We start from the raw sequence: 144,179 nt of genomic DNA on the forward strand, positions 1-144,179 counted from the left end.
TTGAGGGATTTGGGGGTCACAGACAGGACTTTCATGGCTAAAACCAGTATAGTCCTAGGCCAATTGGGATGTTGATCACGCTAGTAGATATGGAGAAAAGTTTTCCAGGTTTCACTAACTAAAAACCCAAGTTATGTCGAGGAGACATTTTTAACATATGTAAATAAAGCTTGTATTTAAGAGGGATATAATTGAGAGGTGGCAGGGATATAGTAGAAAGAAAGATGACTTGGGAGTGACTTGGGTTATGATCCTAGATCAGCCTCTACCAACTGGTTAGTCATTTCCTCCTCTAGGTTTCAATTTTTCATCTAAAATTTTTTTTTCACTTATATACTATTTTTCTGTACATCTAAAAATTTTTGGTATTAGGCATATTCTGCTTCACAATCTAAAATCCATTCAACTTTACACTTATAATCATTGCATTTATCTAGCTAGCTAGCTGTAAATCTCCAATATAAATTAAGAGATTTGTAGACAGAATCCAAAGGCTTAATGTGCTAACATTTGAAATTCTTAAAGGATAAAAAGACCCTGAGGAGAAATATTAATCACAGAAATAAAAGAAAAAAATTGGCTGAATTAAAGAATCACATGAATTGTCAGATGAAATGGACTCACATCTTCTCAGATGGGACACGCAGATTTACAGACTTACAGTAAATCCTAGGAAATATTTAAGTTTCAAAGATAGAAAGAAATAGTACACCCTGTTTTGATAGAAAGAACAGACCACAAACACAGCACAGAGATTAGACAGGTTTCTGATATTTCACCTACCACAATTAATAGCCTATTGGGGAAAAAAGGATGATGGCAAAGTATTTTACAGTCTAGCTGAAACATAACTCTCCTTCAAGAGTAGAGGAAAACGTGTTTGAAAAAGTTAGTTGAGGAAAACTTTAACCAGGAACACTTTAACCAGAAGAAAATAAGATAACATCTCCAGATAGGGAAAGATAAAGCATACAAGAAACAGAAGTGGGCAATGAAGCTTGTGATATTATAATTACGCCTAACTGGTTGATGGTACTATGACTGGGAATTATAATTAGTGCTTAAATAAGAATTCTTAAAACAGAAGCACATAACCTCTGTTTTTGATAATCCTGAAACATTGAATGACACTCTGGAATTGAACTTCTAAATAATCTAAACACAATGTGAGGCTTGAGAGTATCAGAGGAGGTGCAGGATAAAAGATTTTAATGGCCTTGGAAGCGGACAGTTAATAAACAAAGTAGATCAAGTAGCAGCATGGTGACAGACATGGTAAATTATTAGCTTTTGGTATGGTGTTTTAAAAATAGATTTCAATGTGGCTGTTTTGAAGAGAACTGCTTGAGGGATGGAGTTTCAGAGTAGCGATCCCAAACTATTAAGAAGGATAAAAAGACAAAAGTCGATTGCATTATTTTGAGTCAAAGCCGGTTGTTGCCCAAACCTCAGCGTATTGGGGTTACAGAAATGCAAGCACATAGCAGGCATGTCGCAGCATGAGGTGAGGGTCCCCTTGCGTTTCGTGGAAAGGAGGCACACAGAAAAAACAGACCCAACAAGAAAGAAGAGGTTCTTTTTGTTGAGAGCTGCAGTGAGTGGACCTTGGAACACAAACTGCGTTTTCAGAGAGGGAAGCTGCAAACACAGCCCCCTGGGCGGTCGGAGAAAGGCTGCTGTGAGATAAAACCCAACAACCCACAGCCATAAATCCCTTCGGTGTGACGGAGACGCTGGTGCGGAGAGGTTTTACTTCCAAAGAAGGTAGTGTCACATTCTGGAAAACACGTCACCCCCCAGAACTGATTTGCCTTAAGTGTAAAAACCATCCTTCCCCCAACTCCCATTTTATTTTTTTTCTTTGATAATCCCCCTCTTTATTATAATCTTCTTAATATCCATCTGTTACCCTTTAGGCAGCGGCTTCTTAAATTCAAATATCAGGCTATTTTTGTCGTGGAAGAATATGTAAAGCAATAGAGAACAGTTTAATGGATTTTGGAGCCCGTGGCCCTCTTTAGCCACATTTCCATAATGAAATCCAGTTACGGGCATCCATGTGGCCGCAGCTGACTGTTCACAAAACGAGGAGCGAACGTTTCCTTTGTGGCAGGAATCCTAGCAAAACAGGGTGTGAGTCACCCCCCTCTCACAGCCACCTGCTATTCCCTCCTCCTGCTTTGCACTGGAGGGTCCTGTCACCACCTTCTGATGCAGCGAAACGCAGTGGCATTTGGGGAATGTGTCCCATGTCTGGGTTTACAAATAACCTTGAGGCAAAAGATTTCATGAGATAGTACTGGGGAAAGACGAGTTTCAAAGGAATTAAAGGTCTTCGTGCTTGACTGTCGTACTTCAGGACACGTTAATTAAGTTGTTTTAAATCGAAATTCCATACCCAGTAAACAATAACTCTCCATCCCCCTCCTCCCAGCCTATGACAACCACCATTCTCCTTTCTGTCTTTGTGGATTTGGCTACTGTAGGAACTCCACACGAGTGGGATCATACAGTATTTGTCTTTTTGTAACTAGCATATTGCACTTAGCATCATGTCCTTAAGGTTCATCTGGGTTGTACCATGTGTCAGAATTTCCTCCCTTTTTAAGGCTAAGTAAGAGCCCACTGTATGTATACACCACATTTTGTTTATCCATTCACCTGTCAATGAACCGAAGGTGAGTTGCTTCTGCTTTTTGGCTGTTGTGAATGATGCTACTATGAACATAGGTGGGTAAATATATCTTTAAGATCCTGATTTCAATTCTTTTGGGTGTATACCCAGAAATGGAATTACTAGATCATATGGAAATTCTAGTTTTCCTTTTTGGGAGGAGCAGCCATACTGTTTTCCAGTCATAAGTATGCACCACCAGAACACAGGGATGAATCAGCCAGGACCCCTCGATATGACAGGCTGGCTGGGGAAGCAAAGGAACACAAGCATGTGAGGACAATACACTGAGATCAAAGGGACAATGAGGGACCGGCAGAGCTGGCCCGGGGGCTCTGAAGAAGGTGTGCTTAGCTCCTCCCAGAGACAGTAAGGGAGGCTTTCAAGAGGTGGTGGCATTTGAAGTGACTCTTGAGCACGTGTTCACCAAGGATGAGGGCTTTTTATCCTGGAGAAGAAACACTTTGGGACTCATGACTGTTGCCTTTAAGTCTCTGAAGAGCTATTATGTAAAAGACTGAGCCGATGTCTTCCATGTAACCCGGTATGTAAGGGAGACAGACTTCAGATCAATAGAAGAACAAGATTGCCAAAAATTAGAGCTGTCCAGCAGTAGTACAGGCTGTCAAAAGGTAGAGAGCTCCACGTCACATTTCCAATGACAACCTGTCAGACGATGGCAGGGAAGATTCATTCAGCAGTTAGGGTAGAATTGATGTTTTCTGAGACCTCTTCCAACTTGTGGATTCAATTATTCTAACACTGGTTCCATTAAAGCATCTCTTAAGATCCAAATTTATTATCATATTTTTTCCCTAAGTTAGCCCTTATGTAGATAGATGATAGATGGAGTATATATATATATACACATACACAGATCAGAATGCATCTTTTGTGTGAGATCTATGAAAATAACAGCTAATATTTATTAATCAATCTACTTTGTGCCAAGCACTATGTTACAGGTGTTTTGTTTTATTCTATTTATATTTTTATTGTTTTTATGTTTTAATATACTTATCTTTATGTTAACCTTATGCATTGCATACTATCATCAAACTCACCTCACAGACTCAAAACCAGTGGCAGAAAGTCTAAGCAACCTCGTCAATGCCACAGGCTGATTGAGTTGAACTTAGGCTGTTTGAGCTCAGAGGCTGGACTCTGTGCTAGACCCTATACTATACAGTTTCTCTGGATAGTGCTATTTTTTATAATCATTGCAAAATGCTGTTGTCTCCTTAATTCTCCTCACAATTTTATGGGGCATATGTTACAATATCTCTAGCATACCAGTGAGGAAATGAACATCCGGGAGAGTAGACCAGTATGTTTGCAAGCCCAGAAATTAAAGCCAGACTTGCCTATCTCCTAAAACCGTTGGCCAATGATCCCCCCACTCCAATGCCCCATAAGATACTCTAGCATCCTAAAGAGACAAAGGGCATCTTGTTTGCCATTATCTCAAGAGAGCAGATTAGAAAATACAAAATGCCATATATTAACTTTGAACAGCTGTTTCGTTTTAACCTACCCTACTCACCCACCCCACCCTGCCAACATGTTCTTTGGAAGTTTTGTGTGCAGATGAATTGTAATTTAGCTGCCTTTTTCTTTTTTCTCCCTAATGCATCACACACAAGGCATTGTAGAGGCCTTGGTCATAAAATGGAATTGTTTTATTTTTAATGTTTATAGCTGGAGAGGACCAAGTTGAAAATCAAACACATGGGTCTCATGACTTTAATCAGGAGGAAACTTGCTAATAGATTTTTTTTTAACTTTAAATTTAACAACTTAACAACTTGGCAATTTAATTAACTTTTTAAACACAACATAAACCAGCCTTGGGACTTTCTGCTGCCGTACTTAATTGTGGCAAATAGCCTAAGAAGTGGCAAGAACAACAGATGAGACACCTTTATGGTGAAAGAGGCACCATCTGTAGTTACCAGCTAGAATGTTTTGTAACAATCCATCTCCAGGAAGTGTAACTCAAGACACTGAAATGGCTCTCTGTTGGCTTTTCCTGGAGAGTTTAACAATGGCATCACCAACAACCGTTAGGGGAAAATAATGCTACACTTCCATCGTAGGAGAATTTCTTGTCTGGTGCATTCTTAGGAGGACAGCCATGCATATTCTTCTAATGAGTTAATTAATTCAACAAATATATATTAAGTACTTACTGTTGCAGTAATTTTAAAGAAGCAACAGACAGTATTCACACTTTCAAAGTACTTAAAGTCAAGGGGGAGAAGATATGCCTTAACCCAGTAAACAAAAACACGAGACTTGTTCCCATTTACTGAGCAAAATTATCATTGTGCTCTCTCCCCAGCGATTCACATGTTATTATCTCATTGAAACCAGGTAGATGCTATTATTCACCTTTCATCTAGAAGGAAAGGAGACAGAGAGGGGTTATATAAATTGATTGAGGTCCCAGAGCTACCTTACCTGACTGATATTCAAATCTAGGCTTATTCATCAAAAGCGACTAAGCCAATGATGGGCCAAATTTGTATTATTTGCATGCCAGTTACATTATATACTCATTTCATGAATCACCTGGACTCTGGATTTATGTAATTTTTTTTTCTTAATGAAATTTAGTCCCATTTTCAGCAGGAAGGTGTTTTGGGGTGAATATTTTGATTTAACTCAGGTCACGTGGCTAGTTGCAAACGGGTGGCCCCTAAAGACCATGTTCTCGACCACTTTTTCTTATTTGCCTACTGAAAGGGAATTAGGAACTTTAAAGCAAGAACTACATCTAGAAGACCTTATAAAATTTCTAGTTAGCTTTATGATTTCTGCATGTTTATTGTTTTTTTCCTCCCTGTTGTTTTTCCATCGATATTATCAGAGAAGCAACATAAGGCTAAAATGCTTATTTGGGGAAACTAGGAGGAAAGGCTCAGCTGGAGAGTGCTAATTATTAGAGTTCTGTAAAATTAGGAACAGGGAATTTAAACACATTTTTCCAGGACCATCCATATAAAACCCAGTTTTGTGCAACTCCAGGCCCAAGGCCTCAGGCTCCGTGGTACATTCTGATGGTGATCTCACCATGTAACTCACAACTTGCTGCACCCCACCTCTCTCCCATTCTCTGTGCAGTCACCCCACACCTAGCAGTATTATTCTTCATTGACTGCCATATCCCTGGACAACATGAATCAATTCTACTAAAACTGAAAAGAAGGGCTCATTGTCCCTAGAGTTGTTGGAGAATCATGTGGTGATGGCCCTTTCCTACCTCATAACAAACAAACCTTGTAGAGGATCGAGCATCTATTTGATCCAGCAATCCCATTACTGGGTATCTACCCATAGGGAGATAAGACACTGTATAAAAAAGACATCTGCATGTGAATGTTTATAGCAGCACAATTCACAATTGCAAAGATGTGGAAACAACCCAAGTGCCCATCAATACATGAGTGGATTAATCAAATGTGATATATGTATACCATGGAGTTCTACGCAGCCACAAAAAACAATGGTGATCTAGCATCTCTTGTATTATCCTGCATAGAGCTGGAGCCCATTCTACTGAGTGAAGTATCGAGAATGGAAAAACAAGCACTGCATGTACTCACCCTCAAATTGGCACTAACTGATCAACACTTATGTGCACATATGGTAGTAACATTCACTGGGTGTTGGGCAGGTAGGAGGAGGGGATGGGGAGGAGGGGTAGGTGGGGGAAAAGAGGATGGGTATGTTCACACCTAATGGGTATGGTGCTCACTGTTTAGGGGATCAACAGGCTTGTAGCTCTGACTTGGGCAGGGCAAAGGCAATATATGTAACCTAAACATTTGTACCCTTATAATATTTTGAAATTTAAAATAAATAAAAATTTAAAAAAAAGAATCCATTACTTACTCTGCCAAATAGAAATGACATGGCTTACTCATGGCTCTGTGGTTTTTGTTCCTTTTGTTATAACAATTAAGTACTTAAAAATTTGATTTTTTCCTAGAAGTCAATCTTTATGTCAGTGCTGTAAGGGATCTTGACTGAAAATGGTAGGGACAAGCAAGGAGGGGTCAGAGTGCCCGCCTTGGATCCAACCCAAACATCTCAGCTTCCTATTATGTGTTCAGTTTCTAAGTCAATTAATTATGTTGTTATTGTTAAATCAGTATTCCATGGCTTAAATATTCATAATAAGGTTTGGTAGGTATCCACCTAACAGGATTCTTTAATTTTCAAAAGAATGGAAACCAATGGCCCCAGAGAGTGAAACTGACTTGCCCAGAGTCACTCAACATGTCTTTAGGCAAAGTCAGAAACTAGGCTGGACCATTCTGCAGCTTGGATCTACATCCTTCCACCACCCCATAATACTGCCGTGGAGGGCTTCAGGACAGGGAAGAAATAGTCCAGGCACTTTCTTCTGCATGGCCTGTTTTTCTCTGAACAGTGAGTTCATTTTGTGGGTAACAGGAGAGGTTGTTTCTGATGGTCTCTGAGGTCCCACACAGCTCTGACATTCAGCGCTTCTCTCTCTCTCTCTCTGAACTTTTCTTTTATTCCCCGTGGTATGGGGATGTAATACAATGTGCTACAGTAGGAGAGAAGCTTTCAAAGTCTTAGTGGATCCTAAACAGACTCATTTAATCTACGCAGGGATTTGAATCCTCACATAAGACATTTTGCTTAATTAAGCCACATTCCAACATGAAAAAGTCATGTTCATACAAACGGAAGGATCAGATTTACAGCTGCTGAGCACCTAGAGTCTCAATTAGCCACGTCCTGATTCTCGCTGAGAAAAGGTCACCAGATTGTTCCGTCTTTTAGTTACTTAAAATTCAAGTCAGCCTGCCCAACCATGGTCAAATGTTTAAAAGGAGACTCGGTTTATCCTGAAGCCTCCATGGAGGAAGTAGGATTCACTCACTCATCTAACAAGTATGGATTGAGTATTCTGTGCCACGTCGTATGCTCAACACAAGGAATATACATTGATAGTGAAGAACCCTCTGCTTCCTGCCCTCTTGAATGTTGCAGTTTAGTGAGGTTCCAGGGGAGTGGGTGCCCACAGATGGGACTAATCTTGGTCATCTGGAAGCCTCAGAGGAGACAACTTTGAACCAAGGAAGCTATTCTCCTTTCTACCGTAGTAGGGATAGGACCTGCGCCTTTGCTCTCTCTCTTAGAAAAACAATAGGCTATAAGTAACCCTAAGAGAAGTGTATGCTCATTATACAAATACTAAGCAAAAATATACAAAGGAAGACATTTGCAAATCACCCCATGTATTATCATCCTAAAGAACCGTCATTAATATTAGGTGAATATCATGTTGAATATTGTCTCATGCATAAACTCAGATTTAAGAATAAATAATTTACTCTAACAGGCTATGTTTTTATTAAAAGAATCACATCACATAGTCCTTGGAATTAAAAATAGAAAAACCAAAGTGAATTTGATGATGGAGCTGAGATTCAAGTAAATGTTTCTTCATTGAAGAAGACATAATTTCCTAAAAGCTTTCTCTCATGTTAGGAAAAGATGGTACAAAAAGATTAAGAAATTAGAATCGCTATTGTGTTTTAAATTACTTTTGTTTTTCAAAGAATGTGATTTGATGCTCTGCTCTAAAAGATGAAGCTCTTAACACAAAGGCATTCCAACCTCACTTCTCCACAACTTCCACACTTTTTAGTTAAATTATTATGAATTTTTACATTGCCAAGTATTATGACAACTTACATTCTATTTTGTAACCATGATGTTTGCAGTTGCCAAATATCAGTACTGTATAGAAATAGAAAAAATGTTCATGGTCTTTGACCACGATTTCCTCCTTCCTGAATTCCCTGTTTTAACTCCTCTAGTAAGTGCGTGCTGTCAAACACAGGAAAGTGATCCAGCCTAGGGATCTTGTTAAAATGCAGGCTCTGATGCAGTAGGTTTGCTGTGGGGCTGGATATTCTGCCTTTGTTCCTAGCGACGCTAGTGAACCAAGACTTTAGCAATGAGGGCTAATTTTTTTTTTTTTTTTTTTTAAAAAAGGTCTCTAATTCCCTGAATTATTTATGGAAACTTTCTGCGTGTTGCCTTCAAAACAAACTAATTTCTCTAGCTGGAAATATTCCTGAATCACATTTGTATACATATTGCTCTATTTACTTCTAGCATTAAATATGATTTTGGAGAAATGTGAGACCAAACAGAATGTTAATCTTTATAAATGATTTTCTTTGTCTCCTTAAAGACGTGGGGGGAAAAAGTCATTTTAAAAGTCTTTAATGTTCAGTATTTAAATAATATGTGCTTCATAAAGATAATTTGATATCACATTTTCTCAGAAAATGCCAGGTCTCTGAGTTGTATAGATTCAGTTCTATTTTATTTTGTTATTTTTTTTCCATTTCAGAAAATTTGTCTTGTATTATATCTCTGAAGACTTTTATTTTTTCTTTTCCATTTGTTGGCTTCTTTCCTAGAAAGATATCCATTCCCTTTATTTTTCAATCATTGCTCTTCATCTCCTGCAACTATTTAATAATATTTTCTGTATGACTGCTGTTTTGCAATTTGTGTCTGCATTCTCCTCATTTATGACAAGCCTTTCCTTTATTTCTTCTATTTCCAGATAATTATCTTTCAACAGTATCATTTCAGCTTGTTACTCTTCCTATTTCTCCCCCTTGCATGTGTTCCCTGTCATTTATATTTCTATTTGTCATTTCATCTTGCCTTTGAGTTATAATTTTTTAAAAAAAAATTCTAGCTGTGTTGAGCTATTGCTTGAACATTTCTATAATCCCTTGTTTGTTATGTTAGCTATCCTTCCAGGTTCTCATTTTTTCCCTATATTTTGCATTTATTTATTTATTCATTTGTCCATGCATGCAAGCCTGCCACTCTCTATTGCTCCCCTCTTAACTTTACTTTGCAATTTTTTTTTTTTATCATCTCCCTCATGCTTGAACAGATCTATCCACTCAGGTCTTCCTTTTGCTCTCATAATGTAGATGATTTCTTGACTCTATTCCAATCATAGAGGAGTCTGCATACTGAGCTACAGTTTGAAGGCTGGGTATTCAATATTATGACTGCTTTTTCCTGCAGCCTGAAGTCATGTGGTCAAGGTAAACTGACTAGCAGCTGCGCTGGAACTCAATTGTGGGTCAGTGTGATGTCGTCGTCTGTGCCCTCCCATCCTAACACCATCCTAGCAACAGGGAGGATGCGGAAGCAGCCAGCAGGACCTCTGAATGCCAACGTGATGTACCGAATGGCCCAAGGGCTAGATGCAGCTCACAGATGTTTTGCATGTCCTATACTGTCATACTTTTTGTATAAGACCAATTGTCAATTGTAAACTAAAGAGCTTTCACATGCAAATCTGGGTTTCATTATGTCTTAAGACATCAGAGCTCTGGCAGCAATGGTTCTGCAACCTTCATGGTGACAATTGACAATGCTTGGATAGTGGCTGTCCCTTTTAGATAACACATGCACTCTGCAAGTCACTATAATCCCGTCCTTCTGGCTACGCTCCTTCCCATTCCTGACCTCCTTGGGCATTTGAGTTTGCAACTTTGACCTGATGGAAACTTGACTCAGACTGCGTAAGATGCGGGTGGCTCATGGCTGGAGAAGTCGCTAAGTCCTTGGGGAGCTCCAGTCCTGATTTGGACATGGTCACCAGAGCCCTCCCTGACACAGATGATTGTCCCTAAGGATACTGTGGGCCCTACCTCAGCGTCTGGGCATGTTACTTTATTCAGTTAAGACTTACTGCAGCCCCAGCTGACTCTATACAGACAGTGATCTAAGAGGATGATTTGCAAATCCTTCAGGAGCAGCTCCAGGTTGAAGCTCTAGTCTCCAGGGATGGCCCAAGGAGAGATCAGCCTTGTGTATCCTGTGGTTGTTTCCTCCCCAGGGAGAAAGACTTAATGAGAGCCAAGGAAAGTCTGTCCTCAGGGTCCAGTGCAGGCTTCTCCTGGGAATGAGGCTGCCAGTCTGCCTCCTGTCAAGTCTAATGGACCCTCTGAGGGATTTGCTCCTGAAGAGCAGTGGATGGGAGTCATCACCCAGATTATCACTCCGGGGAAAACAAGCCTTCCTTTCCATCTCTCTGCTTGGTCCCCTGGGCTCTGTTAGCTCTCATCCAATTCAGTTTTGCCAGGGGCAGCCTTGCAACCCTGGAATTTGCAGATGAGGGTGCTCACATTTTACTATCTAAGGAAGTTCCCAGGGTAGCTGGTTAATTATCAAGAGACTCCTTGCTCCTAACTTAATGCTGATTGAGTCTGCAGTGGATCCTGAGAATTTGCATGTTTAACAAATAACTCACATGTTTAATATGGATGGACCAGAGTTTGAAAGAAAAAAAAAAAGTCAATGCAGAAATTTCTAGAAAAGGCAAACCTATAAAGACAGAAATCAGGTCAATGGTTGCCTGAGGCTGGGGATGGGTCCAGGGGTTGACTGCAAATAGGCATGAGGGAACTTTTAGGGGTGATGGAAGTGCTCTAACACTGGATATTGGTCACAGTTGCACAACTGCATACATTAGCTGAAATTCTTTAAAGTGTATACTTAGAATAGGTGAATTTTATGGTATGTAAATTAAACTTCAATAAAGCCGTTAAATGCACACACAGGGACACAGTCACAGACACAAACTCCAAAGTGATGATAATGTGCCGATGTAATAACAGAGCACACAGAAAAATAACGACTGCTGTTGATGACAGTGGTGAGTGTAAGAATGATCACAACAGTTGCTGAGCCACGTCTGTGGACCAGATGCCCAACAGAATCCTTGTACGCAGTTGTCATTGTCTCTCATTCCTACCCCAGGACGTACATACTACCACCCTCTTTTTGCAGATAGGGAAGCTGAGGCTTGCGGGGTTAAGTGAGCTCCTCCTGGCACACAGCTACACAGGAAAGAACGAGGATGTGAACCCAGGTGGTCTTATGCCAGGAATACAGTCCCTTACTAATTAGTTCAGCTGGTCTGTCACATGAGGCTTAAAGCCCCACACAAGTAGGTCTGAAGTCTGACTTTACAACTTCCACCTACCTTTCCCGAGCACCTGCCTTGGTCTCTCTAAGCCTCACAGTTTTCACATCTGCGGATGTGCTGATGATAGTGCCTATCTCACAGGGTTCTCAGAAGAAAAAAATTACATGGGATAAGATGTGTAAAGCCTGGTACTTATGCAAAGCTCTCCAATAAATGGAGAGAAAGTTAAGCTAGAATATGCAGATTCCTTAGCACTGTGGTCCCAACCCTTGAGCGGCAGACCAGTACTGGTCCCTGGGTTGTTAGGAACTGGGCCACACAGCAGGAGGTGAGTGGCAGGTGAGCCAGCGAGCAAAGGTTCATCTGTATTTACAGCCACGCCCCATCGCTGACATCACCACCTGAGCTCCGCCTCCTGTCAGATCAGGGGTGGCATCAGTTTCAGGCAAACAAGCTCAGGGCTCCCACTGATTCTGCATTATGGTTAGCTGTATAATTATTTCATTATATATTATAATGTAATAATAATAGAAATAAAGTACACAATAAATGTAACGCAGTTAAATCATCCTGAAACCATCCCTCCCTCCCCACCCACCCCAGTCCGTGGAAAAACTGTCTTCCATGAAACCAGTCCCCAGTGCCAAAAAGGTTGGGGACAGCTGCATAGTGCTTGATGCATTATATGAGCTTAATAAATAGTAGCTAGACTATAACTCTAAATATCAGTATAGTTTGTTTATTTAACAATCACTTGACCTGAGCATTCACATCTACTAAGCACCAGGGCACTTGCTGAATTAGATCTAACACAAACAACCAGACACAACCCTGTTCTCCAGGAAGAACAGGCATGCACAGTGACAACTGTGACGGATGTTTGAGTGCTTCGCAAGGTGTATAGTTGGTGACTTAGTTGGCACCTTCAATGGTGGCACAAACATAGAGATCATCGTTCTATACAGAGATAGGGTAAGACTCCACAACAGAGCAGACAGTTGAGTCCAACCTGCAAGAAAGAGTTTCTCTGTGGCCCATGCCTGTTGTTTTGTGATCTCAGCATCTGTGCAAACCACAGGCAGCAGCAAAGGAAAACTTTCCAGATCTGCCAATCTGTAGAGATCCCAGTTTTCCTTTCCCTTTAAGGCTGCCTTAGTTGTCTGGGGATCTTGGTGCTCCCCTCACTTCATCATTTTCATCACACCAATCCTGATGGCTCCATTGCACGAGTGCAATTCTCCAAGTAATACAGCACCAAGATCTCGGATGTCGCCGCTACCATTTACCCCTTAATACTCACTCCCAGAAGCTGCCGTGCAAAAATATGGGTGCCTTGGGGACCCTGGGATCTAGCATTGTGACTCTGCAGGTGACTTCTTCTACATGTCCCCTGTTGTGATGAAGCAACCATTCGTGAAAAGCTGTTCTCCTACCTGGAGCGTGATTTCACTTCCTAGTACGACTAACGAAGTCGGGTGTCTCTAAATGACTTTAATTTTGGTGGGTGGGGGTTGTTTAATTAACTTCTCCCTTTGTTTTCCCTTTAAACTCCCAGACATGCACAGCTTCTGGCTAGAACAGAGTTACACATCTTCTTTCTCTGAATTTTGCAATCCAGGGGGGAAATCAGCTGAAGGTGAAGTCGCCGCAGCAAGCTTCATTAGGGGTTGGCAGCAGACGCAGGACGCAGGAGCTGCCTTGCTTCAATTTTAAATGGCAGAAGTTAAGGCAGCAACTTAGAAAATGGTTTTTCTAATTCTTAATAATGACTCTCTGCTTCCTTCAATCTGATTGAAAAGTAGATGGGGGTGCAGGGCAGCAGGGGGAGTCGGACTGAAGGCCAGAACCCAGAATATTTTAATTTTCGAAAGCATCAACTGAGGAAGGGAAGGGAAGGAAATTCTGTGCTCATGTTCATTAGCAGAAGTACTCTGTCTGGTACAGGCTGACTTCTTTCAAGTGTCTCCGTCTCAAATTTTATTAGATGAGAAGGGGACTCTACTTTTTACCCAGGCATGCGGTAATTTATAAAACATGTCCGTAAATTTCCTGAGTCTTCATTCAGCTGGTATCTTTCCAATTGCCTTAATAGACCATAAAAATGGTAATGCCATGGTGAACCGTTAAATGCTCAGCTATTTCGCCCGGCAGCCCTCCCTGTTGAAGACTTCTGCTCATTTAGCATGTACAATTTGTAACCGAGTAAATCTAATTTTGAAGTAGGCTGGGGAAGTGAAGCTGCGTCTGGGAGTCCCGGGCACACCCTTTTGTGGAGGGAACATCACCGGTAGCTACTTGGGCTCTGTGAGCACCTGCCAAGGAAGCCCGAGTCTCAGAATGGCCAGTGAGTTTGGCTGTTTTTATATGACTTCAAATCTGAGGTGTTTTTGTTTTTGTTTTATGTTGTGGGGTTATTTGGAACATCCAAGGGAGCTGGATACACCAACGTGTGCCACAAGTCATGCCAACAGGTAACTTACCCAATCACTTAAGTATTATTTGAACTGATTCTAGCACCCCCTCCTCCCTCTCAGACATCAGCTACACTTCAAATTAAGCACACTACGAGGATGGAGAGTTAAAGATGTCATGACCAATTTTTTAAAAAGCCCTGTATATGCTGTGAAGGTTGTTAATAGTGAAGTAAGGGGAAATAAATATGGCAGGGAGGGTGGAGTGGGGCGGTGAGTTTGGTTTAGATTCTATTTGTGGAGTGATGGGAGATCCATGGGAGCTGTCTGAGCAGGGAGATGTCAACCTGCTGTGCTGGCTCAGGTGGAGAGGGAAGTCTTGGAACTCCCATCAGAAGCACTTTTGGAAACGTAAAAGTGATTTAATAAGGGATTCAGCTGGAGTACTGTTGGCCAACATGAGGGAAAGGAGCAGGCATGAGCTGTATTAATCCTCACCCACCGTGATCCATATTCTCATATAATCCCCTCTTCTTGAGTGTGGGTGAGATTTGTGAATATATTGGGATATCATCCCATGATGAGTTTACTAATCAGGTGACTTTGAGGTGATAGTGAAAGAGATTGTACCAGGTGAACCTACAAAAGAAATGCGATGTCCCTGAGAGTCCCTCTGTAGGTCCCGAGCAAGACGGCAAACAGCCCTGTTGTGAATTGTCTATAGAGGAAGCGGCCTCTGGGAGCCGAGGGCCTCAGTCCTACAACCACAAGGAACTGAATTCTCCCAACACCCAGGGAGCTCGGAAGAGGAACTCAGCCCCTGATGATATTGCAACCCAGGCTGATTTTAACCTTGATTTCAGCTTTGTGAGACCCTGAGCAGAGAACCCAGCTGTGCCGTGCCCAGACTGCAGGCCAGTCTCCAGTCTCTGAATACACCTGTCCTCACACTCGGGTCAGACGTGCCCAATCAACCGCCAGTTGACTTGCCAGCATCCCGTCTGCTTGGTACAAGGCCTGACTGGACACTAAACTCGAGACTGCAATTCTCCCTTTCTGATCCATCACCAACCCCTTCTGAGGTACACAGACTTCATCCCGACATGTTGACTTAAGTCCAGCCTTGCAGGCTTCACCACCATTTCTTTCATAGGCTGACATTATATATCCATCCTCTAATTTTCCATGTATTGATGTCATATTTTAATCACCCCCCCACCCCAGAGGGTGACATTATATCCAGTCCCTTGAAGGAGGGAACAGCTCAGATTTGCCATTCTGTCCTGTCTACAGAATAAATCACACAAACTGACTGACTCAGTGAGATGACAAAGCCAAAGCCAAAATATATTTTGCCCAAAGTCATTCTACACCCAAGACAATTTACAGACAGTGAAATGAATATTTTTCCTTGAGTTTTATGATTTGAAAGATTTATGGGCCATGACCTTAAAAGCCTATTTAAGTTATGTAGAAGAATGTCCTGATTTTTAGATGTATGCTGAAGTATTTGGAAATGAAGTGTCTTGACGTCTGCAACTTGCTTTCAGCTGGGTCAGCAAAAAACACAGGTGCGTATATATTGAAAGACACGGGCATATATAAAGCACATTTGGCCAAATTTACCCATTGTTGGGTCTGGGTGGTCTGTTATGAATATTTATTGAACGGGTCTTTCCACATTTCTCTATGTCTGAAAATGTTCGTAATAAAATATTGGAAAGAAATTTCACCTGTGCTCTAATTCTATTTTATATATCCAAAGGTGCATTTGCTATTCTATGCTATTGACTCTAAGCATTTTGATGTAGGGAACCTTTTCATTAGAGCCTCCTTTCACCATCCAGTTATATTTTGTATTTTATTCTTTTATTGCCTTGTAACTGTTTTGTCCCACTCTCTTCTCAGGACATGGGTTTGCTTCTTGCTTTTAATGTAATTTTACATCTAACCAGAGAAGGCTTGCTTTGGCTGTTTCTTTTTTACTGATGTCTTATTTAATAAATCAAAACCCTCTCTAGCCTTTGAGATTAAGCCCAGCCAATACTCAATTTCTCATTAGGATGGGAGCATTTGTAACTTTCTCCCCTGCAAGGCTGCCACAGAAAGACTTTGCATTTAGTGAGGGTGGACTAGAAGTCACAGAGAATTAGATCCAGCTCCATCTGGCACACTTTGATCGGAGCCTCTTAACATAATTTTCAAGTGTTTGACCCAATCAGGATCACGAAGTGAAAAATTTGAGAAAATCTGATTACTGAAGGTTTTTTCTTTTTTCCTAAAAAAAAAAAAAAAAAAATTGAAAGGACTGTTGGAAGACATTTAAAGAAATGACACAGCATGGGAAACATCACAGTGTGAGAGACACGACGCTTCAGAATCAACCGACCAGAAAGGCACCTTGGTGTTAACTCTACTGAGAGGACACACTTGAACAGGCAGAAGGACGCGGACCCTGCAGAGAGAAACACGAAGGAGCTAATCGCAGTGTTAGCAACTCACTTCTCAGAAGAACTCCTTATCTGAGCGAGCCTGCAGTAACCTTTTTGAAGTTGATGGGGATGGCATTGGGTCCCCAAGAGTTAGCGAGGTCTTACACCACTGGGGAAGACCTTGACCAGAGGGAAGTTCCAGTGAATGAACCACATGTTCCTCATAACAATGCTGTGAAGTTAATGGAATTATCCCCAGGTTGAAGGTGCAGAAAGTGAGCCTCAGAGATTTGAGTAATTCGCTCAGCAATGACACACTGCTGGAGCTTCACGTTGGTTTTTTTGGACTTCAGAGCCTGAGCTCTTAGTCACAAAAAAGGAACTTAGAGATCATATATCCAAGCTTGCTGTTCCTTCCTTCCTTCCTTCCTCCCCTTTAAAGTTTAAGATACTATTATAGGATTCAGGGATACATCTGTAAATAAAAGAAAGAAAGTCTTACGCAGCTCACATCCTTGGGGCTCATAAATGCTATTGAAAATAAAAAAGACACAGTAAGCAGAGTCAGACTTGCTGAGGGTATGGAGTTGAAAATTTAAATATTACAGGAGGTCTGGATAGCAGCCAGTGCAAAGGCCCTGTGGCTGAAGCATCTTTGAAGAACAGAAAGACCACCGTGCCTGAAACAGAGGGAGCAAGGGGGAAGAATCGGAGGAGGGGAGGCTAGAGAGATGGCTGGAGGCCAGATCTTGCAGGGATTTTGCTTTGAGTAAAATCCACTGCAGGGGTTTGAGCTGGAATGACAAGACTGACTCATGTTTTCACAGGAACACTTTCGCTGTTGTTTTGAGGATAGATGGTTGTAGGCAGAGCAGGGGCAGAAACAATGGGACCAGTTAGAAAGCCATTAAAGAAATCCAGACAGGAGAGATGTTTGTAGCTCATAAGAGGATGCAGGTGCTTAAGGCAGAGAGAAACACCCAGATTATGGAAATGTTTCAAAGGTAGGGACAGAAGAATTTCCCAGTGCATGGGAAGTGGAGGGAGAAAATAATCAAGGAGTGGATCTCAACTCTGAGGCTTGGACCTATATATTTGGAAGGATCTAATGGTTATCCCTTGAGACGGAGAAGCTACTGTTATAGTCCATTTGGAGGTAGAATGGGAGTAGTCTGGAAAATGTTTAGTTTTGGACTTCTTTATTTTGAAATATCTGTTAGATGATTGAATGAAGAGGTTTGTAGTTTAGGATAAAGGTGTGGGCTGTATGTATGTCTGCAAGTTACTGGGAAAGAGAGGGTGTGAGAGCTTTGCTAAGTGAGAAGACCACCTTTGCTTATCTACCTTCTACCATGTGAAGCCCATTTTTCATAATATCCACTTTTCATTCTCTCTCTACTGGACATTATTTCTCTTCAGGTCATTTTTTTACAATGAAAACCTCTTAGTCCTAATTATTTTCCTTAAATTTACTTTTAAAAATTGACAAAAGAAATCACATATCAAATTCATCATTTTAGATGTACAATGTATTTTAAATAGATTTACAAGATTTTGCAACCGTCGACATTATCTAATTTTAGAGTATTTTCATTACCCAAAAAAGAAACTCTACGCTCACCAATAGTCACTCTCCATTCTCCCCTCCCCCTCAGTCTCTGGCATCCATTAATCTACTTTCTGTCTCTATAGACTTGCATACTCTGGACAGTTCATAAAAATGGACTTATATAATACATGGCCTTTTGTGCCTGGCTTCTTTTATTTAACACAATGTTTTCAGTGTGCATCCAGGTTGCAGTATGTGTGAGTACTTCATTCCTTTTTACTGCTGAGTAATATTCAACTAAAGGAATATGCCACATTTTGATTTTGTATTCATTAGTTGATGGGCATTCGGGTTATTTCTACTTTGGGGCTATTATGAGTCATGCTGCTATGAGCATTCATGTACAGGTTTTGACGTGTACGTATGCTTTCAGTTCTCGTGGGTAGATATGCAGGAATGGAACTGCTGGTCAACTGGTAACTAACTATATGTTTAACTTTTTTGGAACAGCCAGACTGATTTTCACAGCAGCTATACTATTTCACATTCTCACCAGCAATGCATGAGGGTTCTAATTTCTCCACACTCCTGCCAAGATGTGTAATTGTGTACCTTCTAGATTGTAGTTGTCTTGGTGGGTGTGAAGTGGTATATCATTATGATTTTGATTTGCATTTCCCTAATGACTAATCACGATGAGCCTCTTTTCATGTGCTTATTAGTCATTTGTATATCTTCTTTGGAGAAATGCCTATTCAGGTTCTTTGCCAATTTTTTAATTGGGTTACTTAACTGTTTATTTTTGAGTTTTAAGGATTCCTGATGTATTCATATCAGATATATGATTTGCAAATATTTTCTCCCATTCTTTGGCTTTTCTTTTCACTTCCTTAATAAGTGTCCCTCGATGCACAAAAGTTTTTAATTTTGAAGGAATTCACTTTATCCATGTTATCTATTTTTCATTAAGCTATACACCTATGGTTTCTTCTAAGAGTTTTATGGTTTCAGCTTTTACATTTACGTCTTTGATATATTGAGTTATTTTTGTATATCATGTAAGAGAGGAACCCACATTCATTCTTTTGCATGTGGATATCCAATTGTTCCAGCATCATTGTTGCAAAGACTATTCTTTCCCTAATGAACGGTATTGGCACCCTTGTCAAAAATTCCCTGAATTTACTTTTATAGACTCTTCACAATTTCCTTATTTAGTAAGAGAAGTATATATAGCAGATGTGTTTTTGATACGAACACAAGCAAGCAGATATAACTACGTGTGTGCATATATATACCCATGTGAATATAATATGCATATAAACATAATTTTATGTCATTTTTTAAAGATCATAATCTTTTGGATTTATACCTTTAAAAAGATGAAACTCCAGCCTTGTAACTGTAGGTATCTGAGATTTGTAGATAGGGCTAAAGATGGGCAGAATGGTTAGGATTGCAGTACATTCAATATGGTCGTTATTAAATTAATTCTGCACTATAACTGCTCATCTTCTGATGGAAGTTACTCATGCCTGCCTGTTTACAGCAATCTTTCCCTGCTATTGCTATAAAAATTTGTTGAAGAAGGGCATCATTTGTCTCAGCAGAAATATCAACTGCAGCAATGGAAAGATAAATGTGCCATTAAAAGGCAGGCTGCAGGGAGGCATGAGGAAGGGGAGCCTAGGTCCCTCTGGGTCTGTTTGGGCCAGTAGATGAAGCTTGTCTTTATTTTAATATTACATCAGAACTGGAAAAGCTTTAAGATTATCTCTTCCCCAGTATTATTCATCTGAGGGGACTGCGGCTCTGTGGGGGAGGATAAGGCAGCATAGAAGAATAGAAAGCACAAGGAAGTTGCAGTTACCTAGATTTGACTTTGAATCCCAGTCCCATCAGTTTGTTTATCTCTGTGACCTTATTTGGAAGAACACAAGTTTTTATTTTTCTGTTAGTGAAACGACATGCTAATACATTTATTGCAGATCCATAAGGATTATGAACAAAAGATGTTCAGCACCTTTCTTAACATCTGGCAGAGAGGAAGCACCCCACACATTATTATCATTGTTGCTCAGTTCCCATAAGACCTTTTGGCTTGGGAATGCCTACTCAGCTCACAAATATTGACTGGGACATAACTTCTCCAAAGAAATCTTTTTTTTTTTTTTTTTGAGACAGTCTTGCTTTGTTACCCTCAGCAGAGTGCAGTGGCATCATCATAGCTCACTGCAACCTCAAACTCCTAGGCTTAAGCAGTCCTCTTGCCTCAGCCTCCCCAGTAACTGGTGTGTGCCATGATGCCGGCTAATTTTTTGCAGAAACGGGGTCTCGCTCTTGCTCAGGCTGGAGCTCAAACTCCTGAGCTCAAGCGATCCTCCCGCTTTGGCCTCCCAGTGTGCTAGGATTACAGGTGTGAGCCACTGTGCCTGGCCCCCAAAGAAATCTTACATGGTGCTGTCTCTCAACTCCGCCATATACATGAGCCTCTGCTCCATATCTGTGGATTCTCCATCTCACATTCTCAGAAAACCAAGTATTTTCTTCTTATGATTTGTGAATAGTTTACAACTACACACACACACACGCTCCCTTCACACAAATGTTTGTTACTATTTTTTATGTTTTAAGGAAATAAAATTACATGCAGTAAAACTCATTATGTTGTACAGGCTTATGAGTTTTGTCAAACACAGTAAAGTAGCCACCACCAAAATCAAGATACAGAACAGGTTTATCACCCTCAAATCCCCCTTCGTAGTCAACCCTTCTCTCCAAAAAGCACTAGTATGTTTTCTACCTATAAATTTAGCTTTTTCCAAAATATAAAAATGAAGTCATACAGCCTTTGAATATGGTTTCTTTCACTAAGCCATGCACTTAAAATCCATCCATGTTGCCTTGTGAGTCAACAGTTTATTGACTTTCATCACTGAGTAGTATTCCACTGAATGGATATACCGCCATTTGTTATCCCTTGACCCTTTGAAAGACATTTGGATTGTTGCCAGATTTGGGTGATTGTCAATAAAGCCACTTTAAACATTCATATTTAAATTTTGTGAGAATCTAACTTTTCATTTCACTTGGGGGAAATACCTAGGAGTGGAATTTCTGGGTCTATCTGCAGAATTGCATTTCTTCAAAAAGTGGAAGAAATATCTTGAGGCAAATATAATAAAACGTTGGCTTGACCAATGTGAGTTGAGGAAGCATAAGTGTGTTTTGTATTATTCCGCATACTTTTCTTATGCTTGAAACATTTTATTAAAAAATAAAGCTCACAGCATTGTGCAACACAAGTCAGCTGAACAATTCAGATGACATATGTACTGTTGATTACGTCAAGGTATGCACATGGGCTTTATAAAACTTTCTACTGTTGATATTAATAATTCTAACCATACCACTAAAACCTATTAATAATTCTGTGAGTAGAAATGGTTCAACCTTATCTATAGCTGACAAGGTCACCCCGTGGGATGATGTAAATCTTTGTGTAAAATTCCACCTTCCAGGTGCCACCAGGGTCACTTCACGTAGATGCCCACAAGTCCCTTCCTGGCTCACCACCTTTCCTTGTTTATCATCTACCTCCCCTCTGCCTCCACCTCACCAGCGTGCCATCTTCATCCTGTTATCACTCTTCCCTCACACCTGCTCTTCCAAAAGGAGCTTTTCAGACAGTGGGTGGAGAATTTCTAGAGCATCAACCTCTCTCATTCCTGAAAGATCTCTACAGATCATGAAGGCCCCATTTCTACCAGGGCTGGGGAGGAGGAGGATTACAGGAAAAGACGAAGGAAATGGAGAACTTGTTGGTGCTAGACCAGAACCAAGAGTTGAAGCAGCGGAGAAGCACATTCCACCGTGTAATCATCAGGCATCACGGAGCCGGGTGGCCCCCACCTGCAGTCCGGCAGGTGACGGTGGGAATGCTTTCAGGCAGAAAATGCTTTTCACAAAATGCCTTTGGATTATGCTTTGGAAAATGGCATTAGCTGTGGTGGTGATAAATGATCTTTTAAACCTACGAAACATTCATCAGCTTAGCACTCGGGCCCTTCAGGTAGCGCAAAGAGCCAGCATCGACTGGGGACATGAAATATGGGCTAGTCCACCATCCACTAACGAAAATGTTTCATCTGGTAATCACCGTGGAGCGAGATTTATTTTTGGTTTCACAAACACATTTTTAATTTAAATTAGATTTAAGGGTTCCTCTCTCTCCATCATTTGACTTCCTAGAGTTTAGCACTTGCTGGATTCTTTTTTTTTTTTTTCATTAACCCTCTCATCATCTCCCAATTAAGTGTTTCTGAAGAGAAAACTGTACGCAGAGCAGAGCAATTATTATTAACGCCACTGGACATTTGGGCTGATGGTATGTCTTGAGGGAAGTGGGCTGAGAGTTCTTTAACTAAAGGAATTATGAAGAGGTCTGGCATTTCCTTTTCCCCAACATTGTCACAGGTATCCTTGACATGTGTTGCAAAGCTCAGCTTGGGCATTCTTTCTACTTCCTTCTTGGACATTTTTGTTTGTCTATTTCTGCACCCTCCACCCAGACAGAATCATAGACTCCCTCCCCTTTGTCCTCACAGCACCCTTAGATCCCAGGAGGGTCATCTCAGCTGTGCTTGAATCCCCCCTGCCTTGGCTGGTGTCCGGCACACAGCAGTCACTTGCTAAATGCTCAGTGAATGAGTGAAGGAATCTCTGCGAGTGGTACCGTTGTTTGGATCCCGAGAGAGTGAGAAATAGAGGCATCCGGGAGGAAAGGAAGCAGGCAGGAAGGAAGGAAAGAGGAAAAGCAAAAGGAAATTGGAAATCCCACGGCAAATCTCATTGAACACCATTTCTGAGATAATGAGAAAGGACTCCGAGAGATGTTATAAACGGGTAAATGATCTTAATGACAGGAAAACACGATCATATCACACGGCAGGCTGACAAATCCTAGAAGTAGGTTTATTTCTTTGTTAATGTGTAGATTTACTTGTTATATATGCCTCCTCCCACACAATTATTTTTAGTTTTTGAAGATAATCTTTTTATTCTTTTCAGTTTCCTTAAAACAACTTTAATATGACAATACCTTACACATTTTATTTTCTCTCTCTTTCCTGCTAACTCTACTCCCTGTCTTATTAAACCTTGACAATGTCCTTGTTCTTTATCAAACTGTATGAAGAATCAACTCTGAAAGAACAGGCATCAAGAAAATTCTTGGTTGTTTCACTTTTCCTCCTCTTTTTATTCCTTTTCACTGTTTAGTTTCCAAACATAGATTTAGAATCTACAGAGGTGAGGCTAAGTGGTATATTGGTATGTCATTGCTAATTGATCAGTTGAGGCAGCCTAATTATATAGATGTTAATCACCAGGAACTACAGTGCTACAAATTTATTCTCCCTTTTTTCTATTACTCACTCCAAAACCCTGGGAAGATGAGTGCCGTCATCTGGGTCCTTGTCCATTCATCCTTGACAGCCTTTAAGAATATTGGAAATGCTCACCTCCAAAAACTGACCTAAAATTCTCAGGAACTAGGAGCAAAGTTAACAGCAAGCTGGTACTCTCTGGAGGCTGCCAATTACAACTTGTTCTGTTCCCTGACATTTGATTTCCTGTGTAAACCTCCTATCTACGGTGAACGTTTTCTCTCCAGCCTCCCTGTTTCAACTTTGGGCACAAAAAACCAATTTTCTACTGGATTATTAATTGCTAAAACATAAAGATGATATGAAAAGATCTTTTCGCTCCAAGCACCTCAAATAGTGCTGGGCTCATAAGTGCTGCTGTACTAGTTCCCTGTTGATACTGTAACAAATTATCATAAACTTAGTGGCTTAAAGCAACATAAATTTATTATCTCACAGCACTGGAGGTCAGAACCTAAAAATATGGGGGTCCGAAGAGTAACAGAAGAATTTAGATCAAACAGAGAAAGCTCTCTAGTTGTAGTGATTAAAAACTTGGGCAATGACGTCATACCAATTTGGGATCCAGTCCTGATTCTGCAACTAACACATGACAATTAAGTCACTTAACTTCCCTAAGCCCTGGTTTTCAGATTTGCCAAATGGGGATAAAAATGCAATCACTACACAGCGTCATCGTGACGATTAAATGAATTAATGCATCTTAAGGGCTTAGCGTTGTGGTTGGCACATAATATTCACTTGATAAATTTTAGCTCTTAGTAGTATTCAGACAAGACTATGGGTTTTCCACAATTTCTTAGTGAAGAGAGATTTGAAAATAATAGCAGACTTTTCTTCCTATCAAACACACATACTGTACATAAAATTTGATGTCTAAAATTATACCTAAATGAAAACAATAGCAAAACAAATACACTTCTAATTAAGACCTAGGATTCAACATTACCAGTGATTTTTCTTTCTGATTTACAATTAGTTTCATTGAATCATAAACTACAGAATCTCCCATGACATTGTTCTATACCATATTTAACCAAATTTTGGTGTTCTGCTAAAAAAAAAATCAAAGAAAAAAGTAATAAACAAGTTCACTGTAACAGAGTTGCAGGCAATGCTTCTGTCTACACCCTCTCTCAGAGGCTCACAGAATACATTAGCATAATAAATGATCTGAGAAACCCTATTTCAGTGAGAAGAATATTCCAGTGTTTAATTTTGTTGAACCCAGGTTACCCAATTTCTTTTGGCCTCATCACCCTTATTTTTCCTAAGCAGATTTATTAACCAGGACACTTGAAATTGCAAGCAACAGAAACCCAAACTCTAACATACTTAAGCAAATAAATAGATTTATTGCACCAAGTAATTGCATTGAATAAGGATGATGTTCAGGCATGGTTGAATCCAGTGACCAAATAACATCATTCATCAACTTCTAGCCTGGATTTTCTCTGTAGACACTTTATTCTCAGGAAGGCTCTCCTTAAAACACGAACACCACCAGTTCTAGGTTTTCTGTTGTTGTTTTTGTTTTTTAGAATAAATTTTAGCAGCATAGTCAAGGGGGTCTCTCAGCAGATTGGACACTATCGCCATGACCAGAATGATGTCATGATGCCATGTTATAAGTGCCCAACTTCTGGAACTGAAGTAGATTCGTTAGAGTCATGCTCACCCAAAGCCCAGAGACATAGAGGGGTAAACCCCAAATAGCCCCAGTGCCAGCGAGGCCATCTGAGTGAGATCTTTGTTTTGCCAAAAACAGTTCCATGCTGAATTTGCAGAAAGGTTTAATTTCCCCTCTGGAATGCTGATCAAGGTTATTAAGAGTCCCTTTCAAGTTCTCTCTCTGGGAAGCTCTACAAACAGCTGCAGTAAAAAGGAAGGAGGAGGAAGCATGAAAGCTTTAGGAACCCTGGCTGGGCACCCTCTGGCAGCCCCAGGCTTTAGCCGGGCAAACTTGATGGAGAACAGCAGCATGCAGGGGAGGTTGGAGGCCTGAAGATTTTCAGCAAAGCTCGTTTCTGACGGGATGCCTGCCAGGGAGTGCCCTGTGCAGCCGTATCGGGGAATTGAGAATAAAGCTGATATCCAAGGAAAAGAAAGACTGCGATTTAGTTTAAGATAAAGATTGGCTGCTCAGAAAACATTTTACTTGGAGGAACATGCATGCTATAAGACTTCTTGATGGGTGTGATGTGCTACATGTGCTACCATAAAGGGTTCTGAGTTTTTGGAATGCATGCTTTGTTTGGAATGCATGCATCATTGTAGGAGCTATGACCAGGAAATGAACAAGTAGGTGGGCAGGTGTATGGAAACGTAACTGAACTGGGATGTAAATCCAAATTTGCACCAGTTCACTGAGTCACCTAGGAGAATTCCCTTCCTCTCAGCCTTCGTTTTCTTCATCTCACAAGTGACAGGGGATGGCAAATATTGATATCTGATCTCACAGGTCAACTCTTGTGGTGTTGGCACTGTGTTAAGAAGGATTCTGAGGTCATATCCTCACTCTTCAAGTAATAATTATGCAATTGTTTTGCAATTACTTGTAGTAGTCATTGGAAAGGGTGGTTAGTAGCATATTTCTTTTGTTTGCTATCCCTAGAGAAGATGGTCTTTATAATCCCTTCTAGATGGAAAATTCTGTTACTCTATACACTTGAAATTTTTCCCTGATGCTTGAGACTAGATACTGATTTTTAACCCCTCCCAGTCATTTTAAATATTATCCATACTATCTTCTACAAAAATATGGGATCATGAACTCTGTTTTTAGGTATGAAACTCAAAACATGTATAAAACACACACAGAGCCTAGAGACATTCCATTTGCCAAGGGTTTCCCTCCATTGCGTGTTCTGGGACGTGAACTCTGCCATACGTTCATCACTACAGTGTGCAAGTCTCTGCCTTTGTTCTGCTTGTATTTTTCTTCCTCACTCAGTCCCAAGCACGTTGTTCCTTTCTGAGAGTCCGTAGCTCCCACAAATACTGGGAAACCATGTCTGAGCCACTGGAGAGTTTGTGGGGGCAGGGTTTTGATCAAAGCTGGTGGCTTTTCAGTTCATTGTGTTCTTTTCAGCGAAGCTGTCACTGTGCTTTTTCTTTTACGTCTTTTAAAAGAAGTACTTCTTTGCACAGAGATTCAATTCAACAGACGCTTTCTAGTGTCAATTGTGGGTAACATTCTGTGCTAAATGCAAGAGAAAAATAAAGATGAGTAAGACATAGTCTGTGTCCTTGAAGGGGTCACAAGTTAGCGAGGGAGATAGACTTGGACATGACTAATGGTAATAAAAATCAGGCTGTGATAAGTACTTTGAAAGAAGTGTTCAAAGACAGGACACTATGGGAGAATGGGGCAGAGAAAACGTGTTCTGTATGAGGAGGCCTTGGGGACGTTTCCAGAGAAGCTATTTGAGCTTGGCAGTGAATACTAGGAGAGAAAGACGGCTATTTTTTCAGTGAAAGTAAACAACATATGCAAAATTATAGAGGGAAGGGTGTGCATGGGGTATCCAGAGGACAATCAGTGAGTGGTTCAAGGAGGCTGGGGTGTAGTCTATGTGTAACATCATGGGGGATGGGGTGGGGATTTACATCAGAGTCAGAATTTGGAGGGCCTTAAATAACATTCTAACTCACTTCACTTTATAAAACAGATGTTGAAACCCTAATATGGAATAGACACAGTGCTACAGGCTGGGATGGGAGGATGACATACAGCGTCCGTGCTCTTAAGAGACTGTCACAAACGAGGCTCCCATGCAAAGTGCTGATCACAACACGAAGTGTGATAGATTCTTTAATGCAGATATACAGAGGAGTATTGCAACAAACATCCAATATCCAACGAGGAGTAGAGAAAAAGTATTAGTGAATGAATGGGAGACAGGGAGCAAGATTATTTCAGGCACTGGGAATGGCATAAACAAAGACTTCGATCATGATAGATTCTAGCACATTTGGGGAATTGTGATAAATTCAGCATGGGCAAAATGTAGAGTAAATGGGGGGGGGCAAGCGAGAGAAGTTATATCTCAAAAGCTTGTGGCTTAGTCTGAATAAATTTTTTAAAAAAGAAAAGAAACACTTAACTTATTGGAAACTGAATTTTAAATTTTAAAAAATGCAATAGAGTATTCGATCGTGCTAATATTAAGTGCCCCTTATAAATGATCCATGATTCGTAGCATATAATCAGCACTCTACACATATTATTCCTTATCATTTTAAGTTTGGCTAAGTCTCCACATTGTGCTGAGGGACCATATGCAAGGAAGAAATACTGAACAAATGGAAGTTTACCTTTAATATAGAAAACTTTTGTGATCTAGACCAGTACTGCCCAATAGAACTTACTTTGATGATATAAATGTTCTATGCTGCACTATCTAATATGGCATCAACTAGGCATATGTGGTTATTGAGTACTTTGAAATGTGGCTGGTACAACTGAGGAAATGAATGTTTTATTGTACTTAATGTTACATAATTTAAATTTAAACAAATAGCTACATGCAGCTAGTGTCTACCATGTTGGATAGCACAGGTCTAGCAAGTATATGAAAATTGGAGATATGAAATTTGATAGAAATATGTAATTTAAGAGCACCACTGCAAGAATAAACAAATGAGACACCTTGTTGGAAGGGACGATGTCAAGTAGGAATGCCATTAACTCTGGAAGTTCTGGAAACAGGTAGATGGAGAGAGAAAGAGCCCAGAATTCTCTCTCTTCCTAAAATTACCTTCTAGTTAAAATTGTTGAAAGAGCCAAGCTGAACAGAGAAGGATTTTTAAAGTAGTAGAAATGAAACAGCAATTTTTTTACAGACAAAGCTTAAACCCCAGCCTTAATGCAAATATATTGACCTTTAATAGAATGATTTTATGGAAAGATTACATAGTTAAGGGTATTTAAGGAATAAAAACTTGTGCCTGAGATGAACATATCTTCCTTTTGATGACTGGAATCCCTTTCCCACTTTTCTATAGCAGTACCAGGCTTTTTTGTTGGGGACCTGCCATTTCTGCATTCTATGTGGTCCTAATAGGGCTTTAACTCTCAAGCCCTGTGCTTGATAGGCCAAGACTGGCCAATAAAAATACTTTACCATACCTGAATTTAATGATGGATTCAGATATGAACCAAATCAGCCAATTAGAAACTTCCCTGAGATGCTTTCTAGATGTTAGAGTTTTTCTCTGAAACAAAAAGCTAAAAATACCATACATTTGGAATTTTCTAGTGATAATCTTGCAGTTTGTCTAAGCAACAAGCTAAGAAGCAGCAGCAGGACACAGAGAGTCCTGAAAATGTAGTTCAAATCCTTGTCCAGGTGCACCTGAATCTCCTGATCCACCCACTGAAAACTCCTAATATGTGGGCTAAGCTCTTTCTTCTTTTTACAGAACCTGGGTTGAGTTGGGTTTCTGCCATTTGCAACTGAACGCCTTTATGAATACATTGGCCCCGGAACTACAGATCTCAAGATTTGATAGATGTTTTTCCATTGATTAAATCTCAATATTTGCCTCTGACAGGCAGGTAAAATTATGGTTTTTAAGTTAGTGATGGAGGATTTTGAATCTTATTATTTTAGCAGTTAGACAGTAAAAGTAAAAAATGGAAGAGAATTTGGACATATAAATGATCTTAAAATAAAGCAGTCCAGGAATACAGCATCTACTTTAAAACTCCTAAAGTTCAAACACAGAGCCCCCAGTAATTATAACCACACTGACATCATCATTCTTTCCCCACCGACATATGGAAGAACTGAATTTTGAAATAGGAGTTGTGGTCAGACTTTGCCAAGAAGCTGTTTTGTCAGCGTCTTCTCCCTTCTCTCATCTACCCAGGTTGAGGAGAAGTTGAGGAGTAATCAAACTCTAAAACAGGTGGTTCCAGGTGATTAGCATTTATTCTGGGACTAGACACAACACACACCTTACATTGGAGATCTCCAAACCTGGTCTGTGGATTGTCAAATATGCCCTGAGGTCCTAAAAGTCCATAAAAAACCCCAAGTGCACATTAACTCCATCAAAATAAATAAACTTTATCTATAGATCAGTGTAATTGCCTATTCAAATACACTATTGAAAAACTCACGGGCATTGGCATGATGGGAGTGCATTTGCATGATGAGGAAGGGAGGACAGAGCCACAGACCATGTGATTGAAACAATTAAAAACATGGGGTACTCGAGGGTGACGATTGGTTCTGAGCAGTTGGGCGCACTGTTATCATCAGAGCTATGGAAAGGACATAGCTGGACAGAGAGAAGGCGGGGGAGAGAGAGAAGAGGAGAGAAATACCAAGTTGTGTGATGGAGATGAGCAAAGGCATTTAACCAGAGAAGTGAGATCATAAAGGATTAAAAATCACAGCAGAGGAGTAGGAAAGGTGCTTTTGAATGTGGCTCTATGGATATAGAAAAGACAATACTCTCTCTGGACCATAGGTTGGAGAGGTGTTTTGGGTATGTGAAGATCCTGAATTAGTAATCAATCCCATGGTGATGCAGAACGTGGGGTCTAGAGTTCAATAAGTGAGCTCAAATCTGGACTCCATGCTTTATTCATGCCACAAAGCAGAGGATCTCAGCCGGGGAGACTGTGTCCTCTAAGGCAATGTCTAGAGATATTTTTGATCTCATTACTACTGGCAGAGGGGGATGCTACTGGAATCTAGTTGGGAGAGGACTGGAAGGATGCTGAACATCCGACAATGCAATGATCCAGTCCCCAAATGTGAATAGTGCTTTAATGAAGAAACCCAGTCACAACAAGAACATTTCTTAAGCTCTTTAGAACTAGGCTCCCTCAACTGTAAAGTAAAAGTAACAATACCTGCTTCTTAGGCATTTGGGGATTTAATGAGCTAGTATGTGCAAAGTGCATAGCACGAGTAAAGCCTCGGAAACGCCATCATGATTGTTGTTGTTTTTACCATTGTGTGTGATGGACCAAGATATTGGCTGAGAAGGAATATAAGGGCAGGGATTGATGCTAATTAGAAAGAAGATGGCTTTAGTGGTTATGTGTCAGGGCCTTTGATTGCCTAGTCCTTTGTGCGTGCCGTCAGGGCTGGAGGGAGAGAGGAGGCTGTCTTTAGAGACAGGTTCAATTTTTTCTTCAACTCTAGGAATCCCTTGGATGTCCTGCTTTCAGATACAGAAATGCTCCCTGCAGGAGGGTCTTACCAAGTAAGGAAAAATGCTGCTAACCATTACCTAAGTTAGAACTAAAACACTTGTGACAGGAACGGTTTCTAGGCAATTGAGCTGACTCTATTCCCATTGCTGTTGAGAGTGGACTGTTTTGTGGCAGGACGAATGTGTAGAGAGATATTCCTTTGGGGTACTTCCAACCAAAGAAGAAAAGCAGATTAATAATGGAAATGTATACATTTGAATAATTCCATATGTTATACCTGTATGTTTTTCTATTTTCCAAGAGGGCATAAAAAGAGATTGAATAGATTTAGGGAAATATAATTTTGTTACCAGGCTGGGTAGCAAGGGCGCTGTGTGTGTGTGTGTGTGTGTGTGTGTGTGTGTGTGTTAGTTAAATAAAAATTGCCTGCAAAAGAGTTGGGGAGAGGCACACATTTGAAAGATTCCTACTCTAGTCAGACTCACTTAGCCCCTTAATCCCTTACATTGGCAGCTGAATCCCAAGGATGTGTTCTGGTGCACAGAGGAGCAATAAACAAACATAGCTCAGGGCTCCTGGCATCATGGAAAAAAAATTACCCATTTCTTGTAAATAGATTGCAATAAAACAATAGTGACTGAACATTTGGTGGGAGAGAGAATTAACCAAGAGGAACTCTGACTTGGTGGCCTTTAAGCTACAAAAACAAACAAAAGAGCACTGAAACGGACTCAGATGAATCCTTTAAAGACTACCAGCTTCTGAAGGCTTATTATTCATCAACCTCTTGGCCAGAATGCCAGCCTATTTTAACCGGAGTGAAGGTAAAAGCAAACAATAAAAAATAGTTGATCGAAACGTCCAGGAGGTGTGTGTTCCAACATCAACGACTAAACTTTTTTTTTTCTTTTTGCCTTGTTTTTGTGTCTTGGCACTTGGCACTGGCCACATTCTGGCTCTGTGTTGCACAGACTACTTAAAAGGAAATGAAAAAAAAAAAAAAAAAAAAAGAGGCTGTGTGTCATGGACATTTGTGGCAGCTTTCTCAAAATTTGCTTTGCCTTCTTTCTGCCCCAAAATAGCTAATTTCCATGTGGGGACCCATGTGATTCTGACTTACCCCTTTGTTGGAAGGATGTGAGTTGAAGCCTATGACTTAGGCCAAAATAATTAGGTTGTCAGGTTTCCTCTGGCCACAGTGATTGGTTCATTCGTGGCATGAGATCTAATCTGGTCTGTTTTGTTATGCCAGCCAATATATTCCCTCATTATTAAGTCAGCTCTAATGGGCTTTCTATTATTTATAACCCAAAGAATCTTGACTAATGTAGTGGTCCCATATCTCAATGTCTGAGTTGATATTTAATGTGTTAGTTTCCTACTGCTGCTACAACAAATTGCCACCAACTTAGTGGCTTAAAACAGCACAAATTTATTATCTTATAGTCTGTAGGTCAGATTTACAAAAATAGTTAATCAATCATCTAAAAGATGTGTGTTCCAACATCAACAATTAAACATTTTTTTTCTGCCTTGTTTTCGTGTCTCTGCACTGGTCAGATTCCGGGTCTGTCTTTCAAGGGTAGTTAAAGAAAAATGAAACAAACAAACAAACAAAAAGCTGCCGTAGCCTTCTCAGAATTTGCTTTGACTTATAACTGTTTTTGTAAGTCAAGTACTATTGTAAGTCGGACACAGGTCTCACTGGGCTAAAACCCACGGTGTTGGCAGGGCTGCATTCCTTTCTGAAGGCTCTAGATTAGAATCCTTCTCCTTAAATTCTCTTGTCTGGAGGTTGCCCACATATGTGTGCAGAGTCAGCAACGCAGCAGCTCCCCCACCCTGCTTTGCTTGTTACATCTCTTTCTTTGACTCACCACTTCTGCCCCCTTTTTCCATTGTTAAGAACCTTGTAATTACATTGGGCCCAACTAGATAATCCAGAATAACCTCTCCATCTCAGGGCCAGCCGATGAGCAGCCTTAATTCCATCCACAACCTTAACTCCCCTTTGCCAATACAGCCACAGGTTCCAAGGATTAGGATGTGGATATATTTGGGGGGCCATTCTGGCTACCACATTTAAGTTATTTGAGAATTTCTCCCACTACACTTTTCCACGTGGACTAAAGCTACAGTTTAGTAGTAGAGATTTGGAGTTGATGTTAAGTCTGTTACTTAGGAAGTCTTAATCTGATATTGCCATTTTTACATGTCTACACTGCAGTACCTATGTAAATATTGTAGAAAAAAATAAGTTTTAAAAATTATCAAACATTATACAATATGATACCCCTGACCTCTACCCAATCCCTGACTTTTAGGGTAAGGGATGGGGAGAAGATAAGAGAACCAGTAATAGGATGAGGATGAGAAATGAGGTGGGCAATGGAGTGATCTTCCCATGAGCAGGGCCAGGGCCAGGCTCAATGGGGTCTCATGGTTATACAATTTTCAAGGTCTTCTGTAAGGAAAAGAATATGAAAGTACAAGTAAAAATGAGGACATGAGTATACCACAATAGAACTCTGTGCTGCATTTTCATATACTCGCTCCCGGTGAAGATATACAGTGGTTGGAACACATATTTCATTCCTTGAAGCTATTCCTATACTGAAATAATAATTTAATAATTATTAATTATTAACAATAATTTAATTTTCCATGAAAGTGACTGAAAACTGCATTAATACATCACACTCAATCTAAACTAAAGATATCTCCAACTCATATTTCTCTAATGGAGCCCCAAAATGCCTGTGTCGTTTAGATACCACCTGACACAGGGGGAATTGTGATGCAGGGGGTGATGAAGCATAATCGATTGTCTTAACTGATAGCAAGTAAAATATTTTGCCTTCAACATTTGTAGAAAATGCATGACCCTATTATATGTTAAGCTTCCTTCTGGGGTCTTGGAGAAAACCAGTGTGAGTGAGTAGTCTTGAAACACGAGACGAGGTTCAGAAATTGTAGAATGTTCATAGATGTAATAAAAGGGAGGAGAGAGAGTGAGGTTTTTAATTATATAAAGTATGCAATAAACTGAAAGTTTTGGAGGCTGCTATTTATTTTATTGACTGAGTCAAAGTGTTCCAGCCCCTAAATCCAAGTAACACAGAGTTGGAATGGATGTTTTATTTTCTAGTCCTCCAGCCACTTGGCATTTTATTATTTCCAAAACCTTTCCACACTCATGACTCATTAACATGCTGTTTTCTTAAGCTTTCCCCCATCCCATCTAGCCTATTTTAAGGTGCTCATATAATGGAAGTGTTGTGTGTGTATGTGCACGTGTTGTGTGCCCTCTTCTAACCAATGAGAATTTATTACTGAACCTAATGTGTCTTTTAGGATGAGTTTTCTCCAAAGATCCTGGTGGAACTTCTCTATCTGTTCATTAGACATGAGCTGATACAAACCCTAAGGAAACATACGCAGGTTAAAATTGAGAACCACCCCCACTAGATACTAAATATATCTTCAGTTAATAAATATATCCACACAACTGCCTTTCATTTAATAAATATCCACTAAATATCTACTATGCTGTGATTATCCCACAAAGCAGTTGAAAGACAACAAGGAGCAAAACTGGGAGACACTTTGACAAGAACCAAACAGATTAGTGGGTGTTCTGGTCTCTTCCATGTCATCCCTGCCTCTCCTTGTCTCTGGGCTATTTCTCAGCTCTGAATTGTAGAAAACAGATAGTAATGCAAATGGGTTCTTGTTCATAGAAATGCAAATTATGACTCATGGAATGCTACTGATTCTTACCCAGTGGCAATTTTGCCAGTTTTGCCTCTATTTGTAAATTATTTTCAACATCCCTGATACCTATATAGTCACCTGCCCTTTGGATTCTTCTTTGAACCATCTGCAGCATCTTATGGGGCCTTGCATTAATTAAAGTGTTAAATAATATTTTTGACATGTGTTCATATCATATTTGTAAGAGAATCATGATGTTGCCGTTTTTAAACATTTGCCCTTTGGCAACACAGCATGGGCTTCATGGAGGTTACAGCCCTGAATAGACACATTAAGCACATTATCTCATACCAATGTCCATTGGTGGGAGCTCGAGCATCTGTAACAGGAGGATGTGATACTGTTTATTTGATCATGGCAGAATCCCCCACGAAAGCGACATTTGAGTTGATCAGGTAGGAGTTTACAAAGTATGTGTAGAGTGGGTAGGAAAAGAAAGGAATTCAGGAGCAAGTGAGCTTGTCATAAAAGCATTTCAAGATCATTTCTCCCAGAAGGAGATTTGTGGTCCTGGGGGAGCGTGGGCTTTGGACAATACTGCAGAGAAGCTGGAAGATTTGGCAGCTGCCATTGTCTGTGCTTCGTGATAAGAGAGTCTGCCAGTGAGTGATCTTCAGATGGGATGAGACCAAGGGTTTGGGGAGATGAAAGCTGAGAACCTAGGGGATAGCTGTCTCTCACCTCCAATTCCTGGGGTGAGTGTTGCAACCACTTGCCTTGATGATCAAAAGGTCTCCTTTTAGACACATTCACTCCCAGCCCCGCCTGTAAGGCTGAATTTCAGAAAATGGTGGCATTATGAAGAAAGAAAGAACCTGGCCTTTCTCTGTGGCCATTAAACCTATTTTCATCAAACCCCGTTGCTATTTAGTGAGGATCATTTCATAGTTGCCCGATCATTTCTATTCTGGAGCCTGGCTTCAGATGATTTCCTATGCAGATCCCTCTCCCTGGAATTCCCTTTCTCAGGGCATCTACTTGCTCCTGAACTTCATTTATTCCTCTACTTCAGTGTTATCTCCTCAGAATCACCTTTTCAGATTGCCCCATCTAAAGTGCATCTCAGCTGGGCATGGTGGCATGTGCCTGTAGTCCCAGCTACTTGGGAGGCTGAGGTGGGAGGATGGATTAAGCCCAGGAGTTCAAGGCTGCAGTGAGTTATGATGGCACCATGGCATAGGACCCAGCCTTGGTGACAGAGCGAGACCTCGCCTCCAAAAATAAAATAAAATAGAATAAATAAGAGCATCTCTCACTCAATCTCTACCATTTTATATTGCAATAACATAGTGCTAAACAAAATTTATGGGAGGCCATTATTTTGGACTGAGCTCTTGCACTAAGCCCCAAGAGACCAAACCAAAGTAGAGTCACTCATGCTAAATGCAGCATCATCAAACTGAAACTTTGAGAAAGGAGACAGATCCCAAAACAGACCAGTTTTCCTGAGAGAACAGGAGATTCCAGTCTACCTGAGTCACAGTAATAAGAAAATCCCCTCTTTAACCCTTGCCAAAAATGTAACCTGACATTAACCAATCAGGGCTTTCCATATCCCATTGATTTTGTTTCCCTGGAGAACCCTATCCAATACAGACAGTGATCTCCATTTTGAACTAGCAACTCAGACAAGTCTAATGAACTATGAAGTTTGTGAATCTATGCCAAAGAAAATCACTTTGGTATGGAATTTTGGGGCCTAATTCTCAAGTGTGTAGAGGTAGGAAAAATCAAGACCCATTTCAATAATGCCTCTGTTTTACCCCCTTTAGACTGAGAGCTTTGAAAGATCATGTTTATCTTGCCCCCTGCTCTGTCCCTAGTTACTAGCACAGTGCCCAGTACACCATAGTGCTCGGTAGACATTTGTTGGATACACACAAAGAAAAAACAGGAAAGAACGAAAGTCGACTTGGGGGCAGAGTGATTCTAGCAAACAAGATCTTTTCAACAAATAAGACTTATCTTACATTTATGATGCGCCAGACACCAGGTTAGGGGATGAGGATACGGCTGTGAGTGAGACAGGTGAGTACCTATTCTTATCAAATCTATATTTTATTAGAAAACTATGGGCAATAAAGGAAATAAGTTTATTCCTAAAAGCAATAAGCACAATACAGAAAGTTGAGAGAATTTGAGTTACTGTTGACCCTTGAACAATGTGGGTGTTAGGGTTGCCAATCCCCTACACAGTTGGAAAGTCCATGTAAAATTTTGACTCCCCCAAAACTTAACTACTAATAGCCTACTGTTGACTGGAAGCCTTACTGGTAACATAAACCGTCAATTAACACGTGTTGTATGTTATGTGTATTATATATTGTATTCTCATAGTAAAGAAAACTAGAGAAAAGGAGGTGTTATTAAGCAAATCATAAGGAAGAGAAAATATATTTACTATTCATGAAGTGGAAGTGGGCCGTCATAAAGGTCTTCATCCTCATCCTCTTCACCTTGAGGAGGCTGAGGAGGAGGGTTGGTCTTGCTGCCTCAGGGGTGGCAGAGACAGATGAAATCCACATACAAGTGGACCCAGGCAGTTGAAACCCATGATGTTCAAAGATCAACTGTGTGTGTAGGAGATGGAGCCAACATAACTTGCTGATTTGTTTAGGGTAAGGGGTGGGGGATCTGAATGATCCCTAAATTTGGGCAAGAAATTGAATGGATGGTGGTTCCATTTAGGGAATCGAGGGAGACTAGAGGATGAGCATACTGGGAGAATGTTAAAGGGGCCAACTGGACTCCAGTATGGGGACTTCCGTAGGAGAGGAGAAGGATGCTAACAAAAAAATTCAGTGCCACAAAAATCAACTTACTCTACTTCATCATTTTGCTAAGCACCAGCCCTGAAGTTTTTCAGTCCAGAGGCTATTTTTTCTTCATTTGAAATAATCGTGACAACAGCTTTGTCCTTACAAATTGAGTTTGTCTTCTAAGGTGTTTTCCAGAGCTTTACAAGAGGCTTAATCAGTTTCACATGAATTAATGATAGCTATCAAATGGGGGGAAAAGAATGAATTCCAAATAAATACTTATTGCATAACTGAAGTTGCAAGACTCCACTATGAATAAAATACATTTGTATTTACAATGCATAAATCTGATGGCGACACGGTGAGGCGACACACGGCTTTTTGATAAGAACCCCGAACAGTGTTAAATTAGTAATAGGCTGAATACATTTCTTAATTATGTCACGAGCGTTGTGCTCGGAAATACCATTTGCAATAAATTGAGTCCCATTTGTATGCATGCAGTACAAGGAGAAAGTGCTGTATTTTGAAAATCCTAATGTACTCATGGGAACACAGGTTAATGTCATCTCCTGCTTTAAATTAGTCCTTTGTTTCAGAGCTTGCAATTGTATTAAGACTTATCATGTACTCTTTTCATCAAGGTAATAATTACTATAGATTTACATATCCCGCCACAAGCAGAAACATAGGTCCTTCAGGGTTTTGCAAAATGGGAAGTAGTTATATGAGAGGAGTGGGCAGGTCATATACATATATATTTTTGCCTTTTTAAAAGAGTATTTTTTTTCTTATTAGAGAGATTGTGAGATAGAAAAAGGTAAAAATCACAAAAATAAAAACCATCCATGTAGTGGGTTGATTAGAGATGCCAAAAAAAATAAAAAATAAAAAGTCCTAATCTAAGTTCTAATTCCTGGAACCTTTGAATTTGACCTTTTTTGGAGAAAAAGTCTTTGAAGATATAATTAAGGATCCCAAGGAGTGGGACCTAAATTTAATGACACATATCCTCGTAACGAAAGATTTGAGATTAGAGACACAGAGTATGGACTAATGTTTAAGCTCATAGATTTTGTGAAGGTATGAATACTATCTAATAAGACACAGATTTGGGATGGACACCAGAGAAGAAGGTGATGTCACAACAGAGGCAAAGATTGGAGTGATGAGTCTACAAGCCAAAGAACAGCAAGCACTCCAGCAGCCACCAGAGAATAGGAGAAAGGATATGGAATCTGGCCTCCAGCTCTGTGTGATAATGAATTTCTCCTGTTTTAAAGCCACCAAGTTTGTGGTTGTTTGTTATGGTAGCCCCAGAAAACTAACACACAGTCAGTATCTTTAACAAAACAGAACATTGTTGACCTCTGTGAAAGAGATGTGGTATATGAGCTAGGTACTATTGAGAACCCTTCTTAATAGAGAAGAAAACTAAGGCACAGGGAAATTAAGCAATCTGTCAGGGTGAAACAGGTAATAAATGGCCAGGTATTCAGGCTCTAGGGCTGTGATTTTCAATATGGTAGCTACCAGTCACATGCAGCCACTTAAGTTTAAATTTATTAATAAATTAATCAAAGTTGGATAAAAGAGAAGTTCAGTTCCTCAGTCCCAATAGCAACACTGCAAGTCCCAATAGCCACATTGGTTGGCGAGGATTATAGAATGTTTTTACTGATGCTAAAATTTCTACTGGACAGGGCTTCCATATGTTCTGTGAAACTAACCACTATACTATCACATAAGGTAGTATCTGTAAAGTGTTTCACACATAGAGTAAGATATCTGTGTATATCATAGTTATTACGTCTTTCTAGACTTGTTTTGTGTATGTGTGTGTATTTGTGTATAATAATGGACTCTCTGACCACAGGCACAACCATGTAAATGCTTGGACTAGCAGCGATTACAGTAGTAGTCAGTGCACTTCCAGTTGCAGGTGATAGGAAACCAACTCAAATCAGCTAAAGATGGTGGAAGGAGGAGAAAACCATTAGCTCACTCACTTGTGAAGTCAACAGGCACACTGACCTCAAGCCCAGTTGAATCTATGGGTCCACATGACGCCCTCAGGACCGTACGCCTCTTTCCGTCTCTGGGCACTTGACTTTACTGCCCAATGGGTCCATCCTCCACATGCTGGGAGATGACCCTAGCAACTCAGACTTCCACGGGACTTAGAGTGCCTGGTCCCAGGGAACTTAAGAAAGCAATGCTTTACTTCCAGCACCCACGTCAATTCCCCAGAGGACCTCTGGCCAGTCTGGTTCATGTGGCCATACCTGAGATGCTAGGAGCAGACACCTTGATTGACAGATACAGCATTATCACAGGGGGCAGGGTGTTCTTCACAAAATGAATGGATGTGGAGCAGAACAAACAAGTAACAGATGTCTCCTCTTGTTCACAGTCTGTGAGCCACGGCCTCCTGAGGGGTGAGCATGCGCTGTGTGAATTTGTCCCAGCAAGTTCACCAATCCTTACGTGAACTAGGCACTGTCTTCAGAACAGAGGTATGACTAATATCTGTAGCTATATCTGGCCAATTTTCAAAGAAGCATAAATGCTCTTAGGAAAAATACAAAGTCATTTAAAACATCAAACTATAATATTTTGTCTTTATGAATTCTCTCAATCAATGGCTACCATATTTATAGCTAATACCTGTAGTGTGTATTTCTTTTAAAAATCTTCTCGTGAAATACCCATAAAGAATGAAAGAACCTATTTTGTACTACCTATCTGGGTCTTTTACTTCATGAAATGTTTTTCAGGGAAAGTTCTACAATGTGGATGAAAATTTGGAATTATTGCCTAAAATTTAGTTGCCTAGATTGAGAGTAGGAAAATGTAGCTCAAAGAAAGGATCAATTATCTTTATGCCCCCTCACCTTCCTTTTGTCTGGTGAATTCCTACTTTTCCTTCAGATCACAATACAAGCACTGCTTCTTTGGAAAAGTTGTCTTCTGAGTTCTCTGGCGAAGCCAATTTCTCTTCTATTGTGTCTCTTATATTACTATGTACCACCACTCCCACCACCCCTGCCCTTGATATATGCACTGACATATATCATCATTATCTGTGTGACTATTTGAACAGTTTGTCTTTTTACCAGACTCCAAATTCCAGGAGAGCAGAACTGAGCCTAGTTGTATCCCTGGTCCTCAGCATAGTGCTTGGGACATAATAGATACTCATTAAATATTTGCTGAATGGATGTATGAGTCCATAAGTGCATAAACACCAAAGTTCAGTCAGAGTCAAATCCAATTTTCTTCTTACAATACATTAAATTAGAAGACAGAGTGCCCAATTTCTGGTGATCTTCAGATGCTAAAAGGTTTTACTATGTAACAACATCTTCCCAGTTCACAGGAAATTTTTATTGGTCCTATAAATGCATTCAGAAGAAAGCATTGAAAGCAATCAGAGGTGAAGGAAAACAACTCAAGGAGAGGGTAGAAAAATGATAGTTTGACTGATAGAAAATTTCAACGTTAATGTCTAATTTAGAAGAATATAAATTTTAGTTTTGATACATGGAGAAACAGAAATCTTAAGTCAGATCAATGTAAAATACACCTAAGAAACAACTCTTGCTGGCATTTTTAGTGGAGACCAGATCAAATAGGTTGGTAAGTTACAGATGGAAATATTACTGCCCAAACCCAATGCCAATGATAGTGGATATTCCCATATTTGCCTGTCCAATGTCTCTCCTCCTTCTATGGGAGCAATGGCTCTTTCTGATGGAAAATCCATTCCATAGACAGGTATTGGCCCTGCCTTCCCACCCACCGGGATATGCCACTGAAGTCAGAGGGCTCTATATCTCATTGGTCACAGTCACTGGTTCTGAAATGGACATGTGACCTGAGCTGAGCCAATCAGTCTTCTTTGGGACTTTTCTGCCAAAGCTAAGAAGGAAGTTGCTCTCCTTGTGATGTGTGGTCTAAGCTCTAACACATGGGTTTGGGGAAACTAGTGAACATTATGCCTGCTGCATGGGTGGACTCACCAGAGGAATGCAGAGAAATGGATGCCTAATTTCATCCTCTGGGACCTTGGCTGAAGCAGATGAGCCTAAATCCAGTAAGATCCTAGGACTTCTTAGTCATTTGAGCCAATCAGTGGATTTTCTTTTGTTTTGCTTGAGTTGGGTTTCTGTCACTTGTAACTGTTAAAACAGTTGTAGTTTATTTCATGTTAATGTGGATTTAAAACATTTCTTGGACCAGATAAGTAGTGTTTTACAATTGCTTAGGCCAATAGCACTGCTCTGTAGGCCTATCCATGACTGATCTCAAACAGGCTATTTTACATAGTTTCTCCCATGTTTTAGATTTTCATCAGCTTCTGCTACAGTTGTTGAGTGGTCCATTAAACAGTATAACCAGACAATGCCTGCAAAAGGCACCCTGAGAATGCTTTTTTTAAAAAAACTTAGGAAGAAAGTGGGACATTTTTCATGTCTCTGGAAGCTCCATTATGATGCGTTTGGACATTTTTGATAAAATTATGAGGCATAAAAAGTTTGAAGCATTGAAGATTAATTTTCCTCCATAAATATATAGATCATTGTCAAATTCTATATGACTAGCTTTGCCCAGAGCAAAAAATATTTTCAGTGTAATTTCATAGCAATCGGGAAGCAGATGATGTAGCAATGGCATTGAAAAAGGCTTTTGTGGATTGTAAGTGTCAGGTTAACATTCAAAACCTGATGAATCGAGCAGAAGCTGCTGGTAAAATGTAGGGTTTTGTTGTTTTAAAGTTAAAAATAAAGTTGGGAGCTGGTACAGAAGTAGAATTAAAGTAAAAGAAAATAAATAATCTATATCTCTTCTGTTCTGTTTAAATATTAAAGTGTCAGCTGCAATTTTGAAATGACACAAAGAGGCTTTCTGGGCTGAAAAAGTGCTTCATTTGTTGGGTTTCCATGCTGTCTGAACTGCGATTGCATCTGAGGATGATTTTCTGGTAACAGGTGCCTGACTTCTATGGTCTCTTACATGTTAAGAGGCAAGTACACCATTCACTTGATGGTTGTTTCTTCTGATTCCTCTCTGACCTCATGGCCTCCTGCAGGAGCCTACTGTTAGGTGCCCAGGAAAGCAGAGTCACTCTAGTTCAAACTGCAATTCCTTTCTAACGCCTCCAACTGCACTGTTTGTTTTGGGCGACTGGGAGGCTCAACCTCCATAGAATTCCCAAGGGCCAAGAAGTGAGTAGCTTAAGTACTTCCTCTGATTCGGGGCTGTCAAGCTTTCCTGGTCAGACCATTCAATCTCTTGAGTGTTAAAATGGCATACACAAGAACAGCTATTTGTTTCTGAATATTTATTTGTGTCCTGGGTGGAATCAGCTCGGGAGTTTTGAGAACTGGACATGATGCATCAGGCATCCTGGCATGGTGTCATCTGGCTGTGTGCTCTCCCTGTGGAACTGGCAGACTTGTTGAGAACCACCGAGTAAGGCAAAGGGAGATTGGAACTTGCTTTTCTGGAAGGTGGTCCCAGGGTAGGATTCTAAGAGCCACAGGGTTTTGATAGGGCAGCAGAAAGGGGGAGCCGACATGGTGAAGCCAGAGGACACAGGAAGAGTCAAGAAACCAAAGTGCACTAAATCCAAAGGCAGATATACGGGGGTAAGACTTGCAAAGAATTTGGAAAAGGGCTGAGATTGGATTGAAGCTAGCAGATGTCAAAAATAAAGGAGGAGGATTCCAGGAGACCAACAGAGATGGCTTTCCAGTATCTGTTTACAGTGGGACTTGTTATTATTATTTCTATTATTATCTTCCATCAGAACTCCCTTCCTCTGTTAAAGGCATTTTCCATTGCATAAGTTTCTAAGGAAGCAGAGTTCGCCTTTCACAACAGAACATAAAGTTTCAGGATACTCAATTTTTTTTGCTGGAATTCCCTGCAGTTAGGGCAGGGTTTCTCAATCTTAGCACTGTTGACATTTGGAACAAGATAATCTTTTGTTGTGGGAAGCTGTTCTGTGCATTGTAGAATGTTTGTCAGTATCCTTGGCTTCTATGGGTGAGGACCCTGCTAGTGACAACCAAAGCTGTTGCCAGGCATCGTCAGATGTCCCCGAGAGGCATACTCAGCCGGGTTGAGAACCACTGATCTGGAGGGTGGCTCAAGATCAAGGCTCAGCCAATCAAATGCATCTTCTTCGGAACTGGGAGCCGGAGAGTCGCTGAAGCCGCCTCCGGGAAGCTTATCGCCTCTCCCCACAGTTAGGCTGCAACACCAGCAGCACCGGCAGTACCCGCTTCAGAAATTATATTAATAGCAAGCTGCCGGAGTCTTTGCAGGGAGATCCAGCAGTAGCCCAGCTAGCAAAGAAGCATCTGCTGTCGGTGATGTTGTCAACAAACTAATTTTGGACCGTGATTTTGGCTGAGGCATAGCCTAACTCCCCTATGTCCTGGCTTTCTTCTAAGCCTCTCTCTCCAGCTTTCTGGTAACTTCATGAACAACCCAAATAGTCTTTCAATAAATCTCTTTTCTGCTTTAATGAGCGATGGTCCATTTCTGTTGGCTGAACTAAGAACCATAACTGATAGACCAGCCCTTATCTTTCACTGGAAAGTAGCCAGATCCAAAGACGGCAAGGGAGCTGGATTCAGAGGTTGTGATGGAATGAAATACACTTCTCTGGTTTCAAATCTAAGGGCCAAAAGATATAGAATAAAACAAATAATGTCCCCAGGAATTTTCTTCTCTGCTTTCCCATCGCCTGCCTACCCCACCTCTGGACCTTCAGGAATTACACAAAATAATGATGCATAGCCCCTCTTTGCAGAAAGCATCTGTATATTTAAGAGTGCATCAGAAGGCCAACTTTCTGGGTTTACATCCAGGCACATGACAGCTGGTAAATCTGGATACTTGACCGCCTTGTGCTGTAATCTCCTCATCTACACAAAATGCAGGCAAGGTTTCCAGTATTAAAGAGAATGGATAGGAAAGCCATGAAGTGGTTCTCAATTGTTTTTGCCTGTGTGGCATACATTTTTCCCTTGTTTGTTTTTTGTTACATCACACTAAGTTTCTTTTTTCTTAGAAAAATCACCTAGGTGTTGGTGCAGCAAGAGGGGTTTACTGTTTCCAGGACAGTTCCTGGGAGTGATAGCTACAAGCCCAGGGCTGCTGGCAACCTTCTTGCCATTGTGAGGAGGAATTAACCTGAGAACGGAGAGAAAAAGATAAAAGCGCAGTAGAGAGAAGAGCGTGAAGCACAGTCTTGAGATCAGCATTTGAGGCTCTGGATCCAGCTGTACCTTAAGCAGGTCCCAGCCTCGAAAGTTCCCAGTACATCCCCTTCTTGCTCAGGTCAGGCTCTTAAATGACGAGCGGCTGAACTATATTGCCACCTAGCGCACGGTGAGCAGCGAGCACTCACCGCATCAGTACCAACAGTAAAACCATAATAAATGTTTGGAGAACTAATCATGATGATTGCTCTTTGATTTCTGTACCCAGCGTCTGGCACGGGAGACATCAATAAGCAGTCGTCGTATTGGAGTTTAATTGCATGAATGCAAGAGCCAGGTCTCGGCATATGACATGATGAATTTCCATGTGTCAAGGCTACTGATTTGGGACAGTTAAAGTTTTTGGGGAAAATGAACCTCTTGCACTTTCAAGGAGGACACTTTTGCTTCTCAAACAATTTATAGCTCTCCAACTCTGCGGGGATTACGCTTTGTACGTCCAGGAATTTTTTTTCTTTCTTTTTTTTTTTGTTGTTAAGGATGATTTTTTTTTTTTTCCAGGATGCTTTTACGGTAATGAAATCACAATAAACGATACCGACCTGGCAGTGTTGCCTGGGGCTCCGTCACAAGTCTCTTCACCTCAAACTCTGCAGCAGTGAGCTTTAACATGATCTCTGGCATAGAATGCCCATATTTAAAAGTCACTGTCAAAGGGCCTTCAGATCAATATTATCCCCCCTGTAGCATTTCCTCACATATTACATTAAAAAGACTAATCCCTTGGAGAGTTGTAAAGATGTTTTAGTGCAGAGCATATATTATGAATGTTTCATCGTTATTCCTCAGGATTTATTTAACATTTTACTCGACAGTCCCTTTGGATTTTTGATTGATTACTAGGCAAATTAGATAAGAAAACTCTTTCTGTAAGAGATTCCCACGCAGCATCCACAGCGGTGGTGGCAGTAACGATGGTAGCATTTATCTAGAGCTTCTTGCGTCAACAGCCACGCTCGGCATTTCGCATGCACGGTTTTCATTTAGTTTTGACCCCATTTGAAGACGTCATTGCATCTATTTCACAGATGAGAAACTGAGGCTTAGATAGTCCGTGAGTCAAGATCAGGGCTTTCTCCAGGGTCTGTTTCTTGTCAAAGGCGGTGTGTTGAATACAAGCTGACTTCATACTCGTGTGGCCCATGTGACATCCCACAAGGGTGGTCTGTCCATCACCACATTGCACCAAGCAGGTGAGAGATGTTCAGGTGTGCATCTAGGATTAGTAGAGACCAGCTTCATCCCAGATAGCTGGGATCCCAGGCTAGTGCAGGAAACCGTTGTACTGCATTCTTTTCTGATAGCACCATGTTTCCCAGTGTGCCTACCTTGAGATTGATGTTGCCATGAGAAACAAGTTTCAGGACCAAATAAGACAGGGTGACGTTATTTTTTGCTCTCTGCCTCCTATTTGGGATTCACAAACATAGGACCCAATTAAAGATGCTGAGAGCATCTAGAGGGAAGAATCCAGTTCATTTTACAAATGTGTTCAAAATTCTGTGATTCTGGAGCCTCTTGGTTTGTCAGTTGTGTTTGTTGGTTTCTTCCTATAAAAACAGTTAACATACTTGAGTATATTAAAGAAACAATCTGGCCTTTGGTGTGTCCACTTAACACATTTCAGACAACAATATGGGGAGAGAGTAGGCCCGATGTACACATAAGCAACCTCATATGCAGCAGGAGATTTTAAGTTTCTTTGATAATCAAATCACAATTATTAAACTGATGGTCTCATTTGTCTTCTCTTCACGGACATGTCATCCTAAGGAATGCATGGCATGTATTCTTATTGGTGATTCTATTGGAAACTAGAGAGGTTTGCCAAATAGTTGCATCTTTATCTGGTTTTGAAACAGTTTTATGACACCTGGAGCTCTATTTGTTCAGTATTTCAGTGAGCTTGCAAGTCATTAGGATTCTTGATTTCACAGGGCATTGGCCCAGTCAGCCTAGATCAGTGGTTTTCTCAGTGGGAGTGACTTTTACCTCCCCTCTCCCCAACCCCACCTCCAGGGGACATTGAACAATGTCTGGAGACAGTTGCAGTTGTCACAACTGGAGGGTGTGCTACTGGCATCTAGTGGGTAGAGGTAAACATCTTACAGTGCACAGGACAGCACTCCATACCAAGCAAACGTCCAGCCCCACATGTCAATCATACTGAGGTTGAAAAACCTTGAGCTAGGCTATGTATGCAGAGATAACACATAAACTCTACAGTCTTGGGGGCTTGACATGCTATGTTTTTGTTGTTTTCTGATTTGTGTAAGGTATAATGCTAATGGTTTGTAGCTTGACACCCTTCTGAAAGATGATCCTCTAAGTGGTACCTGGGAGATGCAAGCTCCCAAGTTTCATCCATAATGATGGCTTCACTGTCTCAGAAGCCACAATGACACACAGGTGGGCAAAAGAGTACATGGATGATTATGCAAATCACTCAGGGGCCAAGCCTAGAAATGACATACATCATTTCCACCTACATTCTGGTAGGACCAGAACTCAGCAATGTGGACGTATCAAGACACAAATAGGCTGGGAAATAGCCTTCCTGCATTCTCAGAAGGAAAAATGAAATGTTTTCATGAACACATCATGTCATCTCTGGCATGCACACAGAGTTCATGTTGAATAAATGCTGAATAAATAAGGCACAAGAGCCAAGATGTTTACACAGCAATTAAGCAGTGACAAAACATAATTTTAATTTAAGAGACTAGTATTGCTGCTGAGAAAGTAGTTCTCAGGCCCATGCATCAGGGTTTAGGCAATGGAATTAATACTTATTAAGTACCCACTACCGTCAGTCACTTGGAGTGTGTTCGCTCATTAAAGCCCTCTGGGAGGTAGTTATCACACCTGTTTCATAGATGAGGTATTAATAACTGAGGATCAGACAGTTCAAGATACCAGTGTGAGCACACACAGCAAATAAGTTATAGTGCTAGCATGCAAATCAAAGGCAGATTCCAAAATCCCTGTTCTTTTTTTATTAGTATTTTTCGAACCAAACTTTGTCACACACTATTCCTATGAAATGATCCTGGCCAAAATATTCTTACAAGTTAAAGCATTTGAAAAATTCTGAACACCGTAGTTTCCTTTTCAAACATCACCATGCCTATTAGAATATTTAAAGCATATGTCTTATTTTAAAGAGACCCAATTAGATGAAAGATTCCTGCATTTTTATGACACATATTAATATTCCATGCAATTAACTAGAACGAATCTTGGGAAATGTTGCTTTCTTGCAACATTTCTGTTTTCAATTTGGAATAATTTAATTTTACACCCACTCACATGCACATAACATGTACTGTTCTATCTAATGCACTATTCTGGTAAACAGCATGGTCTCTGCACAGCAGTACTAGCTGGGGAATTCAGAGTTAGAAGTCTGGTTCTTAGACATGGTTAGGATAGTTTACTTTCCTAGATTTTGGGTTCTTTATATATAATGGAGGGTGATGCTGAATTAGTTTAGGGTTGGCACATATGTCTTCTACCCCAAATCAAATCTGCTTTTGTTTTATTTTGCTTTGTCTTATCTTATTTGTTTACTTTATGTCTCTGTGCATTAGCTTCAGTTCAAAGCCAATGTCAATCAATAACCATTAGCCTTCCTTTTCTCCAGTTTATAGTCACACTGGTAAATGGCCCTATTTGTGTCTCAGGGAAGTTTTACTGAAGATTCACAGAACACACCTATATTCACGTTGCAGAATCATTTGGGGCCCCAAGTATGTGGACTACCTCAGTTCTAGACCCTGAGTAAGAGACTGCGACTCCCCTACCACAGTGAGTGACCTAAGTTAGGTTTCTGCCCACTAGCCTAGAATCATTGCCTGAATATTTCCAGAAGCACCGTGCCAGGCTGCCCTCGTGTTTAATTCCCAAGGTCTTGTTCCCAATGACATATTGTCACACGTCCCTATGGGCCATATATTCTGATTGCCACTCCATCCCTGTGAGTTAATTGTACTCATCTTGTATTACACGGACTGCATGTTTGTGTCTCCCCCAAAATTCCCCAATCATGTATGTTGAGTGAAGCTACATGGAACATTGATAATAAGGATTCTGAGGCCAGGTTCGATGGAAGCGAAGAATGTTTTGAGTGATACGTGGCATCTGCCACAAGCACGGATGGGAGAAGGAGCATTGCCTGTGCTGTAAATTTGCCATCTCTGAACCACAGGAAGCCTAAGGTCATTTTCAGCTCTAACATTCTCTGCTTCAGTTTGGTGAGAATCAAATAAATGATCCACCTACAAATAAAACGTGCTGAGAGAACAGAAGGGGTCATTGACCTATGCATAACCTGCCAGGTCCATGGCATATTCTAAAATTTAAGAACTAGGAAAGGCTAACTCCCTCTAGGCAGATTGGAGAAATGCGTTGTTGGTAGAAGCTATAGGGTATTTTGTAGGAAGGGATCCTTCAGCTGGATTTTGAAGGATGTATAGGATCTTGGCCAGCAGAGGTGGGCAAAAGACAGTCCAGGCAAGAAAACTACAGTTGCTAGAGGCTGACACAAGGAAGGTAAGGTCTGTTTGATGGTGGTCAGTGTCCTGACCAGTGGGAGAAGTTGGAGACTTTGGGCACAGAACCGGGATCCGTAGAGACGGAGGAAAAGACTGAAGCCAGGTAAGTGGGATCAGGTTGCCCTGAACCCTGGATGCCATCCTCTGGAGGATGCTGACTTCCTGGTGTTCCCATGGCAGAGGGGCCTCGCGGTGACAGGAGTGATGGTAATCCCAATGGGATCCTGGGAAGGACTTGTTCTCACAGGTGGTCTGCTCGCTTGCCCACTGCCGACAGGGCTGGCCCATGGCGTCGCTCCCTCCTCTTTTCCTCACCGCCCAGGGCTCCTTTTCCTGGGACTGGGCCTAATGAAATGTTTCCCGTTTTAATTTCAGCTCTGCTGGGAGGAGCTCTTTTATCTCGGCTGCTTCTCTGCCATCAAAGCCCACTCAACTTTGAGCAGCTGCCCGCCCCCTCACCGGTCCTGTCCTCCCCAGAATCCTGCCTGGAGGTTTTAATTCAGAGTCTCAGAAGACACACAAGGGGGCTGCTTTTGATTGATCAGTCAAACACAATCCCTTCACAATTGTCTTTGGAGAATCGGGCTCGAGACATGAAAGATAAAAATAAGAGATGCCAGCTTGGTTTAAGACGGAAGTTTGTGCTGGATCTTCCTTCAAGTCAGAAAATAAAATAAAATACAATAAAAGCTTTCTCTCTTAGTTCATTCACTGCATTATTTTCTTGTCTACTCATCTTGTTCTATTTCCTGAGTGGATTTTTACTTTTTTCAGAAGTCATAAAAAAATCAGCCAACCTTATAGAGGTTCTCTGATCCCTATATGTCTATTCTAGGCACTCTACTTGTATTAACCCATTTATTCTTAACTGCTATCATATGAGGTGGCTACCATTATTAACCCCATTTTACAGGTGGGGAAACTGAGTCACAGAGTGACTAAGTAATCTGTCCCTGGTAACACAAGCAGTTAAGTGATGGAGCTGGGATCTCATAACAGGCAATCCAGCTCCAGTATCTTTGCTTTTTGCCAACATGTGGTGCTGTGTCCCTGACTTTCCATTCTTGGGATACCATACTATACGTTGATTTACAGCAAGGAAATTTTCTACTTCAACATTGAAGTATTTTTTTCTTAATATCTCCTGGATGCATGGACAAGGAGTGATGAATCACTCATGGATTAAATGAAACAAAAATGTGTGGTCTTAAAGACTGATATTGACTTTGAGAAAGGTCTTCCAGGCTTGCAAATTTAATATTTTAGTCTAGAAAATAGACAAAGAACATATGCAAGATTCTTCAACTCCAGGGGTAGAGGAGAAGCATAGGAGCAGGTTAAAGAATTAATGCCATGGGATGATGTCTCGGTCCGTTTTCTCTTGCTATAACAGAATGCCTGAGCCTGGGTAATTTATAAGGAAAAGAGGTTTAATTTGGCCTCAGGGTTCTTGAGATTGGGAAGTGCAAAACCAACAGCACCTCTGGTCAGCTACTGGCGAGACATGGAAGACATGGCGGAGATGTGGAAGGAGAAGTGATCATACCAAAGGGTAAAACAGAAGAGGAAGCGTCACTTTGTAACAACCCACTTTTGCAGGGAACTAATCCATGCCCTTGAGAACTAACCCAGTCTCAGCAGAAAGACATTAATTCATATTGAGGAACTAATCACCTCCTAAAGGTGCCACCTGCCAACACAAGCACACTGGGGACCAATCCTCCACGTGAGTTTTAGTGGGGACACGTCATATTCAAACAACAGCAGAGAGGAAGCACTGCCATGCAAGAAGAGATCTGGGCTAATTTAATTCACTTTCTATATTTCCAGCCAAGCTTTGGGTCTGAGAAAATAGTAAGGGGTTGGATCTGTTATGATGAAAACTTTCCTTGGAAAAATAGACTCTAACTTTCACATTCAAAAACCCCACCTATAATGTGTATGGGATGCAGAAGCCAGGTTACGGGGGAGAATATTAGAGGAAAAAAAAGTGAACACACTTTGAGCTTAAAACATGACCCTGGAGCATGAGACACAAGATCTCCCTAAAAGCAACTACGTTCTTGGATTGTACAGAGAGAGTTCTACCCGAGGAGATAAACTCCTGGGTATCCTGCAGACCGAAAACGCTTCATGGAGATTTTTCATTTTGACCTGCACAGATTATGTTCTAATTGTGTTTGAAAACATTTAAAATGTAGAGTCATTTGTTTCCTATTTATGAAACAGAAGATTCAGAAAACCGACTTTTTAAAAATTCTTAGGAAACTATCTCACTAAAGCTGTTAAAAAAAATATTCCTAGGAAATTTCAGCTGGGACTGGTAGCTCCTTCATTTTTATATAGCTCTTGTGATCTTTGGTTTACCAAGGGGCGCTGGCAGTCCCTATATCATCATTAGCCAACATGCTTTTTCACTCATGCACTGTCTTTTTGGGGCCCTTATGGGCTCTATAGGAATATCTGCTTTAAGGGAAATGATGAACCTTTCTGCTTCTTGCTTGTTTGGATATGTCTAGAGTGTGGTGCTTCATTATGCTTAAGACAGACCAAGTAAAGGGAGAGAATATACCAGGTTGAATGACGATTGTTCTCTGTTGACCTAAGAGTGACTGGGCAGAAGCTTCAGGAAGATTATTTGGCTGAAGGTAAAGCCTTCTTGGCCAAATCTATTACAGCTGGAATGGCTTGTTTGAGGTGACAGGGAGCTTTGTCACAGGAAGTTAATAAACTGCATCTGGCTGGCCGTCTTTTCAGAAGATTCAGACATTATACAAACACCACAGTGATAATTGTTGCAGGTAGAAACCATCCAAAGAGGCTGGGATTAGGGGGCAAAAGTGTAATGATAACAGGGTATTTGTGTGGTCTCAAAGTATCTCCCCACAGGATAACTTATTAATTACAAAGGGAAAAATATTAACGTTGCGGTGGAGAAGTCTGACAGATATTGCCTTAACCAAGTGATCAGAGCTAACATCACCTGTAACAAGACATATCAACGTCCCGTTAACCCTGGCATCATGCCCTGAGAAGCACACGTCATTTCTGCAGTGTTCTTGCCTGAAATGCAAATCCTGCATCGAACTTGAAACATCTAATGAGGGAACATCAGAAAAACCCAATGGAGGGATATTTTTACAAAATAACTCACCAGTACTCTTCAAAGACATCTGACGATGGCCCGTGTGGCCCCTGGGTGTGAATTAGAAAGTCATGCTCCTTCCTCCAGGGAGACACAGAGGAAGGATAAGGATACTTATTCGTTACAAAGAGAAACATATTAGCTTTGCCGTGGAGCAGTCTGACAAATACTGCATGGCAGGGTGCAGAACTTAGTAGGCGTCACCGGAGTGGGAATGTAGTCCCCACTGCACAGCCGTCCTCAGGAGCCTGGTGTCATTGATTCAATCCTAGAGGCTCGCTTTCCTCATATATATGATTAGAGACACTTTGAGTACCCATCTTAGAAGGAGGTCACAGAATCAAATGAAATAAGGCTTCTTACGCATTCGCCACCACACCCAGCCCGTGGAAAGCACTTGACACGTTGGTCCTGTGCAATCTCCACATCAAGTCTATGTGACATTCGCACTCCGGATTTCATCAAATGTCTTCATTCCCTCTCGCTGGCCAGAGCTAGGTGGGCAGCAGTCGTGTCTCACCTATTTTGTTGCATTACCAGCACCTAGTGCAGTATCTGATATACAGTGGGTATTTGTTCAAAATAAAAGGAATGAATGAATGAGACTTCAAGAAGATCAAATGAGATAATCTATACAAAAGCCTGCACAGATATTAGTGATAGATGTAGATTGTTGACACTGGCCGTCTCCCTTTTAAAATTCATTATAAGTGTCAGATACTCTCTGAAATGGTCTGACTCCTGCTTTTAACTTTTCCCCAAGGTTTCAAGTAGGTTCAACTCTCTACCAATCATTAAATTGTCCACGGCCCATGTTCTTAACCATCATACCAGATCCCTTCATGTTACACTGTTAATGATCACTGGCTAAGCCCTGGGATGTCTTTAGCAGCCATTATCAATCTGACTTTTACCACTGTAGGGTCATTATAAAGGTGAGAAAACCATGGCATTGGAAGTCAAGGCCAAGCTTATTCCTGTGTATTGTTTGGGGGAAAAAAATCATCATACAACCATAATTGCTACATCCTTGAGATGATGAGCCACATGGCCTTTCTCTAGGTCATTCACAGTGATTGGAACATAGAAAGTGTCTAGGAATTACTTAAGAGAAGGAAGGCGGGGAGAGAAGGAAGTTGGCAGGGATGAAGGAAGAAAGGTGAATTTTAGGAGAACTGTACAATTCCCCTAAAGTCAAATCCTGGAGTGGGGGGCCGAGGAGAGGTCTGTTTGCTCCAGGAGGGGATTAGAGGGGCATTATAAACCAGGATTTAAAAAAGGAATCAATGTGATGTGGGCCTGGCAAAGCATTAGAAGGGAAGTGGTGACATAACAATGTGGACCACGCTTGTCTGGTTTAAAGACAACAGATCTTGCCCTCTCAGCCCATCACCACCAACAGGTATGCTGGCCCGGTGTGGCAGAGACTTTCCTTCTTTCCTTCTTTCTTTCTGTTTGGATTTGTATGTGAAACCTCCCCATTTTTAAAACTGAAACAGCTAATTCTTTTTTATTTTATTTTTTAAACACTATGTGGGCCAAACGAAACATGTCTGCAAGCCTATCATGACCTGCAGGCTGCAAGTTTGTAGTCTCCGTTGCAGAGAAACAAAAGGTCAGGAGGTGGCCAGAGTGAGAAGACCAACTGCCAAGAAAGAGAAGAACAAAGAGGAGAAATCAAGAAGACTGATGCTTGATTTTCCTTCCATCTCGTAACTGACAACACAAAGGCTTGCTGCTATCACCCCTGGAAGAGGGGCTTGGGTGGGGATGGGGGGAGAGGTCTTTAGAAGCTTGTGGATGAAGAATAACCAGTGGCCCATCCTGGCAACTGTTGCCTTTGTACACTGTGTTCTTGGGGAGGAAAAGTGTTGTCAAAACAGAAAGAAATTTCATAGCAGCAGCCTATTAGCAGGACATAAGCTATATTCTTTGTCAAAGCATGCATCTGATCACTGACAGTTTTTTTTTTCTTCCTTCTTTTCCCTTTTGACTCTGGGACATAAGGGATTGTGCACAAACTGGCAGTGAATGATATTTCTCCCGACTTTGGGTGATTATGTTCGTTAATAATGATTATCGCTTCTATGTAATATTTGCATGATAAACTATAGACATCTGGTGGAGTGTGCATGTGCGTGTGGTGTTTGTTAGGAAACAGAAGCAAGCTGAACACTGATGAAATGTGAAATCTAACCGTTCAGACTAAAAATAAAAGTCGGCAGGCTTTAGGATTTCTGCACGCCAGCAATTCTAAACTGCTCACATACTCTGCCTTAGTTACCGTGGAAACACTTGGCTGTGCATATACAGCACACAGAGTACACAATTTGTGGGCCTGGGCCCCTGGGGGTCCCATTACAGAATTTTGTATGTTTAGAAATATTTTGTAATAAGCCCCTCGTGTCACTTATTAGTAATAAAATGTACAACTGCTTTCATCAGCATCAACCGCAGATTTGTTTCTTATTGAAATGAACTAGCATGCTTTCAGGTAAGAGAGTGTGTGTATGTATGTATGTATGTGTGTGTGTGTGTATATGTATGTATATAATTTTACCTTCCTCAAAGTGTTGTGTTACAGTTTAATTTTATTTTTTTCCTGGAAATTCTGTCCTCCCTTTTTTTTCTTTAACCTGCAGAATCAACTGAAATTTCTAAATGATGTACAAACAACTTGTATTTCTCAAGGCCAAGCTCAGAGGCAGAGATGCACAGAGGAGAGTGTAAAACATGGAGTTTGCAGTGTGTTTTCTCTTAAAGTGCAGATTTTAGATAGCGGCTGATTTTCAGCATCACTGGCATCATGAATTCCAAGAGTCCTGGATGTAAAAAAACCTTTATCCAGTTGTAAATGTTGTATTGTTTCGGCGCTGTTTGAGTAACATTCATATAAAGGATATAAACGTGTGATTTTTTTTTTCATTACCTGCTCTGAGTTGCTAGGATAGAATGACTCCCTCTGATATTTACTTTCTTGGTTCTTTTCCAAAGTGTTAATCTAAATGTCTTCGGTAGCAGAGAATGGAAGGCTCTTCTCTGTTAATGGTTTTCTGCCTGTTCCAGGAAGGCCTGCAGTTTAACACTCCCTGGTGGATTCTACAGAGCTAGCGGAAGGCTGTGCATCACAGAAACTCCAGATCGCCTGGCGCTTTCGATGCAAGCCAAGCCGCTATCTGCAGATGCCCTGGGCCACACTGACTGGTCTGAGTTTCAGGCTGTTTTTGTAAATTGGAACTGATGCTTGGTGGATCCCAGAGAGCTTCGGTTCTGTAGTTCATCAGACCTGGGGTGGAATGCAGGCTCTGCCGCTCACTCACCGTGACCTTCAGCAATCCTCTTGATTGTCCTGAGCCTTTTCCTCATTTGAAAAGCTAAGGGACTAATTCCTACTTCATCAGAACTTTGGAAAGATTAAGGGGTATGGAGCTACGTAAAGTTTCCAAAAACATAGCCTACAATAAAATTTTAAAAACATATAATAATAGTAACAACTAATAGTTAAATGGAGCATGTTGCATATGATACACCGTATCAAGCAATTAATACGCCTTGTCCGCTTGTAGCCTCACCATAACCCATTGAGGCCAGTAACATTATTACCTCCATTTTACAGCTGGTAGAAAAACAAGCTTAGAGAAGTAAATATCTTGCCAAAGGTTTACACAGCCAGTTGATTCAGGGTTCAAACCTAGGGCTGACTAAATTATGCATATTCTCTGCACAACAATAAGCAAATTATAAGCACTGTTATTAATGAGAGGTAAGGATAATAAGTGGGAAATTTACCCCTGCAATTTTTAAGAGGGAGAAGGATAGGATTGGAACATCAAAAGCAATTGAACGCTTGGGAGGTTTGGTACTGATGGAATGTTTGCCATAGAAAAGATTCCCTTTCACAATCCAAACAGCAAACAAACAAACAAGATGGCTGGTTTGGAAATTTCATGTCGGAATAGAGGACTAAACACATCAAACAGTTAAGGACATTTGTGTGGATAACTCTTACCATGGTGCACCCATGGTGGGGGCTAAACAAAGTTGTCCCCTCTACCTGGCATTGGGTGAAGGTTAAGGAGAACTGTCCATGCAGGAGCTGCCTGCTCCAAAGTGGAATTGGCAATGATGGGGGCTGACAGATCTAAAGCCAGAGTAGTTCATTTGCTCAGAAGAAACCACATTTAAATTGTAGATGAAGTGTAAGAAAATCAAGCCAATATAGCAAGAGTCTGGTTCTCCATAAATAACTTCATTGAGTTCACTGTCCTAAGTACTAGGGATTCTAGTGTGGAGACAAGATCTCCACCCTCTGGGGTAGTGCTGTCCAACAAAACTTTCTGTGATGATGACAATGTTTCATATTTGTGTTATCCATTATAGCTATTAAACTCTTGGCATGTGGCTACTGTAACTGATGAACTGAATGTTTAATTTCATTGAATTACTTAAAATTTTAAATTTGCCTAGACATATTTGGCTAGTGGCTACTGCCTTGGACAGTGCAGATCTGGGGAATGAGGTGGGGGGTGCACCAGCAACTAAGGCTGTAACCTTAGGGCTTAGATGAAGTGCTGGAGTCTGCAGTCTCCCCTACTGCTGGCTGTGTGACCTCAGGGAACTTAAATAATTTATCTGAGCCTAGAGCATGCATCTGTAAAGTGGGGACAATTATAATAAAAGAGTTACGGGATTGTTGCAAGGGATATTCTACATAAGGCACTTAACAGAGTTCAAATGAGGGCTGATAAAGTACTAGCATTATTATTATTTTGTTGTCATCATTATCATTGTTTTCAAAGGATGCAGAGGTTTGTTGCAGGGCCATAGAGAGGTTCACTCTACTGTGATTGAGGCAGACATGGAAGGAGATATCAGAACATAATTCACAGAAGGAGTGACATTTGAGCTTCCCTGTCTACTACCAATAGATGTACAATTGCTCCACAAAGTGACAGAGGGTGATTCAGGTGGAGGGTGTGCTTGGGCAAAGCTCTGTTTTGAAGAAGTCTGGCTTGTTTGGGGACTTGGGGAACACAAGTGATGAGTCTGTAGGGTTGGATAACAACAAGGTCCTGGTGTAGAGCAACCACGGTGGAAGTTTGGAAGCATCTTGCAGATTACAGTGATCCATCATATAGATTTATAGAAGGAAGTGAGATCAGATTTTCATATCAAAAACCAAATCTGCCTGCTGTGGGGGAGTGAATTAAAGTGGAGGGAGGCTGAAAGCAGAAAGATCAGTTAGAATAAGGTCTGGTACGAGATGATAAGACACTTAATTAGGTCAGTGGCCCTGGTGATGGGGAAGGGGTGGATTTGAGAGGCAGGTAGGAAGAAATTTGACAGGACTTTTGAGAAAAGAGAAATTGGGACTTTTATACTCAGGAGCCAGATTTAGGTAAATAATAACAACAATGATGATGACATTGTGACGTTGGTTAATACATCCCTTGTGCTTTATCAGTTTGCAAAGTGCTTACCTTCTTCCATCCATCCAATAATGTAATAGATACCCTGAAAATTAAAATTGAGGATGTGCATGAAATTCTTGGTCCTGGCTGTAGTGAGCTACATATGTATGTGGTGGTCACAGTCCAAGTTGTTGTTGATCCTTGCTGTTGATGTTGTGTCAAGAAAAGTTAGCCTTTATCCACATAAAGAGTAGAAGGTCCAGCCCAGAGAGAAGCCTCGATATAGCTTAGCTTGGAAGAAAGGAATGGTACTAAGAAAACCCTTAGAGAGAGCCTCTTACCTCCAGGCTGAGCTACTACTAGGAACAAGAGCCTTGGAGCTCTTTCCAGAGCTTTCCAACCTGTGGAGCTGCTGCCATCTATTCACTGAAAATCTCTGAATGTGCAACAGATGATCTGCCTAGCCCCCTTTTGTACTTTCTTAACAGTTATTGGATTGTGTCTTTATTTGTACTTATTCTGAATGCACATAGTGTAGCAAAAAGAACTCTGGCTAGGGGTTAGGCAGTAATGGATCTGCATATTATTTCTAGTACCTGGATTTTTTTTTTTTGGCTCATTTGTTTGATTTGGAGAGCAGGTGAGGAGAAATAACAAGACTTTTCAGTTTTCCCGTTTCTCATCTGTCAAAATCAAGAAAGTATTATCTACCTCATCGCATTGGTGTCATGCTGGTAGTATCCTAAGACGTTTCTATAAAAGAGAGGGAGAGAAAGACTTTCTGTTCAGTTTTTTCTGGTATTTCTAGGGCTTATGTAACTTTAAGACTTTGATTAGTTAGTAAATCAGAGAGAGGCATCTAAAGGATTCCAAATGGCACTAATGAAATTTAAAACAGCCTTCAAAGTAACTTGCCTTAAAATCTCATTAGCCAGAGATGGCTAAAGAGGAGGCTTGACAAACACCTTCTAGCCTCAGAGCTGAACTGTCTTCCCTGGAATCAGTGCCCTGAGTGCCGACTCCTTGCACCCAGCTCTCTAGGATGGGCAAGGCTGACAGATCTTTCCTTTGATCTGGTTCGCAGTTCTGGACCAGAATAAATTCTGCAGTTACACTAGCACTGGCAAATGTGTCCCAAGTCGGCAGCTGGTGCCAATGGTGGCATTTTTTTTTTTCAATTTCAATTTCAGAAGCTTTATATTTAAAGAGGAAGAGGTCTCAATAGCAGGAAGAGTCTTGCAATACTGTCTCTTAAAATCTATGGTTCTTCTCAGGATGGGTTTCTCTCCTTTCCCACCATGATAACATCTAGACACAAATGGTCTCTTCCGTTCTGACAACTTATTTATCACACAACACAAGGAAGTGAATTATTCCACAAAAAATTACTTTCCAAATATTTAAGTTTGATCTCTTTAAATACTCCAGCTATTTGTTCTCACTTTAGCTTTTTTTTTTTAATCCAGTAGAAGCATTTTAAATAAACACTTCTCTTTCCCCTCTGCTTTCTTAAGCAAAGTTCATCCAACACAATATAAATTTTCTCTAAGGATTCAAGGTCAAATGTCTGGCACAGTCTTTGTTGAAGCATAATTTTGAAAAAAAAAAAATGCTGCTCTGGGATTGATTCGGGCGGGGACACAGGGTTGCCCTTGCACTAAATGCCCCCTGATTATTCTCAGCTTCTAAAACTACCATGTCTGCTTTGTGTGTGATTTTTAAGACTTGTTCTTTTTCCTCACTGTAAGTCTGGAATCCGATTCTGCTTCTCATTATCATCAACTTCCAGAAAACTCTTCTTCTCCTGATTTGTGGCTTTTAATCTGCTTCCCAGTGTGAAGCTTGATTATGAAAGCTCATTATAATTGTCACCAATGCAAAAGCGGACAGACTTTGAGAAAAAGTATGGGGGGAAGTCCCCTAGGTCAAAGTGCTTGAATTCCAGAGGATCCGTTTTGGGAAATAGTCTCTGTCCACTCAGAAGTCTAACTATGTTTCGTTCATTATTCCTACAGTTTGAATGACATTGCCCACTCCTAAGTTCATGTTGAAGCTTATTCCCCAGTGCAACAGTACTAAGAGAGGTAGCCTTAGGGAGGCGATTAAAAGTCATGAGGGTGCTGCCCTCACAAATGGGATTAGCACCCTTATCAAAGGTCTTGAGGTTGAAGGGAATAATCTCTTAACCTTTGCTTTCCACCGTGTGTGGACACAGGAGCAAGGCTCCATCTTGGAAGCAGAGAGCAGCCCTCAAACCAATGCCGATGTCTTGATCTTGGACTCCCCAGTCTCCACAATGGTAAGAAGTCAATTTCTATTCCTTATAAATTACCCAGTCTAAGGTATTTTGTTATAGTAGCACCGACAGTCCAGGACCATTGTGAAAGCTGGCAACTGGGAATTCATTGTTCAGAGTGGACAAAAATGGGCAGACAAAATAGCATCGTGAGAATTTTGATATGTGTAGCATTTGTGTGTTTTTTTGTTTGTTTCCTGTTGTTTATTTATATCCATGCTGATATCAAGACTAACAAAGGATAGGAAGGCAGGAGAGGAAATTCTATGGCTGAGCAGAACAACACATGTAGAAGATTTATTTGCTGTCTGAATCCCCAGTCTTCCATATCATCTGGAAGCTACATCTCAGCCTCAGGTGTGCTTGAGGAATCAGGCAAGGTCCCCGTCCCCGCTAGGGAGCAGGGCCCCCTGTGGTAGCAGCAATGTCCTCTGAGAGCAGAGCCCTGGTTCAGTGACAACCTCAGGGCGTCAGCAGCAGCGCTGGCTGCAGAACGGGGATGACGGAACAGAGGAGAGGGAGCAATCTGTTTAGGAGCACACACGAGTCAGTGCTCCGGAGGACTTAGGCAGCGAGAGAGAATGCATCAGAACCAAAATCCCAGCAGCCCGTGTAGATTGTATTTTCTTTTTTTCCTCTTCTTTTCTTATTCTCTCTTATTTTTGCCTTTCTCCCTCCCATTTCTTTTTTTCCCTCTTTTTCCTACCTTTCTTTTTTCCTGTCCCACTTTGTTGTCCATCTTCCTTCTACAACTCTTTTTTTCTTTCTTTTTCTGACCTGACCTTATTAGTCCTCGTTCAGTTGCAAATGACTCTAATAACCTAATAATGTCTCAGTTCCAACAAAAAAATCTAATTTATCCCAACAATTGATTAGCTAACAAAACTGAGTTACAAAGAGCTGTACAGATGCCGTTAGAGCTTATGTGTCTTGCAGCGATTCCATCAAGGCTCCATTCCGCTCCACACTGTATCTGCTGCCTTCTCACAAGGCAGGGTTTTCCCACCAAGGGCAAAAATGATGACCAGCCACTGCAAAGGTGTATTCTCCTGTTGGAAAGAGAGTGCATCTTTCCTAGTGATACAATGAGAAAAAATTATAGTTTTGCAGGATTTCTGTCAAAAGATACATAACCTGAATTTAAAAATTGGGGAGAAATTAGGCAAACCAAAATTGAGGGGCACTTTGTAGAACAATTGGCCTACAGTTTCAGGGTCATGAAAGACAAAGAAATTCCAGGGTAATGTCTCAGATGTAGGGAGACTCACAAAACGTAGAAGGTAGGAAATGTGTGACCTTGACTTACATCCTGGATTTAAAAAATGCTGTAAAAGAGATTAGGATGATTTTCTAAACTTAAATGTAGACTACATATTACATAATGATACTGTATCAACATTAAAGTTCTTGAATTTGATAAATTTTATTATGGTTACACAGGAGAATGTCTTTATTCTTAGAAGATACATGCTGAAGTACTGGATAGTAAAGTGTCATTCTAGCTGGGACTCATTCTCAAATGATGCAGAAAAAAATATACGTTTGTATAGACACAGATGTGCACACTTACATATACACACACACACACATCCCACTAAGACAGTGAGATAGAGTGAGAAAGAAAGAGAATATTAAAGTTTTAAAATATTAATTGTACATCTATTTGAAAGCTATCCAGATAGTTGTTGCATCTTTGTGATTTTTAAATTTTTTTTTAAAGATGCTTTTAAATAGAAAGCAGGGAGAAAAAGCAAAACAGTTTCTCTTTAGGGTGATCACTGAAAGAGTATCGGAATTCAATCACATTGGTTTGGCTTTAATAGCAGTCTAAGCTATACCTGGACAAGGGTCATGGGTCCTCATTGGGTGGGTGAGCCCAGGTCGTATCGGTGTTGGTTCAGTACCACCTAACTGGAAAGGAGGGTGGCGGTGGTTCCTGAAGGGAGATCAAGGTCTTATCCCCAAATAAGGCGAAGTCAATGCCGATGGACAAAACAACAGACACCCAGTTCACCCTCATCTCCCTTCCACTGTGGGACAAACCTGCAAAATTCTGAAACATTATCTTCAAGCTTTGCCTTAAACCACCATTAAAAGTTTGAGCGTCACTTAATGAGCTCAAAGCAACCTTCACATCTGAGATTCTACAAAGCCATTCCACCTTCCTTTTCCCGTTTAGATGAAAGACAGTGAACTCATTGGCTGATCTTAACACACACGTCAATTAATTTAATTGACTTAAGGGTTGTTCTTACATAAAGTGCTACTCTTTGAATTGTTTTAAAAGACATCAATTTGTCATTAAAAAAACACTGTACGGAAGCTATAATTTTTTCCTCCAATTCCTTTAATGTCTGTTTTGCTAAATGCTTAGCAACAAAAGGCTGGCTTGGGTAAGGGCTTTTTTGCCAGGATGAAAATAATCTAAAATTTAGATGTGTCTGCAGTGATCATGGCAGTGTAAATTAATTAGCCACACTGAGCCTGAATCAGCAGCGTTTCTAAATGGATCTTGCTTTTGTGCTGCTCTGTTTTCTGAATGTGTTCACCCTTGAAAGTAGCCATTTCTTGTTATTACTTCCTTTTCTCAATCAGAAATCACAGTGGGCAAGAAGTTCCTTCTTTTCTTTTAGCACTGAAGTTAATAATACATTAATAAATATCAGAATTTGGATTTTGTGCCAAGGGCCAAGCTGAAGGCTAAACTGCCAAGGTTGCAGATATAAAAATAAATAAAAGATTCTTCCTATCCCGAGGGAGTTTGCATTCTTTGGGGGAGGTATTAAAATACGTACACCAAAAGTTAGATTATACAGTATCAAACAACAAGTAATGTCATGAGGCAAGATGGTTTTCAATGCCAAGAAATAACTGCAAATGAAGTTATGTAGAGGCAGCAGCTCATGTTGGGTGACAGGAATAGTCTGAGATTTTTAGAAAGAAGGGAGTTAGAATAACAGAGTTGCATGTGTCTAGGTTCCATACTAAAACTTTATATATTTCCAACAGCTGCATTGAGCTATATTATTTATTTAGCTTAAGATTCACTTATTTTAATGATCTATGTAATTCAATGATCTTTAAAGTGAATTTACAGAATTGTGCAATCACCAGCACAACTATATAACATTTCTGTTATCCTAAAAAATCTCTCTCAAACCCACTTTCAGTTCATCGTTGCTCTTCCTCCAGTCCCAGGCAACCAGGAAGTTACTTTCTGTCCATAATTAGTCTTTTCTTGACTTCTATATAAACAGAATCACATAATATGTAGTGTTTTGTGTCTATCTTTTTCTCACTTAATGATTTTCAGATTCATCTTTGTTGTAGTATGTATCAGTCAGTACTTTGTTCTTTCTTATTTCTAAGTAATATTCCATTATATTGATAAATCCCATCTCATTTATGCAATTGTCAGTTGATGGACACTGGGTTGCTTCTACTTTCTAGCTATTATGAATAATGCTGCTGTTAACGTTCACATACAAGTTTTTGCGTGGCTATACGTTTCCATTTCCCCAGATTCTCAAGAATAGAATTGTTAGGCCATGATACAAACTTACTTCTAACTTTTAGAGAAACTGTCTTCAAAAGTGGCTACATGACTTCACATGCCCACCAGCAGTGTCTCAGATAGAACTTTACCTATCTTATATTTCACTTAATTATGTGACAAGGGAGAAGATTTGATGAGGAAAGAGAGATAGATTGTCTTGCTCAAGGTTTTACATCCCGCAATCACCAAATCTGAACCCAGATTTGACTGATTTCTATGCATGCTGTGGCTTCAGGATGTGGAGGTATACTTTGAGGGAGGGCGTTCAAATCTGGGTTCCAGGAGAAATAAGTATTGATTGATAATGTCTGCCAAGGGTGCAGGTAAGAGATCTCTGAGGCTGTTTGCCAGCACTAGACTGGAGCACAGGCCCTAAAGCTCTGCAATAACACTTGATTCCTCACCGTCATTGTTCAGACTAGATTTGAGATTAGTTTAGTGTAATTCTCATCTCGATTCATCTAGCACAGGAAATGATCTCTTACTACAAAACCTATTGCATTGCACTTATAATTTTCTGTTTAATTCTTGTATCTCCACTAGGGTGAGAACACTGGTGGAAAGATTCTGCTCAGTGTCCCTACCCAATGACAGAGCATCTGGCTTAAGAGCAGTGCTCAATGAGAATTGCTTTGATTGAAAAAAATGCAAGAGGAAAAGTGAGCATAAAATTAGATTTCTCCTTTCCATTTTCAACATGGTAGAGCAAAGAGAGGTAGACTTTGAATAATGAACTCCATCTAGACAGCCAAAGGAAGATGGAAAGGAGCCTTGAGTCCCCAAATTTCTTAATCATCGAACTTCAGCTCGCTTCTGGAGAGAAATTGGCCTCTGTCTCTGTTTGCTAAACGATCAATGCGGCCCGTTAGGTTTGGCTAATGCTGGAAGGTATTGCAAAGGCTTCCAAAATGCAAGGCTTCCACTTGGGTTATAGTAAACAGGCCATGGGTTGTGTGGTGTGCAGAGAGAAAAACACTGCACAAAAGGTTTCCCAAGCAATAGTTCAATAAGAAATTAAAAGATAATATTTTGACCCAATGCAGTTGGTTAGTAGGGTGGCCTGTGAATATTATGTACATATATAAATCAATAATTTGACACAATGCTATAATTATATAATTCACACAGCATAATAGACCCCACGCTCTCCCTTCTCCCTCATTCTTTCTCTCACCCTTCTCTCTCTCTCTACAAAAAGACAAAAGAAAAAATATTAGCAGTAATCATCATTAAATGATGGAAATGTGGTTTATTTTTTCCTGTAACTTTCAAATTTTTAAATAATAAACGTTAATTATGACAATTATAGATATTATTTTGAAAGCTTTGGTGTCATGGGAACGGTGCATTTTCATTGGCAGAAATATATCAAGAGACAAGATGATATTAGATCACAAAAATGGTTTGATGCAAAGAACCCTTTCCATCACTGTTATGAAAGCATTAAGCTGGACTCTCTAATTCTCTGAGATCTTAACTAGCAGAGCTGAGGGTGAGGGTGAGGATGAGGAGGAAGCTGTAGGAGGAGAGTGCATGGTCTGGTGGTATGACCTAGCACGGTGAACTCGGGAGGTTAAGGGCAGGATGTCTGGATTTTAGAGTGGGGAACAGTGTAAGGTGGAGGTGTGAGGTAGGTGTGTACCAACTCTTACAGGACTTCAAGCCAGGTGTTCAGAATATTGTACAACTTTGTATTTTTATATCATGTCAAATTTACAGAAGAGTTGTAAGAAAGTACAAGAATTCTCTTGACCCAAATGTTTTCAAAAGTATCTCCTTTGTGATTCTTGACATTTCATCCTATGTACCTTATCTGTGTGTCTTTGTGTGTATATATACACACATATACATATACAAATATATGATGTACATATAGATTATATAAAACATATAAACATGTGTATAAACATATGTATGTGTGTATATATGATAGAATATATGCATTACATATAAAATATATATATATATATAATTTTCTTCTTAAATCATTTAGGGTAAGTTGGATTGCCAGTTTATCCTTAAATTCTTCAATGTTTACTTCCTAAAAGCAAGGATATTCTCTTACATAAACACCACATGATGATCAATAACAGGAAATTTAATTTTGACACAATGCTATTATTTAATCCAGAGCCCATAGAGTGAAATGTTGACAATTATCCAAACACTGTCCACTATAGCTATTGTTTCCCTCAGTATGCAATCCAGGGTTATACTCTAGTCACTTTTAATCTGGAACATTTAACTCAGGGTTTGTCTTTCTTAGTCTTGATAATTTAGAGGAATGTTAGCCAGTTGTTTTGTAGAATTACCCTCAATTTAGTTTGATCTGATGTTTTCTCATGAGTAAATAGGTCATGCCTTCTTTTTTTCAAGAACGCCACAGAAGTGAGGTTGGATCATTCCTAGTTCAGCATATCAGGACTGTATCAGTTTTTCCTGATATTGGTGATATTAACTCTGACCACTGTGTTAAGCTGGTATCTGCCCAGTTTACCTCCTTTGTAAGGTTACTATAGCACCCTTTGTAATTAATAAGTAGAGGAAAAATTATTTGAGTATGTAAATATCCTGTTCTCCGTCAATCTTTCACTCTCTAATTTTAAGATCCACTGGTGGTTTTCTAAGTTTGTCATCCTAATATTAGTTATTTGATGATATTTCAAATTATTGTACTTTGTTGCTTAAATTGCCTCCGATTTGGCCAATTTGAAGGGTTTTGGCCTTTATCCCATGAGCAATGGGAAACATTGCAAGATTTTAGACAGATGGTGAAAACATAAGACTTGCTCTTTAACAAATTACTCCAGCTAAGCACAGAGAATGAATTGGAGGAGATTAATTTTTTTTAAAAAAATTGTTTTTATTGTGGTAAGAACACCTTAAGAGATCTACCCTCTTAATAGGTTTTTAGTGCAAAATACGTTAACTATAGATGCAATATTGTATAGCAGATATCTAGAGCTTATCCATCTTCTATAAATGAAACTTCACACTCAGTGAACAACAGCTGCACATCTCCCCTCACCCCTGGCTCCTGGCAACCGCTACTCTGCTCTCTGCTGCTCTGCATTTGACCATTTTATATGCTTCATGCAAGTGGAATCATGTAGTATTTGTCCTCCTATGATGGGCTTGTTTCACTGACCATAGTATTCTCAAATTTTTCCATGTTATTGTGTACATGTCAAAATTTCCTTCCTCTTGGAAAGCTAAAAAATATTCCATTTTATGTATACACCACATTTTGCAAATCCATTCATCCATCAATGGACATTAGGGTTGCTTTCACGTTTTAGCTCTTGTGAATAATGCTGCTATGGACATTGGTGCACAAATATCTCTTCAAGATCCTGCTTTCAATTTTCTTGAATAAATAATCCAGAAATGCGATTTCTGGGTAATAGTTCTATTTTAAAGTTTTTGAGGAAACTCCATACTGTTTTCCATGGCAGCCGCACAATTTTCAGTCCAAACAACAATGTACAAGTGTTTCAATTTCTCCATATCCTCACCAACACTTGTTGTCTTTTTTTCATAATCCTAACAAGTGTGAAGTGATATCTCATTGTGGTTTTGACTTGCATTTCCCTGATTAGGGATGTTGAATATTTGTTCATGTACATGTCAGCCGTTTGCCAAAAATGTCTATTCAAGTCCTTTGCCTATTTTTAAATTGGATTATTAGTTGTTTTTTTTTTTTTTTTTTTTTTTTTGCTATTGAGTTGTAGAAGTTCCTCATATATTTTTAGAAATTAACCCCTTATCTGGTATACGGCTTATAAATATCTTCTCCCATTTCAGTCTTCTTTTCACTCTGTTGATTGTTTCCTTTTGCTGTGCAGAAACTTTTTAGTTTAAATGTTGTCCCACGTATCTGTTTTTGTTGTCTGCCCTTTTGGTGTTATATCCATGAATTAATTGGCAAGACCAATGTGATGAAGGTTTTCCTTCACATTTTCTTCTAGGAGTTTTGGAGTTTCAGTTCTGTTTAAGCCCTTAATCCATTTTGAGTTGAATTTTATGTATGACATAAGATAAGATCTCAAATTCATTCTTTTGCATGTGGATATGATGAGAAGATGGTTCAAGAACTGTAAAGAGTATGCGAGAAACATACTGGAATCTCTCTATCCTTCTTCCTATGGTGCATGTTTATTGGTCTATGTGTTTCTGTCATGCGTGTGTATGTCTCTGTGTGTGTGTGCATGTGCGTGCACATATTTCTCTTTTTCTTCTGTGCTGGTCTCACTGTCTCTCTTTTATGTGAATACATAGTTTCCTTAACAGTATGTACTATTCCCCCAACAATTGTACCCTGGTGCCTTTGGAAATTCTCTGAAATACTTTTCCTTTTACTATGGTAATAAGCCTTCAAAAACATAATTGAATTCAGATATTAAATACAGTAAGCGCTATCATTTAGCTTCTGATGAAAATGTGCATTATTGTGTTTGAAACGACACAAGAAAAAGAAGTGAATCAAAACAACATTTTTTTCCTTCCTCCTGTGAAGTCTTTGTGTGGAATAACTCAATCTCTTTTAGGCCTCATTCTCTGTAATGTGGGAAATAGAACCAGGGCCATTCTGCAGCGATAAGATGTGTTTTCCAATTCTGCAGCACTGTGGGAATCTGCTCCCTTGTAAGTTTTATCACTTTCGATTTGGCAAGTATTTCTAGCAGGGAGAGCACAGCGCTAATCCTGGTGGGAGATGGGTACAGAGAAAGGACATGAGATTTGGAGTCATCCATTCACTCAACTCATTCATTCCATCCAACAATGCTTATTGATCACGTAGGCTGGACACTCCATTCAGTGCTGGGGGTATAACACCAGACAAGACTATCAGGATCTGATGTCATAAGATTTGCTAATGCTGCCTCTGCTACATGGTAGGGTTTTCTTTTTGGTCAAGCCACTTAACTTCCTTGACCCTAGTTTCTCATCCCTGCAGCTCAGTCAACCCGTTTAGGGTGATGTCCAACAAAATTGGGGTATACCAAGAGCTCCCTGCTTAAGCAATGTGGGTCAACTTGGTAAGCATTTTCTTATCTCTTCCACAGAATTCCTAAGGGAGACTTTTATTGTTTTATCCTAGGGTGCTCTTTTTTTTTTTCTAGGTTTCTCTTGCATGACTCCTATGCTTCTTTGGCAGTCACCTGGACCTTGTAGAGTCATGCTCCAAGGTGGTTAGGAAATCCTCAATTTTTCAGTGTTCTATGCACAGAAAATTGGTCATAAGATGCTAGAAGCTTTCCAGAAAGAAAGGAGACATTAGAGGGAACAGAGAGACATTGCTAAGGCAAGATATTTTATACTCTCTCTTTCCCCTGATAGTGTTTCCATCCAGCTCCTTTTTCATAGAATGTAGGTGTTTGTGTGTGGAGTTGGGAGAAGTGTAGAATTGGGAGAAATTTTGACAGCTCTGCAGAGCAAGTCATTCTCATGATCTGTATCTGTCTTGGTCAACACTATATATGCCGAGACGGACGAGAGGAGTTGCAGTAACTGTCCCTCTCATAGTTCCTTTATGAAATGAAAATACTAAAATATTCCACTTTAATCTCAGGTAGCTTGGACTTTGCTCTTTTTCCAGACTCAGGGCCATCCCACGGCCTAATGCTCTGTGGCAGGATGCTGGGTGCTTCCTAACGTCCATTCTCCTCTTCTTTATTCTTTCATAGTAACAGAATACTGACTTTCAGATAGGCACATGATTTCCCAGGCAGTTTACTCTTTTTAAACCTCCATGGGAGCTAGGTGTGACGTATAACTAAATTCTAGCCAAAGGGCTGTAGATAGAAGTGTCATGAGAGTCTTCTGGAGAATCAGGTCGTTTCTCCTCCTTGTTGGCTGGAAACTGGTCGTGATGGCAGGAGACAAGCAGCCCTCTGCTACCATGAAGTCTATATGCCAAGGATGGTGGGCAACAAGATGGAAAAAGCCTGCAGTCTTGACTCAACTATCTCTGGGCTACTTTTATATGAGGCAAAAATAAACTTATTTCCTTCCTTTCCTCCTTCCTCCCTCTCTCCCCCTTCCTTTTTTCTTTCTGTCTCTTTTGTTATATACAGCTGAACCTCTCAATGTCCTTCTATTTTAAACAAGAAACCATTCAGAGAGAGGGCATGTGACTTATCCTGGGTCCCAGTGGAAAGACTGATTTGAATCCAGCTTTTCTGACTTGAAGTACAATTCTCTTCCAATAATCTCAAGCCACCTCTTGTTCCTTCTGGGTCAGGTGTAAAAATAGGAAATATTGGACAAGATATATATTATTAAGATTGTTAGAGCAAATGACATGAAGGAAATCTCAAAGGAATGTGTCTAATTTACCATAGATATTCTAGAGTTTGTGGATATCCAAGAATGAGTAGATTTCTTTCTCCTTTTCCTTTTTTTTAAAGAATGAAGTAAGACAAATTGAGAGATTAGTCCATCAGCCCATATTGATTTCCTTGAAAATGGCTGGCATCAAACAATTACACCTACTGACTGGTTGATATAACAAGTTGTGAGTTGAAATGAAGTGGAATAACTTGGTTTTGGTAGCGTCCCAGAGGTGCCTGTGTTTGTGAAGTTGAGTTCATAACGGTGTTTTTAGACAAAATTCTTTTAGAAGATTGGTCCGGAAAAAGCAGGGACATAATAGCCCTCTTGGTTGTGTACACATAATTAAGTGGCTTTTACTGCTGAATTGGTTTTATTTTCATGCTGTGGTGACATCTTCTCGTTTAAGGTTTTATTTTTGAATCATGAATTGGTTTAGATGCAGAATCCAAAAATTCAATCTCATAGAAACAGAGTAGAAAAGTGGTTATCAGAGGCTGGTAGGGAAGAGAGGGCTTGGGAAAGTACAAATGTTGCTCAAAGGGTGTAAGTTTCAGTTAGACTGGAAAAATAAGTCTTAGTAATCTCTTGTACTGCATGGGGACCACAATTACCAATAATGTATTGTGTATTTTTAAATTGCTAAAAGAATAGATTTTGAAGCTCCTCACCATACACGTAAAAATATTGTAAATTGGTGAGGTGATGAACATGGTAATTAGCTTGACTGAATCTTTCTACAATGTATACATAGATCTAAACATCACATTGTAGCCCATAAATATATACAATTATTGTTTGCCACTTAAAAATAAAAGCATTTTAAAAATCTTGAAACAGTTTATAAAATGGGAACAGTAGCATGTGTTAAAGGTGAATCTGTGCAAATACTGGGCTTGGTGTGTATTGGCTTAGTGTGAAACAATGAAAATAATCATTTTCCGATTGCTGGTGCCTTTTTGGAGTCAGGGCTGCATTATCATCTATTCAACCCTCACCACGGCCATATTAGAGTGTATTATTATTGTTATTTATTTATTTTTTTACTGTTTTGCTGTTGGTTGTTAAGATTCGCACTCCTGTAAAGAAAGGTGACCTCAAGAAGTCATGAAACAATTTAAGAATTAGCATTGCAACCAAATCCTGAGGTTTTCCTTGCTGTGTGGTTTCTCTAAAAGTCTTTTAATGCCTGTAATACAATTTGAATATTAACTTCTCTTAGCCGTTTTGCCGCTGCGCCAACACCAATGTAGGAAGATACCAGTGCACTGATGTTCTCTTGCAGAGTCTAGTACCCCCATGACCTTGGCCAGCTGCTCTTGGCCTTGCAGGGAGGTCTCAGGCTACAACGGCACTTCCTGGCATGCATTTCCTTCTCGCCTCCCATTTTGCCTCCCCTCAAAACCCAGTAATGAGGAATCCAGTGTAGAATAATTAGACTGTATGCGATTGAGGTGCCTGCCAATTATGCTGAGGGAACTGAAGTCTTATTAGACTAATAAGGTTTTCTAAATCGGACTTGGGGTTCTTGGTGATGTGAGTATTCCTGAGAGAAGTTGCTCAAGTATTTAAAAATGAGTTTACCTAAGGATAAATGTTCACCTTGGGTGAACCAGAGGGAGCTTTGGAGCCAAAGAGAAGTGGGTTCACACTTGAATTCTGCCACATACTTATCGGCTATGGGACTTCAGGTAAGCATTTAACTTTTCGGTTCAGTTTAACCTTGGTTTCCCTCTCTTCGAATACAAATAAAAGTAATTATAAGAATAGTTACGTCTTTTGGCATTGTTATGAGGATTAAATCAACTAATACATGAGAAGTGTTTTTACTATACTGCCTGGCTTAGGAAAGGAACTGCCTATTACTGACAGAACCAAAGTATTATTGAGATAATTATCCGCAGTTGAACTTGAAATGTATTAATGGTGTATTTTCCAATTTGAAGTTGTCCAAATATGCAAAACATGTCTACATTGCGACTGTGGTACTATTCATGTTATGTGTGATTTTATGCATTAAGATTATTTTGGACTCACGAGGCCAAGGCAGGAGGATAACTTGAGGCCAGCCAGAAGTTTGGGACCAGGCTGGGCAACATAGGGAAACCTCATCACTAAAACAATTGAAAAAAGATCCTCCAGGTGTGGTGGTGCGCACCTATAGTCCCAGCTACTCAGGAGGCTAAAGAGGGAGGATCTCTTGAGCCCAAGATTCAAGGCTGCAGTGAGCTATGATTGCACCACTATACTCCAGCCTGGGTGACAGAGTGAGACCCTGTCTCTAAGGAAAAAAAAAAAAAAGATTATTTTAGAAATAATTAAATTTGTTTAAGAAAAGTGTTTTTTTAATATAATGGTTAAATCTAAAGTTAATTTCTTACATGTCTACATCCAGGAGCTCAAAACTCATCAACGACAATCTGTCTCAGTGACCTCTGCTGTGCTAATCCTAGCAGCTATGGGATCCTCTGCCCTTATGACATCTAAACTCCTATTTTAGAATTTTCTTTCAGTTCCATATTTTCTGACACTAGGAGTTAAGCAGGGAATGGAATGGAACTCTGGTATCTAGCGTTGAATATTTTCTCCCTAAGAAAGGACAGAATTATTTTAGCCTGCCCTGGAGAATGTCCACTTATTCTGCAAACACATCTTAACCACATAATATGCTCTTGGAAGTCTTCTCAACACTGGAGTTTGGGGAATAAAGATGTAGCCTTTGGCTGTGTGGGGCTCCCGTGTTTAGAGTGATGGAAGTTCTATACATGGGCAAAGTTAATAGAGAGAAGTGTTATAAAAGCAGTCAGTAGAGGCAAATAAACCAGCTAGAGCTGTGCTTGGTGTGTCCAAAAAGGTCTTGTGCAAGAGGTGCTCCCCCATCTGGATCCTACAAGACGGGCAGCGTCATTTTGTCTTTCAATGAAAGGCAGGACCATTCTGTCTGGTTGGGTGTCCTCCAACCTACGGCCTGTTGGGCAGGTCTGGAGAGACGCTTCACAGGCGGCCTGCAGATCCCCTGGTATAACATGAGGTTTCGTGCTTGACTATGGTGGGCCCATCTGGATAAATCAATAAGACATTAAAAAAAAAAGAAAGAAAGAAAAAGAAAAGGAAAGGAAAGGAAAGAAAAAGCACCAAAAAACTTGTTTACCGAGTGCCTGTGTCCCAACAAGAAGAGGCTGAGCTGCCAATAATTGAGCGAGGCTCTCTGATGATATAGATTAAACCAGAAGGGCCAACAGTAAACAAGATGAACTTCAAAAGAGCAGCGTCTCCACTCTCTGGGGACCTCCATTAACGAGTCACCAGATAGGCAATTACTGTACAGTTCTTGTAATGACCGGGATCAAACGCAAGCGTTCTGCACAGTAGGCAGTCAGAAAGCAGGCAGACAAAAAACTGAGAATATGCCATTAAATCTTAATTATTCTTCAAAGGAAAACAAGCACAACCAGGGGGCAGAGAAGGAAGGAATATTCTGCGTCTCACCAGTGCCTGGGGCTTGGGGCAGTAGCACAGCTTCTGTTTCAACTGTCATATTGACTTAAAACTGAGTATCTCATTCTGAATTCCGAGTGGGGCTGGGGAATTCAGTTTACGTAAGTATCCCAGTTTCCTGGACCCTCTATATCTTCTTCTAGAGCATCTGAGAAGGCTGCAGCACCAGATCAAATTTTGGATACAACCATTGAATAAAAATGATGACTATTTTTATTAGTCAAAGCAAATATCTCACCCCCCAGAGTTGACCACTGATGACACTTGAATTCATAGTAGTCTCTTAGCACCTTTGGAAATTAATATCTTCTGTTCTGTAGTTCATAAGCATCAAGTGTCACATGAGTCACATGTCATATCCCCGAGGCATACAACTGAGCTGTCCTTGATTGGCGGATGGGAGCTATCGCATCCCAAACTTAGTATGTGGTACTGGTTAAGTGCAAGATCTAAAGAGCTCAAAGGTATTGATTTTGAATGTTGATTTTGAATCCTGTATGTGTCTCTGTGGGGTGTGTGTGTGTAAGAGAAACTGGGGTTTTACAGAATACATGAATTTAGATCCTATTTTCATTACTTAGTATTATGATTCTAAATATTCCATATCTATAGGAGAGGCTAGCTCAACACTCACAATGGAAATACAATGTGAAACATGTACACCATTTTAAACTTTCTAGGAACCACGTTAGAAATGGAAAAAAACTGTAATCCCAGCACTTTGGGAGGCTGAGGCAAGAGCATCAGTATTCATCTAGAACTTGATATCTACATTTTAAGAGGCAGTGATGACTTTGCTGTGCTTCAATAAATCCAAGTACCTATACATCTATAGCTATACCTGTAAATACATTGATATTTTGTCTATCTATAGTTACATCTGGGGTGACCCTTCCTAGAGCTGGTTTTTAGACTCTTCAGTCATCTTCAGCATTTACGAGTTGGCACCCCAGTCTTTGTTGCTACCACGATTTTTTCGATTCTAGCACATAGCGGCTACATTGATAAATTTTGATTTTCAAATAAAAATGAATTCAATTTTTAGTAATTTTCATTGGAGGATTTTTCTGAGAGTTTTTTGACAATGATGGTAATAAATAGAGATGTCTTTTAATGTTGTTAATTCAGACTTAGAACTGCCAGCCCAGAAAAAACTTGTTTTCTTGGTCTCTGCAAAAGCAAATGATCTGGTCACTGTAATTTCTGTAGGGAAAGTGAGGTGATGGATGGAAGATGCCTGCTTCCCCAGGGTTTTCCTCTCTCTCCTTCCTTCCCTCGGCATATCCTTCTCTTCCTCCATTTTCTTCCTTTTCTCCTTCGTCTTTCTCCATCCTCTTTCTTGCTAAAAGGGCTCTCTAAAACAGTAAAACCACAGTCTAAAATGAATGCAAGCTCACATTCCTCAATGGGGAAGTGATTTCCAAAAACCTCACCCTCCAAGGCAATTTTTAAAAGGAAATCCTCACTTTCTCAATACAAAAGTCGCTCTTGTCAGACCGGCTTCAGAGATAAAGATGGAGTGATCACCGTGCCCCCAGTTATACGAGATGCTGTATTTTTACAAAGGAGCTCCCCTTGGAAAATGGAATTACTCTTTTTTTTTCCTCCTCATTTAAAATTGTTCTTGCAAAGTTTCTATATCCTTTATTCAAGGTACCTATAGTTCACTGTGATAACCCCAGTAAATAAATACAGCTCCAGCAGGAAAGGGGGCAAAAGCCAGTGTAGTTTAACACTATCTGACTGACAGATCACCCCAGATTACAAAACACAGGAATAAAACAAATGACAAATCAATCAGAGAGCAAACAGGGTAGCGGTTGGCTCCTACTTCGTGTACGGGGGCTGCTTGCACTCAAGGGGAAAATTCAAGTGTGCATCATGATTGCAAACACAGTTTTATGTATATTCTTGGGAAGGAATGAAGAATTCATTTCCAACCCTGCCTCCACGTGGACATGTTTTCCTTTTGCCTCCAAAACCGCAAATGTCTCCCTTGCGCTATTTGGTAAAGAACATTCAGCTCCGTGACAAGAAGGCCAAAGAGCTTTGTTTTGCATCCACAGCATTTGGAAAGAGATTAACAGGGTCTAAAGGAATAAAAAAAACATCTGGAAACATGGACCTTGCATTTTCCTTTTGCCTCGAGTGTGTTTGGAAGCTGAGAACTGGGGAGAAGACCACTGAATTTCCTTTCACGTTGACAAGCCTGGTACCCCTATGATTTAAACAGGTAAATTGGACGGGATCAGTCCAGCCTCCTGCTGGCAGCACTCATAGCCCAGAGAGTGACTGCTATGGTAACTTCTGCTTCACATTTTTCCAGTCTGAGTGTATGTTGAAGGGGAAGTAGGCAGATAAAATTGGTGAGGCTTCTTTTTGATGCAGCAGAGAAAGAATGAGAATTTGATGTATATTAACCATTGTTCTAGGACAGGTGCTCTGGGGAACAAAATTTAAAAAGGCTGTTCTTGCCCTGATGTAAGTTAATGATATAGAAGGAGAGACAGATGTGCATACAAGTATTGATAAATAAAGGTCAAACTTTTTATTTTACTTGTTTATTTTATTTGGCTGTCTCTCCCACTAGAATGTAAACTCCTTGAGGGCAGGGGTTTGGGAGAGAAGGGTTTAGCTTGTTCACTATTGTATTCTATTCACTAGAAAACAGTAAGCACTCAAATAAGTAATTACTGAATGAATGATTTAGTAAAGTAGGTGTAGGAGCCAACTTGGAGTTTCAGGAGGGACAGAACTGCTCCAATAGGTAGGCTCAGGAAGACACGGTGATTGATCATGGTCTTAAATGATGAAAGAACTCTATTTTTTAACTATAAAACTGGTATCATAATATGAATTAACTTTGGAAAAAGAAAGAACAGTAAACAGACCAGTAGTTCTATTTCTATAGAACCACAAGTATTACTGATGTGTATTCTTCCTTTGTTTCCCCAGCATGTATCTGTCTCACACAGCTGCAAAACCTTCCCTGCTCTTAGGATACAAAACCCTACACTTCTTTCGATAGCATGCACATGTCCACATTATTATGCAAGTCTTCATACGCATCATTTCCAACAAAGGAGTTGGATCCTCCACCAAGTCAGCCAAAGCATGATTCACTCAAGTATTCAATGACTTGGAATTTAAAAGACAGATGAGTGTCAGCAGAAAGAGGACAGGTTAGCAAAGAACCAGAGGGAGGAGAAGACACGTGGTCCTAGTGGACATCCGACCCCTGCCACGAGGGACAAGGTGAGATGGAGAAGAATCGTGAGTGTTTTTGTTTTAACTACTCTATGGCCCCCAGGGATTCTTTTTAATGTTCTCAGGAAGAAGGTTGAAATGTTGTGGCAGTGAGGATCATGTGAACTAGTCCTTGAAGATGCAGAGTTACACTGAAAGGAGAATAAGGAAGAACACAGGCAAACACTTTGCAGATGAGATCAGTGTGGGAGACCTGATTGTTTACAAGGTGTCATTCTACCATGAGAAAAAGAAATTTTTTTGGACCCTAATTTGGAGCCCCCAAGGCTATTTGACTCCCGGCCATGGTATCCTTGGGCAGAATTTCAAGCTCACTTCATGAGTTTTTACATACATGTTTGGGGCCTGTCGTCCCTACAGCACAAAGTGACTTCAGGACCTGCATAGTCTCTGCAGAGCTTGGGGGAGGAGGAGACTCCTGGATTCTCACCAAAGGCCAGATGGGGACTTTCGGTCAAACCATCCTGGTTTCCCAATCCAGGGCACCCAGATGCCTCCATGCCTCTCTCTTCTTGGAAGCCCAGGGGATGAATCCCCACCTCTAGCCTCTGGTAAGACCTTGGACAATGCAGGGGTACCGGGATGCAGATGCGTGCCCCAAATACCCATCAGTCCCTCCTGTTCATGCATTCTGTCCATGTGGATGTATCCCCCAGTGTCATCTCTAGCAACAACAACAGCAGCAAAGGACCCCGTGATATTTGTTTCTTTGTAAAAAAGAAAGTCCCAGAGTGTTTGATTATCAAAGGAGAAACATCGTGTATTTTCATATCCATTTCCTACTCAACCTTTAACATCTACTCATATTCTAATTTCTCCAGAATATGTCCCTAACGCCCCTTTCAGTCTGGTTTTAGATTTCTCTTCTCCACGTTCCTGTAGTGCCCCGAGTTTACCTGCACTGAAGACACTGTGCTCTATTATACCTTTGCAAATCTCCCCTTCCCACTGGAGAATGAGCTCCCTAAGGCAGGGCCTGTCCTGAGTGTCTCTGCAGTGCCCCACCTGGTACAGTGTCTAGTACCGATCAATAAACGTTCATGGCACTGACCTGCTAAATTGGTGTGTGAATGTGTGTCATTTGTTCTTGGCAAAGGATTAAGTTGCTGAAAAATACTAAAGGGTCTTCTCTAATAAAATCATAGATGGCTCTAATTCATATATATTTATATATAAATACTTATACATAAATTATATATGGAATTGCATATGTAGAATTGTATTATATATAAATTAGATAGAACCTTCTATCTAATTTGTAATGCCAATTCTTAGCCCATTGTTTTGTTTCTAATGTAACCAGTGACACGTTCTCTGTGATCTTTAACAAGTATCTTCTCCCCTCTTAGGTCTCAGGTCTCTCATCTAGACGTGGAAGAGATGGAGACATTATCTAAGATTCTTGTAACCCTTCAATACTAAAAAAAAAAAAAAAAAAAAAAAAAAAAAAAATCAATGAACTCTGATAAGACTATTAGTGGTGATGTAAATTAGTACAGCCATTATGAAAAACAATCTGAGGAGGCCCTCAAAAAACAAAAAATAGAACTACCATATGATCCTGCAATCCCATTTCTGGGTGTATATCCAGAGCAAATGAAATCAGCATGTTGAAGAGATATCTGCACTTGCATGTTCATTGCAGCATTATTCACATTAGCCAATACATGGAAGTAACCTGAATGTCCCTCAGTAGAGGCAGGATAAGAAAATGTGGTGCATACACACAAGGGAATACTATACAGCTTTTAAAAATCATGGAATTCTGTCATTTGTGATGACACGGATGAACCTGAAGGACTTTATGCTAAGTGAAATAAGCCAGGCGCAGAAAGACAAATACCACCACGATTTCACTTAACATGTGGAATCTAGAGACATTGATCTCATAGAAACAAAGAGTAGAATGGTGGTTACCGGAGTGGGTGGGGAGGGATGGATAGGGAAAGAGAAGATGTTGGTCAAAGGGAACAAACTTTCAGTTAGATGGGAGGAATAAGTCTTAGCGATCAATTGCGCAGCATGGTGACTACAGTTAAAAATAATGTTTTGTATATTTCAAAATTACCAAATCTTAAACATCTCAACCCCCCCTTAAAAAACAATAATGAGGCAAGGTGATGGATATGTTAATTATCTTGACTTAATCTTTCTACAATGAATACATATATAAAAACATCTCATCGTATCCAACAAATAATACAATCATTTAAATTAACTAATTTTTAAAGGTAGTAGAGAAACTTACTAGAATCATTTATAAGTGGATTTTGTTTTTGTAAACTCTTATACACGTGGAATATTCTTGGACTGCTATTAGTATCTAATCACTAACTATGAAGTCAATGAATTAATCCAAAGTGTCCTGCCTGGGAAAAAGTCTTGGCAAATAATAATTCTTGGCATGACTTATATCTTGTGGTCTTCTATTCCAGGGGTGGCAGAATGTTGTTTGCCCACAGGCTAGCCACCTGTTTTTGTAAAGAGAGTTATACTGGAACATAGCCATGCTTGTTGGTTTCTCTATTGTCTCTGTGGCAACTTCTGTTCCACAAGGGCAGAGTTGAATAATGGTGGTACAGACTGTATAGTCCATTACACCCAAAATATTTGTAACCTGACCTCTCAGAAAAAGCAGCTTGCCATCCCTGTTCTATTCCATTATCATTGTTATCATAAATGTCCTAGACTTATTCAACCATATATTTTGTCAGGAAAAAACTGTAGAAGATTCTGATTTGAACAAAGAAGATGATTGGGTATCTTACATAGTGCCCCCTTCCAGGGTATGTCTGCCTCTCACTTTCTTTGACCTCTTACAGTTCTGCAAGTGGTAGAAAACTCATGCAAATGCAAATGACTCTTATCCAAAGAAAAGCAAATGAATTGTGTCCAGTGAAAGGCAATTGATTTATGCCTCATGGATATTGACCAGTTTTGCTGCCAGGTGTGGGTCTAGTTGTAAATTCATTTTAATATTCTCAATTGCCTATAAAAATATAGCATTTTGAATTTTTCTTGGAACTGATAGTTATCAGCCAGAAAGACATTACAAACCAACAAGACAAATAAAATCTTGGGCATGTATTCATTTTCTATTTGTACGTGAGTCATGATTTTACCTTTATAAAAAATGTATTCTTGAATCACTTATATATTATACATATACACAACTAAAACCCTAGGCTGAATCAGGAAGTAGAGAGTTAGGGTTTAAAGCCTTGAATTAAATTAGTTTGTTTTCTGACTACACTATTTATTATGTGTTTGAAGTCAAACAAATCACTTAACATCTCTGAACCTCAATTTTCTCCCCTGTAACACGGATATTAGAATAATTCCTATCTCATATGGTTGTATGAAGATTAAATAATGTAATCCATGTACAACATCTAACATTCAGCAAACAACCTGGCAATGTCAGCTCCTACTGTCGTAATTGTCATTAGAAATTACACTTCCATTCATTAACTGCATGAAATTTGCAGGTTTTATCTCATCTTACCTTCCGCCAGCTGACTGCCTGCAGCCCCACTGGCCTGGTTTGGGTTCTTTTAAAAGCAGAGCCTGACATAAGATTTGGAACAGATCATTTTTGTGGAGAAGGTCCTTAGAAGTAAGAGTGAAGAATCAGAGAAAGTGAAAGATGGCAGGAAGAAAGGAGGAAAAGGATGCCTTTTTCTTCTACATGGGCACCACTGTGGAAGTTCCACATGGGACTCTGAGAAACATGTAGGGGTTGCCCCAGAACTGTCTCTTCTGAAGACAGCAGGGTGAGACATTAGCCTTCAATACCCATTGCTCCTTGGTAGAAGGTATTTGTCCAGGGACATCAATCAACTCCTCCACAATTTCAGGCTCCCCAGACTGAGGGCTGAACAAGCTCCTATGGGCAAAGTCAGGTGCTTGGGGAGGGATGCAGTTGGACTGTATGGGAACTGTCCATCACAATGGATGCATTGGATACTCAGAGACAGGCTCAGGGGGATGGCAGGGGCACAAAAGCATCTCCTATACCCACCATTGAAAGCAGATGACTGAGTTCCCTGTCTAAACTCCTCTCACACCTCTGCTGGGTGTAGTGTCTGGGTCCCCACACCTTTCACAGGGGCAGAAAGAGTGTGAGCATAGCAGCTGTGCCAGGATCACCAGATGCCACAGGGCAGGGAGGTCAGTTCTTGCGTTAGTGGTAAAGCAAGGAGGACCTCTATCTGTGCCTGTTCCGGAGACCTGTCTTGTCCCAGGGTAGAGGTTTGCAGATAAAGCAACTGCAGCTTCTGACTTCTCCCCTATGGAAGGCTTCCAAGAGGGCCTTAGGGATTGATAGGAGCCTGGATCAACCTCCCCAGCAGCCAAAGATTGACAGGAGAACAGGCTGGACTGTTTAGCCTTTTTGGTTGCTTGTATCTGGGGAAACACAACCGGAGACCTTACAATACAGCTATTACTCCTCTTATAATTTCTCGGGTTGTTGGTCAACTGTCTGAAATTTGCATTTTAAATATGCAGCATTTGAAATTCATATGTAACTAGAATGGACTGATGCTGCAGTAGCAGCTGTTGTAGTTCAGCCATTTACTCAACACTCTGCTAATGTCTTATCTCAAAACTTCGTAAGAAAGGCCAAACTATAGAGACAGTAACAAGATCAGTGGTTGCCAGAGGGCTGTGGGGAGAGAGGGAGGGCTGAACAGGTGGGGCATGGGGATCTTCAGGGCAGTGAAACTCTCCTGTATGATACAGTCATGCTAGATACATGACATGATGGATTTGTCAAGACTGGTGGAACTGTACAACACAAAAGTGAACCCTAATGTAACCTATGGACTTTAGTTAATAATAATGTATCAATATTGTTTAATCAAGTGTAACAAATATATTACACTAATGCAGGATGTTGATCATAGTGGAAATGGTGTGGCGAGGAGGAGTACATGAGAACTTTGTACCTTCTGTTTGGTTTTTCTGTAATAATAAAGTCTACCCAAGTGCCCATCAATACATGAATGGATTAATAAAATGTATACTACAGTGTACTACTCAGCCATTTAAAAAAATGGTGAACTAATATCCTTTATAACAACCTGGATGGAACCGGAGGCCATTCTTCTAAGTGAAGTATCCTATCGTCAGAGTGGAAAAACAAACGCCACATGTACCCACTGCTAAACTGGAACTAATCGATCAACACCCATGTGTACATATAATAATACTCAACGGAAACCAAACAGGTGGGAAGGCAGGAGAGGACGGGTAAATTCACACCCAATGGGTACAGTGTGCACTATATTGGTGATGGGCACACATGTAGCTTTGACTCAAACTGCACAAAAGCAAATCATGTAACCAAAACGTTTGCACCCCCATAATATTCTGAAATTAAAAAAGAGAAGTCTACCTTGTTACAGAGGCACAAAGCAAGGCTCTAGCTATTTAAGTTCCCTGGGGCTACATGGCTAAGAACAGCCATGCAGGGGTGGGGACCCCGGTTTGTGTGGTTCTGAAGCTCACATCCCTGTGGTCCTGCTGTCTCGCTTTCGTCTTTACCGGCCTCCTGCCTCTCTGGCTCAGTGCTCTCTCCTCCGTGGAAGTCGCCTTTGCTCTTCAGCCTCTCTGCCATTTTGACATGGCCCGTCCCCTTGGGTCACCTGCCAGCGCTCTGCAGTCACGCTGGGCAGACCAGCTCATCAACCTGAGGCTTTCTAATGAGCCTGTGAAGTGTCATCAATCCTCAGTCCCTATTTCGCTGAGGCATCTCAGTGCTGTGATGTACGGATCAATCTAAGTGCTTCTGGTCTTTGAAAAGCCTAGTCCAGTGGCAGCCCTGGGAATGCAGCTCATTCAGTTACCCTTTCGCTAATTTATAATTTAGCTGACACAACTCTGCTGCTGTTTTATTTGTCTCAAATGAATGTCAATTGGTAGAGAGGACAAGGCGTTTGGGAGCTAAATTAACTAAATCATTGCATGAATTAGTTAGACCGAACTGAAATACAACACCCATGCCTTTCCCCAATTATTTTTTAACATGTCAGAAAGAGCCCACCCCTCCCCACCCTGGCCCCCTGACATGCTTCTATATCCTCTTCTCAATCCTATATCTCCAAATAATTTACTCTGGATGGAGTAGCACAGCTAGGAGTATAATGCTCCAAATATATAAATAATAATGAGAACCTTTAATAAAATCAGACATAAGTTATACAGCAGACATCAATTACAATGGATTTTAAAGGTTTTGATCTAGAACCCGGGTGGTGTTACATTTAGACTAATAACTGTAACCATGATTTATGTGTTTGCAACCAAAATGGTTTCAGTGCCTCGATATATGTCCAAAGTAAAATTTATAGTCTGCTACAGAATGTATAAATAATGAACAGCCATATGTCATCACACATTTAAAAATGTGACTCCTTCTGCAGCAGCAATGGGGTAAAATGAATTAAAATCTTAAGTTCATTAGGAATCAACTTATTTGGGAGCACTTTATGAAATGTGCACAAATGCAAACACTGATTTAATATATTTTTTTTCCCCAAGTCAAAGAAAAATGGCTGTTGTAAAAATGACAAACACTCCGGGGAAAGCTTGGGGGTTATCAATTTAAACAGTGGCATGCAAGGGAAAGGGAGAATGGGTTTGGAGGTAGAAGGTAAGATCCTGGGGAGAGATTTTTCTGACTGTGCCGTGACCTTAAATTATTATAAAGAGCTTTAAGATGGTCAAAATAAGTAAAATAAGTTGACGATGGCATTCTGCTTTACACCTGCCTGTAACATTTATATAAGGCCTATGGAGGTTGAGGAGATGCTACCTACTGACAGAGGCTGAGAGCCCATTCATTTATTTTGGGTGTTCACACAAGTTGTGTAACCACCCTGAGGTTCCACTGCCTTATCTGAAAATAGGATGAAGAAGGTTCCATAGACAGAATTGCCAGGAGGATTTAAAAAATAATACCATTGGGAAAAAAAAGGGGTGTGAAAGCTAAAAAGTAGTTGGTGCACAATAAATGTTAGCTCTTGTTTCGCTGGTATAGCTCCCCCCGTGGGTGGCATCGTGTTGGAGGCATGAACCATGTCTTATTCATCTTTCTGTGGATGACACCTAGAAATGGAACTAGTGGTTAGCAAATAGCAATGCCTCGTCCCTGAATGAATCCACAATGAACCAACAAACGCCTTTCCATGGCTCTACCACAGCCACTGGGAAGCCCAGGCATCAGAAAGGGTTATTAGGAAAGAGTATGTTGTCAATTTGAGATTGTCGGGGAAATTCAGTGGTCCTTGTTAATAAGTTTACAGACAAATCAAAGCTTGCCTCCTTAAAGTCTCAGACGATGTCACGGTTTAACCTTTGACAATCCAAACTTTTTCTAAAAAACAAATGCTGAAGTAAACGTCATCTTTCTTCCTAATCCCAAGTTAACAGGAATATGTGAGTCTGAAGTGAGATGATTTTGAAAAGTTTATTGCGAGGATCCTAATGTTGGGTTTAGCATTTTACTCTCCCCTCTTCCTGCTAAATGGTCTCCAACTGTTGTGTTTCGATTTCTGCTCTTGATTCTAATGGTCTTCGTGAGTTCCCTCAAATTTAATTTCTAATTCCTGCTGTTTTCGGGTCTAACCACGATTAGTCTTCCTAATTGCTCTCATAGAACTGGAAACCTGCTAGCTCAGTGTGTGCACGCACACACATTCCGGTATTCTGTGGTCTTGGACATTGCAGGTGCCGACCCTCCTGTTTAAACCCGTGTTAACCAAAGTCCTGGTGGGGAAGAGATGCATACTCAAGTTGAGTGATTTGAGGAAAGTTTATAGAAGGGACGAGTTATGACAGTCTGGGCAGGGTTAGGGAAAACCACAAAGGATAAAGCAATACCCCTGGGGGTAGGGGCTAGTAATAGCGGGAAGTAAAGAGGTTGCCGAACAAGATCTGTGGCCCCCAGCAAAGGGTTGCACCCAGCCTTGGTGACCCGGAGGGAGGCGCTCCCACTGCATTCTCTTCCCTCCCTCCACTTCTTCTGATGAGCCACCCCCAAGCTCAGGTCATACTGGAGTCTGAGGTTGGGGCTCTTAAAAAGGGCTGTCTGTTTTTTGTAACCAAGATGTTTGTATCCCTGTAATAGGGAGGGCTGTCTTCTTCACCCCTTGCTCTCATACTGAAGTTCACCGTGTCTTGTGGGTCTCGGGATATGTTGGTGAGATCTCAGAGTTCTCCAAGGAGTGCTTTATCTCTAGCTAGCTGATAATCTGAATAAAATGAAAATATACTGTGATTCACTTTATTACCAAGTACTGCCGCACAGCACTGGGACTGTTCCTCTTTTGTGTTTCCGTGTGAGTTTGGCCCAAATTGCATGACCAGATATTGTAGGGACGAAGATTTTTTCACTGAATAAAAAGCAGTGTGTGCTCATGGCAAACAATAGTAAAAGGAAGACCAGACTGCAAATGCCTTGCTCCAGAATTTTTAAGATCACAGTCTCTTGTGAGTGGATGTGTTTCCTGGATGTCATCTTAGTTTGCACTAACTTCGCAATGGTTCACGAACAGTACATTTAGAAGAGGTTTTCTTTTCCTGATTCCAGCAATACAGGGACTATAAGTTCATATAGTTTAGATTTCAAAAAACCACAATGTGAACCTCATCTTTAGGTGAACAAATCAGCTTTATGGAAAAAAAAAGTGGCCCTACATAAGTTGGTCTTAATGGCAGAATTTTGGTTAAGTATCGGGGCGGGGGGGAATGATGGCCCGATTATTTTAAATTAGCAAGCAAAGCCTCAGGAGCTATTAATGCCACTGTATGCAATATAATTACTGGGGATTTTCTATGTTGCCATCACTGAGGACAAAACTCCAAAAGAGATTAAGTGAAAAGCTGTACCTGAGGCTACGGTTTTCTACTATCAAATCCTCTAGTGGCGATTTAGTTTTTAAAAATCTCTCACTTTAAACTAATATAGCTAATTGGGATTTTGTTGTCATCAGAGCTTGTATGGATTCAATTTGTAAAATCGTTTTGATTTTTATGGTTGTGCCAGAGCTACAAGCATGGGGGTTTCTGTCTACTTCATTGGTCAAACCCATTGAACTGAAGACATAAAACTAACGAGTCAACACTGAAGGTCTTCATTGCTTTTCCTTGTCAAAAGTTATCTGAACAACACGGAAGTTTGAGAAATTGCTGTCAGTTAATTCTTTCTCTTTAGGGCTGGTGTTGGCAATGATCTTCAAAAGTGTTCCTGTGTTATCAGGTTCCTACTGCCAGGAAGACAGAATCAGTCACTGACAGCGCCCCTAGATACACAGAGCAAAAAAAAAAAAAATATATATATATATCCCTAGCTGCACTACCCCCTGCTCCCAGCTCCAAAGTCCCCTTCACAGTGACGGGTGATGAAAGTTCTCTTACTTTCATCCTTTTGGAAGGTGACAGGCTGCACACTGCTTCCCACCTGGGGAGATGTAAAAATAAAGAAAACTCAACTTGTTCTGGAGTAAAGCTGTCAGCCATAGGGACCCCTTTTCTTCAGCAAGCTGCCCAGCATTATTGGGAAGTTATCTAAAGTGTCAGAGAAAACACTATTGATTTTTTAGTCTGTTTTGTCAACTAGTCAATAAACCTTGCTTTTTCCTAGATTTTTTTTTCTTCTAGCTCCCTGCCTCTCACCTCTCTGCAACTATCTTCTCCCCCCCTTCTTCTCTCTCTCTCCCTCCCTCACTTTCTCTTCCCAACTCCTGTCTTCTTTTCTTTACCTGTATTTCTTCACTGCTTTCCTGGTAGTGTCAACAAGTACATACAATCACTTCAAGTTTATTCAAACTTAGCTAATATCAGATCCATGATAATTCATCCATGGGATTCTTTTTTTAAAGATAAATCAAGGTTGATATTTATCTAACAGCACTGGCTTTGGAGCTGGTAGAGATGCTAAACATATCCATGGCTTGCCTTGCCTGTTTGGTTCTCAGTACAACAGAGCTTCACAGTTCTTTGCAATTCTCCCTATTGTTTAAATGATTGCCAAAAAGAGCCATTAGCACATTTCACACCACATTTAGAGCTTTTTTTCCCCCTGAAACCTGATGGGGTTGTGAGAGATCACACCTACACAGAACTCACTCTGTGCCAGATACTGTTCTCTGTGCTCTGCACAGGGTAACTCATTTAATTCTTGCAGCAAGTTCATGAGGTAGATTCTATTATTATCATTTGATAGATGAGGAAGCTGAGGCTGTAAGAAGATATACTTCTTTCATCCCTCTGCTTGTTGAGGAAGGTCTATGCTAAATCATCTCAGGCGAATATTTGACCACCAGCAATTTAGTTTTCTACAGAAGCAATTCCACTGGGCAGAAATGGTGGTACCTGCCATGAATGTCTCCTAGTTAGGTCTGTTGGTCACATACCCAGTGCACCTGGTCTGTGTTAAGCCAGTGTGTTGGGCAACATAGACCTTGGCCTCCCCCAGGGCCAAGACCAACCAACCACACCCTCATCTTCCATTTCTCTCTTTCCCCAGGTTTTGCCTTTAATCCTACAAATATGCTCAAGTCTGACTACATTTTCTCTTTTCCTATCCCCCATCCTCATCTCCAAGTGACAGCCATGTATTGGTCAGGGTGGGCGAGGCTTTGCTGCAAAAACAAAGAAACAATCTTTGTGGCTTAAAGCAACAAAGGTTACTCCTTCCTCAAGCTAGGTGCTCAGTGTCATCTGGGACTCTGCTTTTCCTAGTTAGGAAGGGTCCCCAAGCTGATAGAGGCTTCATCTTGACCAATTATTCAGGGGTTACTGTGTCAGGGACAAGGGAGATGGGAATGACCAGCTCCCATTTTTTTGATTATTTTTACCATCTTCGCCATTTTTAAGTCCGCAGTTCAGTAGTGTTAAATATATTCACACTGTTGTACAACCATCCATGTGATTCTTAAAGATTAAGTATATTGGTAGTAATTTCTCTTTCTCTCATGTTTCAAGTTCAAAGGAAATAATGAGAGTTGAAAATTTGTAACTTCCACATGCCAAGAAAAAAATTGTCAAGGTCTTAGTAGTTCTGCGTATTTCTTCTTTGATCATCTAATGGCGTTTACTGTCAGTGATGTGTGAACAAAGAAAAGCTAAGTGTGAACCATTATATTCACATTTAGTTTTTTACTACATATTTATGTTAATTGACATATGTATGTAAGGGGAAAATTGCTACTTAGAATTTCAACTGTCTTCTAAAGAGAGAAAATGGTGGGAAATGGAAGAGTCTTCACTTTTCAGGGTATATTGATCCATTTGGAATTAAGATTTGCAGCTAAGAAATAGCTAAGAAATGATGTATCTGATTTATCTCCTCCTTTTTTCCCTCTCCCTCCCTCTCTCTTGCTCCTTCTGTCCCTCTGTGTCTTTTCTTTATGCTTTTTCCTTCATTATCTTCTATTCACAAACATGTATTGAGCTTTTCAGCATGTTAAAACATGAGTCCTTAGATGTGTTGGGAACAAAACAGTGAACCAGGAGGACAAGGATCTCAGAAAATCTACATTCCTAATGTAGTAAGGAAAGTAAAGGAATACATTAAAAAAGCAAGAGAATGTCTGGTAGAAAGGAGAAAATAAAATAGGGTAATGTGACAGAGAGTGACCAACTGTCTACATTGGTCTGAGCAGCAGAGGAGAGCACTTTTCCAAGGAGCTATCACTTGAGCTTAGACCTTACCAAAAACAAACAAGCAAACAACAACAACAAAAAAACCACAAATAGCAAGAACAGCATTTTAAGCAATGGCTGGCACAGAAGCAGTTGCAGGAATGAATGATGCATTTATAAAACAGAAAAAAAGGCCAGAATATCTGGAAAGAGTTAAGTAAGTGAGGATGATGTTGGCATACCAAGGAAATTCTTGCTTTCGTGTTTTGGAAATGTTGTTTATATGCAAGCAGTTGAAGCTGAGCACAGTGATCTCTCTCCCCGAAATTCCCTGAAACCAACAAATCATCTCTGCAAAGAAGAAAATAATTAAGAAACTGGGTATTTTTTTTAGGTAGCCTTTTCCCAAACATTTTTCTCCAACTGCAAGCTGACATTGGATTCACCCTTTATGGAAGACAAACATGAGAGTTTATAACGCTGCAGGGGACATCTGAGGAGGAAATTACCCTTACTCTGAAAATGATGATCGTGAGCATCATTTTGTGAGCCCAATCTTGATTCAGCAAGTGTCAATCTACTCAGTTGGAGCAACAGGGCACTGGGGTATAGAACATCTTGGCAAATCCAGAAGTGGTCATTGTATCTAAAAATGAGCACTTATTAAAATGTCTTTTGAAATTACGTTTTATTAATGTGTTTTCCCTCTTATTACAAAAGGGACATGTTTATTGTAGCCTAAAGCAGAAAATAATGAGAAAAACACATAACCATTCCATCTAGAGATCACTGGAATTAACTTATTTGTACATATCCTCTGCAATACATTTTATAGTATTTCTTCCTCAAAAATCAGATTATACTTTATTAATTCGTGTTTCCATTTACTCAACAAATATTTATTCAGCCCCCCTTGTTGTCCATATGCCTAGGATACAGGCTTGAATAAGACAGATATTATTGAGCTTATGGAGACATTTAGGAAGGGGGACATATTTTTAAAAAATCCAGAAGGCTTACCAGTTTTATAGTAACAAAGATATTCTACCATGTTCTCTTCTCAGACATCATTTTAAAACAATAAAAAGAGATTTAAATGCTTACTCCATTCTTGAAGAAACTAGGAAAAACCTGTAGCTCAAAATGCACAATCACACACACACACACACACACACACACACACACACACATACACGTGTGCATGCCATATTTGTAGGAAGCTATTTGTACATGAGGCAAAGTGAGAAGAGAAGCTCTGAAGAAACCTTAGCCAAATTATTCAGTGGTTTCCCATTTTTCATCCATTTGGGGATCCAATTCTAGGTGTGTGTTGGAGGTAAGAGGAGGATGAAGTAAGAATTGTGAATTTTTTAATCGAGCATGGATAACAGGTGGGTCCACAGAGTGTGCAGTAGAGAGGGCTGTCTCAGTTTAGGATCTCCCAGAAGCAGACCCTGGAGAAACAATTCAAGTACAAGCAGAGCTTAGTTGGAAGTTGAAGAAAATACCAGACAGTGGGTAGGAAACTAAGACAGGCAAAAGAAGTTACACACTAAAATGGGGCGTTGTCAAGTCAGTTATCCTGCTGGACGGCTGGAGCTTTCTTAATCTCCCTGGAGACTCTCTGGCAGCCACTGTGGGACACACACCTCCATGTGACCCTATCAGAAGGGTCAGAGAAATGGAGTATTGCTACAGCAGCTCACTTTTACCATTGTTTGAGGGATATTTGGGAGCAATGTTAATTCTCCCCCCCATCTGCCAGCCTGCCACACAGTGGTCAAAGTGGACATTGGTGGCTAAAGAAACCCCTTCAGATAATGAAGTGCAGGTGCTGGTGGTTGGAAGTCTGGCCGGCTTTCACAGCAGGAAATACTGGCAGAGTGTCAAAGACACCTGCTCAGAAGACGAACATTTGTCTGTCCCCCTGGGAGACCTTGCCTTGCTGTTAGACCTTAAGCATATCACTGCACCTCTTGAGCTCTCAGTTTTCTCATCTTAAATGGGACTCAGGGTGCTGGGTGAATAGAACTGCAGGGAAATCAATGGAGTCTTTGATTTATACACACCTACTGTCCTGTCTCTCTAAAGCTCATGTGTGCGTATGCATCACACACTTGCAGTTTCTTCAGTCACTCACATCTTCAACTAATGGATAACTTTGAAGATCCTTTTTCAAACTCTTGATTGGGCTCAGGAGACCCCTGGATATCTCTCCCTGGATTAAGGCTTCTGATGCTTTCTGCAGCCTCGTGAAATTACTACTGAAAGCCGCAAGATGAACATCAAACTCTTTTGCCATGTAGCACGATTTTTTTCTTTTTTTTTTTTTCTTCTTTTTGTGAGATGCAATCACCAGTTTAATCATGTTCACATTTGTGAAGGGAGAACTTTTGGTGGGTAATGCACTTTGAGAAATTTGGGGAAAGATAAACTCAAAATGGAAATACATTATCTCAGCCTTCGGCTGCGTTGCGCTTCATTATCGTTATGTTACCATTTGCTGGAACGGTTATCTGCCTTATAACTCATCCGTAAAAGGGGAGACAACAAAGTTGAAAATCAGAATAAGTGGAACATGAGACTGATGCTCCCAGCCATGAGTGGCAGCTGAATCTTCAAAAACACCAGGACTCTTTCCCGACCCAGTTTCATGGTATCCTGTGACTGTCCCTGCTATCACGTGCACCAGTTGAGAAGGATCTTGCCTCCATTCATAGCCTGCCTGCCATTAGACTAGGTTCAAATCTTGTTATTTGACCAACTACTATTCTTTGGGTTCTTTTTCTTTACATGTTTTCCAAAAAAAAAAAAAAAAAGGCAAATAATAAAATTGTGACTTGTCATAAAAACAAGAAAATTTATTACTATGTTTATTACTCTTAGCCCAGAGAATATCTATTACTGTAGACATAGTATACTCATCAACATAAATAGATGTTACTTTGGATAGGATTAAGGTTATCACACAACTGAGGTGCATTCTTTTGCCATTTGCCACATGGCTGTTGTTTAGGCCATCATCGGACCCCTTGGCATGTGGCTGAGAAAGGGAGTTTGGAGGGTAATGTTCTGACAGTGAGTTGACATACATGACTATTATCCATAATCCTGGCAACTCCAATATTCACTTGGATTGAGAAATCTGTAAATTTTCCTTATCTGGAAGGCTGCCACTTGCAATGGCCCTTCGTAATGGGTCAGTCCAAGAACATGATAGAATTATTATTGACAGGAGGAAGCAGAGGTGGTTGGCTGGCAAGGGAAGTTTGGGATGGGCTGTTGCCATTTTAACATTGCTTATCACAAAAGAACAGGGAGGCAAGAGATTAATATGACACGAGGGTACATGTCTGGGGAAACATGCATGCATTCCTTTCTCTTTCTAACTCATCCTTCAGTGCCTCTTCCACTGAGAACCAGGTGTATTTCTTTGATTACAAAGGCAGCATGAAAATGCAGTCCTAGTTATCAAGGATGGCAGATGAAAGCTTTTGTATGTGGCCTCTAAAAAGCTGATGCATGGAAACTAGTGAGGTATGGAAGGAGGGAAGAGCAGAGTTTCCAGGAGATTGTGTAAAAGGGCAACAGCCCCAGACAGAAGGGACTTTCTTTTTCTATTGTTACAGGAGAAAAGAAGGAAAGGGAGAGAAAGGATTCACCAAGACATTCTATTTTCTCTGTGAAATAGGATTGGAAGGGAAACTCTATTTCCTTTCTTTAGAGTTTCCACCAGAAGACTTCTACAACATCCTCACTCCATCACATGGAAGAAGATGTCTGTCTAGTTAATCAGCGAAGGTGAAATTCCCATGACCACTGGTACATGTTCCTTGACTGGATAGAGCAGAAGAGCAAATATATTTAACACTTGCACGTAGGTGGTCTCCTCCTCCCTACATCCCTCTCCTATTTCCTAGTACAGCTTTCCTAGCAGTATACCTAACAACCTGTTCCAAATCTTTTTGACTTTTGTATCTTTCTCAATTGAAAATGAACAAAAAGGCAAAGAGAAGTAATAAATTTTCACCTTTCAATGCAGCAGAGGAGCCAAAGCCCTCTTCTGAGAGTCAAGGACAAGGCCAAAGAGCAAGTATTCAGGGAGGAAGGGGAGGATCTCTTAACTTACACTGCAGAAAACAGGAAGGAGAACTGACAAAGGCACCAAAGGATTCCCGCACAGCTTGGGGAGCATAGTTTATGTTAGTACCTGCATTTGAGCCCCTGTCTGATGACAGCCCTGCCCTTGGTTAGTCATGGAAACACAACAATGCAGGCACATGGTCCCCGACCTCAAGGAGCATGATGCTTAGTATGTGTACAGGGTAGAAAGTGGGAATCTGCATATACTTTAACTTCTGTTGAAAAGGAAAAGAACAGGCCATTGGGATTATGTGATAAGTTCTTGGGGAGATAGGAGTAGAAGGGGAGATATTCCATCCAGGTCAGAAGAGGCTTCAGGAAGCAGGTGATGTTCGAGCTGAAAGTAATAGTTAAAGAGGGATAGTGGGGAAAAGTATGCAGACAGAGGGAGAACAGGATTGATATCCCAAAGGCAAGAGAATGCATGACTTTTGGGAGGGGGCGAGTCAGGGGAGGAAAGTAGGGTCTCACTGTAGCTAAAGCATTGCCCTTCCTCTGTTTCTCCCATGAGGCAACTAGAGCCAGGAAGTTCAAGTGACTTACCCAAAGTCAGAGTTAATAACGCAGAGAACCTGAGCCTTAGGACTCATAACTCTTGCTGTTTCCATTATACCACCCACCTCCTTGTTTCCGCACTGAGTCACCTTAGGATAAGGACCCACCTTGCCGACTCTTGTTCAGCTATGCTTCCTGTCTCCTTCCAAAGATGAGCGTGAAGATGGAGGCAAAGAGAAATGAAACCTCCCAACTCGGGGCAAAGGCACCATATGTCTTTTAGCTCCTGGACGCCACAGGGAGTCTCCTTAATGACTTTCCTAATTCTACACCCCCTCCCGCCCTTGCATTGCAATGTTGGCTGCACATATGGTGTCTCTCCCTTCACGAGGAATTGCTTTTACTGATATCGTTTCCTGTCACAACCTTAATATTCTTTTAATGTACTGCCATTGCTTGCTGCAGAGCTAATCTGTTATCCCTTGTTATGGAGACCTCATTCCAAATGCTGGAGCAGAGAATCTTGTCTCTGAACTAGGAGCTGCATGTTGTGTGTTAGTTTTAAACTCTGACTTTCAAATGCTGGACATGATATTCTGGGATGTGAAATTTTCAGTTTGCATAAGTGCATGACTACATATTACTTTGGATTACTTTCCACTGATGATTATAACAGCAACAACCAGAGCAAAAATACAAATTATACCATTTTTAATAATTTTACCTAACTGAAAAGTCCAACCATAGAGTGGAATATAATCACAACTGGATCAAGTAGACCACCACTATCACCAAAGACCAAAGTTTTTATATCTCTCCACTCTATTTTTCATAGCATTTGTTTCATTCTTACTTTGGGCACAGTGTTGGTTCCAAAATGATTGACAGCAGCAACCAGGGTTATGAGTTTCCCAGTTTATAATAAGCAAGAGAGAAAACATCTCCATCCCAAGTCCCCAGTAGATGTGGTCTGAAATGCATCATGTGCCCATCTGTCATGTGACCAGGGATAGAAGTGTGGATTGGCATAAAGTCAACCAATCTAAACCTCAGATTCAGATCATTAGGCAGCATACTACGAAAGGAGAAATGGATGCTGAAATAGCCACCAATGTGTCAGAACAGACTTTCAGGAATCATTATGGAGATAAAGACTTAGAACCCAACTGCTTGCATTTAAATACCAGCCCCATCCCTCGATGAATGATTTTGAGAAAGTTACTTCATCTCTCTGTGTGTCATTTTCCACATTTGTAAAATAGGATTAGTTTGAGAACAAGATAGTTAACTAATTTTAGAAGGTCAAATTCTCCGTGTGCCATTTAAAGCCCTTCCCACGGATAACATAAAGACTAGGATGAGGGAAGTTTACTTCATTTAGAGGGACCATCCTCTCTAAACTTCATACTTGTATGAAGCACCACGTTGAGTTAAATGCTTCAATCTTTTTAAATTGCTTTCAGCCATGCTATACCAATATGAGGCAGGTAGAGACGGAGCTCTTGTACCCATCTTACACAAGAGAAAAACAAGATTCAGAGTCAACCAATAACTTGCCTGAGTTGAACATACAAATCAAGGAACAAAGACGGTCTTCTGGGTTCAGAGCCTTTTTCAATATGGCAAAGTAGGCACTGAGTCCTTAACGTATTTTTTCAAGGCTCTAGACCTGCACTGTCCTCTATGATGTATAAAAGCTGCATGAGACTATTTAAATTTACATTAGTTAAAATTTAAAATTAAAACTTCAGTTCCTCAGTTATATGAGCCACATTTCAAGGGCTCAAAAGCCACAGGTGGTTAGGGGATACCATCTTGGATCAATGTGGATATAATAAAATTTTCACCACCGAAAGTTCTATTGAACATCATTGTTCTAAACCAACATATGCATTTAATGCCTCATATTATGCTGTTTTGTTTCACAAGACTGAAACAGGGAGTAATGGAGTTACAATTCTTAGCCAACATCCCTTCATTTCTTTAATTAGGTTAAAATACATGTGGTTAAAGTAGTAGTAAGATATATTAAAATTGACAGAAGAAACAACCCAGAGAATGGGAAAATACATTTGCACACTATACCTCTGGTAGAGAGCTAATATCCAAAATATATGAGGAACTCAAACAACTCAATAGTAAGAAAACAAATAACCTGATTAAGAAGTGGAAAAAGGACCTGAATAGACACTTCTCAAAAGATGACATACAAATGGCCAACAAGTATATGAAAAAATGTTCAACATCACTATTAGGGAGGTGCTAATCAAAACCACAATGAGATATCATTTCACACCTCTTAGAATGGCTATTACCAAAAAACTGAGAAATAATAAGTATTGGTGAGGATGTGGAGAAAAAGCAACCTTTGCACACTGTTGGTGAGAATATAAATTAGTACAGCCACTGTGGAAAACAGCATGGAGGCTTTGCAAAAACTTGACAGTAGAACTATGATATGAGTCAGCAATTCCACTACTGGGTATATATCTAAAGGAAACGAAATCAGTGCATTGAAGAGAGATCTGCCCTCTCATGTTCATTGCAGCATTGTCACATAGCCAAAATATGGAATCAACCTACGTGACCATCAATGGGTAAATGAATAAAGGAATGTGATATATACACACAACGGAATACTATTCAGTTTTTAAAAAGAAGGAAATCCTGTTATTTGTGACAACATGGATGAAACTGGAAGATATTATGCTAAGTGAAATAAGCCAGGCACAGAAAGACAAATACCCCATAATCTCACCTGTATGTGGAATCTAAAGAAATTCAACTTACAGAAGCAGAGAGTAGAATGGTGGTTGCCATGGGATGGGGGTAGGGCTAGGCAGATGTTGGTCAAAGGACATAAAATTTCAGTTAGATGAAAGTTCAGGAGAGCTACTGTACATCACGGTCACTAAAGTTAATAACAATATACTGTATACTTGAAAATCGCTAAGAAACTAGATTTTAGGGGTTCTCATCACACACACAAAAGACAAGTATGGGAGGTAATGCATGTTAAACAGCTTGATTTAGTCATTCCACAATGTATACCTGTATGAAACCATCATGTTGTATGTCATAAATAAGTTTCTCTTGTCAATTTAAAATATAAATAAACACTAAAGGAATCTACATTTTGGTGAGCCAAATGTGATCATAAAATAACAGTAAGAGGAATGTGAGAACACATCAAAAAATAAAACTGAAGTCAATTGCAACCAAAACCAATTTTTTTGAGAGAATCAGTAAATAGAGAGGATGCTGTTGACCACCCAGAATCATTTGTGTTTGCATCATATTGCTGTCATTTTATTGAATATTAAAATAAAATGATATAAATAAATAAGGGTACCTGTTTGGTCAAATTTAGAACAAATTCCACTTTACAAGAGTTTTAAACTCTCTTTGCTCTCCCCACCCCCATCTTTTCTTTCTTTTCTCCCCAAATCACTCTTCTTCGTAGCAAGTAAGGTCTAGGGTACACAAACAGTGAGCAGAAGGGGCTTGGCAATTTTAATACACACATTGAAAGCTACAAGGAACCTGGCAGCCTTACTTTGGAATGATTTGGAACCACCTCCCCATTTTCATGCCAGACCATGTTTTTGTAATTAGCTTCTCTAAAAAGGACTCCATTCGCAAAGCATGTTGTGATTTGGGGACATGCTGTATACAAAGAGATTCTGCGGCAAAGGGAATGTCACAGGGCCTCTGTTTTCTCTGCCTCCCTCTTCTCCTTGGATGATCTCCCTCCCAAGGTCTTAGATGTGTCTTGTGTGTGTGAGTGTGAGAGAGAGAGAGACAGAGAGATGAAAATGACAAATTGTGCGAGTAAACAGAAGTATAACTGGGCAGAAAAAAAAAAAAAAAACACCAAAACATTTCCGCTTGTTACTCTCTCACCTGGCCAGCCAAGACCATCACTGGCCAACGAGCACTCAGCCTCTGTTTCCCCAGTGTGGCATCTGGTTTTCTGGCGGCTCCTCACGTGCATGTGCGCAGAGATGCAGCTGGCATCTCTGGACCGCGACAAGCTCCGAGTCGCTCCCTCTCCCTGGGAGCCATTTTCTTTGGCCCACCTTTGACTCAGTCATTGGAAGGTTTTTCTCCCCATTTGGAAGCTTTATCCTCCATCCATTTTTCATGAAGAGTTTATGGGTCTCTCATCACCATTTAAAAAAAAAAAAAAAAAGAGGAGGCAAATGAATTCTTCATGTGCCTCTCCTGTGCCTGTGTGCAATATATTTTAGAGCTTCTGCTGGGCAAAGCAGGACTTTAATGCCCTTCTACACTGGGAGAAAAAGATGTGTTGAGCTCAAAGAAATGTCATGTCAATGGTTTTCTCCTGAGGGTTTACAGGTAGTATTGCTCTTTAAATAACCCTGGTTAAAAATGTGAAGTCTTTAGAGATAACATAAAAACAGAAGCAAAATAAACCAAACAAAAAAAGAAAAATCAGACTTAAGAGGTATATGCATGAGATAGCTTTATCTGCATCTTCGGTTAGAATTAGGAAAAATTTTGCAGAGTTCCAAGTATAATAAAGATGAGGTTACCTAGCCCCATCCCATAACTTTAATATAGCCAGATGGAAAGTACTAGAAACCCCCACACTAACAGGTCCCCAGGCCAACTCTGCGCTTATCCCTACCTCCTCTCGCTACCTGCCTTTCCCTCTTCAGAAGCAGGTAACAACTGTTCTCCATATGCCACCATCAACCTGGTTCTCAAGGGAAGATTCTGGAAGTCACCGTTGATTCCTTCCCCAGGTTTTATTCCCCACACCAAATACCACACAGCAAGCTCTGGAAGATCTAGGTCTAAAATATCTCAAATCTGGCAGCTTATGCAAGCCACGCTGTCAACACCCTCATCCAAGCAGGAAACTCTCATCTGGACTATTTGCAGTTGCACCCCGACTCGTCTCCCTGCTACCATTCCTGCTTCTGGGGTTCTTTTCTCCCTCACTGAGAGCTTCCTTTGTAAAGTGTGAATTGGGCGATACCATCCCATGCTTGAATGTCCTCATCCCTTGGGCTTAGATGAAACCCCCATCCTTCCCTTGGTTTCCAGGTCCCTGCATGTTCTGATCCTGGCATGCACTCCCCACTGCACTCCACTTAGCTCTCCCCATCACTGCCCACGTTTCAGCCGTATCCTTCTTAAATTCCTCCATACAGGCAGGCTCTTTTAGGACACCAGATCTTCTACACGTGCCGTTTGCTCTGCATGGGATGAATTTCCCCAGATCTCTCCATGCCTGGCGCTGTATCTTCCTTCAGGTCTCATCCAAAAGAATGACGTTCATACATTTTTTTTCCAATCACTTAATGAAGGACTCCACCCCACCACCTCCAGCAGCATCTTCTATCCTTGTCTTGCTTGCTTGCTCCAGAGCCCTTATCCCAACTGTTATGTTATTATTATTATTGCTTTATTTTCTCCTTCAGTCTCACCCATCAGGATGTCCCCAGAGCCTGACAAGGGTCATGCATCTAAAGAAGGAACTCAGCGTATATTTTTTCAACAAATGCGTGAATGAAGGGATGGATGTTTTCGGTTTCTTAAAAAAATTACGTTGTATGGATCACTAATCCCTGGGGGGTGAGATAGGCTCTGAAGGAGTACTTTATTCCATTTTTAGAAACCCACAGTGCATATTTAAAAAATTAAGGGTTCTAGAAAGCCCTAGAACAGGATTTTTCAAACTTGGCACTGCAGACATTTGGAACCAGCCAATCCTCCATTGCGGGGGCTGCACTGTGCACTGCAGGATGTTCAGCAGTATCCCTGAAACTCTACCTACTGGATGCCAGTGGTAGTTATGGCATTTAAAAAATATCTCCAGACATTGCCAAATGTCCCTTCAGTGTGTGTGTTGGTGGGGAGGAGGCGGAAATCACCTCCAGGTGAGAAATATTGCCTTAGAATAAAGAAAACTGTTTAACTTCAGAAAGAAAGTGCAGTGTTTCCCATACTTAGTTGGCGTTAAAGTCCTTGGTCCTTAGTCAGCTAACACCTTGCACATGCAGCATTTAGTGCACACACATACACACACACACATGAGCCGAGCCATGCTGGATGCCCTTTCTCCACTCCTGCCCTGTGCTCTGATCCACTCAGATCTGCCCTTAAACTTTGCTTCACATCTGGCCCCCACTCTTCCCTGGCCAGCCAATCCTCTAGCCCTGTGACATAGTTTGGTCAGTGGGCAAAGTGCTTTTGCCCCTGGAAAAGTCTATCTTGGAGATTCTCCCAGATACCAACCCTGCATCCCTCCCTCCCCCCACCCATTCTACTTCACAAAGGGTCATTTTCTCAGCTCTTTTCCAGATCATCTCTGTGTAGGTATGAGTGTTAACCATTCCAAAAGCATTGATCTTGAAATCTGGAAAAACCCCTGACTAAAGGATTCATATTTCACGTAGTTTCATTGCAAACACTATGTCAAGAGCTTGGGGGAAATTTTAGACTTAGAGAAGGACTTTCTAGTTCTCTACAAATCAAAATAAACAGTCCGCCAACTTGTTAGCCTGGCTTTGCAAAGTACTTCATATTTAGTTACGATGTGTTCACATACAAACCCACCAGCAGTTGAGAGGGTGTGTTTCTTTGGAATAATCAGGGGCCCCAGATCCAGAGGATGATGGGAGGTTCTTGTTACTCGGAGGAGTAACTAGTGGAGTCTTGCAGAAAGAGCCCAAGACTGCTGACTGCATAGGTGACCAGATAAAGCCCCCTTTTCCATCAATGCAGGTGTGCCAGAGGTGCCCAAATGCCACTGCTGGCGGGGCACGGACCCCACTTCCCACCTTGAGCTCATACAGAGCAAAGTCCTTCAAGCAGCAGTGCTGGGGAGCAACCAGCACCATCACCTCCAGCACACAGCAAAGACCAGCTGCAGCTGAGGGAAGGGTAGGAGCACAGACACAAGTTAATACCAGCTTTAGACGGGACAAAGGACAAAACCAAAAGGAAGCATCTTGTGGTGGTTAAGAGCACTAATTTTAGAGTCAGACTGTCTGACTCTACCTTCCTCATATATGAAATATTATCAATATCTGTTAATATTTACAAGATGCATAGAGTCAGGCACTATATATTTTCATCAATAAAGTACTTAGACAAAAAATAACCTATGTCAAAGTTGAGTTTTAAATTGTGTAGACTATGGGGATGATTTGTTTATTGCATGTTTAATACATGAAAAGAACTAATAGTTGTTGTCATTCAGTTATCCTAATATGGTGATTGAAAACAAAATTTGTTGAACTTTCCCATTTTACTATGAGCCCAATTTCACTGGTCCAATGTTGAAAGTGACCTGGTAGCATTAATATTGAGGGAATTCTGGAATGAAACTATAGAAGGATCCTGAAGGGTGATCTCTTTTTACCCCAGTGGGTGCCAACCCACACCCACTCTGAGGGCAGCATAAGCTCCTCCCCTCTGCCCACTAGAGAGAATGTGAAGAGAAAGTCTATGGCAATGAAGAAGCACAAAGACATCACCAATGCTTTGCAAGAATGGTCTCTCCTTGAATCTCTTTCCTGGTCCTCAGACTGTGAATGTAGTTACAGGATCTCATTTGGACAAAGTGGGGCTTCTGTTCAGATGTTAATTATGGGGCTGTAGACAATCCAATGCCTCTCACCTCGGCCATTGGATGGGTCACTCAGTGCTGTTTAAAATGAGATGGGGGCACAGTTTCAATGAGAAGAAAATCTATTCATTTATGGTTGAGTGACCTTCTGTTCACCAGTGTTATGGCCCCCTGTTGCCTGACTGGAGTTCAGATTCCTCTGAATATCTGGTTGATGCCTAGAGTGGAATTTAGAATCCCAGGGCATTGGGCTATATTCTGAGAGGGAGTCACATTTGAACACACTTAGAGCTGGGACCCAATTATGATCTGGTACAGACCATATGCAGACAGCAATCTCTGCTCAAGTGATCAGTCCCCCAGCCCCCAAAATTCCACTGCATTTTCTTCTGCTAGCTCACGTGCCCCACGATGTTGGTTCAGTGTGAACACAACAGCTTGAAAGAAAGAGCTGCAGGTGTGGAAAAGGCAAACCTAGTTCTGCACCTTGAATTAGTTACTTACAGCCTGTGTCACAACGGGCAACCCTTTTAACCCCCTTTAATCTTAGTTTCCTAAACTGTAATGTGCAGAGACTGGTATCTGTCTGCTGGGCATGGTTGCTATGGGGGGAAATCAAACATATAATGCTAATAATTAAAATGAAATTGATGCTTCTGATATATCAGGAACTATTTGAAAACTCCATCTGCTTTATGTAACAATCTTTACAACACCCTAGGAGATATCATTATGTCCATTTAACAGATAGAAAATCAGAGGCCCAAAGACGTTGAGTAACTTTCTCAGCTTGTACATGGATTCAAATCTCTAGTTTGAACCTAGATCCTGAGCTTTGGAACATTGATACATTGCCTAGCTCATAATGCAAAAGCCAGAAATTGTTAGTGCATAAAATGCATAAAATGTAAATACTGTCCTTACTTGTAATCCCAGTGCTCTATTAGGGTACCCACATAGAAGTGTTCTACATTTCTAAAAACACAAGTCCTAGTGAAATGACTTTTAAAGAAGTAATGCCCCCGGAGCCTCACATCTAATATTTTAACTGTTAATCTGGCTATAAAAGACACTGATCAGCTCTGAAACAGCACTATGAAAATAACAGATATTGTTTAAAATTAGGGGTCATAGTTTTCTAGATAGAGAATGTAGGCTTGGAGAACAATGTGACATGTCAAGATGTTATAACAAATACAACATCCTCATAAAGATATTCCCAAAATGGAATAAATTAGACAGCTGGAGAGAGAAAAGTGAAACTGTGACCCTCTCCCCTCCCCACTTCCTTCACACCTTCCTCCTCTAGTTTTACAAGTGCCTTTGGGAGGCTTGATGGATGGAGGAGGGTGAGAAGTGAGAAGTTCTACTTTTCGGTGGCCTGAAAGTTCAGCTCCCTTTTGATTTGTCTGAGACCACGAGGAGAGAACAGACTCCAAGCCTGAGTCTCCATGTAATTTAACAATGATGATGAATGTATTTATGTAAATATATAAGGACAAGAATCATTCTAATTGAATAGTACTATTATCTGCATTGATGGAGACAAGAGATTTAGAAAATGGAATTATTTAATATTAGTGGTAGAAAGAATCTTGGCAGTCACAGGATTCAGCCTTCAATAGAGAGGGAATTGATTTGTTCTAGGACACGTGGCCATTATACTTAGAGACAAAATCTTGGTCCACGGACACTCAGCTGCAAGAAGGTGAAGTTCTCAGAATTCATTGATTTGTCGATTCATTGATCCATGCATCTAACAAATACCTACTATGGCTCAGACACTATGTTGCTAATTGAGATTTCCAAAATGCATATTACAAATCCCCCATCCTCAAGGAACTCACTGTATGGAAGGGGAGCTGGGTGGGGTGGGGGGAGGCACAAAAATAAATAGCTGGTTCCTGATAAACAGATTTGAGCAGAAGTATGAGCCAAACCGTCCTGACCTCATGAGGTAGAAGCACTGATGGAAAAAAAGAGAAACTTGCAGACAAACTTATACTACAGTGCTCCCTTCCAAGCCCTGTGCAGAGATGAAATCATCATGGGTCCATCCCTGAGGGGCTCACAGGTTAGCAGGGAAGATAATACACCAGAGAGATAAACTTACTGCAAGGGGGAAAATGCCAAGTGGTACGAGACAGGTTCAACAGAAAGCTGAGGGTTCTGGGGAGGCAGAAATGTGCCCAGCTAGGGCTGGGAGGATCAGAAGGGCCTACCTGGAAGAGGCGACACTTGGTCTGGTTCTGAAACTTCTGAGCATACATAAAGTCCTGGGGTTCCAAGGCATGGGAAGATCCCACAGCAAACAGCAACACATTCAGTTTGCTTTTCTCCCCGACTTCTTGGTGCACGTGGCCTCATGAAGTCCCTAAACATAAACATATTCCTTTTAAAATCCATTTCAAAGTAGACTGGATTTTTCCAGCCCGATGGGGACTCAACATATCAAAAGAAACTTGCTGACACAGACTGGAGCACGGAGCTTGATCTATTCTAATAGACGATTTTAATGTTTCTCATTTTGCAGCCCGGCTAGCCTCCATCTATCATCCACTGTCACGTTTAAGTTTCCTAAATTACTGCTTTTTAACTTTTGTCACTTATTCAGCAAAGAGAAATATTCTAAAGCCTGACCTCCCCTCAGCCCACCTCTGTGATCGTATCTTAATGTTCATAGTGGGAGAGAAAAGAGAATGTGCTCCTCCCTTCATAATAAACCAAAGTTGTTGGTTTTTCTTTTTAGAGCAAGTCAGAACACAATGTTTTGCTAGTTTCAAATTCAAGCATTGATTTAATTCTGTTACCTCTCAATGATTTAGGGTGAAAAAGCGTATGAAACCGGTAGAAATTGTAAGACTCAAATGGATTGAGAGTTGTAATTATAGGAGAGAGGGTGAGTATGCGTGCATAAGAGTGCTCTCTTTAGCACATTTTTGGGTAAAGGATCAAAGGAAAACGTTTCCCTCTTCTTCAAAACGTAGGTGGGAAGGAGGCACATGTTTCTAGACCTAGGTGCCGAGAAGGAAGTAAGGGTATTGGTAGGTCTGCTTTAACGTGACAGCTGTTTATCTGACTACCCACTGATCACCTCTGAAGGTGTCCTGATGTTAAGAGTAATGTCCTGGCCCGATTTGTCCTTTTTAATTAAGTAGAAATGTTTTCAAGTGGGTAAAATTGAGAGCTAACTTCAAAATGTGAGATAAACACAGTTATTGTAGGATGACCATGTGTTCTGCTTTTCCCAAAGCTAGTTCCAGTTTACACCTGTTTTTCCCAGCCTTCCACCAAATTAGTATCCTTTTTAAAGTCTCAAAAGTGTCCTGAGTTGAGCAAATTATATGGTCACTTTATCGAGAAGGTGCTCGATAAAGCCCTCAGTACTTTTCAGAATGTAGTCCTTTAGTAATATCACTGAAAGCAACTCATCAGTTGGAATAGCTCACGATCAGTAAGGGATACTTGTCCAACAGTAAAAATATGCTAAGCTATCAACTCCTAATTTCTGTTCATTTCATCTCCATTAGAGGCACTGCAGGCTGTTTTTAAAAAGAAACGAGGGCTTCTGATCCCAGAGTAAGAGAACATCCACCCTATCTCCACTGCTGATTGCAATTAAAAACCCCAAATAGAGAAACTATGTGATGATTCCAGAAAGCAAGTTTCAGGAAAATTGGGGAAGGAAATTAAAACTCAAAGTATAACTGATAAGCTAGAGAGTTTTCTGGAGGTTTTCTTCTTCCTCCTGTATTTGGGCTGGTATTTGAGAGCATCCTAGATCCCAGAACAGCACAGTGTATGTGGACAGAGAAAGCTCAAAGAGAAACCATTTTTCTTGCTGTAGGATGGAAAGGGGGAGCGCGGAAGAAAGCAAAGGCAGGAAGAATCCCCTGTGTGGCTTCCGCCTCTTTCTCCTCTCCAGGCTCTGCCCCCAACACAAGCGTCACCAGGAACCTGCTCTCAGGCAGAGGCAGCAAGAGCAGCAGCCCTGCAGCCCCTGAACAACTGCGAGATGAAATCCTTCCAACCAGAGAAATTGAGAGAAAAAGCCTCTGTGTTCTGAAGGGAGTGAGGGTATCTCTGTTATTTCTCTTCTCTCCCTCTGCTTCGAGCCTTACGGGAATCTAGCTAGAGGAAGTATGTGGCAGCATGAGTCTAAAAACCAGGTTTTCTAGTCAAAAGACCAGGAAAAGGGACCCATAGGAGTCAATGAATGTAGGTGACATCGGAGAGAGGCACGGATGGGAAAAAGATCCACTACAGATGTGTACATGTTATCCTGGCCTCGCCACCGAGCGTCTGTCTGGAACTGACCCGACACAACACAGAAAACGCTTTGAAAACGGAACTACAGAGTAGAAACACTGCCCGGGACCCATACTGGTCCTCTGGGTGCCACGCACACACGGGGAGGCCCGAAAGGCAGCTGATCAGAGCCTTTGAAAGCTGAGCCGACTTCAGAACCGCAGCCCACAGAAGGCCCGTCAGGACTTGTGATCTGAGCCTAACAAAGTTCTTATCTGCTAAATAAAAAATGCCAACACTGTCCAGAGGATTTTAACAGGAACCAGATCCTCCTAGCCAAATATTCAAGATGGCCAAGAAAGCACTGGAATTTGCTGGACACGTAAAAAACCAGTACGATCTCGACAATTGAGGAACAAGATAATCTACAGACTCCAACCCCGAGACAACCCACGGAATCAGACAAAGGTGTTATTATAGACACGCCCCAGGAAACAGGGACGACCGACTGTTAAATGAGAGGATAGAAAGTCTCGTTGAGGAATAAATACTCTAAACAGAACTAAGTGGAAATTTTAAAAATAAAATAAAGCAAAAAAAAAAAAAGTCAGTGTTTATGATCAATAGCAGAATCATAATGAAGGAAAGAGCCTTTGGACTTGAAGATAAATAAAAATTATCCCATCTGAAAAGAAAAAATTTAAAAGCATAAACAGAACTATCTTAGAAGCCAGTAGGACAACATGAAAGATCTAATAACTGCAGCTTTTTGTTCCCGAGTTTGGTAGTGAAGGATTGAGAAAGGAATAATTACCTGAAACGCACAGTGTTTAGAGAGAAGAGGAGAGACCAAAGTCTAAAGGAGAAAATGGCCTCCCCAGCTAAGTTCCTCCCGTATTTATTTCCAAGGACACGTGCAAAGGGCCAGGGGCTGTTTGCTAATTTCTTTAACTTGCATACAGGTCAGCTGTTTTCAGCTGAACTTTGCACTCAGCAAATAAGCAGCTTCGGGCAGGTGTTTTCGCCTGACCCTTCATTCACCTGCTCACGTTCTTTCCATCCATCCTTTCTTCTAGGCCCAGCCCCCACGTGTTCCCCTTTTTGTATATTTAAAGTTAGAGATGGAGTGTGAGTAGGAGAAAGAGATTAAGCTTCAGCCAGTATCTCTTCTTAATGGTGTTGGATGGTCATCAATTGGCAAATCTGTCCCAAAAAAGTATAAGAAACAGAAAGTGACAAGACCAAGCACGACCAGTTGATAATAGATATTTTTGGGTGGTCACGGGAATGCACCTTGTTGTATGATGCAAATTGGTAACACGCACAGGAGGATTGGAGGGATGATAAACCACTTACTGTGGTATTAAACCAGTCTGTTCCGCTTCTCTGCCAGGAACGTGGAGGCAACCATGCCCCTCCAGTCCATGCCGAGTCATTGGTGGACAAAGGGGTCTCCGAGTCCCCCACCCCCCTCACCCCCGTGTTAGGAGCTTAAACACAGGTTGGTTTAAGACATGAGCCCAGTAAACTGTGGCTGTACTGCCCGAGAGAAATAAAAGGAGAAGGCGGCTGCAAAGCAGCCCTCGGGGTACCTGACTGCTATTACGGGCAACAATAGCCAAATACGCCAGAAAAGTGTTCCCGGGGTAGGAGGAGCCTCCAATTGTGGCATCATATAGCTGAGGCCTGTGTCTGCAGGTGTCTCAATTGACCCCACGTGATTCTGGGCGCCCTCATGGTGTTACATGTCTGTCGTGGGAGAACCCCCATCGGCAGCAGCTGCAGGGAGAGACGTTTCATTTGTGGGACCCAGCTCACGAGATAGGCCAACTTGTCTGGAAGGGAGCACTCAGGATCTGCAGAAGTTTGAACACAAACATATCCTCTTCCTCATGTTAACACACCAAAAGGGCCGTCCCAGGGTCCTGCGGAGTCCCATGGTCCCATGGCTGTACCCACACTGTCCGGGCTTGGGTTGGGATCTGGAAAGGAGGTGTCATGAGGAAGGACCCTGGTGGAGGGCGGCTGGAGGCTGGACAGAGTCAAAAAATTAAAAGTGTATAATGCGTTTGCTACTCTTTGTCGTGGAGGGGCAGGGTAACTCCCCTTTTTGTTTTTCCAAATGATTTTTTGAGGTTTGCTTGGTCCGCTCAACAACTGCCTGTCTCGTAGGGTTATGTGAGTGCCAGTGAAGTGGAGAATGTTCCAGTCCTATAAAGTAGTCTGAAAGGCAACTGCGGTGTAACAGGTCCATTATCAGTCTCTACGGCATGAGGAGGCCCTGGATAAGGATGGAGTTTAACAAGTGAGCCATAGCAGGGGAGACACGCTCACCCGGTGACGGAGTGGCATGGGTCATTCCCGAGTGTGAACAGTTACAGGTAGATATCGAAGGTGCCTGAAGGCAGGGAGATGAGGAACGTCCGTTTACCAGGGTGAGTTAGGAGTTAGGCCCCGAGGGTTAACCCCAGGTGGTAAAGGCACACCTTGAACAGCCCAACAAGCTAAGCAGCACGTGTTTTGTGACCAGCTTGTTTCTGGGTAATAGGAATCTTTAATAAGCGTTCAAGCGTTTTGCTGAAAGAACTGACAGACATTATGACATTTTTAAAGACATTAGTGGAATATACATGGTAGGAAACAATATGATCAATTGCTCAGACCTACATAACTTGCAAGGGCTGATTGCCAAAGTAAAGAATTATGTAAAGTTGCTTAGAAGCAGTTTTTAGGAATAGGCAGATATATAGTGTGTGGATCTAACCCAAGTAATTATTGTGTATGACAGCTTCCCTTAATAATCAAAGGGGGAAAGAGATCTAGAAGGGGAGAAAAGGTTTGGAGGGAGTGTGAGGTAGAAATAGCCATGTGAGGTGTTAATTGGCCTATAAGAGCATTTGGAGATGGAGGGGGGTGTTGAAGATAAATAAAATAACAGGTTTGTCTGGGACATTGATAGCGTGGAATTCCTGTAATGCCAGAGATGTTAGTGAACGAGGTAAAGATGGATCTGGATTACCCTTTCATGTATTAGTAAAATGATGTATTTGTTGGTTAGTAACTCCTAAAGTGGGACACAGCCAATTCACATGTCCTGAAAGTTGTTGTAATGAATGTAGTGTCAGGGTAGAAGGCAAGGAGATTGCTATTTATTGGGGTCACAGTGAGCGAGGAAAAATGTAGATAACCAAGATAGCCCCAGGGTTGGGTAAGTTGTACTTTGGGGCAATTATGCAGCCCATGGATGGCAGTGTATGTTTGTACACAGGCAAACAATGGTAGTAATTCTGCTGGAGTAGGAGCTGCTAATACATCATCCATATAGTGGTAGATGATAGCGGATGGGAACCGGCCCCGAGAAGGAGGTAGGGCTTGATGAACATATTGACAAATAGTGAGACTATTTAACATCCCTTGCAGAAGAGCTTCCCAGTGATACCTGTCGACTGCATGGGCATTATTATAAGTGGGAACAGAAAATGCAAATTTTTCCTGGTCTTGTTTCATTAGAGGAATTGCGAGAAAACAACCTTTTAAAATCAATTACAATCAAAAGCCAATTTATTGGAATTAATGATGGCTGGGGTTGTAGAGGCCCCATTGAGACTCTAATAGCATTAAGAGCTCTTAGGTGCTATATAGTAAATGCCACTTACTGTTCTTCTTAGGTATGACGAATACAAGAGTGTATTTGTCACTTAGGGAAGGTTCTATGTGTCCCACTTTAAGTTGGTCCTGGACAAGCAATTTTAAATGTTTTAATTTATCCTGCTTTATGGGCCACTGCTCTAGCCAGATGGGCAAATTAGTCGTCCATTGTAAAGGTGTGGGTTGTATTGGATGTACCTGAGCAGTGGCCCCTAATGAAAAGGCTGGGTAGTTGCAAGATTCTATTGTTCTAGCAAATCTCGTCCCCTTAAAGATTGGCTGTCTCGTAAGCAATGTTGAAAAGCGGGGGGTTTACCAAGGGAGAAATAGAGATCCCCTTTGAGAGGATGAGAAGGAAGAAAAGGAGGTAGCTGCTTCTCCCACTGAGCTGTAGAAGGCGATGGTGGAGAGAATAGCTCAGGATTTGGGAATTTTATGGCAGGGGACGCCGGCTCCTCCAGCAGAGGAGGAGGAGCGGGTTCCAACGGATTAGAATCCGCAGCAGTATGCAAAGGAGTCAGTGCTGTTCGCACCAGGCTCCGTGTAGTTAACACGGCAAGGGGCACCAGAACCGCCTGCCTGGATTCTTCTTAAAAGTCTTCCCCATTTGTTCCCAGAGCTCTAAATCTAGCGTGCCCTCAACTGGGAACCTGGGGCAATCCTGTCTTACTGCGCATTAGAGTTGTTGTAAAGCTTTTGGTTCGACAGAACACTACACAGCCTTTAAGAGTTGTTGCAAAGCGTGCAGGTAAGTTTCCCACCCCATGTTAGAAATCCCCTTCTGAAACCACACCCATCAGTCCCTTTCCCAAAGCAGTGGGGGGACTGTCCCTTACGGGGATGACTCCGCTTGTAGTTGGGACGACAAAAATGTTCACTGGACACGCGGATTCCTGAATCACATCAGGGTCACCAACTAGTTGTGGCTGCTCTTTGCTCCTGAGCTTGGTAGTGAAAGAATAAGAAAGAGAATTACCCGAAACATACAGCGTTTAGAGAGAAGGAGAGAGACCAAAATCCGAAGAAGAAAATGGCCTCCTCAGTTTAGTTCCTCCCGTATTTATTTCCAAGGACACGTGCAAAGGGCCAGGGCAGTTTGCTAATTTCTTTAACAACTTCCATACAGGTCAGCTGTTTTCAGCTCACCTTTGCACACAGCAAACAACCAGCTTCAGGTAGGAGTTTTCACCTGACCCTTCATTCCCCTGCTCACGTTCTTTCCATCCATCCATCCTTTCCTTCCATACAGGTCAGCTGTTTTCAGCTGAACTTTGCACACAGCAAACAAGCAACTTTGGGCAGTGTTTTCTCCTGACCCTTCTTTCACCGCCTCACGTTCTTTCCATACATCCATACATCCATCCATCCTTTCTTCTACTCCCAGCCCGAAAAAGAACATTGGTATCACTGAAGCTCCAGGAGGGGAGGAGAAAGAAATTGGTGCAGAAAAAAATTGTTTGAGAATATAACGGCTAAAAAGCATCCCAAATAGGTGAAAGACATACATTTAGAACATCAAAAATTTAAGTGATCCCCCAAACAGAATAAACTCAAAGTAAGCAAGGTTCCCCTCAAATCATAATCAAACTACTGAAAACCACAAAGAAAAAATTTGAAGGCAGAAACAAAAATGACACATTACATGCAAATGACTTCCAGATATCTCATCACAAAGCATGAAGACCAGAAGAGAGCAAAAATATTTTTTAAGTGCTGAAAAAAAAAGGAAGTGTCAACCTAAAATTCTATATCCATCAAAAATATCATTTAGGAATATTCTCATACAAAGCAACAAAACCATATATGTGTGTACACTTGACAACAAAATTCAAAATACAAAAAGCAAAAAGTGATGGAACTGACTAATCCAAAATTTTATTTGTAGACTTCAACACTCGTCTCTTAGTAAATATTAAAAGAAGTAGACATAAACACAATAAGAACATAGAACACTATCAGTCAATTTGACCTAAGTTACATTTATAGAACAGGTCACAAACAAGAGTGTAATACACATTTTTTTCAAGTTTACATGGAACATTCACCAAGATATACCATATTCTGGGTCATAAAAACTTGAAAAATTTAAAATACTTGGAATAATACAGAATATATATTCTGACTATAATATAATTAAACTAGACATCAATAGGAGAAAGATATTGAGAATTGCCCCAATATTTAGAAATGAAACAATGTTGTTGTAAGATTTCCACGGGTCAAATAGAAAGTCTTGAGGGAAATAGGAAACAATTTTGAACAAAATGGAAGCATGGCATATCAAAATTTGTAAAATGTAGTAAAAAAGCAGTTCTTGAGTGAAATTTAAAGCATTAAATGCTTATATTAGAAGAAAAGACTGGTCTCAAATCAATACTCTAAGCTTCAACCTTAAGAAACTAAAAAACTGGGCTGGGCACAGTGCCTTACACCTGTAATCCTAGCACTTTGGGAGGCTGAGGCAGGAGGATCCCTTGAGCCCAGGAGTTTGAGGCTGCAGTGAGCTATGATGATGCCACTACACTCCAGCCAGATCAACAGAGTGAGACTTTGTCTAAAAAAAAAAAAGAAAAGAAAAGAAACTAAAATACAAAATACTGGGGATAAAAAGAACAAATGAAACCCCAGCAACCAGAAGAAAGGAAAAATGAAGAAAGAAAACAATAAAGAGCAGAAGTCAATGAAATTGAAGACAGAAAAAAAAAAATAAAGAAAATGAATAAAAGCATTTTTCAACACAGAAAAGGTCAATGAAATTGATAAATCTCTGTCAAGGCTGACACATGAAAAAGTGAGAGAAGGAACAAATTATCAGGTAAAAGAAGGCATATCACTACTTACCCTGCAGTTATTGAAAGAATTATAAAAATACTACGATGTGTTCAACTTTATGAGCCACTAGAAACCATAATAATATATTCCTATAGACCTATCAGAATGGCTAAATTTAAAAAAAAAAAAAGGAACAATATCAAATTTTGGTGAGGATGTTGAGAAATGAGATAGCTCATTCATTGATGATGAGAATATAAAATGATACAGCCAATCTGGAAAATTCTTTGACTATTTATTTTAAAATTAAATATGTCACTGCCATACAACCCAACCGTGGCACTCAGGACATTTTAGTGAGATGACAACTTATGTTCACAGGTGACCTGCACAGGACTGTTCGTAACCGCATTATCCACAGTAGCCACAAACTGGAAATGGCCTAGATGCTCTTCCGTGAGTGAATATTTAAATGGCAGTACACTCATTTGATGAGTGGTACTCAACAATTAAAAGGAACAAGCTATTGCTACACACAACTTGGATGTATCCCCAGAAAATTATGCTGAGTTAAAAACATCCACTACCAACAGATCATATACCATATGATTTCATTTATATAACATTCTAAAAATGACAAAATTATAGAAATGGAGAAAACATCAGTGGTTTTCAGGGGTTCAGGATGGTGGAGGTAGAGATAACGGGGGTATTATGATTTTTCTTGATTTAAAATAAATGGTTCTTACACACACACACACACACACACACACACACACTTACACAGTGTTTAGCTTTATTGTTAACATACTTTTTAAAAATGATTTAAAGCTATATCTTGCTTCTGGGACTTCCCCCCCAAAATTATGCTCCTAAGTCAAACCCATACGGATTTGTTTAGCATTCATTTTCATTGCCTCATGGTATTCCATTGTATGATTACACCACAATTAATTTACCTATTTTCTTCTTCTGGAATTTAAGCTCTTTCCAGGTTTGTTTTCTTGTGTATTTGTTTTCACATTAGATAACGCTGCTCTGGGCATTCTTGTTCTCGTACATGTTTCCAGGAGGACATGTGATCAAATTTCCCTGGAGTAAAATTGCTAAGTTGTGAAGTATACACAAATATTAAGCTTACATTAAAACATCAAGTGATCGTCGCCTGGGTCTCCCAAAGCACTGGAATTACAGGCGTAAGCCACCACATCCAGCTTACATTGGGACCTTTTGTGCATTTGCCTATGATTTAAATTTTTTCATTTAAGGAACACATTAAAATTATAATTTTTTACCTTATTTTTTACTAAGTTAGAGTAAGGCTGCTCAAATCTAGAAGCAACTTACACAGGGGACTTGGAAATTTCAGACCCCATGTGGGTATACTGAGAACTAAAGGGATCAATATTTCATTCCACTAATGATCCAAGGAAGTTGGAGAGGTCTGGATAAAGAATAACTTGGATAACAATGCCTGGGAGAACTGGAGGACCATCTGCAGGGACAATTAACTCCCTACATGAGAGTGACAACTTTCGTACACACACAGGAGATTTCAGATGTTGCTGGGCATGTGGAGAATACAAACTCCTTCTAAGGAGGCCACATCTTTGACCTGCTTCCTGCAAAAGTCTTGGGCCCTTAGCATCATCAAGCAAGTGTATCACCCCTGGATTTCCCAACCCTGGAATTCTGTTTCCCAAGGAAATACAACTGTATTTCTCAAATCTATTGCTAGTTGGTTCTTTGTTGTATATAACCAAGCATGTGCTAATTGATGTATAGGTCAATATTTCTTGAGTACATACTAATGTCCTAGACATCTTAAATTATATCCATAAATAGAGAAAAGGAACCTACCTCCAATCACTGTTGCCAAAAAGTAAGATGTAGGAAGAAAAGATAATGATAACATTGTAATAATATCCATAAGAATTGAAAGCCTTCAAACTGTCAGATTCTTTAATACCAGTCAGGAATTGGGGCCATGCATGTAGCATAGACAAATAACTTGATGTTCAGTTGAGTTCTGTCTTGCCAAGATCACCCAATAATTTCGTGGTGGAACTGGTTTTTGGAACACATCTGTCAGGTTTCAAACCCCACATTCTTCATCCTGAGACTTTTCCATCCACTTCTACCACTTGCTTTTGCAATGACACAATGCATAACACGATGAAGAAAATTATTCTGAGAGGATGAAATGAAATACTTGAGATTATGTCCAGGAGAATTTAAGTACAAAAGAAAAATTTTCATACTGATAATTTGAGACAAAAGTTTGGTAAGAACTGTGCACTAACCACAAACGGTGCTCTGGTATAAGGCAACTGTACCCTTAGGTGAGTGTTTAGGCATTCTAGTTTGCCTAGACTAGTCTTGGTTTATTCCTATTGTCCCATCCAGTTAGTGACTCTATTTGTTAACTCTCAAAAGTGCCCCAGTCTGGCCATGCAGAATTTTCCTTTATACAGGAAACACCAGGATGATATTTTGTCTGAACGTCCAAGTATGAGAAAGCCATGGTTTGCACTGAGAATGCATCTGTTATGGACTAATGTTTCTGCTCAGTTGTCATCATTGTCTTCAAAACGTTTCTTTGGTGTCTGTCATAAAGATAAAGTGTCACCACAGATGTTTGCATGTTCCTCTCTTTTTCTGCAGCTGAATTTGTCAAGGAGAAAACAGGATGGTGGGGACTTTTCTTCAGCTGGAAATCATTCTGAAGTTGCAAGCAACTCCTTTAAGAATTAATTTAACACTGATCACAAGCAAAGGATTCCCATTTTGCAATCAGCTTTCCAGACGCTTGAAGAGATGACATTTAGAGAGTTGGAGATTTCTCAGCATTGCAGCATTTAGAGGTGCAGTCAACATGCCGTTGTCTTTGCTTCTATGGGGAACATAGAAAATTAAAATATATAGAAAGTTCTCAGCCTATGTTTTACTCTCACCTGAAGCAGTAGGATGTAATAGTTGTTTTTAATTGGATGTGAGATTAGAGATAGGGAGACTTAGAGCTCCTCAGGAGCGATCTCTGTAGTCAAAGTGCCTGGCTTTGAATTTCAATCCTCCAACTAACTGATCATGTGATCTCATTCAAGTTATTTAACTTACCTGTGAAATAGAAATGTTACTAAGACACAAAGACCGTAGTGAAAATTCTATCATAGAATGTATGCAAGGTGGCTGGGACGGTATCCTAGCTTATAGTAAAAATTTGATCTTACGTCGTTAACCTAAACATAGTTGGAGACAGTGACATGGAAGTCTGGATTCTAAGGATACAGGTCAAACACTGGGGGAAATGAGCATAAATGTTTCCCTCTATTTCTACCCTTGTATCGAATTATTCAGAAATTCGCATCTCTAAAACATTAAAATGTACCTTTCAATCTCATCCATTTTTTTTTTTTGCTATCATCTCTGTCACCAGCCTCGATTGAGCCACCAGCAACTCTACCCAGCAGCTTCCTTCTTAGTCACCCTGCATCACCCCTCCTCCTCTCCCCCAATCTGTATGAACCGAGTGGCTGAGGGGCTTTTGGAAAAGGAAACATGATCGTGATACTTTGCAGCATCACTGCACCTCCAGCCTGCTTCTGTTCCGGTTTGCCTTGTACTCACTGTGCACGCTGTAGACTAGACTCCCCTTTCCTTAGTCAGATCAAGCCCTCCCCCACTGAAGGGCCAGGCACATAGTCCCTTTACTATCACTCTGGTCTTCTGTTTATATCTCACTTAGTATTCAAGTCTCAGTTCAAATGGGATGTCTGTCTCCCAGGGACCTTCGTATTATCACTCAGAAGCAGGCAGTTATCCTGTTATGTGGTCTTAAAAACTGCATTTCCTATACACCTAGACCTTGCTTAATAACTTTAATTAGTTACTGAAACCCTGCCACTAAATGGAAAAATATGAAATAAAATAAGCATTGATTTTAATAGAGAAAAAATTATTTTGTGCCCAATCAATATATCCAAATAATTTGTATGGCTGGGAATGATATATAGGAACTGAATGATAAGAAAGGAAGGAACAAGCAATGGCTTGAAAGCAAATAAATAGTCTGCATGTGGAACGTAATTGAATGAAGATTTTACTGGTCAGGGGAGAAAGAAGAGTTGACTGTGGGTAGTTGCTGGAAAAGCAGTGAGAGGGAAGAGAGATTCTTTGGAAGTAGAATTTTTTCTCCTGTACAAATGTTCCAACACTTTGGGGGAACTCGTAGCTATGTTTCACTCAAACTGCACTTATAAATAAAGTTGTAGCACAGAAAAAAACCTTTAAAGCAAAATAAATGCTAATCACAAAAGTGCTTTAGAATAAACAAAAATAACACTTACGTAAAAAGAACATATGAGTGTCAGTTGCTATATCTTCATCCTTCTCACTCGGCATATGCAAAATATTTGGGGTTCATCTAAACATTGAATATAATTCAAATTTGTTACACATGACATTCTCTTACCAGAAACTCTCATGGGGAGAAGATTGACTGTAATGTCCAAATATAACTTCTTATAGTATGTGCTTTGTGTATGAAAAATTATATTGAAAGAAAGGTTCACTGAGCTGAAAGTGGTATACCTTTCCAAAATAGCTTATATCTTTATAAATTTTAATTATATACATAATGCATGTGTGTATAATTGTAAAAGTTGCGACTTCTAACTTTAACACGTCCTTAACAAAGATATCATTCATAAGGTGAGTCTATAATTACACATTTTGTTGCATAAATATTTGTTTAATATTCTGCCTCTACCACCAGAGACTAAATTCTATGAAGGGAGTTTACTATTGTATACCTGGCACCTGGCACAGTTCAATAAACAATGTCTTAGGATGGAGTCCCATGGTACGGAGATCAGAGCCATGAAAAAGCAAAGTTGAATCGAGAGTGAGAAATAAGCAAGTTGGAAGAGGGTAGAAAAAGGAAGGATCTCAAACCATTATCATAATAGAAAGGGGGGGAAATTTATGTGCTAGACACACACATTATTTGCATGCATTATTTTACATGTGAACTGGCAGAGAGTTGATTGCTTCTGCACCTAAACCCCCAAAATAGAAAAGATGTGATCAGGTCTCTGTATAATGTCCCTTTTTCTCTCTGTGTTCCAATAGTAATATAATGTCTGATATGATGGCCACCACAAGAAGTGAAATGACTCAATAAATGGCTTGGATATTTCAAGGGGTAATTTATTCCTCAAAATATAAATAAACAATATAAGTTGTTACATGTACAGTTAACCCAGTGTGTGATGCTCCAACCACGTATGTGCCGAATAATTTGTGAGTTTCTCAACACCTTTTCTCCTGGTTTCAGCACGTTGGGGTTGTACAGCTCCCTTTGGGTGTTCAGGCTTGGCCTTGGAAAGCAACAAGTTCAATAAGGTTCAACAAGTATCCTCTGTGCATGCCAAGACAATTTTAGCATGAGACAGTGCTGTAGAAAAACCACAGCCTGGTGTCTCTTCTTACTGGGTGAAACAAAATGTGCAGAAACTTTGAAAATGACCTTCATAATGAAGCTATAGGTTGGACTGGTAGCAAAGTTTTATTCAAGTACCTTTCAGATTCATAGCTGTTTTCAATCTAGTTAAATCACTCCCTGCCCCACCTCGACCCTCACCAAAAGGAAAAGAAACAAGCTTGACCTGTCTTGAGCCAAAGTCACACTGTTCTGGCTGTTAAGAATATGATTAGCTTCTGAAAGTGACTGATGCCCTGGGTTTTCAATCATGTTAGAATTCTGGAATAATGGAATTTCTTATGAGGTCCATGAAAAGGTCTTATAGACTTTCAACAGCAACTTCCTCCTCCTTCCTTGGAACCAAATTTACTTCTGCCAATCAACTTCTGTTTACTGTTACATGGACATATAGGTTTTGTGTCAAAAGACCTGAAAAGTGTTGGTGCATTCGGTAACTCTCCTGGGCTCAAACGCCAATTGATCTTTCTTTGATAGAAGTTTATTAGTCACTCCAGCATTAAAAATTCAGACAAATACCATTTTCAATTAGAATGGGGAGCAGTCTAGACCGAAAGTAAAAGTAAGATTTTTATTATCCATATGGAAACCTAGGTTTGAATTCTGGATCTACCACTGATAAGTTGGGTGAATGTGATCCTTGTTTCACCACAATGTGCTCTAATTTCTTCATCTGTAAGACGAGGGTTATGGTAACATGTACTGTGGCAGAGAGCTGGCATGCTGGGATTAGTAGTAATATGGAAGTACCAATGTTATGCTTGTTATCATTGTTACAATTGTTGAGTTCTTAAAATGAAACATAAAACTTGAAAAACATTTTTCAAAGAAGAAAAACTGCTTTGGATGAATATTCCAGCCTTTCATGGAAGGAGTGGAGATGTAGTGAGTTAATCTCCTTTAAATTTAGAAGCATTTTTGTTTTTAGAGCTTGAGAAACATTGCCATAAGGTTCCCAAATTATATGTGTAATGAAATTAAATGCTACACTTATAATTTAAGCACACTTTCTGGAATAGGCCTTTATCAAATGAAGCTCCATCTTTTGGTTTGCATTTTGGTTGAGTTTATTACCCTGTAAACACCTATAAACATATGGATCAGATTAATGTTTTAAAGAATATATGCTCTAGTTTTTCTTCTGTTATGACTGAGAACTCTTCTGCTATACTGACCCTCCCACAAATAATAACCATAAAATCTGGGACAAAATAATGGTGAATGTGGAAACGGTGAATATAAAATACTATTTTTATCTTAATTTCTTAACAGTACCTATTTCAACATTTAATGTATTTTTTCAGATAATAGATGCTTAATCATTTGAGGTTGAGTGAACAAAGCTGGGGGAGGGTGAAGGGAAAGTTGTATCAAAGAGAAAAATACTTGATGCTGGCCTCTTTGATTCTGAAGGCCAGCACATCAGTAGAACTCAAACATGGTGATTTCGTGATAAGCCAAAGGGTCATTTTAAAACAGTGTCTTGAATGTCTACTAAATTCAAGAGACTTTGAAGGTGTTAAATATATAGTGATATTGAGCAGGACCCTGAAATAAAAACAGATGGCATATACAAAAAGGGTGATTAATGAGAGTTTAATGAATGAACTCCTTACAATGTGTGGAAAATTAACAGGGGATGCAGAAGTATCCCAAAGCCAGCAACAAGGGGAATGCCATTATCATCCCTGGATCCCTCCCCCAGAGACAAGTGAAGAAAATCACTGCCAAAGCCTGACGAGAGCTACAGCTGCACAATAAACCTGTCTGGTGGAAGCTATGGCTTTGGGTAGAAGAACTCAGCTATACTAATAAGCACAAGACTGTAGTAAACGTAACTTAGCCGGGCACAGTGGCTCATGCTTGTAATTCTAACACTTTGGGAGGCCAAGGCAGGAGGATCACTTGAGGCCAGGAGTTCGAGTCCAGTCTGAGCAAGAACAAGACCCCATCTCTACAAAAAACAGAAAAATTGTCTGGATGTGCTGGTGCACACCTGTAGTCCCAGCTACTTGGGAGGCTGAGGCAGGAGGATCGCTTGAGCCTAGGAGTTTGAGATTGCAGTGAGCTATAATGACACCACTGCGCTCTAGTCTGGGGAACAGAGAGCGACTGTGTCTCAAAACAAACACACAAACAAAAATTACTAAACCATAGTCTAGCAGGAAGGAAACCTGGGAATAAACACTGTGACATCTCTCTCCTCTCCCTGTCTGTTCTTCTACCAGTTCCTCCCATGGGCTCAACTGAGCTAGGGGCTAGAAAGCAAGAAAGCCCAACTGTTGCAGGTTCTTAGCGCTTGGTCCACTTAGCACAAAGTGGAGATGGTGAGAGGGTGGACTTCACAACCAATGGAGGATAACCAGCACAGAGCTGATAAAGTCCTTATCCTTTGGTGACTGTAGCTTGGTTATTAAATAACAGGGCAATAATAGGCCTGGTCTTTATCAGCATCCACTCAAATCACCCCACAAAGAGGGATCTCTCTTGGGTGATTCTAAACAACCAAAACTGATTCCCTAACCATAAACATTTCAATGCACAATCAAGCAGGGTTTGACCTTAACATCTACTGCAACCTCAATACACTTCATCGCCAAGGAAATAGGCTGGAAAAAATGAAAATTGCTTGGCTAGGGCGATATAGCTAGTTATTGTGAGAACCAGGATGGGAACCAGATTTTCTGAATCTAATTTAGCCAGCATTTCTTCCACTACAACTTTAAACGTAAAATGTAGGCATTTTATTCTGCCTGCCAGGCAAAAAGTTCCCTTGAAAGCCCAGTTTGGGGGCGATTTGCCACTTCTAGTATGCTTCCTCAAGTATAATACTAATGAGAGCCACAACAAGTATCTGCTTCCCAAGCAAAGAGCACACATGCCACTTTCAATCTCGGGTGGTGTCTCAAAATCACTAACATACTCTTAACAGCAACTATGCAATGAGTGCTTTTAAAATACCAGACACTGCAAAGTACCTTTAAAAAGCAAGGATGAGTTCACTGAATTCATACAAAGGGCACGTGAGGTGGATAATAGTATCCCCATTTTACAGATGAGAAAGTGGAAGCACCAAGAGATGAATCAACCTGCCATGTGTCATGTTATTAAGACAAGGGCACAGCCAGAAGTTGAAGCTCTGTAATCAAAATCCTATGCTGTTAACCATTCTATCACCTTGAGGGTAAGTGAACTGAAGCCTTGCCTGACCTTGCTGGCTGGTGATATATTAGCAGCGGGCTGATGGAGTGGGAGCCAATTCATAATTTATCTCAGAAAAGAAAAAAAAAGGCTTTCTCTATTGTGCCCCTGACAACTGAACCCTTTAGCAGCATCAGGGGGGAATTACGTTGGAAGAAAAATGACATGTCTGTGAATACTACATTATCTTTGGGTCCACTAAATTGATTTTTATTTTCAGAGATAAAATATTTCCAGGAGTGCTGTCTGCATTGGCAGAATGCCAGGGCCCGTTGAACTTTTCCTTCAACTCTTTTGGGTTAGTCCAAGCCTCCTAGTTTCAGAACCTCCTTAGGAAAGCCTGTTGGTATGCAAAGAGCATAGGAGTCTTTACTTCTGTTAGAACTCATGCTTGGAATTAAAGAATGTGACTCCTCCTACACTTCTTATCAAAGATGCCCCAGCACAGGAGACATAAAGCAACAGAAAGAGGGAGCTTTGCTTTCATCAAGACCAAGCAGGGACTCAAACCTCCTCTCGGAGCATTTTTGACTGGTTGATTCCAGTGTCTTCTCTTTTCTCTGCACCTCTGCAATCAATATTTGTAAATAAAATAAGTGTGGAAATAATAGCCAACATTTATTGAAACTTTCATGTGCCAAGTACTGTCCTATATGACTTGCATGTCTTATCTCATTTCATCTTTGCAACAAACTGATGAGTCTGGTGCAATTATTAACCACTTTTTTCCAGATAAGAAAACTAGAAATTGAGAAAGGCTTAATCATAAAACCAAGCAGCTCAGTGCTAAAACTGAGATTCAAATTTAGACCTAGTTTGACTCCAAAAGTTGTTTACAACCTTGATTGCATAGTCGAATCACCTGTAGAACACTTAAAATATGCCAATACCCAAACCCCTCACTAAAAAACCCAATACAATTAATCTGGGGTGAGCACTTGACATCATTTTCCAAAACTCCCCAAGTGATTCCGATGTGTAGCCAGGGAAACCACAGCACTAAGCCTTGTGGATACATTGTATCTGCAAACAAGGCTGCCTGAAACAGTGAAGTAGCCTAATAATGGTGTTTATCTTAGTAATACTCTATACATCACACACCCTCTCATAAGAATAGGTCCAAATTCACCGAAAGATGAGTCTTGCCAAATTCTATTTAGCAGCTGAGATCTAAGGTTTACTTCTAGACTTAAACTTATGCAGAAAGTGTTAATATTGCATGTTGGTTGCTCTATAATATTTCCAGACCATCCAGTTGTCCTCTAGGCAATATTCAGAGAGATTGACTCAAGCAGCCAAGAGAGAGATTTTCTGTCACTGATGAAATATAACACACCACCCCCACCTCGTCACCACTGGAACAAGCAGAGACCACTAGAGTCCTAACCATTAGTTCTACAAAATAACTAATCCGACATTTAACATGACTCATCAAAGCAACAGAGCTATTTTCATACAAATCATTCTGATAGAAAAGGTGTCCACTTCTGCAGGGCAACAGACACCATGACTGCTAGATTATTCCACGACCCAGCTTTAATCAGTTGAGTGGGAAAGGTCTACTTTAGTACCAAAGGTCAGTTGAGGAAAAGTGATCATTCTATAGATTGTTACGGATGATCTCTTGTTGAAAGAGACAGTTCGTTGCCGATTTTTACAATCTGCATGGCTTTCGAGGAATTTTAATTCATGGAGAACATGTCCTGATGAAAGCAGATTTAAATCTAAATAAAATATATTTAAACATCAAGAGAAGTGGTCCAATTATTCATTCATTGGACATCCCATGGTCTCAGAAAGTCAGAATAGAAAAATGACTTGCTTTCAAAGTTTCAATATTTACCAATATGTATTGATAGGAAAATGAATACTATGAGAAAACAACAAAATTACCTAACTAGTACTTCTGCCATTAAAATAACTGTAATATTTCATAAATGAAAAAATATATTGATTTATAAATTATAAAACAATAATATATACAATGTCAGTCAACTGACAAAAGAGAAAGACTATCATCAATAATTTTGAAACCTTTCCTGTGTAGCCTGCCTTGAATGCACCCTTTGACATTGAGCCTGAATTTTGTGATTATTGCATCTTAGCTTTTCTTGAAAATTTTACCAGGTACTGCTCATGCAATATATAGCTTACTTTTCAAGTTTGGGAGCCTTACATAAATGAAATCATACTGTACATGTTCTTTTAATATTTGTTTTATTTTACTTTCTGCTCAAGGTATTTTGTGAGATTTATTTATGATTTGCATATTGTTTATTTTCACTTTTACATGATAGTCCATTACATGACTATGTCACAATTTATTCATCCATTTGCCTATTGTTAGATTTATTGGATATTTCCAATTTTGTTTTGTTTTTTTAAACATCCTTCTGGAAACAACAGTGCTAACAATGTTTAAGAGGGCAGCAGTCCCCAACCTTTTTGGCCCCAGGCCAAAGGAAGACAATTGTTCCATGAACCAGGTGGGGGTTCATGGAAGACAATTGTTCCATGAACCAGGTGGGGGATGGTTTCAGGATGATTTAAGCACATTACATTTATTGTGTACTTTATTTCTATTATTATTACATTGTAATATATAATGAAATAATTACACAACTCACCATAGGTTGGGGGCCCCTGCTTTAGGATATATCCTTAGAAGTGCAATTGCTGGACTCTAGGGAACATGAGTGACACATGGTAGAGCGTGTGTATGTGAGATCATTGTGTAAGACGATCATGAGATCACCATCAGTGAGATACACTGATCAAGGATTGATCCATTGATCGAGGATTGATCCATTGCTTTCCCTCACTTCTTTATCCAGAGCATCAGCAAAGCCTCTCAGCCATGCCTTTGAACTATAGTCTAAACCCACTTGGTCGATCAACGTTCAAGAGAAAAGCAGAACCAGCAGGAAATATAGAGACAGAGATTTATTGCAAGGAATTGGCTTATGCAATTGTAGGAGGCAGCTAGGCAAGTCCCAAATCCGCAGGGCAGAACTAAATAATTCCTAATTCATTCTAAAGTTGTTGCAAATGTTTATGCTCTCAACCCGCAGGTGTGGTGTATGCAAGTGCCCGTTCTCCATTTCCACATATTTTCATACTTTGTAATTTGGTAAAACTGGTAATCATAAATATTTTATTGTAGCCTTAATTTACATTTTTCTGATTACCCGTGAAGATGAGCATCTTTTCTTATTTTATTGGGCATTTGTCCTTTGTCTTCTCTGGAGGCTGATTTATGGATTTTGTCAATTTTGTTATTTGTTGTTTGGTATTTTTTATTAAATCTAGGGAAATTTTTCAGGCATATTATTACCAACATTTTGTCAGTTATATGTACTGCTGATAACTTCAATTCTTTGTAGTTTGCTTTCAGTTTTGTGTGTCAGATTTGCATCTGATGAACAAAGGTTCTAATTTGGGGCATAGTCAAATTTATCAATCTTTTCCTCTATGGCTATGGTTTTATGCCTTGACTAAATTCTATTTTACCTGGGTGTCATAAACAAGTTCTTTATTTTTCACTCTTACGGTTTTAAAATGTAGTCTTTCACATTTAAACACTCAATTTTCCTGACAATATTGAAAGATGCTCTCTCTCTCTCTCTCTCTCTCTCTCTCTCTGTCTCTCTCTCTCTCTCTCTCTCTCTCTCTCATAGTCTGTAGGGCTGACTCCCAGGATTGTGGGAGTGTATGATTTGGGAGGGGTTTCTCCCCTGGTCTGCAGGCCAGAAAAAGGTTAATATGGAGGACGGATGTCTCATCTACAAGAAGGGGATGAGGAGTGTACAAAGTGCAGGAGGGTGGAAGAAAAAATTGGGGCCATTTCTAATTAAGCAAACAATATTTCAAAGCCCCTTATGAGAAAAGAAAAGCGTGGAGTATTTGGGGAACATAAAGAAAGCACCATGAGTGACACATGTATGGGAAGGAGAAGGGACCACACAAAAAGGGCGTGACAATCCTACGTCTAAACATAGGTCTATAATCCCCAAATGTTCCTTCCCATACAGTACTATCCTAATTTCACAGACAGGGCATTTGACGCTCAGAATTGTTAAGCATCTGTTCTGCGTTCCAACAGCTAGCAGTCGACCAAAACCTGAGATTTGAATATATTCATCCTCTTTCCAAACGCCCATTCCCTTTTTATCTATCTGCACCATGCCATCCCCCAGGCTGAGGAATTTGGACTTGAGCTGGGAGCTCTTTGATAGTTATTGAGCCAAAAAGGAACCCGATGGATGGTTTTTATATTTATTCTTTTGTTTGTTCAATTTTTTTTTGTTTTTAAGCAAAATTGACCTGGCAATGGTGGGCAGGAGTCTTCCAGCTTTGTACATCCTTCTGCGAAATGATTTCTCACGCCTGAAATCACCTCCATCATGGCCCTCAACTCACTCACCTTCCCTGGTAAGTCCACCCTGATGACTTGAAAAGGTGTAAAGGTGCTCTCCTCTCCAATCAGAACTGACAGGTGAATGTCCCCAATCCCTCAGCAGTTGTTGTTTCTGGCAGACAGAAACAAAAATAATACATTGACAAACCAGTCACTGAAATTCACCTAATTAAGTTACTTGAAAGGTTGTGAGGAATCTTAGGAAACAAGTCAGAGGGACCCAAAGACTCAGGATTCAAATGTTTTTAGTCATTTATTATATAAGCTATCTTGGGATCAGGTAACCATCCTCGTTTGCCCTCCTATATCTGCAGATGAGGGTTTTTAAAATGCATTGGTGATCATTTTTTATAATAAAATTAGTGTCATCAACAAATGAAATGTAAATATATGAGACTTTGAAAAGAAACCAAAAAAAAAAAATGTCTTTCTCTTGCCAAATACAAGTTCTGTTGATAGTTCAATGAATTTCCTTTTGTTAATTTTCTGAGGATGATAATCCTCCATTATATATAATTTTAAATTTTAGTTTTTGTTTCACTCAATATTATATAATAAATATTAAATTTAAATATATAATAAATATAATCATGTGATATTGTATACTTTTTGTAAACATTTCAAATCACTGCATGATGTACCACCAACTTGGTGAACAACACTACACAGAAACCTTTTCCTGAAGTTGGAAATCTAGAGATTTTCTAGTGTTTTGTTGTCATGAATAAGGCTGATATTTACATTCTTGCATATTAAATTCTTTTGTGTCCATTCGTTCCTTCATCCCTCCATTCGGTAAATGTTACTGAGCATTCCATGCAAAGCTATGTGTCCATGATCGGGTGCACAATGGGAAGAACAGATACAACCACCATTCTCATGAAGTTTATAGGCTAATGGGGGAACAGATGTTTAACTATGATAACTATAATAACACAATTGATTGGTGATTTAATTGCAATGATAAAAGATGTTACACATATATGTATCATAAAGAGTGCATGATGTGAAACATAATCTGGTATGGGAGGTCATTTAATATACTATATTACTTTAGGACTTTTGAACTGCTAGGTCAAATAATACAAATATTTTAAGGCTTTTCATCCTTATTTGAAAACTTGTCTTCCCAAAAATCTATACCAATTTACCATCCCAACAGGAACATGTATGTGCCCATTTTACAACAACCTTCTCATTTCAGAACATCATCGTTCAAACAAGCACTGTTGATTGAGTAAAACATAATTCCATTGCTTTTGCAATTAACATTTTTTCCCTTTGTATTATGAGTGAGGTTGTTTTTTCGCGTAAGTTTCTTGAGAAGTTGTAATTCTACTTTTGTGATGTATCAATCCATGCCCTTTGCTCATTTTTCTTTTTTATATGCCTTGATTGATTCAGAGAACTTTTTATGAGTAAAGACATTGGTCTTTTGCCATGTTAGTGGATTTCTTTTAGCTTATTTTTTGCCACTAGTTTTGTTCATGTACCTTTATTATTATTATTATTTCAACTAACAGTCATTTGTTAGTTGGTTCTATTCTCTTGCTTTAATTATGTAACAGTCAGGATCTAAGGTTATTTTTCTCTCCAGCAAGTAAATAAAATGACAATTATGAAGAGACTGAACATGGTCATGACACTACAGTAGTGTCAAGACAGTCTCTGAAGCAGGGAATGTCCCACCAGCCCTGTTCATGCATATCAAGCGCTAACACAGTAGACGTGGGGCTCCCTTCAGCTCTGGGGGTGTAGAGAGAAGCTTGGGCAAAGCCTGATCATGTCAGAATATGTATTTGGGCTCCATGGTTGAAATATGTATTTGGACTCAATAACCTTTTCTTTAGCCGTCTCATTTTCATGCTCGGTTTCATAATAAGAGAAGCCGGTATTTATTTACCCAAGTCTTGATCTACCAGAACACACCCCTTTAAATGCTTTTAAATGTATTAGCTTAGTTAATTCTCAAACAACCTTATAAAGAGTGTATTAGTCAGGGTTCTCCAGAGAAACAACCAATAGGATGTATATATAAATATATAAAAACAGATTTATTAGTATTTTAAGGAATAGTCTCATGCAATTATGGAGACTGGCAAGTCTGAAGTGTGCAGGGTGGGACATCAGGCAGGAGAGCTGTGGCTCGAGTCCAAAGGGCATCTGCTGGAGAATCCCCTCTTGCTCAGGGGAGGTCAGTCCTTTGTTCTATTCAGGCCTTCAGCTGATTGGGTGAGGCCCACCCACATCACGGAGGATAATCTGCTTGACGCAAATCCACTGATTTCAATGCTAATCTCACCCCACAACACCCTCATAGAAACATCCAGAATAATGTTTGACCACATATCTGGGTATTGTGGTCCAGTCAAATTGATACACACAAGCATCACAGAGAAGTACTTTTATTTTCTCTGTTTTATAGATAACACAGTTGAAGTACAAAGAGGTTAAGTAGTAAATCCAATATTAAAGTCAGGACACACACCAAGTCAACTTGGCTCTTAACCGCAGAACTGGCTCTAGCCCCGCTCTGCAGAGTTCCTGAGACGTCAGTCGAGAGAATGTGTGTATAACAGTTAGTTTAATGTCTGACGAAAGGTAGGTGTTCAATACAAGTTTTGCAATGACAAAATCTTACCAAATCTAATTTCTGGATTTCTGTGGACTCAAGAAAGATGTTTTCCTCCAAAGAGTCAAATCCATAGCACCTCTTCCTTGCACAATGAAGTAAAAAGCAGCCATTTCTGATTTACTTGGTTAGAATTAATGTTAATATCTCTTATTATCCTGGTTAAATTCAAAATACCAGGGCTGGGGAAAATATACTTATGGTTCTAAACTTAAAGGCTTAAGTTTATGTTAAGGTTTTAATTCCATTGTTATTGCTGTGAGCTTCATAATTCAAAAAGTTTTTTAAATCAGATCGGAAGCCTAGACACAGGTCTAAGAGTTAAGAAAACAAATCCCTAATCATTTAGCAGCTAGGTGGCATAGCTCAGTGGGGCATTAATGTGCCCATTTCTGAAACAGGAATGAGACTGCCCACAGTCACAGGGTTGCGAGGTGAATCAATAATGCACAGGGAAGCACTCTCACTAGGCAAACGTGAAAGCAAATGAATAGTGTTACACAAAGATAGAAAGATTTTATCCAAAAGACGGTAATCCTCCTGCCCATGGGGCCGTGTTAAATATTACAGAAGGAATTTGAAGTAGAAAAAAAGTTAATTCTGTCTGAATAGGTGCTATATTAATAATAATAAGTGATAATTCTAGATTGCCAGATTTAGGGTAATTATTTTAATTGTATGTTTCACCATCTGGATGACAGTCCTGGGTGTTTAAACAAGTTTTCAATTAGTATTTCGGGGAAGCGCCAAGAAAATTGTTCTCGAAGCATTAAATTTCTTTCCCTTCTTTCATAATAATTTTCTTTTGTTTTCCCTTTTAATTTTAGGTTTTAAAAGACCTGTACCTCTGGCAGAGTGAAAACAGTGACAATGACAGCAAAGACAACAATTTGGGAGTGGATGTTGGCTCTGCTACTTGGGCAGGTAAGAGTTTGACTTCCTGGTGACTTGGTTTCTTCATGTGTCAAACTAGAAAGGATACTGATTCCATAGGATTGTAGGAAGGATCCCATGTGACATGACACATAAAATTCTTGGCACAGTGTCTGGCACATGGAAAAAGCTCTGTGCAAATTACCTCTTTTTACCGATGGCAACATTGTTTCAAAGGTTGCAAAGCTATTTGGGGCACCATATCTGCTTATATCCCCACACTGACACTGCAAGTTGCAGACTATTCACCCCATTCTACAGAGCTGTAAAACAAAGCTTTAAAGAGGTTAAATAATGTGCTCTATGTCAGTTGGTTTCAACTGTCTCCGTGCTAGAGCCAGCCATTCTGATTCCAGGTTTCACTTCTCGTTCTGAGCTGTGGCGTTTCCCAGCATAAGTGGGTCATACAAGAGATCTTCATAAGAACAGTTTTGGTGTAAAATTATGTGAAACAGATCAAAAGCAACTCACAAAGTGTTACATTCCTCCTGAGCATTATATGAGGCATTACATATTAATAATTTCATCTTCCCAACTACCATATGGCTTAGTTTTCGCTCTTCCCATTAGTAAATGACGAAACTAAGGTTGAACCACTGTCATATACAAAAAGGTTTCATATCCAGACGTCTCTGACTCCCAGCCTATATTCTTTGTGACAAGTGTTTAAAGCAAATCAAGAGTGAGGGTCACAGCTGAAGGGTGTAGCCCTGATGTGAAAACATGAATACATCTCTTAGCCTCACCTTCCTTTGGGGCACGACAGAAAACATTCGCCGCTAGCACCTGGCAAAAAAAAAGCAACTATCAACTCGTGAGATGTGGGCAATAAAGATATTTCAAGATGCTTGAAAAAGATTTTCTGTAAGGATAGACCTAAGTTTGGAAATGCAAAGCTGAACCTCTCTGCACACCAGGGAGGGAAAGATGGCAACGGTGGATCATCGTTTCTCCCTCGATATTGAGTGATTTGCAATCTAAAAGTGAAGTTGGCTAGGAAAGGGAGAGAGAGATAACAAGGGAAAAAATATTCAATTTGAAGTTGCCTTCAAGGAAAAATGTCACCCAGAAAATGATTTTATCAGGTTTGAAATGCAAATGCAATAAAATCCTTGACATATTTGGATTGGTAAAATAATATATTTCAGGACTGGGTGAAGAGAGGATTTCAGTGCAGGGGAAGTTGTATGACTGGCTACAGTCAGCATATAACAGGAAACAAATAAAATTCCTAACGCTGGGTCATGACTATGAAGAAGCCAAATATTCAGGCTTAGCTAAACCTTTCTCTGGAACCACATCCCTGCTTTCTGTCCGGGAGAGACATAGGAAAAGGAAGATGTGAGAGCAACATAGTCCATATTTCTTTGTATCCTCCTGTAGTAGACAACTTTTGGGTGTCCAATCGACCTACATCACTCTTTTTGCCACCCTCGAGGGTGGGCTTCTGTTGTCACATGTCTGTGAAATGACCTTGATCACTGCCTCACTTTTGCTTAATAACATGGATAGATGTTTTTTTATAGAGCTCCCCGTGTAAATCCCATATAGATCCAAGGACAAACACTTTAGTGTCACTGCACCTAAACAGTAGGTGGTGTAACTCTTTGGAAATCATGAGCCAGCATTTGAGCCCCATAGGGCCAAAATGTCATGGCCTAAGCTGGTCAGTGCCAGAGTCAGGACCCAACTCTTTTTGTAGTCTGACTTTGAAGCTTGGGTAGCGTGAGCCACTCTACGTTCAACACAATGGTCAAGAAGCTCTTAGAGTGTAGGAATTTTCAGAGACACTGAGCAGTGTGGCAATATCAGTGGAGCATGTTATGACTACCAACAAACAGAGCAAAATAAAAGACCCTTCACGTAATAGCGAGCTGTTCTAAATGAGAAAATGTCCGGAACAAGAAAGACAAAGTGTTTTGTCTGCAGTGTCCCACAAAACCTGGTATTGCATATTCAGTTCTGCACAGGATTCTTGAAGAGCAAAGCTGAAACACTGGAATTGGTCAGTAGAAGTAAGTGGAGTGGGAAGAACACTGGAAGCTCATCACTAAAGAAAAGGCTTAAGACAAGTGAGCTTTTTTGTATTGGGAGGAGAAGCTCATAGGAATATAATTATCTTCTTTAATATTAGAACCTCAGTTTACTGGAAGAAGACATAAATGGTGAAACTGTGGGCTAGCTACTAGGACCTGTGGGTAGAAGCCTCAGGGGGACAAAGTTAGAAGCCAGCTCAGAATTGTGCTCGTATAATCAGACACTGTGTTTCTCAAATCTTAGTCATTTTTCTACCACCTTGACTGGATGTGCAGAAAATCTGTGCTATGTTTTTGTCCATTTTTCTTTTAAATTAACTTTCTTATTAAATATAAATAAAGGTATTATAAAAGGGTAACATATCATTACCATAAATGGAAAATAAGTTTCATCCATCATAAATAGGAGCAAAGAGTAAAAATAAATAAGATGAAAAGGGAACACTGCTAGGGAATGCCAGCTGAGTACGATTGCATGCCTAAGGTTTCGGGTCTGAGGTTGCTACCTCTTTGTTAAAAAGGAAGATTAGAAAGCATTAGATGTTAAAGACAGAGAGTACTGATTATCCTCCTTGATGTCTGAAGAAATGAAAGAAAACTCAGAAGGAGTAACTTTCACTTTTTTATTGTATTTTTTAAATTTCAGAATATTACGGGGGTACAAATGCTTTGGTTATGTAAATTGCCTTTGTACTGCCATCCCCTAGACAATGCTCACCATACCAGTTCAGCTCACCACACTGGTTAGGTCTGAGTTTACCCATCCCCTCTTCCCCCTCTACCTGCCCGACACCCAGTGAATATTACTTCCCTATGTGCACATAAGTGTTGATCGATCAGTACCAATTCAATGGTAAGTACATGGGGTATTTGTTTTTCCATTCTTGTGATACTTCACTTAGAAGAATGGGAATTAATGTCATTTAATGTTTCATACTATTTAAAATCTTTTTACAGGTGCATCCCACACTTCGCGAAACATTGACCAGGATGTCCAATGATGGGTCATTTAGGAAATAGGAAGCTTCAAGTTAAAGAAATTTTCCAGAGAGACCAGAGTCAGCAGGGATGTTCGTGGTGCAGTCACCTGGACACCAGTTAGCTTCGAACTCAGAGCAGTAACGATTCTGTGATTTATCCGCGTTGGGTTTGCTGTTGAATACCCGGACCCTGCCTCCACCCAGTCCCATGACGGGGGCTCCCGGTGTGTATGTTGGCATCTGTGTGTTCAGTATGCACCACAGTTAGAGCTTCCTGTTTCCCGAGACAAATGCGAGAGGGGCCATTTGTGCTGTGGCTGGCAGGTGTACAAATCTGGCTGTGCGGCACTTGTGGCAGTTCCTCATTTCTCAGTGTCACGGTGGATCTTGTATAACTTGCATTGTTTCATTTTCCTAGCAATGTAGTGATGATTTCCTACTGATGGAGTGGGAACCGGTGCCAACGTGCACCTGCTCCAGCCGTGAGGAGCCCCGTGGGCCACTTTCCAGAGGGGCACGGGGCACCCAGGAAAGGGTGGTTGGCCTGCTCACTCCTTATGCATAAAATAAGAACAGACGAAATGACAAAGCCCAAATAAAACATATTAGAGAATGGTTTGGGCTTTGCAACCAGGGGTAGCTGAGCTCTGATACTGGCCCTGCCATATATAGCTACGCAAACTTATGTGATTTAACCTCTCTAAACCCTAATTTCTTCATGAATAAAATGAGGTTAACAAAATAACAAGTCATAAGACCCTTAATGAGAAATGACTGAGATAACTTGAAATAAGTGCCCTTAAAATTTCTACTTTCCCTTTTCCCGTCATACTATGCTGGTGCTGCAAGACAGAAGGTATGGGCAGGAACGAGCCATGAGTTCGCCTGGTCATCACCTCACCTGTGTATTGTCATTCCCAAGGATGATGGGGCTTGGGATTATGGGAAGGTATGTTGTATAGAATTGAGGCAAAGAAAGAAACTAGCCCTTTGTGCTAAATTGCTATAGCACATATTCATTCATTTAGACAGTATTTTTATTGAGTAACTGCTATAGGCCAGGCATGGTATTAGCCCATGAGGATTGATTCATTGGCAGAAAAGATAGCACTGTCCTTGTGCCCACAGAGCTTACAATCTACTGGGATGGAAGACTCACCCTAACTTAGTAAAAACACATGCCATGAGTATTACGAAGAAAAGTAACAGGCACAATGGGTGTCTATTACACAGAGATCAAACAAAGTCTTCAGAATCAGGAAATTTTTTCTGGAGTGAGCAGTTTTTCATCCAAGCCCTGAATAATAAATTGAGTTGGCTAAGTGGTAAGAAGTGGTGAGAGAAGAAAAGCCTGCCTCATTAGAGGAATAAGTTCACCATGCCCTCAAAGAGAAGCCAAATGTCCATTTTGTTAATTAAGTACATCTTCTAAAGCAAGTATTTAATATTATCATTTCATGAAAAAAAGGACTTTTTAATGCCAGAAGAATAAATGAGATGCTATCAGATTAATATCAGCCCCTTAAATTGAATACATTTAGTGTTGAAAGTAATTCACTTTGTTTGACTTATTTTTATATAAAACTGTGTCTGTGACCACCATAGGTTCCTAAGGGAGGTGAAGAGAGGGCAAAATCATTCTTACTAAGTAGAACTTTTGGCCCCATATCAGTAACTTATTTTCTACCAGCAAGATGACCCAGAAAATGAATGAATAGGAAAGACTTGCATGCATTCACTCACTCATTCATTCAACAAACACTGAGCTCCTACTATGTTCCAGGTGTTCTGCAAGACAGTGGTGAGAAAAAAACATTCACAATGCCATGAAACTCAAAGTTGAGCAAGGGATACATAGAAACCAAATATCCACCTACATATGAAATTATAGCATCATAAGTGCCACGAAAGGGAATTCAATGAGGCTATTTATTAGGGGATTTGATGGAGTCAGAAAAAGCAAAGAAAGAGTTGTCAACGAAGAGACTTCTCTTACCTAGATTCAGAGAGCCCTCGGCAGCCCATTCCTGCTTCCTTCTACTGGCCCCTTTGTCATTTCTACTTGATCTTCTAAGGAGACCATCTTCAGAAAGGAAGGAAAGTTCTCTCTATGCCCCTTACATGGTGATTGTAAGATAGGAGGGAAGATCTGCAGAAAGTAAATCAGAAACAAATTCAAAATCCAGGAAGGCGTACTTCATGTGATAGGACAAGTATTTAACTACTTGTCTCATCCCACTGGAAATTTTATTCTTCCAACATTATCAGCTCTTCTCCTCCTGCTGGGGAGGAGTAAAGGTTGAATGTATTTATGGAGATGATAATGGGTGAGAGGAGGAACCCTGAGAGAAGTTAAAGTGTGGCATGAACAAACCACTCATCACTTAATCAATTCATTTATGTATCCATTGGCTTATTAATTCTCTGACAAATTTATTTTTTATCACAAACTTCCTACAATTTTAAAACTGGCATTTTGAAATCATTGATGCAAATAAAGCTGAGCACTTAGACTAGGTTCAGAGTTTGAAAATAATTTTATTTAGAGTTAGGAAAGTGTACATTAGTATGTAGGCAATGTAGAGTCATTGAAGGATTTAAGCATATAAATAACATGATTAATTTATTCAGTTAATCAACCATCGAGTATGTATTCAGTACCTATTATACGTGGGGTGCTTTGTTTATTTTTATTTTTTTAAATAAAAAATCAGTATATAAAATTTCATAAGGAATATGAATATAGGTTTTTATAGTAGTTTGACTCTGATGGGACCAGGTATGGTTTTCTTAGCATTTATTTTGTTTATGGTTTGATGGTGTTCTTCTAAGTATAGGCTATTATCTTTTCATCAATTTTAAAAAATTCTGCTATTTTCTCTTCAAATGTTTTTTCTATTCCATTCTCTTTCTCCTCTTCTATTAGGACTCCAATTACATGTATGTTGGATGGTTTGATATTATCCCACATACAGATCCTGGATTCAATATCTTCCCTCCTTTATTTTCTTTTCATTCTTTATTTCTCATTGTGCTTCAGTGTGAAAAATTTTTACTGACATGTCTTCAAATTCACAGATCCTTCTGCTGTGCCCATGATTTTTTTTTCTTTACTGGTATTGCATTTTCAGACCTATTTTCTTTTTATATATATATATGCTTTCCATTTCTCTGCTAGAATTTTCCACCTGTTCATGTGTGTTGCCCACCTTTTCCACTAAATGCTGTAACATATTTATTACAGTTATTTTAACATTTTCCTGGCAATTCTTATATCTGTAGCACCTGCAGATCTTCTTATGTTGGCTATTTTTACTCTTGATGATGAATCACATAATTTTGCACATTATGTGTGAGATACAGGTATATATATTGTGTGTGTAAAAAAAAGTGGAAACTTAAGAGGATAATATTTGCCTTTGTAAAATACATGTCTCTTCCACTGTCAGGTTGCTAGAATTGAGGCTCAGTCAGTATAATCTAAGTTGAGCTCACCTAGGCTTTCTCATAGCAATGGTTAGATTAAGTTTACCATTGGCTTAAATATTTTCAGAGTAGAATTAGGACTTTCCCTTCAATCACTCTGTACTTAACAGACCATCCACTGGCTTTGAGGTTCATTGATGAGCTCTCTGTTCTTCAGCCCATGGGGGCTTTCTCTGGCTCAGGGGATTTCTCCCCACCATACTGTCCTGCCCCCAGCTTCACAGGGCTACTGCCAACTTTATAATGCAGAGTAAAACCGTACTGTCTACAGATATAGCTAATCCCAGCATTAAATAGGCACAAGGAGTGACAAGCTGAGCTGGACAGTGAAAGTAAAGGGATATTTCTAAGAGATGGTGTCATTTTAGCTGACACTGAAGGAGAAGTAAGATGTAGCCAGGAAAAGAAAAAAAAATGTGTCTGATCATCTGTAGGATCTCATGACCAGGACACATGAACTGATTGAATCATGTAATTATTACCATGTGCCTGGAACGCTTCTAAGTTTATTTCCTCCTTACAACAACCCCATAAGATGGGTAATATTATTACTATTATCTCTATTTTCTGGAGGAGTAAAGTGATGCACAGAGAAGTTAAATTACTTGCCCAAGGTCACACACCTAGTAAGCAAGGAAGTGAGGCATTAAACCCTAACAGTGTGGTTCAGGGACTCCACTCTCAATTGCTGTACTAAACTAACACTGGCTATGATTACACGCAGGTTAGCACAGAGGCAAGCAGTGGCCTATATTCCAACTCAGGATTTACTAGGATTTTCTGGGTGACGGTGTCAGACACGAAGGACCAGAGAGTGAGAAATTGGGTCTCAGGGGACAGGGAAGGAATATCTCGGGATGGAAGGACATAGTGGGCATGCCATGGAGGCCCCAAGCAGAGGCTTGATAGGAAGTAAGAAAGGGAGGAAGTACCTGGAAACAGCATTCAAACATTGCCACAGACTGACGCACATGGGTTGAGCTGTAGGTGAGGCTCCTCTGGTCCCTGTTCTCAAATTCCACCTGTATACATGAGATCTCAGGCTTGATCATTTCTCTCTCTGGTCTGAATTTCTGACTGTTTTCTGCACTTTTTCCATCTGGAAACTTTAGAGCAAGTATTGTATGCATGTGACATTCCCTTCTTCTTCCTTTTTCTCTTCTCTTCTTCACACACTGGATGAGCATTTACTATTTACAAGATCATGTGTTTTCTTGTGCTAGAACAGGCATGAAAGTGTGGGGTTGGTAGTTACAAACATGGATCACCTATGAATTCCTGCCTCAAAGAGCTTACAGGCCAGTGGAAAAAAATAACATTTGTCCTGAACAAATTGTTTTCCATCAGAGAAGTCTTGAGAAGTTGCTGTGTGACGTCAGAAAATTAGAAGCAGAAGATATTTTTTCTCTTCCTATAGCACTCAAATCAGAAGAAACCTTGGAAATAATTTTGTCTTTTGCTTCAGAATGCTATGCTCTTCCCAGAGTTTCTGAATATATGCCAAGTCTTGTCTGAAAAATTAGTAGATCTGTGATAATATAGAAATATAATCATTATCACTATGATTAATGAAATATAGGTCAATAATAATAGCTAAAACTTACATAGCATTTACTCTTTTCCAGTGACTTTTTAAAGTTCATTCCAAATAGAAACTCATTTGTTGTTTGCTTTCACCTCATGAGGGAGGGTACTATTATTATCCTACTTTGTAGAAGAGAATAGGGAAACCTAGGGTTGTAGTTTGTCCAAATTCACACAGCTAGTAAGTGGCAGACATGAGATTTTTACCCAGATGGTATAATTCTGCAGGCTGTGCTTTTAACCTCTGTAAAATGTTTTATTTATAAATAATAAAACTATTGAACACATAGAAGTTGTATTTCCTTTGTTTCTTCAATAAGTATTTTAAAAAATTATTTGAGTGCTTGAAAAATGTTTTGGCATTAAAAAAAAAGTTTACGTACTCAAATTGGTTTCCACAGATTACTCTCATTTTACAGATGAGTAAACTTAGAAGGGAAGTGACTTTCCCAGGATCACAAAGTAAGACAGTAACAGAACCTGGATTAAAATAGAAAAATATTGATACATCCAGGCTCTGAGACAGGGACAGCCAGATTTAAATCCCAGGTCAGTCGCTCATTAGATGTGTAGGCTGAGGCATGTGGCTCATTAGCTCTCAGCCTCCGTGTATAATGGGAATGGCATTATATCAACCTCATGGGTTGCTATCCCAATCAATTCAGACAATGTATCTAAGTTGCCTAACACAGTGAATACACATTGTACCACCTGTGTTGTTACTGTTATTGTTGTTGTAATTATATTATTTTAATTCACCCAGATCTCTTCAATTTAAGTCCAGTGGTCTCTCCAATATACCTTGTAATAGTTCAGGCAAAATAGTCTGCTTATGTGGGAGCATGTTCCCCCAGACTCCTAGTCTTCATCACTAGAAGCACCTATTATATCCAAACAATAAAGTTGGCTCAATGTCTTCTCATCACCATTTTTAAAGTAACCAGTCTCAGTGAGCAACAACATGGTGTCCTGGATCTTTCAACAATCAAGGAACCATGTCTTCAATTGTTAAGCCCTTCAGAAGATTCTAGCTTTCCTGCTGATTTATCATGGTCTTTTTTTTTTTTATAAATTCATGGGGTACATTTTTTGATAGTCCACAGAAATGATCTAAAATAAAATGCCAATGTGCAGATTCTAGGATGAGAATTTAAGGCCGGCTAAGGATCTTCATCAGCACAGGCTCCGATGAGAAATAAAAATAAAAGGAAGGACAAAGAAATAAGGACAAATAATAGGAAATGCTGGTTCTTTCCACGTAGTGGCTGAGAGGGGATTGAGCACAGAATTTTGTATCACAGCACAAGAAAACTCAGTTTGGGATCCTAATGACAGCCTCCCTGTCCGAAGAGGCCCATCACTCTTCAAATGGTGGTAAGAGAACATCCCAGCTCACATTCGAGTCTTTGCAACTTGCAATGTGCAACTGTGCTCGCCTGTTCATCTGTGGGCAGGGGTAGTTCAATATCCTCCGCGGATCTCTGATTTTTTAAAACAATTTCCTACCCGCTCCAATATTTGTCACATTTTCTCCTCAGCTTCTCTCTGTCGTCATTTTTGCTGCTCTCTTTCCTTCTTGGGTTTATGAAGACATCCATCCTGCTCAAGGAGATTGTCAATAAAAATCGCCTGTGCGATGCTGTAGTTATCCAAGAACAATGCTCTGCCTTACCCAGGTTTCTGCCAAGTTGACGACACTTGTGTTTCCACCTTCCTCTACCTCTAGGATTTCAGATGTTGGGAAGTGTAATTTTTTAAATGATAAATGATTAAATCTTCCCCTAATGAGAGAATTCTAGGAGAAGCATTTGGCAGGCAATGCAGACTGTGCTTCAGCAAATGCTGGTGTCACACTGAGTGGGACAGATCCACGGTCCTTCATAAGCCATTTGGGCAGAACTTCAGGGTTTGGCTGAGCCTTTTACAGATACAGCATGGCTTGCATGTGAGTTAGCAATGAGCATCTAGTCTGCTGTGCTGCCCAGTATCTCTGCTCTTTCTCCTGGTTACAGAATCTCACTTTCCCTTTGGCAAAATTCCCCACCCTGTCCCCTTTGTGTTCCTAAGCAGTAAGACGGCCCCCTGGCTGCAGCTGACTGAGAGGGAAATACTATCCACCCAGACAGGAGGGTGGACGTGACCCAAGAAGGGACTATTAGGGATCGGTAAGACCACCAGGAAAGAGAAGAATTCTCTTCCTCAAAGACTGTATGGTCTATGTAAGTCTGGAACTTTTCACTCACTTGAAGTGGGTCTGGTTGAGAAATAAGCCAACAAAGAGAAAAGCAGACAGAGAGAAAAGCAGAGATAGAACAAGAGAGACGAGGGAGAGAGAACTGGTGACATCATTTAAGTCCCTGCAATAAGTTACACTTAAATCCCAAATCCAGTCCCGTATAAAACATTTTCAGTTGTATGACCCAATAAAATAGCCTCAGATCCATCCCCCACCTCCACCGCCTCCACTCCTGCACTTGTTCTTGCTTAGCGTGGTCTGCAAGTTACCGGTTCAGAAGTACAGCGGCAAGGCCCTGCTCTGGGAGTCGGGAGAGCTGAGCATTAACTCTTGCTGTGCTACTGACTTACCTTGTGCTATTGTGGCTGTGGCGGCCCCGCCATACACGTCCCTCTCCGGTCATCTCATCCTTTGCTTGTAAATGGATGGGGTAACACCGGGGATTGTAGTCAGGTGTTATAATTTCAAAACTTGGCTCGTCCACGTAAGATTTGAGTGACTTTGGGCTGGAAAAAAAAATCTATCTTTCAAATTCTTCACCTATAAAAAGATGAAGACAATAGTAACTAACGTAAAGTCTTTAGCATGATGTCTAGTATATAGCGAGTCTCAATACATGCAAGCTAATATTATTACCTTACTAGGACTTGGGGGATCAATAAATAATTAAGACTTATCAGATGTTGCATGTATAAGCCCAGCCAAGCAAAGCGTGAGTGCGTGTGTGTATGAGTGTGTCTGTGTGTGTGAGAGAGAGAGAGAGAGAGAGAGAGAGAGAGAGAGAGGGAGTCGGCAGCCATGTCAACTGGATTCAGAATACACAGACTGAATCCTATCTCTGATCCTATTATTGAGGGATCATTTGATTGATTGAATCTTTCTTATTTTCTTTTGCTTTTCCTCTTTTTCTCCTTCCCCCCCCCCAATAATTTATTAGCATATATAATGTGTCAAGCATTTTGCTAAGAATGAGGTATAAAACAGCAACACTGTGTACTCTTATCTTTCCCTCCCGGACCTTAATATTTCATGTAGCCTTTGTGATGATTTGCCCTGCAACCACCACACACATCTCTGTCGCAGGGAATTCAGCCTGAGCTCTTGTAAAGTGCTTGTCTGTGTCGTCAATACTTCCGCCTCCCCTTCTAGCGCTTTCTGGGAGCGGCGGGGAGGGGGGAAGCAGGAGGTAACAAACCTTGTAGGAACCAGTGGAGTGTGGAGACGGAGGCATGCATTTTCTAAGCTCCTGTCATTGGAATTGCAGAAGCAATTGGTAGCCACCTCTGGGAGTAGACCCACACTTTCATTATCTGGGAAAATTAAAACAGATATAAGCAAAAAGGCATCACTGCAATTGTCCCAGATTTCACACTACAAGCCAGATCGGTTGTGCCTGGATCTCTCTGTGACAAGAGTACGTTATAAACCAAGGGCTGCATTTGTTCCTCATTCCTCTCCCATTTATGCCTTGCTGCACTCCCAGGTGCCCATGATGGAGATGTGATCGCAGCTGCACAGAAGGAAATATTTTAAGACCTGCCAAAACCCTTAGCTCAGAACTCACTTTTCCAAGCAACCTGTCTTGGGCATGGTGACGGCGGTGAATTATTGAGATTTTAGAGGGTTCACCAGGAGGAGTGTGTCACCAGGAGGGTGAGGCTGGAGACTGCAGCTGGAATCCTGTTGCCTTCCCCCCTTCAGATACCAGCTGGGCTGCAGATTCAGTGTCTCCTCTGGGATCTCTCTCACGAGCCTGCACAGGAAGGGCAGAACGGCATCGGGCAGGGGGTAGCCAAGGATTCAGGGCATCACATTTATCTTTGATGGTAAGAAGCAAGACAGTAACAGATTATTATCCACATATATCTGGCTTCAAGTCTCAGGAGCGGGGTTTGGTAATTAAAACATATGAGGTCCACCTTTAAATATCACAAATAGATCCACCTCCTTCCCACGTGAAAACAATGAATTGCAATGTCTATTCCTTTTTCCATGTTCCATGTATGTGTGCAGTTAATCCTCGTAACAATCCTATGGGGTAGAGGCTATTTTTGACCCTCAGACAGTTAGGGAAACTGAGGCACAGAACATAAAACATTGCATAAAGTCACACATCTACAAAGAGTAGAGCCGGGATTCAAACCAAAGTCGGCAGGTTCCCAAGGCTGCACTCTACATGCTACGCTGCATTGCCTCCTGCTGACAGGGAGGATGAAGGCAAAGGTGATGATGACGATAACTACCTATGCTAAGTACTTGTCTGCCTTATTTTGTTTATTCTACTTCAAAATCTCTATAAACTCATTGTTTTATTCCCATTTCACAGTTGTGCAAAATGAGGATAAGAGAAGTTAAATGATTTGCACAGGATTACACAGTTAAAAAGCAAAAACCAAAGAAATTAGTACTGGGACTCAAACCTAAGTCTGTTCAACTCCACGGTCCGTTCTTTCTAAACTGTAGTGTGTTGACGGCAGGGAGCCGTCTGTGTCTACGAGGTAGAAAGGGGCAGGACCTTCCCAAATCCTCACGTTTCCAAATACCGCCAGCACCACATTCAATATTCCTCATGAATGCCACCAAGTGTGACTGAAGAAAAGCCAGTGACTCCTGCAGAAAAAGGAGTCTGTAAACATAAAACTAAATCCCCCCATGAAACTCGTTTCTGTCTAAGAATCACCACTTTCTTAAATCCTTGCTGTTTCTCACCGTTTTCATCCCCCGGACTAGCAGCGGAGTCTCCAGTGGGGACTGTTTCTTTCACAGAGGGACAAGCTGTGGTCGCTTTCTGCAGGTTCCGCGTGCAGGATAACAGGGCCTGAACCCCGGCAGGATGTTCCGGTGGGAGGCTGAGCCCTCTCGCTTAGCCGGGCGCTCGTTCCTGCAAACCAGCTTCAGGAAAGCACAGATGACGACACAGCACGTGCTTTTGACGTTGCCCATAAATAGAGAAATCACACATTCTGAACCTCTGAATAATGACAATGATAGCATTAGCTCTTATTTAGTGGGAAAAACTGCAATCAGATCTCCCCGCCTTTGATCTACCTAGCAAAGACTGGTTGAATAAAATACCTACTACTGTTCTTCTTCTAAAACATTTCAGTCACTCTGGGCTCATCCCTGCTTTTCTGACACGTCAAGCCCCCCTCTGGCCTTTGCACCTGCTGTCTCCACTGCCTGAAGCCCGATCTTCAAATATCCACCTAAGTAGCTCCTTGTCATTGTTCAACCTCTGCTCATATTTTACCTTCTCGATAAGCCCTCTCTGATCAACTCAGGCACTGCCTATTATTTTACTCCATTTTTGCCTTTCATAAAACTTCGTACTAACTAGATTTACATTATTTGTGTATGTTTGCTTCCTAATCATCTGCATTTTCTTCTGAAAAAGACAGCTCTTTCCCCATCTTCCTCACTGCTAGAAAGAGACAATGCCTAGAATAGAGATGGCAGGAAGAAGACACCCTGTAAGTATGCATTAAATAAAGACAAGAGTATGAGACATATTTTCTTTCCTATTATTGATGAAGGGTAGGTCATTATTCTCCCCACCTTTGGCAGCAGACTTTGGGAATGTTCTACTGAAAATATCAAATCAGTGGTGAGATTCTGTTTTGACTTTGACACCCAACTCCCTACTTCTCATCGCCTAAGACAGCACGTTGGTTGTGTTTTGTGGCATAGATACCCTTTCCCTCCTTTTTCTCCTGATGTTTCTGAAATTCCCTGTTCATCAGGAAACATGCTCTTCTCTCTGCTGATTTTATCTTGCCTTCATCAGCCACAAGGACTCTCGTAGGAGTTGTGTCGTTCGGATCATTTAAACTTTGTGAATTCCTTTGAAACTTGGCTCAAGTGAATCCTCTCACACGTACTCCTCCAGAAAACTTCTACGAGGTTCCTAGAGTACCAGCCTTGTCCTCATTCTCTTTTGAATGGCAGCTTGCCAGGGCTTGCTAATTGCCCCCGGTCTAGTCTCTATAGAAGGAAGGAGACCGAAATAGTTCATGCTTAAATATTATTTTTCAAATGGTGAAACACACTTCTGGAATTGAAAACTTCCCATTTGAAGGAGAAATTTAATAGCTTCTGTTTTTAGTCCCATTGCTTAATGAGGTGGCAGCCTGGTCCTTCCATTTGGATGATTTAACCCTCTGGGACTAGATGGGGCCATCAGGATGTCATGGGTGGCACAGATGAAAGCATGCAAAGCAGGGGCTAGTCCATCAGGCATCTGTCTTCCAGTGAGGCTTTTGCAATATTCAATGGATCTTCACACATTTATTCTCTTTGCTTGGAGAAGGTAAACAGTGGGGTTCAACTTAGACACTCTGTCCTTAAAAGGCTGCACGTTCAGAATGCAGAAAATATTCCAACCTATGCATAGCATGTGAAGAGGAAAGAGTGTCTCACATCTGCAATAATAATGCACATTTGCAGTGCAGTCCCTTACTTTGATTTGTGGTAATGCATATATATGTGTGTGTGTGTGTGTGTGTGTGTGTGTGTGTGTGTATTTGTGTTGGGAAAATACTTGAAGGGTGCCACAATTTTCCACAAGCAATCCGGTTCCTCTTCTCAGAGGTGAATTCTATAAAGAATTTAGCATGTGCATGCATGTGTGTGTTGGTGTCTGTGGGTGTAAGGATATATCATATGACGAGATGAGGAAATGAGGAGACTAAATTACAAAGTCTTTTTTGAAGCAAACAAAATACACTGACAATAAATTGTGTTTAGAACAATTTTTCCCAATGTCAGGCACTGTGCTAAGTGCTTTATCTATAATATTTTCTCACTTAATTCTCACAATTTACCTTATGCAGAAAGTACCATTCTCGGAAATGAAGAAACAGGCACCAAGGGATTAAGTCCTTACCTAAGGCCACACTGTTGACAAGTAGAAGATCCAGGTACAGATCTTGACAGTCTTGTTACAGCCAAATCTCTTAATCAGAATTTTATACCTAGTAAAGATCATAAGGCATGTAAAATTGATGCATTGTGGTTTTATTTCCTTTAACTTTATAACTAAGTGTGTTTCCTTAATGTTATGATCAACATTATTTTTGAAAACTGTGTACCTTTTAATTGAACAGATGTGTCACAATTTCCTGAATTACCCTCATGTTGAATGTTACAATAATGAACCAGCTTCTATGGAGACCTGGACCAACAGAAATTGCATATGTGTTTTTTTTCGTAGCACTTATAAATTTCTGAAAGGACTCCATGACACCCCTCATCTAAAATATTTTGTAGATGATGACTGAGTTTCTTTATTCTTTAAGGTTAATTTTTACAACTATTCCTGATAGGCAGGAAATAGTTGGGCAAAGGGATGAATCAGATATGGTCTTCACCTTCACGGGGCCCCAAGAGTATGTTCCCATAGAGTGATGATGGCCCCTTGCAATTCTGAAATGTTATGAGCTGCCACGCTACTCCAGCTATACCAAACTACGGTTATCTGTCTGCTTCTAACTTACCCACACAATCCAGCACATCACTGTTTACAAATTCGTCCCTGTGTATTAATCTTCCTCTCCCCATGTGTGTCGGGTATATCTTTAAAGTAAGGATGGTGCTGTCCACATTTCCGGCATCTCTATCTAGAATTTCATCCAGAGGTGGATGCAGAACACTCGCCCAGTGGATGTTCTTTGAGCATCTTCGGTAAGTCTGGAGCAGAGAAGAGAATCTGGAAGACATGGATTCCAATGCCCACAACTCTGCTTACTAGCCGTATGACCTTAAGTGAGTCACTTTACCTGTTGGGTTTCATGTTTCTCATCTGGAAAGTAGGAGAGCCAATCTCTGTCCTGATGATTGTCTGATAATTAGAGATCTAGGATGTTAAGGGTCTATCACAATAGGAGGCTCTTTGGAAATCTGTGTGCCTTTTCTCTCCGAGTTCTCCCCCACTGGTTGGGCTAAGTCAAGAGGCACGAGGACATGTTTCTCTGCCTGCAGCCCCCAAATGGCCCCTTCCCTGCGCTGAGCTCAGTCAGAGAGCGGTTTTCCCCCCA

This window comes from Lemur catta, chromosome 2 (assembly GCF_020740605.2).
Source record: "Lemur catta isolate mLemCat1 chromosome 2, mLemCat1.pri, whole genome shotgun sequence".
Taxonomy (NCBI): domain Eukaryota; kingdom Metazoa; phylum Chordata; class Mammalia; order Primates; family Lemuridae; genus Lemur; species Lemur catta.